At 44.4% G+C, this 144179-nt stretch overlaps 2 protein-coding genes, 1 long non-coding RNA gene and 1 pseudogene across 3 annotated transcripts; all 4 read right to left on the minus strand.

The window, feature by feature from the left end:
* Window positions 1–1825: 1825 nt before the first annotated feature.
* On the minus strand, window positions 1826–9234 carry LOC116967723 (cation channel sperm-associated protein subunit gamma-like). The gene is made up of 3 exons (XM_033014329.1): window positions 9147–9234; window positions 6609–6665; window positions 1826–1990 (listed from the first exon to the last, which is right to left on the minus strand). Exons 1-3 carry the CDS (start codon window positions 9216–9218, stop codon window positions 1826–1828), a joined length of 294 nt encoding a protein of 97 aa, XP_032870220.1. The 5' UTR covers window positions 9219–9234.
* Window positions 9235–15993: 6759 nt separating this feature from the next.
* LOC116967724 (cation channel sperm-associated protein subunit gamma-like) lies at window positions 15994–54648 on the minus strand. The gene is made up of 4 exons (XM_033014332.1): window positions 54511–54648; window positions 28027–28240; window positions 19103–19165; window positions 15994–16281 (listed from the first exon to the last, which is right to left on the minus strand). The coding sequence occupies exons 1-4, from the start codon at window positions 54627–54629 to the stop codon at window positions 15994–15996; spliced, it is 684 nt and encodes a 227-aa protein (XP_032870223.1). The 5' UTR covers window positions 54630–54648.
* Window positions 43128–43242, minus strand: LOC116967931 (annotated as a pseudogene).
* Window positions 54649–55382: 734 nt separating the features above from the next.
* LOC116967817 lies at window positions 55383–84358 on the minus strand. The gene is made up of 4 exons (XR_004410330.1): window positions 84322–84358; window positions 62386–62512; window positions 58943–59057; window positions 55383–55693 (listed from the first exon to the last, which is right to left on the minus strand). It is a non-coding gene; the product is annotated as an uncharacterized LOC116967817 (long non-coding RNA).
* Window positions 84359–144179: the final 59821 nt, after the last annotated feature.

Here is a 144179-nt window from a genome sequence, read left to right on the forward strand (position 1 = left end):
CAATCTCCTAAATTCTAGAGAGTATAAACCAAGTCTATCCAGTCTTTCTTCATAAGACAGTCCTGACATCCCAGGAATCAGTCTGGTGAACCTTCTCTGCACTCCCTCTATGGCAATAATGTCCTTCCTCAGATTTGGAGACCAAAACTGTACGCAATACTCCAGGTGTGGTCTCACCAAGACCCTGTACAACTGCAGTAGAACCGTCCCTGCTCCTATACTCAAATCCTTTTGCTATGAAAGCTAACATACCATTCGCTTTCTTCACTGCCTGCTGCACCTGCATGCCCACTTTCAATGACTTGTGTACCATGACACCCAGGTCTCGCTGCATCTCCCCTTTTCCTAGTCGGCCACCATTTAGATAATAGTCTGCTTTCCTGTTTTTGCCACCAAAATGGAGAACCTCACATTTATCCACATTATACTGCATCTGCCAAACATTTGCCCACTCACCCAGCCTATCCAAGTCACCTTGCAGTCTCCTAGCATCCTCCTCACAGCTAACACTGCCCCCCAGCTTAGTGTCATCCGCAAACTTGGAGATATTGCCTTCAATTCCCTCATCCAGATCATTAATATATATTGTAAATAGCTGGGGTCCCAGCACTGAGCCTTGCGGTACCCCATTAGTCACTGCCTGCCATTGTGAAAAGGACCCGTTTACTCCTACTCTTTGCTTCCTGTTTGCCAGCCAGTTCTCTATCCACATCAATACTGAACCCCCAATGCCGTGTGCTTTAAGTTTGTAAACTAATCTCTTATGTGGGACCTTGTCGAAAGCCTTCTGGAAGTCCAGATACACCACATCCACTGGTTCTCCCCTATCCACGCTACTAGTTACATCCTCGAAAAATTCTATAAGATTCGTCAGACATGATTTACCTTTTGTAAATCCATGCTGACTTTGTCCAATGATTTCACCACTTTCCAAATGTGCTGCTATCCCATCTTTAATAACTGACTCTAGCAGTTTCCCCACTACCGATGTTAGACTAACTGGTCTGTAATTCCCCGTTTTCTCTCTCCCTCCCTTCTTAAAAAATGGGGTTACGTTTGCTACCCGCCAATCCTCAGGAACTACTCCAGAATCTAAAGAGTTTTGAAAGATTATTACTAATGCATCCACTATTTCTGGAGCTACTTCCTTAAGTACTCTGGGATGCAGCCTATCTGGCCCTGGGGATTTATCGGCCTTTAATCCATTTAATTTACCCAACACCACTTCCCGGCTAACCTGGATTTCACTCAATTCCTCCAACTCCTTTGACCCGCGATCCCCTGCTATTTCCGGCAGATTATTTATGTCTTCCTTAGTGAAGACGGAACCAAAGTAGTTATTCAATTGGTCCGCCATATCCTTGTTCCCCATGATCAACTCACCTGTTTCTGACTGCAAGGGACCTACATTTGTTTTAACTAATCTCTTTCTTTTCACATATCTATAAAAACTTTTGCAGTCAGTTTTTATGTTCCCCTGCCAGTTTTCTTTCATAATCTATTTTTCCTTTCCTAATTAAGCCCTTTGTCCTCCTCTGCTGGTCTCTGAATTTCTCCCAGTCCTCTGGTATGCTGCTTTTTCTGGCTAATTTGTACGCATCATCCTTCGCTTTGATACTATCCCTGATTTCCCTTGTTATCCACGGATGCACTACCTTCCCTGATTTATTCTTTTGCCAAACTGGGATGAACAATTTTTGTAGTTAATCCATGCAGTCTTTAAATGTCTTCCATTGCATATCCACCGTCAACCCTTTTAGAATTAATTGCCAGTCAATCTTGGCCAATTCACGTCTCATACCCTCAAAGTTACCTTTCTTTAAGTTCAGCACTTACAGTGTTGGTAATAGAAGCATGGAATTTCATCTGGCTCGACACAGTCAAAGTACACGTTATTTTTACTGATACTGTAGTTCAGAGTGTAGGCAATGTCAAAAGCTAGTCTGTTTCCAGGTGGGCAACCAACATAGATTTTTAACTGTATGCTACCCTGTGAAGTAGAGAAAAATAGTAAGATTAAACGAGAACTTACCAGTTTGAAGTTTGATCTTTATTTTTATGAGGAGTAACGTTGAGGGATTACGTGAAGAACCCGCCAGTACGCATGCGTGTCAATCTTCAAAGCAGCGGTGTGAAATCACAGATAACAGTAAATGAACTGAACATAGTAAGATTAGAGAAATAGGATACCAGTTGAACTTTATGATCGAAGGTGGGCGTGGAGGGCACGTAATCCCTCAACGTTACTCTTCATAAAATAAAGATCAAACTTCAAACTGGTAAGTTCTCGTTTAATCTTACTGTTTTACTTCGGAGTCACGTGAGTGACTACGTGAAGATTTTAAAGCTCTGTGATTTCATGCCGTGGAAACGAGTCCAGGCGTCATACACAGCATCAGTGGGCCAATGATGAGTGAACATTAATATTGCATTCAGACATGACATAGATATAGACATGTTGATGCTATTAATGAATAATAGTGGGAATCGTAACCTCCCTCAACCTGGAGGAAGTATGTACCATACCTAAAATAGAGATGGCGAATACCCCCGATCTGGCAATAGGTTTATTCTGAATATTTGTACAGATTAATAGTTTGACCATCCTGCAGCCGCTAGGATATGGTTCATAACCCTGCTGCTGAGGTATAGCGGTCCTGGTAGAGTGAGACTCAATTTCAATGTACACTCCTGTATATGCCAGACCCATTTAACCCTCTGGAGAAGGTTTGTAGTGATTCCTTCTAACGAGGTTTTATGTAACTAACAATATTGCTAGTCAGAGTCTATGAGGCTCTTAGGGACCTTGACATACTGGTGTACATGCGTGATCACACACAACCCAAGGTCCATGGGATATGCAACATCTAGTTTGGTCTGTGTCCCTGCCTACTCTGCTTGACTAATCATAAACAAAACATGTTATTATAACATGTTATGATCATTCTATCCAGTGTAGCAATGACTGGACCCGTAGCGCTGTACTCAGCGCCATGGCATAACCACTAGTACGCGAGTTAGACCAAGGATAGGGATGTTGCTGGTGCCTATCGGCGAAGTGACGTAGCACAATGTTAACAACCCATATCTCTGCGTCCCTAGGCCTGGGAGGTTTTTAGTTGACGATACCCTTCATAATCTAGACGTCAGAGGGTGAGACCGGACAGAGTGGTTTATATTCTCCGCAGCCAAATGATGAGGAGGTACTTCAGGCACAGTAAATGGAATTTTAACGATGTTATAATCCCATAAAACTGAATTCCAATGTGTCAGTCATCCGTGCCGAATTAAACGTAGAGAAGAATAAACAATACTTCCCTTCTCCTATGCGGTTTGCTGCTATTTGATGCTATCTCTGCAATCTGCAGTGAGCACTCCTAATGCTTATGGTTTGACAACCCGAGCCGCAGGAAACGGTTTCTCAGAGTCTGTAAGTCTATGAATTGATTATATCATGCAGAGGATGGATTCAACATCATAACTGAACCAGCATCTTTTTTGTCTGGAAATAACCATGTAAAGTTTTATGCTCATTCCCCACATCAGCGGGAACCATGGGTATATAACCCAGGCAGGCACTATGAAAACCCGGAAGCGGGAATCTTGCTGAATTTTGCAAGACCCGTCTATTGAGGCCAAATGGAGGAAGACATAAAAGAACATTCCTCCCTAGTGTAGCGAGAATGCACCCTTTGCCACTAATATGCCTCGTATTTTTTGCAACTGTTGATTGAGCCTGGATGCAAGCATTTCGATCGTTAGTGTTCCATCGATCCACAATGTCATTAAATACTTTGTGATTACACATTCATTCTGTGTTGTCGTTGATTTTGCATGATAATACACCAGTGCTAAATGCGGTTAGGTAAAACTATCACCAGATACATTGATTTGATTGTACCTTTGTGATTAACATATACCACCACCAAAGTGTATCACCTTGGACTTGTGCATGCAGGTTATGCATATCCACACGCTCTTTAATGCACAGAATGCACCTGGTGTCCATTGGCATTTGATACCATGACTGAACACTTGATAACTCATGCTAATCCCATCTGCCTCCGTAACTAGAGATGGTATTAGTAGATTTCCCATCTTTGGGCAATAGCATCAGTTTGGAAATGACTGAAGATTTACAGATGAGAGGTTTTTAGTGGAGCAAAGCTGAATACTGTTCGTCCATCATTGTGACTTTGTTAGTTTCAGCTGAGAATAGCAGAGGTCTAATCTTTTGTCTCAGAGCTGATCCCAGACAAATAAATGGTTTGATTGCATCCCAATAATCAATAGTTTCAGTTGGTATCAACTTAATTTGAATTTAACTGGACGGGTGAGAACCTCAATTTCTCAAATACAGCTATGTGGCTGATAAGGCTAATTTAGTAAAATACAGTATGGTCAATATCATCCAGATTGGCCATGCCACTTATTTGTTAGCTCTGTGCAGTTGAAGCACTGATAGTAGTGATTTTGTAAATAATCTGGAAACTGGAGTTAGCCCATTTTGCAACGCTGCTGAGTGTATCGTTGCCACATCCAGTTAAATTTCAAATATCTTCAACCCTGTGAGCAGAAATTATCACATGGAAGTTATTCAGAAAAGTCTATACTGCACATGCGGGTTGAGGCTGTTGACAATGATCAGTCCACATCCCATTCTTGTGAGCCTGCCTTGAAAGGCAACTCCAACCATACCTGTTGTGCAGTATAAACTAATCTTATGTTATCCCAAACCAGTGAAAATATTCAAACCAGTTTAAGTATTACCAACTTGTATCCGTGACAGGAGACATCGTCGATGTGGCTCCATACCTTTATCCGAATGGGAGGACTTATACCCAGGAGCTGCCTCAACCATGTGTGCATGATTTTGCACTTCTGCTCCTGGGAGGTAGAGGAGCTCAAGTACGGGGTTGGCGCATCTTCCAGGAAGGCCGTTCTGGGCTGTGGCCTAAAAAATACCTTTGTTCTGGTTGTACGGCCTTCAAGCTTTCACCAGCTTCAGTGCATCGTGGTTTGCTGGTGGGTGCGTAGGGGTGCTGCCGCCGGAGATGTGAGGTCTTGTGTGATGATGTGGCCTTCTTGAGCCCGATGGCCCTCGTCGAGCTCCAGCTGCTGGTTGTGTTGTTCCTGCACCTCCTGCACACTTGTGGTATCTTCAGCCAAAATCCCTGTCTTCAGAGTCAGCCCAGAAGTGACTCCTAATGCTCCCCTCTGTCGAGGGAGATGCATTATGCAGCCCTCAATAAGGTGCTGCCTTGGGCGTCCTAGACTCATGGTGACCCCTTGGTGACTAGACTCCATATACCGGAGCATGTCACATTGGAGCATCTGCTCCATCAACCGCTCCATGCGGGATATGCGATCACAGTGCTCCCGCTGGCGGTGAGTCTTCACAGCCCGACTTGTCCGAGTCTTTTTGCTTGGCCTTCCCGCCAGTCTGTGGTGTCTATTCCGACTGTGCAGGTGCCAGGTCGGAGACAGATGATCGATTAGTGGTCCAGGTGTAGCCAACCGCTGCTGACTGCCCGCACTCCACAGTCAGTCTCCATTTGGACTTAGTCCATGGTTCCTTTCCTGTAACACATCCTCACATAAATAGAACTTAAACAACCTGAGAGTAAAGAATTTACCTGCAGGTCCTGTTTTAAACCTTCTGCTGCGGGGTCTTGAGGTCCTTGTATGCAGCCGGGATTCCCTTGTAGTCGGGCCTTTCCCCCCCCCCCCCCCCCCCCCCGCCGTGCTGGGTATCCCCGTGGTTCTTGCAGCAGGGATATCCCCGCGGTCCCTGTGAAAGGGATAGCCGCGATATACATTGTCGGGGTGTATCCCCACTGTGAAGGTGCCATTGGCACCAGTATGAAGCCGCTGGCTCCAACGCCAACGGCCCGAGAGACGACTTCTCCGCCGCCCGCTGCCCATATTTCGTGGTCTTTCAAGCGGCTGTGTGTCGGGGTACCCCCGCTGTGTTTTCCCAGGTGCCACCGGCACCAGTGTGAAGCTGCTGGTTCCAACGCCAGCGGCCTGAGAGGCGAATTCACCGCCGCCCGCTCCCGCATTCCGCGGTCTTTAAAGCGGCTTGTGTCACGGGGTATCCCCGATGTTTCACCCCCCCCCCCCCCCAGATGACACCGGCACCAGTGTGAAGCTGCTGGTTCCAACGCCAGCGGCCTGAGAGGCGAATTCACCTCCGTCCGCTCCCGCATTCCGCGGTCTTTAAAGCGGCTATATGTGGGGGGGGGGGGGGGGGGGGGGGGGGGGGTATCTAAGTAGAGGTTCCTGCAGGAAGATAAAACCTGGAAAAAGTTTTTAAAACTTACCTTCAGGTCTGACTGCTGGCAGGAGAATCGCGTTCAGCCTGCCAGTCGTACGCAATGCGTTAGACGATATGACACGCATGCGTCCTGGCGGGTTCTTGACGTAGTCACTCACGTGACTCCGAAGTAAAATCTCCTATTATTTATTTCTGCATTCACAATATAAACTGGAAGTGAACAGTAAAAGTGATGAACGGAGGCTTACAAAACAACACAAGCATTGCTATGAGCTGAGCTACGTGACATTTTCATTGTAAGAGCATTAAGTAAGAGTTTTTATTTTGTTACCTGCATCATAACCTGACTCCCAAACTCCGAAAAGCAGGCAAGGTCAGAATTGACTACCTGAAAAAGAGAGTTCAGTTGTAATTAAATCAACGTTCTTGCTGAGTGTCACGAGCAACTCACTACCCTCACCAACTAACTCCTCTTGTAAATAAGGTTTATGATATATAAAGACATAGAAACATCGAAAATAGCTGCTGGGGGAGGCCATTCGGCCCTTCGAGCCAGCACCACCATTCATTGTGATCATGGCTGATTGACCCCAATCAATAACCCGTGTCTGCCTTCTCCCCATATCCCTTGACTCCACTAGCCCCAAGAGCTCTATCTAACTCTCTCTTAAATCCATCCCGTGATTTGGCCTCCACTGCCCTCTGTGGCAGGGAATTCCACAAATTCACAACTCTCTGGGTGAAAAGGTTTTTTCTCACCTCAGTCTTAAATGGCCTCCCCTTTATTCTAAGACTGTGGCCCCTGGTTCTGGACTCGCTCAACATTGGGAACATTTTTCCTGCTCCATTTATTCATTTGCATCTTTGATAGTTCATATTACTGTAATTACCTTTGGGTACAATGGTGCACCCTTTCATAATACTGGGCCATTAAATGTGGGCAGGGTGAGAGGGGTCAGAGATGATCTTGCCCACTCGCTTCCTGGCCCTTGCAGTGTACAGTTCATCAATGGAGGGAAGGTTGCAGCCAATAATCTTCTCTGCTGATCGGACGATTCGCTGCAGCCTCCAGGTGTCGTGCTTGGTGGCTGAGCCAAACCAGACCATGAGGGAGAAGGTGAGAACAGACTCTACGATGGCCGTGTAGAATTGGACCATCATTGCCTGTGGCAGATTGTGCTTCCTCAGCTGCCGTAGGAAGTACATCCTCTGTTGTGCCTAAGTGCTTATGTTACCACCTTCAGAGGTCTATGCACATACACAAAGGTCACTCTGTTCCTCAACAATTCCTAGGGCTCTACTATTGAGTGTGTATGTATCAATCCTTATTAGTCCTCCAAAAATCCATCACCTCATGTTTCTCAGGATTAAAGTCCACCTGCCATTGCTCTGACTAATTTATCAATATTCTCCAGCTGAACGTGTTAAAGTTCAAACACCTCTGTCAGCAAGGCTCCATAATCTGTATAGGTCAACAGCTCAATGCCTAGGCTCGATAAAAGAAGACGTTTGCGAACTGCACATTACAGTTCAGTTCCATATTCAGTTTAGTTTATTGTCACGTGTACCGAGGTACAGTGAAATGCTTTTGTTACGTGCTAACCAGTCAGCAGAAATACAATACATAATAATAATAATAATAATAATAATAATAATATCGTTTATTGTCATTGCACATAGGTGCAACGAGATTTGGTATGCAGCTTCCATCCAATGTCATAACTTAAACAACTAAAATGTAGATACCCAGAGAAACGTAGAAACATAAATACATAGAAAATAGGTGCAGGAGTAGGCCATTCGGCCCTTCGAGCCTGCACCGCCATTCGATATGATCATGGCTGATCATCCAACTCAGTATCCCATCCCTGCCTTCTCTCCATACCCCCTGATCCCTTTAGCCACAAGGGCCACATCTAACTCCCTCTTAAATATAGCCAATGAACTGGCCTCAACTACCTTCTGTGGCAGAGAATTCCACAGATTCACCACTCTCTGTGTGAAACATGAATTATAAAAAAAAGTTAAACGGTAAAACAGTAAAAAGTGCAAATCAGTCTGTGCCGGGTCGATGTGCGACGTGACCATCCGAGGGAGACAGTTCATGGCGGTGGGGGCGCTCAGCCGGGCCGGTTCAGAGCAGCTATAGCTCTGGGGATGATTACAATCGATCCATTTACAGTGTATTTGCAAGAATCAATTAATTAATTAATTGACTTAATCCATTCACAAGAATTAGTTCTTCCTGCTATATAAAATGATCATTCACCTATTTTATATTGCCTTGTGGCTTTACCTCTCCACAGCTTTGTCTTTTCCACCAATTGCCCCAGCAGATAGCAGACAACTGTCTAGTCTGGCTGCTCAAAAATTCCCTCAATGAATTTCTTGGCCCTTTTAGATCCCTTTTCTTTCGTAAACAACTTTTGTGAAATCCATATCTATATCTGTTCGGGGCGGAGCAGTGGCGCAGTGGTGCAACGGTAGAGTTGCTGCCTTACAGCGCCAGAGACCTGGGTTTGATCCCGACTACGGGTGCTGTCTGTACGGGGTTTGTACGTTCTCCCTGGGACCAAATGGGTTTTCTCCGGGTGCTCTGGTTTCCTCCCACACTGCAAAAATTTACAGATTTGCAGGTTAATTGGCTTCAATAATTTGTAAAATTGTAAAAATGTCCCTAGTGTGTGAAGGTTAGTGTACCAGATCGCTGGTCTGCACGGACTCGGTGGCAGAAGGGCCTGTATCTGCTCTGTATCTCCGAATGCTAAAAGTCTAAAAGTTATCAAATATTAGGTCACCTCGTCTATTATTTTCATATTTTTCAATAGTTATCTTGGGTTGATTGCATTACGATTCAGATTTGTCTTACCTTTATTGAAACTGAAACCAATATCAGGTCTTCTCCTGATAAACTTTGTCCTTCATAAAAGCTTCGATCCATTACGAAGGCCTGAGAAAAAAAGGATTAAGTAATATAGTACAGAAAACAAATGGAAATATTTCACGCAAAAAAAAAAGTAACTGTTTTTCTAATTGGGTACCAGTGGAAGCAAAACTTTGAGGACCTAACTGCAGTCATTATCTGCTTAATTGTGATATGATAGAGAAACAAAAGAGTCTGTTGAGTGTGTTCTGTTTGGTTTATTGTCGACTGTGTGAAGGTTGCACAAGTATATCAATGGTCTAATGGCCAAATTTACCTGGACAGATAGTTTACAACAGGTTGTTAACTGCTACCTATTTCTTGATAGCTGTTGTATGAAAAAACACTCTACCGCCTTGGAAACAGCAAGTTAGCCTGTTTGCAGCAACCAGAATTCAATTCCATAAAGGGCCTGTCCCACCAGCATGCGATTGCATGCGTCTAGCGCGACAAAACGTGGTGGCTTGAGGCGTACGGCCTCGCGGGGCCGGTCCCACTTCCAACCGTGGAGCCGTCTGGAGTTGTGCGGGGCTGGTCCCGACATCATACTCACCAATCAGCTGGTCAGGAGGCGGGCCGACTGAATTTGGATGTCGCACGGGGTCTGGCGGTTACGTCATCACGCAACGGCACGCCGGGCGGTGATGTCATCGCGCAACGCCGCACGCTAGGCGTACGCCATCAAGACACTGCGTACGGCGTCTCGACGCTGCGCACGCCCATTGAGCACGCCCACGGCCTCAATGTGGCTGCGGGCCGACAGGCCGTTGCCGCGCGGAATTTTTGGACAGTGTCAGTTTTTCGGAGCCCCGCGCAATGTCGGGACCTGCCCCGCACAACTCCATACGGCTCCGGCGATCGAAGTGGGACCGGCCCCGCGAGGCCGTACGGCTCAAGCGACCACGTTAGGTCGCGCTCGCCGCATGCTGGTGGGACAGGCCCTTAAGTCTTGAAATAACTTTGCAGTGCAAGGTGCTGCACTCAAACCAAACACTCCAATGGACGTGGAATGATTAAATTCTTCACAAAGGAGAGTTTACAAAAGGGGTCACATATGCACTGCACAGTGAAATTCTCACACATGCACAGTCGGCAATTTTGGCCCCATTTGCAAAAAGAAATCCACAATCACTACATGATGGGTGTACTGGAGGCCTCGACCAGCTTGCGAACCAATGACTCAAATATATTACTTGGGACAAATTTCAAATTTCAAATTGAACATAGCCCAACCAATAGCCCATAGCCCAACCAAAGATTGTTAAGTGCTTGGACACGCTAGAGGCAGGAAACATGTTCCCGATGTTGGGGGAGTCCAGAACCAGGGGCCACAGTTTAAGAATAAGGAGTAAGCCATTTAGAACGGAGACGAGGAAACACATTTTCTCACAGAGAGTGGTGAGTGTGGAATTCTCTGCCTCAGAGGGCGGTGGAGGCAGGTTCTCTGGATGCTTTCAAGAGAGAGCTAGATAGGGCTCTTAAAAATAGCGGAGTCAGGGGATATGGGGAGAAGGCAGGAATGGGGTACTGATTGTGGTTGATCAGCCATGATCACATTGAATGGCTCGAAGGGCCAAATGGCCTACTCTTGCACCTATTGTCTATTGTCAATAAACTTCAGCATAAATTTTCAGATTCTCCATTAGTTTTCCACTTGTTTATGATTTAGAGAGAAACCATTTATTATATGATTCTGGATCTAAAGTAATTTTTCCTTATTAAAAAAGCCAAATATAGTTTGAAGCATACTATATCATAACAAAAGCACATTCATCCAAATCAATTCACAAATCTGATTACTGGTGGAAGCTTTTGCAATGACTTGCCACTTGCTACTGCCTACAACACCCGCCTCTTCCACCCTACCTTTTTTTAAGAGAGGATGTATAAAATGAGAGGGATAGATCGGGTAGATGCACAGTCTCTTGCACTGAGTTGGGGAATTCAGGACCAGAGGACAGATTTAAGGTGAAGGGGAAAAGATTTAATAGGAATTTGAGGGGTAATATTTTCACACAAAGGGTGGTGGGTGTGTGGAGCGAGCTGCCAGAGGAGGTAGTTGAGGCAGGGACTATCCCAACATTTAAGAAACAGTTAGACAGGAACATGGATAGGACAGGTTTGGAAGGATCAAACGCAGGCAGGTGGGACTAGTGTAGCTGGGGCATGTTGGCCGGTGTGGGCAAGTTGGGCCGAAGGGCCTGTTTCTACATTGCACCACTCTAAGTAATGAAATTATAGGCCAGGGAGCCCCACAGCAGTGGTTGGGAATCTATTGGAGAGGAATCTTTTGGATAGGCAGACAGTCAATGTTGAATCCTTTTTTCATTCTCCTCTCCGGCTCTCAGACAGTGGTGCCGCGCCTATCGCCTGGCACCAGGCCTGGCTCACCCGCCGCGGAACGAGGCATCCCGACCCCAAGCGCAAAGCAGCCGACCCCTGCCCTGCTCATCCCCGAGAGCCGGAGAGGAGAGTGAAGGGATTCAATATTGTGGCGGCGGATGCAAGGGAAAAAGGGCCGGTAAGCGGACCAGTTGCGGAGGCCTTACGGTGCAACTCGACGGTGGAGTGGGCCGCTGTAGGCCCCGCAGCAGCCTGGAGCTCCACTGGACCAGGCGCCCCAACAAGAGGATGGACCACACGCGATCTGCAGCTGCACAGACCAGTGGTGCAGTTGTGGAGGACACCAACAGCTACACTTGGCCAGGTCGACCCTGCAATGCCACCAGAACAACGGGCCTTTATGGCCAAGTTACAAACCCAACACCAATAATATCATGGACTCCAAAATGGTGGTGTCAAAAGGGAGCTGTCAAAGGAGGTAGTTGAAGCGGGTACTATAACAGCATTTAAAAGACATGTGGACAGGTACGTGGATAGAAAGATTTAGAGGGATATGGGCCAAACACGGACAGGTGGGACTGGTGTAGATGGGGCATCTTTGTTGGAGGCGTATGGAGTTGTGCGGGGCTGGTCCCGACATCGCGCGGGCTCCAAAAATCTTACACTGTCCGAAAATCCCGCGCGCCAACGGCCTGCCGGCCCGCAGGCACATTGAGAGCGTACGCAGCGTCTTGACGTCGTATGCAGCGTCTTGACGGCGTACGCCTAGCGCGTGGCGTTGCACGATGACGTCACCGCCCGGCGTGCCGTTGCGTGATGACGTCACCGCGACTGTTACACACAGTGACAGTTACGACAGTTAAATGCGACGTCCAAATTCAGTCGACCCGCCTCCTACCCAGCTGATTGGTGAGTATGATGTCGGGACCAGCCCCGCACAACTCCATACGCCTCCGCGGTTCGAATTAGAACCGGCCCCGCGAGGCCGTACGTCTCAAGCGACCACGATTGGTCGCGCTAGACACATGTAATCGCATACTGGTGGGACAGGCCCTTAACTTACTTAAAGGCAGGTCGAGAAGATGAGTTAAACTCAGCAGCATGTTTGGCATGGACATTGTGGGCAGAATATCTTGTTCCTATGCTGTTCTATGTTCACTCTCCAAACCTCTTACATTACATGGAGCCAACTCCACCATTCACTGTACAATGATGCAAATTGCTTGTGTCAAATTATTTTCCACTTCTACATTCAAATTTGAATGAAAAGCATAAAAGACCTTCTGGATCACTCACGGTTTTTTGCATCACATAGAGTCATAGAGTGACACAGCGTGGAAACAGGCCCTTCGGCCCAACTTGCCCACACCGGCCAACATGTCCCAGCTACATTAGTCCCACCTGCCCGCGCTTGGTCCATATCCCTCCAAACCTGTCCTATCCATGTCCTGTACGGTACAGGACATGGATAGGACAGGTTTGGAGGAATATGGAGACGGAAATCACTGTCAAAACATGGGGGGGACCGAGGGTCAGGGGGAACACAATTTCTTGGCGGCCGCGCGTGCATGCGCACACTCACACACACACGCGAGGCATCGGAAGCTTCAGACGTGCGCCCTGAAATAGGGCACACAGCTAATTAGCTTGGGATTCTTCCAGTTTCCAGCCCCGTGACGAGGATGCCTCTACTACGGGGTTGTTACCATTAGAATGAGTCAATTACTGCAGATCTGTACCACAGATTTTAAGCTTGTAACGTGAGGGGGACCGTCTCCCACCTCTGAAAACATGGAGGGGACATGTCCCCCCTGGCCCCCCCGGGTTTTCCGCCAATGCCTGTACCCTGTACCTGTTAAATGGTGGGATAGTCCCTGCCTCAACTACCTCCTCTGGCACCTTGTTCCATATACCCACCATGTGATAAAATTATATTATCATAATCCAATAATGATTCCATAAGTTTCTTTGTGTTTTATGCATCTCAGGACTCCATAAATACCTGATATATTAAATTTCCTCCACTCAATAACTCCTGCCTGTCTAGTGCAGCCATAATATAATCTGGAGATGAAACCTGCACAGACATCCAAGCCTGATTGATTTCATATTCGTCACTCTCCTTTCCTGCAATAAAATATCACAAATTATTGTCCATGTAGCCATACTCATTTGAACGAAAATTCAGGAAAAATGTGTTACACATGCATTGTAAAAATCATGCATTAATAGCATTTTAATTTGAAGAACAATGTAACATGTAGGAAGGAACTGCAGATGCTGGTTTACATCAAAGAAAGACACAAAATGCTGGAGTAATTCAGTGGGACAGGCAGCATCTCTGCAGAGAAGGAATAGTTGATGTTTCGGGTCAAGACCCATCTTCAGATTGAGAGTCAGGGGCGAGGGAGACACTGAGATAAGGAAGGGGAAGGTGTGAAAATGAGACATCAAAGGAGATGCAGTTCAAGGAAAATGTAGAATAGATCATTGTTAGCTAGGAGAAGGTGACAATGAAGCAGACAGGGATAAAATTTAGTCAGGGGGACAGTCAGACTGCGTGCGTGCATGTGCGTGTGTGCGTGCGTGTGTGTGCGTGGGTGCGTGCGTGCGCGTGTGTGTGTGTGCGTGCGTGTGTGTGCGTGCGTGCGCGTGCGTGTGTGCGTGTGCGTGCGTGTGTGTGCTCCAAACATATCTGGGAAATTTGTTATGTTTAATTACTTGGTGTTTGCAAACCGCGAACAATTTCTCCAGTTTGCATATAAACATTGTCACTATATAAATATCACTGAAATAAAAAAAAAAAATTTAAATAATGTCAATAAATATGTAAAACACTAAAACTGCTGTATAGATCTTAAGGACTTGGCATGCATTAATCCCCAGACCTTTCAGATTTCAAATCACAATTCAACTTCTCCTTACTCAGAGTCATGTTCCCAGCCTGTGAAACTGATGGGATCACCATCACTCAATGTTGAAAAAAGATGGTCAAACTAAACGAACCCAACCCAAATGAACCAACTTTAAAGTTCCACAAAAATAGACACAAAGTGCTGGCTGTTTGAACACAATCTGATTGAAGAACGGACGCAACCTGAAACGTCATCTCATAGTCAGAGTGATACAGTGCGGAAACAGACCCTTTGGCCCAACTTGCCCACACCGACCAACATGTCGCAGCTATACTAGTCCCACCTGCCCGCGTTTTGCCCCTATCCCTCCAAACCTGTCCTATCCATGTACCTGTCTAACTGTTTCATTAAATGTTTGGATAGTCCCTACTTCAATTACCTCCTCTGACAGTTTGATCCATATCCCCACAACCCATTGTGTGAAAAATCTAGCCCTCAAATTATGATTACATTTTTTCCCTTTCACCTGAAAACAATGTCTTCTTGTCCTTGATTCACCTACTCTGGGCAAGACAGTCTGTGCATCTACCCGATCTATTCCTCTCATGATTTTATACACCGCTATAAGATCACCCCTCATCCTCCTGCGCTCCAAAGAATAGAGTCCCAGCCTGCTCAACCTCTCCCTATAGCTCAGACAATCTAGTCCTGGCAACATCCTCTTAAATCTTCTCTGTTCCCTTTCCACCTATCCGTGTTCCCCCAGAGACAGAGGCGGAAATCCAGGGGGGGCAGGGGGGGACATGTCCCCCCCCCCCTGTTTGGAGAGGTGGGGGACGATCCCCCCCAGTTTTTGTAATCCGGATTTTAAAACCCGGTGAAATCTCCGCTTTCCGCGAGACAGTGGGGTGGGACTGTTGATCGAGGGCACTGATTTGACAAGAGAGACGTTGGTCAGCAGGCAATGGGGGCGGGACATGATGATTCAGCGCGATCGTTGGAGGAAGGAGGAGTGGGGGGGTGGGTGGGACTGAGGATAGAGTGTGGTGATTGGAGAAGGGAGACATGCCAAGCCACTCTCGGCACAGACCTGCGCCTCATCCGCAGCCAGGATCGATCCCGGCTCTCCGGCGCTGTCCCGTCTCCACCTGAGTTCCCCCCCCCCCCCCCACGGGTGACCAGAGACGTCAGGAGTCAGACGGGAGCTGTGCCACCAGGCCCACAGCCAGCGCAGAGAAGCAGCGCTAAACCCAGCTCAACTCTGCCTGTCCCGCTGGGTTAACCTACAGCCCTGCCTGGACTTGCGGGAAATATGGCCCAGGTTTACAGCCAGCGCGGAGAAGCAGCGCTGGTGTCCCGTCAGTCCAGGTAGGGCTGTAGGTTAACCTGGCGAGACAGGCAGAGCTGCATTTAGCGCTGGATTGAGCCTCTGAAGCCTCGCGCGTGTGTGAGTGTGCGCATGCGCGCGCGGCCGCCAAGAAATTGTGTGTCCCCCGTCCCCCCCCTAGTATGATAGCGATTTCCGTGCCTGCCCAGAGATGCTGCCTGACCTGCTGCGTTACTCCAGCATGATGTACCTTTTATTGTAAGCCTGCTTATGCAGATCCTTGCATCTCCTTAAAGTTGAGCAACTGATTTTTAACAGGCGCTCCTTGCTTTGACTCCTTATACTGAAGTGAGGCTGGCATGTAGAAATAATATTTGAACTCACCAGTGTTCACAGTGAGGTAGATGGTAAATTCATACCATTTGCCCTTGTCCAGGTAAATGATGTCAGGCGTTCTATCAAATTCCAACGTGTCATATTTCTTCCGAAAATCATATGTTTCCACATAGAGTCCTGCTTTGGAGAGTTTATTACTGGCCATGTAGAAGTAGTAATGCTTGAATGGAAAGATAAAAGTAGCATGAAATTAAGAAGGTAGACAAAAGTGCTGGAGAAACTCAGCTGGTGCAGCAGCATCTATGGAGCGAAGGAAATAGGCGAAAAATAAAACATTTCGGGCCGAAACCCTTCTTCAGACTGATGGGGGGTGGGGGGGGGGGGGGGGAGAAGAAAGGAAAAAGGATGTGGAGGAGCCCAAGGGCTGAGGGAGAGTTAAGAAGGGTAGGAGACAGCAAGGGCTAACGGAATTGGGAGAATTCAATGTTTATGCCACTAGGATGCAGACTACCCAAGTATGAGGTGCTGTTCCTCCAATTTCCGGTGTTGCTCACTCTGGCCATGGAGGAGGCCCAGGACAGAGAGGTCGGATACGGGATGGGAGGAGGAGTTGAAGTGCTGAGCCACCGGGAGGTCAGGTTGGTTAATGTGGACCGAGCGGAGGTGTTCGTCGAAACGATCGCCAAGCCTACGCTTGGTCTCACCGATGTAGATCAGCTGACATCTAGAGCAGCGGATGCAATAGATGAGGTTGGAGGAGATGCAGGTGAACCTGGAAGAGGTTTCATAAAGAACAGCTACTATTTGAGATAACAGGAGTTGGGAGATGAGAAGAGGGATAAAGAGTGTTCATCTTACATAACTATAGACAATAGACAATAGACAATAGGTGCAGGAGTAGGCCATTCGGGCCTTCGAGCCAGCACCGCCATTCAATGTGATCATGGCTGATCATCCCCAATCAGTACCCCGTTCCTGCCTTCTCCCCATATCCCCTAACACCGCTATTTTTAAGAGCCCTATCTAGCTCTCTCTTGAAAGCATCCAGAGAACCTGCCTCCACCGCCCTCTGAGGCAGAGAATTCCACAGACTCACAACTCTCTGTGAGAAAAAGTGTTTCCTCGTCTCCGTTCTAAATGGCTTACTCCTGATTCTTAAACTGTGGCCCCCGGTTCTGGATTCCCCCAACATCGGGAACATGTTTCCTGCCTGCAGCGTGTCCATAACATAATATTGTGTAATACAATTACAACATCTTAAAGGGCCTGTCCCTCTTGGCCGTCATTTGAGCGTAATTTACGCGACATCATTTACGCGTCACGATGCGCGCATGGTGCGCATTACGGGCGCATGGTGCATGCTGACATAGGCAGTGGCGTGCAGCCGCCCGCGACGTCGCAGGATTTTGTGATGTACAAAATCTTCGCGCGCCATCTGCGCAAATGACGGCCAAGTGGGACAGGCCCTTAAATGTTAAGATGATTCTGCAAGTTAAGGGAGCTACATTATGTCAATCCAAACCAAAGATAAATTGTATCTTTGAAACTGAAATCAGCCGAAATTATTTTACAGAAGTTGCAGGTGCTGTCTGTATGGAGTTTGTATGTTCTCCTCGTTTCTCCAGATGCTCCAGTTTCATCCCACACTCCAAAGACATGCAGGTTTGTAGGTCAATGTCAATGTAAAATTACCCCTAAGGATAGTGTTATTGTGCGGGGATCGCAGGTCGGAGCGGACTCGTTGGCCAAAGGGCCTGTTTCCGCGCTGTACCTCTAAACTAAACTAAACTAAATATATGTACCCTCGTCAAATTTACAGATAACACAAAAACAGGTGAGAAGCAAAGTTGTGAGGAGATTCCAACAGTTTACACAGCGATATTGATAGCTTAGGTGAGGAAGAAGAAATGTTGGCAGATGGAGTATAAAGGGAAGTGAAATGTATATTGTTGAAATGTGAAGTTGTACGTTTTGGAAGGAGTACAAAAAGGCAGTATTATTGGAATAGAGAAGAATAGAGCAGCATCGGGTGTCTAAGCGCACGCAAGAAAGTGGGTCAAATTGTGGACGCAGCAGACCATCACATAAACCATCCTCCCTTCTATTGACTCCAACTACACCTCACGCTGCCTCGGCAAGGCCAGCAGCAAAATCAAGGATGGACCGCACCCCGGCCACTCCCTTTTCTCCCCTCTACCATCAGGCAAAAGGTATAGAAGTGTGAAAACGCACATGAGTGTGAAGATAGACTCAAAAAGCTGGAGTAACTCAACGAGACAGGCAACATCTCTGGAGAGAAGGAATGGGTAACGTTTCGGATCGAGTCTGAAGGGTCTTACCCGAAAAGTCACCCATTCCTTCTCTCCAGAGATGCTGCCTGTCCCACTGAGTTACTCCAGCTTGTCGTGTCCTCCCAATTGAAGTGCATACCCTAGTCCCATACTCTTCAACTTTCTACTGAATTTCCAATCCATGTCAGGAGGTTTCCTTATATCCATAGTCTTTCATTTTAGCAAATGCTCTTATGCAGAAGGATGACAGATGTTGTCTAGAAATCCAGAACACCATTGACATTCCTTCATCTATCATGTTCATGACATTCTCTTTTCATTTGACTGCATAAGGATATGTTACAGCAACAAATTAATTAATATTAATCTGCTACAGCAACAAATTAATCATAATTTTCAATATTCTTTAGTCAGAGGGTGGTGAATCGGTGGAATTCTTTGCCACTGAAGGCTGTGGAGGCCAAGTCAGTGGATATTTTTAAGGCAGAGATCGATAGATTCTTGATTATTACCAGTCAGAGGTTATGAGGTGATGGCAGGAGAATGGGGTTAGGAGAGATAGATCAGCCATGATTGAATGGGCCGAATGGCCCAAATCTACTCCTATTCTTTATGACTTAGGACCTTATAATTTTGTAACAAATGCAATCTTCTGAAAAATCTAATTACAAACTATCGTTAAACATATTATTTCCGTTATTATCTTTGCGGTTCAGAAATATTTTTCCGATATTCCATTGTTCATCCCACCTGAGCTTTCCGTGAATTTTGCCACCACCTCCATGTAGGATCGTGGACTGGATCAGCATAGGGCTGAAAGCAAATAAGTAAATAAGCCATTAGGTAGCTCTCTGTCCGCAGAATCACAATCTGTGTTAAGTCTGAAACTATTTTGCAGCACTTGATCTCTGTGGCATTTCTACCAGTTCCCTTGAATAATTTAGCAGGTGACCATTGAAATTCCCAAAGTGGAGAGTTTGGATACCTTCATCAATTTCTATATCTAGGAAGGAACTGCAGATGCTGGTTTAAGATCGAAGATGGACACAAAATGCTGGAGTAACTCAGTGGTTCAGACAGCATCTCTGGAGAAAAAGAATAGGTGACGTCACCTGTTCTTTTTCTCCAGAGATGCTGTCTGCCACGCTGGGTTAGTCCAGCTTTTTGTCTCTATCTTCACATTAAACACTGTTCCCTCACCTGATCACCCGATCACCGTTGCACTAAGATATCTGACTGAGATTTCTAATGGATCACTGTAAGTTGCCCATATTGGCCCTGGGCCGTCAAAGAATTGGGAAGCAGGGAGTATTAATGGGCATGTGTGAGCAAATAGATTGCATCCACAATGGGTAAAGGGCCTGTCCCACTTTCACGACCTAATTCACAACCTTTTTTACTCATGGACATTTTTCATCATGTTGAAAAAACGCCCCGACCTACTTGATGCCACGAGTACCTATGACTAGCATCACGGCCTGCTACGACCTACCTACGACCTCGTGACGGCCATGCTGCGAGTATGAGTCAAGGGCAAACTCAGCAGAGGGCGTGAATTAGGTCGTGAAGGTGGGACAGGCCCTCAAGGGGTATGGGTTTGCTCTGAAAGGATGCATACATTTGATGGGTCAAATGAACCTGCTTCTAACTCATCAGAAAATATAATAATAGTTATATCTGCAGTTCCTTCCTACACATAGTGATTAATGTGAAGTCGTGTTGAGTGCTCATCCCAGTTTCTATGGGTTTAATATTGAATTGAACCCATAGAAAAGGGATTACTTTGGGCAAAACAATCGTCGAGCAGATGCTACAATGTTTATTATATAAAACAAACTTTCTTTGCTTCAGGCTTAAGTGAAGATGGTCATGTCTTTTCCAGTTCAGTGGGCAATACTCAACAGGCATGCACCAATACCCACTTCTAAGACAAATTTGTGGACTACTGACAGCAAGACAGCTGTTTGATATCAATATCTTTACTGAAGTGAGCTGTCCATGGGAGCATAATAAATGCTGGCAGCTTATCCAAGCATGGTCAAGGGGCTTGAAGTCCAATTCCTGTATGTTTTAATGGTTCGGATGCACGCTGTTTGTGGATGTTATTAACTTGGGTTAATTCCACACTGGTAATATCTACAGAACCTCTTCAGACAATTCAGTCAAGTTTGTGAAATGGGATCTCTTATTCCAGAGGGAATTCTTGGATTCCCTAGTGACTATTATTGCTATTTCTGGAATCTCATGCAACAATCTTCACTATCCCATAACTCATCAATAGCGCATGTTAATCTAATATGGGTGTTATATATTTTATTATTACAACGAAGGAAGCAATTTGGTGCATTGATGCATATCTTTAGGGTGAGGAGAAGCCCAGATAGTCCCAGACAGAGCAGACAAACTCTGTGAAAAGAGGTAAAGGGCCTGTCCCAATGGGACCTAATTTGCGAGTTTAGAAGAGTTTTGGAGAGTTTTAAAAAGTGTCATGGTCTTGTTGTATCGCCGAAGTAGAACACCTCCTACGACCTCCTTAGACTATGTTGAAGACTAGCTTCGGGAAAATTGGACACCGAATAGTGGAGAGTGAAGACGACCTCCTTCGATGTCCATCGACTATACTAACACTATCTCCGACTACCTTCGACTACCCTCGATTGCCTTCGATTACCTACGACTAACATGCCGGCCTACTACGACCTACTTCGACTAAACCTAGGAGTAAGAAAAATAGCCATTTTTTTCCATGCCGACCAATTTTTACTCGCGGACAATTTTCAGCATGCTAAAAAATACTCTTCAACCAAATTGAGGCCTCGAGTATGCGGGAACTTCTCTCGAGCATGAAGGAGAGTTACATAGACCTCCTAGGACCACGTGTCGACCATGCTGCGAGTTTGAGTTGAGCGCAAACTCTTCTAAACTCGCAAATTAGGTCCCCGCAGCGGGACAGGCCCTTAAGAATCGGGTGGCACTGTGGTGCAGCAGTAGAGTTGCTGCCTTACAACACTTGCAGCGCCAGAGACCCGGGTTCGATCCCGACTACAGGTGCTGTCTGTAAGGAGTTTGTACGTTCTCCTGTGACCACGTGGGTTTTCCCCGAGATCTTGGCACACAGCTAACAGGCCTGATTCCTTTCTCGTCATAATTTATTTGCATCTCTTTCATTCATTTGTTCTATTTTTCTCTACATCTCACATTTCCCTTTCCCCTGACTCTCAGTCTGAAGGAGGGTCTCCACCCAAAACGTCACCCATTCCTACTCTCCAGAGATGCTGCCTGTCCTGTTGAGTTACTCCAGCATTTTGTGTCTATTTTCTGTTTAAACCAGCATCTGCAGTTCCTTCCTACACATTCCCCCTTTTGTGCACTTCTTTAGCTGCCTTGGAGAACCCTGTGAGGCAGAGCAAAGATTACAGATGGAACTTTCCTTGTGGCTCTCATCAGGAATGGCACAGGCCCCATTTCAGCTTGTTTCTGGGTGTTAATCATAAAATTACAATTATTAACACCTTTTAGGTATTTTCGTAGGGTTTTTGTAGACAATCCAATTGTGTTAGTGGCATTTTGCAGTCTTTATTCTAAATGTCGCTCTCTTTCACAGAGTCTTTGCTGTAACCCTTGCATCCCCTCTCTCTGTTTAACCCTTTCATCCTCTCTCTCTCTCTAACCCTTGCATCCCCTCTCTCCATTTAACCCTTGCATCCCCTCTCTCTGTTTAACCCTTGCATCCCCTCTGTTTAACCCTTGCATCCCCTCTCTCTCTCTCTCTCTCTCTGTTTAACCCTTGCATCCCCTCTCTCTGTTTAACCCTTGCATCCCCTCTCTTTCTCTCTCTCTCTCTGTTTAACCCTTGCATCCCCTCTCTCTGTTTAACCCTTTCATCCCCTCTCTCTCTCTCTGTTTAACCCTTGCATCTCCTCTCTCTCTCTGTTTAACCCTTGCATCCCCTCTCTGTTTAACCCTTTCATTCCCCTCTCTCTCTCTGTTTAACCCTTGCATCCCCTCTCTCTCTCTCTATTTAACCCTTTCATCCTCTCTCTCAGTGTAACCCTTGCATCCTCTCTCTCTATTTAACCCTTTCATCCTCTCTCTCTGTTTAACCCTTTCATCCTCTCAGTGTAACCCTTTCATCCTCTCTCAGTGTAACCCTTGCATCCTCTCTCTCAGTGTAACCCTTGCATCCTCTCTCTCAGTGTAACCCTTTCATCCTCTCTCTCTGTTTAACCCTTGCATCCCCTCACTCCGTCCCTCGCCCACCATAGTCATCATACTAATTGCACTGTCATCCTGTTGAGTTCCACTGCCTGTATTAACTAGTTTGCACCTATCCCTTTAAACTAGAACGGTTGGGGGGAGGGACTCAAATAGAGAAAGCTAGTAGACAGTGTGTGAGGCAGGAGGCAGAGAAGGAAAGCACTCAGACCCAACATGTAGGGGGGAAAGAAGAAAACAATAATAAACAGAGAATAAGAGGTGGTGGGGTTCTTAAATGGGTGAGCAGAGAGACAGAGGGGTGTAAAATGAGGGTAGAAGCAATAGGTAGCAAGGTGAAAAGTAAAAGTGGCAGGCAGACAAATCCAGGGCAAAAATCAAAAAGGGCCACTTTTTAACATAATTGTAAAAGGGGTAAGAGCGTTGTAAAAACAAGCCTGAAGGCTTTGTGTCTCAATGCAAGGAGTATTCGTAATAAGGTGGATGAGTTGAATGTGCAGATAGCTATTAATGATTATGATATAGTTGGGATCACGGAGACATGGCTCCAGGGTGACCAAGGCTGGCAGCTGAACATCCAGGGATATTCAATATTCAGGAGGGATAGACAGAAAGGAAAAGGAGGTGGGGTAGCATTGCTGGTTAGAGAGGAGATTAACGCAATGGAAAGGAAGGACATTAGCTTGGAGGATGTGGAATCAGTATGGGTAGAGCTGCGAAACACTAAGGGGCAGAAAACGCTAGTGGGTGTTGTGTACAGGCCACCTAACAGTAGTAGTGAAGTTGGGGATGGCATCAAACAGGAAATAAGAAATGCGTGCAACAAAGGTAAAACAGTTATAATGGGTGACTTCAATCTACATATAGATTGGGTGAATCAAATTGGCAGGGGTTCTGAGGAAGAGGATTTCTTGGAATGTATGCGGGATAATTTTCTAAACCAACATGTAGAGGAACCAATGAGAGAGCAGGCTATTCTAGACTGGGTATTGAGTAATGAGGAAGGGTTAGTTAGCAGTCTTGTTGTGCGTGCCCCCTTGGGCAAGAGTGACCATAATATGGTTGAGTTCTTCATTAGGATGGAGAGTGACATTGTTAATTTAGAAACAAGGGTTCTGAACTTAAAGAAAGGTAACTTTGAGGGTATGAGACGTGAATTGGCCAAGATTGACTGGCAATTAATTCTAAAAGGGTTGACGATGGATTTGCAATGGAAGGCATTTAAAGACTGTATGGATGAACTACAAAAATTGTTCATCCCAGTTTGGCAAAAGAATAAATCAGGGAGGGTAGTGCATCCATGGATAACAAGGGAAATCAGGGGTAGTATCAAGGCAAAAGATGAAGCGTACAAATTAGCCAGAAAAAGCAGCATACCAGAGGACTGGGAGAAATTCCGAGACCAGCGGAGGAGGACAAAGGGCTTAATTAGGAAAGGGAAAATAGATTATGAATGAAAACTGGCAGGGAACATAAAAACTGACTGCAAAAGTTTTTATAGATATGTGAAGAGAAAGAGATTAGTTAAAACAAATGTAGGTCCCTTGCAGTCAGAAACAGGTGAATTGATCATGGAGAACAAGGATATGGCGGACCAATTGAATAACCACTTTGGTACCGTCTTCACTAAGGAAGACATAAATAATCTGCCGGAAATAGCAGGGGATCGCGGGTCAAAGGAGATGGAGGAACCGAGTGAAATCCAGGTTAGTCGGGAAGTGGTGTTGGGTAAATTGAATGGATTAAAGGCCGATAAATCCCCAGGGCCAGATAGGCTGCATCCCAGAGTACTTAAGGAAGTAGCTCCAGAAATAGTGGATGCATTAGTGATAATTTTTCAAAATTCTTTAGATTCTGGAGTAGTTCCTGAGGATTAGAGGGTAGGTAACGTAACCCCACTTTTTAAGAAGAGAGGGAGAGAGAAAACGGGGAATTACAGACTAGTTAGTCTAACATCGGTAGTGGGGAAACTGCTAGAGTCAGTTATTAAAGATGGGATAGCAGCACATTTGGAAAGTGGTGAAATCATTGGACAAAGTCAGCATGGATTTATGAAAGGTAATTCATGTCTGACGAATCTTATAGAATTTTTCGAGGGTGTAACTAGTAGAGTGGATAGGGGAGAACCAGTGGATGTGTGTCTGGACTTTCAGAAGGCTTTCGACAAGGTCCCACATAAGAGATTAGTATACAAACTTAAAGCACACGGTATTGGGGGTTCAGTATTGATGTGGATAGAGAACTGGTTGGCAAACAGGAAGCAAAGAGTAGGAGTAAACGGGTCCTTTTCACAATGGCAGGCAGTGACTAGTGGGGTACCGCAAGGCTCAGTGCTGGGACCCCAGCTATTTACAATATATATTAATGATCTGGATAAGGGAATTGAAGGCAACATCTCCAAGTTTGCGGATAACACTAAGCTGGGGGGGCAGTGTTAGCTGTGAGGAGGATGCTAGGAGACTGCAAGGTGACTTGGATAGGCTGGGTGAGTGGGCAAATGTTTGGCAGATGCAGTATAATGTGGATAAATGTGAGGTTATCCACTTTGGTGGCAAAAACAGGAAAGCAGACTATAAATCTAAATGGTGGCCGATTAGGAAAAGGGGAGATGCAACGAGACCTGGGTGTCATGGTACACCAGTCATTGAAAGTAGGCATGCAGGTGCAGCAGGCAGTGAAGAAAGCGAATGGTATGTTAGCTTTCATAGCAAAAGGATTTGAGTATAGGAGCAGGGAGGTTCTACTGCAGTTGTACAGGGCCTTGGTGAGACCACACCTGGAGTATTGCGTACAGTTTTGGTCTCCAAATCTGAGGAAGGACATTATTGCCATAGAGGGAGTGCAGAGAAGGTTCACCAGACTGATTCCTGGGATGTCAGGACTTTCATATGAAGAAAGACTGGATAGACTCGGCCTATACTCGCTAGAATTTAGGAGATTGAGGGAGGATCTTATAGAAACGGCAGAGCAGCGGTAGAGTTGCCGCCTTACAGCGCTTGCAGTGCCGGAGACCCGGGTCCGATCCCGACTACGGGTGCTGCCTGTACGGAGTTTGTACCTTCTCCCCGTGATCTGCGTGGGTTTTCTCCAAGATTTTTAGTTTCCTCCCAGGTACAGGTATGTAGGTTAATTGACTCGGTGTATGTGTAAATTATCCCTAGTGGGTGTAGGATCGTGTTAATGTGCGGGGACCACTGGTCAGAGCGGATTCGGTGGGCTGAAGGGCCTGTTTCCATGCTGTACCTCTAAACTAAACTAAATTGCAGGAGTGTACATGTTTTAATGGGGATATAAGGGGATCTTATAGAAACTTACAAAATTCTTAAGGGGTTGGACAGGCTAGATGCAGGAAGATTGTTCCCGATGTTGGGGAAGTCCAGGACAAGGGGTCACAGCTTAAGGATAAGGGGGAAATCCTTTAAGACCGAGATGAGAAAAACATTTTTCACACAGAGAGTGGTGAATCTCTGGAACTCTCTGCCACAAAGGGTAGTTGAGGCCAGTTCATTGGCTATATTTAAGAGGGAGTTAGATGTGGCCCTTGTGGCTAAAGGGATCAGGGGTTATGGAACGAAGGCAGGTACGGGATACTGAGTTGGATGATCAGCCATGATCAGATTGAATGGCGGTGCAGGCTCGAAGGACCGAATGGCCTACTCCTGCACCTATTTTCTATGTATCCATGTATCCCACAGGCAACAATGGACCATTGTGGGCTCCACATTTCCTTGATTATCGTTGCTTTCCGCATATCTTCCATTCATTTGTCCTAGGTAACGTCTATATCTCTCGCTCCCCTCTCCCCTGACTCTCAGTCTGAAGAAAGGTTACGACCCGTAAGGTCACCCATTCCTTCTATCCAGTGATGCTGTCTGACCCGCTGAGTTACTCCAGCTTTTTGTGTCTGTCTTCCTTTATAACCTTTGTTGCCAAAGCCTTCTCTGTCCACAATGCAGGGAGGTATCTGTCTTGAACTCAGCTATCATCAGGATTAAAGAAGCTCCAAAGAAACTCATGAAGTGGAAATTCAAGTAGATCGGGTGGTGAAGAAACCATTTGGCATGATAGGTTGGAATATCAAATGTAAAAGTTGGGACATTTTTTACAAAATATTCGTTAGACCAAAGTCTGGTTGGCAAATGCACAATATTTAACACTTAAAGAAGGGTGGAATTTGATTACTAGGTATCAGAGACTAGCTCCATAAAGGTGAAGTTAGGTGAACAGCCCTACACATAAAGCTTGGTAGAAATTTGGAACTTCCTTTTGAAAATAGTGAAAAGCCAAAGAGGTAAATAGCCAAAGTTAACACATTTATCCTGAGCTAAACTATGAAAGGATCGAGTCAGCATATGGAATAAATGAATGAATGAATGAATGAATGAATGAATGAGTGAATGAGTGAATAGTTTATTGTCACCTGTGACAATTCACTGGGAAATTCCTTGTTTGTATACGCACGGTAGGCAAATAGTCACCACATAAAGGGCACGGACAAATTTGCAAAGAATCCCGCGTCAGCTTTCCCTCCTCCCCCCCACAGGGCCTCCTCCCTCATGGCGGTCCCCCCCCCGCGCTGGGTCCTCATCGTTCCTTACAGAAAGAAAAGGAACGGTTACAGAAATAAACAATATATCCAAAAGTTTAGCATACCCTTAAGTTTCCTCTCATCCTATTGTTTAAAATGATAAAATGAACACACATAGAAACATAGTAACATAGAAAATAGGTGCAGGAGGAGGCGATTCGGCCCTTCGAGCTAGCACCGCCATTCATTGTGATCATGGCTGATCGTTCCCAATCAATAACCCGTGCCTGCCTTCTCCCCATATCCCTTGACTCCACTAGCCCCTAGAGCTCTATCTAACTCTCTCTTAAATCCATCCAGTGACTTGGCCTCCACTGCCCTCTGTGGCTGGGAATTCTACAAATTCACAACTCTCTGGGTGAAAAAGTTTTTTCTCACCTCAGTCTTAAATGACCTCCCCTTTATTCTAAGACTGTGGCCCCTGGTTCTGGACTCGCCCAACATTGGGAACATTTTTCCTGCATCTAGCTTGTCCAGTCCTTTTATAATTTTATATGTCCTTTTATAATTTTATGTCCTTTTATAATTTTGCATCAAGCGACCCAATTCTTCACTTTGCCACTCATCTTTCTTTTAATGAATACCCATAATTTCCTTAAGCTCAAAATCGTTTATAACTGTTCGCAGTTATCCATTGGAATTACAATAACTATTATCTGGTTAATTCTACCAATTAACCATATTGAAATCCACAATCATTTTTGTCAGCTGAGCGGACTTACAACCAATAATCTGAAATGATAAGAATGCATTTATATATTAGATTTCTAAACATCAGAACAGTCCAAATTATTTTACAGCGATTAAATGCATTCAAAATATACTTATTGCTATACTTATATCATATATTTAACTTCATAAATGTCCTTACTCTATAATAAGTTGAATGCAGGTTAAACAGTCCATAAAGCAGACCCTGATAGATAGTCAGAGAGAAATCATCGTACAGGCCAGTGCTGGAATAGATCCATGGTGGTTTGGCGATGTAACTCTGTATTCGGTTGTAGTACTGGTCTATTTCTTTTGTTTGTATATGCATGACTCCAAAAGGACAATTGTCTAAAAAAATGAGCTGGTTAATAAAGCTGTAACAAAAAGGAAAAGATCATTTAGATTTCCACACAATATGTGATTTTATGGTCAAAATAACGCTATCAAGGATAAGCTTCTTACTAACCCCCTTGCTTTTTTAATAATGGATCCAAAATCAGAAGATGAATAAAAGGTATGTTTCATGTTATATCAAAATTAAATCTGTAAATACCATGTTATGGTCAAAGGAAACAAGGGTGGTGAATCTGTGGAATTCTTTGCCACAGACGGCTGGGGAGGCAAAGTCAGTGGATATATTTAAGGCAGAGATAGATAGATTTTACTTCGGAGTCACGTGAGTGACTACGTGAAGAACCCCGCTTCCAACGCATGCGTGTCATATCGCTACACGCATTGCACGAGTCAACAGGAGGACGTCCCCCAGTAGCGGGAGAAGACAAAAGGGCCAGCAAAAGGCAGGTAAGGCACTCTGCATTTTTATTCACAGCAAAATGGACAGAGTGAAAAGGAAGTGGGCTGCTAGAAAGCTGCCCGAGAAACGCGTTGAAAGCGCGGATGAAGGGCAGAGACAGCAGCCGTCGGCACTAGATGCCTCGGTAGAGGAATCAGCTGTGCCAGAAATAGTTCTGGCACCGACGAAAGTTACTTCCCGGCCGGGAGGCAAAGTTCAAAAGAAAACTCACCATCTAGAAGAGCCCGACTTGGAGCAGCAGCGGGCGACCAGTCCGTATCAATATCGGACCAGGGAGGAGCGGGTGCGGGAGACAAAAACAAACCCGCTATGAGTGGCTGCATACGGAGCAGCCAGGAGCAACAGCTGACCGGGAACAGCGGTGGACCTACAGACAGGACCGGTATGGCTAGCGGCGGGACGAGGAAAGCCCGCAAACCAGCACCCGTGAGTACCGGGGACGGGAACAGCGGGGATGCAGGAAAGAGCAGCACACTGCTGAAAGGCTGCAGGAATGGGAGCAGCCAAAAATGGCAAGTGCAGCTCAACATAAAGACCGTCTAAAGGAGCTGCTGGAGGAGCTCCTTCACAGTGGCAGTCCCATGAATGTGGAGACTAGCCACAGTGGGCAGGCAAGCCCCATATGGGTACCCCGTGAGGGACCCCCTGATATCTCAAACTCTTCGGAGGAAAGTGGGCAGGACCCTGATGGGCCAGACCCTGATCATACAGCTTCACATGATCCTGAATCTGCAGAAAAAGATACACTGCTGCACATGGTGGCAGATTATTTCAAACCAAGTCAAACAGGGGCAGACTTGGATTCCAGGATGGCAGCCAGTATTAATTATATGTCTGGCCATCAACTCCAACAGCAAATATTCACAGAGACACTGGCCAGACATCTGCAACCTGGTAACTGTGATGCATTACAAGTCCCCAGTGTCAACCAATGCATTTGGAAGCATATGGGGAGGGACATCAGGAACCATGATCTCAAAATCCAGAAAGCCTTAAAGGGGCTTACGGCAGGGATCACAGCTTACACCCGCACCCTGGACAAAACAGAGCTAACTAAAGACCACCAAGACGCACTAGCCCTGTTTTGTAATGTACAATATGAGCTGAATAGCATGCGGAAGGCTGCTATTCAGCCAGCACTGGATCCTAAATATGCAACAATTTGCAAACAAAGAGCCGTTAAAACCCCAACCCTTTTGTTTGGGCAAGACTTGTGCAAACAGGTCAAAAAACTGGACGAAGAAGCCAAGACACTGGGGCTCATCAAAGCCACTGCAAAGGCTTATTTTGGATCACGGTACCAGCCACATGGAAGACCGAAAACTGTGGCTTATACCAGTGGCAGTGCCAGAACCCAATATAACCCGCAGCAGCCTTTTTTAGGGTATGGCCAGGGACGGCCACCCTGGAAGATGCGGAAGCCTCAACCTCCAGTACAACCACGAACACGATCAATAAAAACAGAACCCCCCTTTTTCAAAAAACAAAGAAAATAATACAACCACCAGTAACCATGGAGGTAGGTGGGTGTGGTTCTTTTGTAAAAAAGGGGCCCACGACGGTGGGGGGGAGGTTGCAATACTACAGTGACGAAATGTGTAAAATCACTACAGACTCGTATGTTCTAAGCAGTATTCAGGGTTATCTGATAGAATTTACTCATTCCAATAACCCCCCAGTACAACATACACCAGAAAGGCATTTCGTCCTTACAAAAACCGAACAATCTAAAGCCCACATGGAGCTACAACGATTGTATACAAAAGGTGTAATTGAGCATACTATTCATGAACAATTAGAATTTGTATCAAACATATTTATTAAAAATAAAAAAGATGGGGGTTGCCGGATTATCATTGACCTTTCAACCCTAAACACATTCATTCAATATGTTCATTTTAAGATGGATACCTTTATCACTGCTAAAGAATTAGTGTCAGCTGGGTTCCATATGGCAAGCATTGACTTAAAAGATGCATACTATACAGTACCCATCAGAAGGGAACACAGACGGTATTTGAAATTTAACTGGATGGGGGAACTTTGGCAATATAGAGCCTTACCAAATGGGCTAACATCAGCCCCCAGATTATTTACTAAAATTCTGAAACCAGCTTTGGCATTGTTACGTAAACAAAGCAATAGGGTGATGGCATATTTAGACGACATTTTTATTGTTGGCACAACTTACGAATTGGCACATCAAACAGTACTTGCCACAAAACAATTGTTTGAACAACTAGGGTTTATCATCCATCCAGTTAAGTCTAAATTGATACCAGCAACTAATATGGATTATTTAGGATTCACCATTAACACGGTCAATATGTTAGTAACTTTACCAATAGATAAAGCCGTAGCCCTACAGGAGGATTGCAGCGAGCTTCTTAACACCAACAGACCCTCCATTAGACGGGTAGCCCGGATAATTGGGAAGATTGTGGCTACATTCCCGGCCACACAATTTGGGCCATTACATTATCAAAATTTGCAAAGAACAAAAATTAGAGCACTCAAATTTAACAAGGGTCATTTTGATAGGCCTATGGAGCTGCCTACGGAAGCTATACTTGAACTATAGTGGTGGGAACATAACATTAGGTATTGCTCCAACCCAATCATTATTGACAACCCGTCTATGGTATTACAAACAGATGCCAGCGCCATTGGTTGGGGAACCACTAATTCTGTTTCTAGTTGTGGAGGGAGGTGGAAGACAGAGGAGGCAGTATTACTTAACACACGTGGTATTAATTACCTAGAGATGTTAGGGGCATTTTTTGGCCTTAAGTCATATTGCTCAGCAATTAACCACCAGCATGGACGATTACAAATTGATAATACCACCGCGGTGGCATATATAAATCACATGGGTGGAAATATATCGACATCTTGTGATCAATTGGCAAATTTAATTTGGCAATGGTGTATCCAAAGAAACATTTGGATATCGGCAACATACCTACCAGGTAAGCTAAATTCAGTGGCAGACACCAGATCACGCAAATTTAACGAAAACACGGAATGGATGTTAAATAAAAATGTATTTGCTGAAATTACAACAAAATATGGTAGACCAGATATTGATCTTTTTGCATCCAGGTTGAATCACCAATTACCAACGTATGTGTCCTGGGAACCAGACCCTGGGGCAGAAGCTACAGATGCTTTCTCACTGCATTGGGGGAAATGGCTTTTTTATGCATTTCCCCCGTTCTGCCTCATCAATCGGGTACTAAGGAAAATTCAACAAGATTCGGCATCTGGGATTCTCATAGTACCCGATTGGCCTACTCAACCGTGGTATCCGGTCATACAGGGGATGGTGTTAGAACCATGTTCCCTTATTGGACATAGCCCAAATGTATTAATTCATCCAGTGACTGGGGGCAGTCACCCATGCCATAAGACAATGGATTTGTTGATTTGTAGAGTCTGAAAGACCCACTACACGGCATGGGGCTGTCAGACAGGACTATGAATCTCATCACATCCGCACAAAGACTGTCAACACGGAAGCAGTACCTCGGACACATCAAGAAATGGGGCATATACTGCTTTGACAACAACCTAGACCAAAGGGCCAAGAACATTCTGGCCGTATTGGAATTTTTAACAAGCCTCCATTGTGATAAACGATTAGGCTACAGTGCCATCAATAGTGCCAGAAGTGCACTCTCCAATTACCTATCGCAGGGAACGCGCCCCCTGGTAACAAAACTTATGAGGGGCATATTCAATGCAAAACCCCCTAAAACCAGGTACTCCAGAATCTGGGATGTGGGTGTCGTTTTGAACATGCTGAGGAGTTGGTCGCCCATAACAGCATTATCACTTCGGAAACTGACCATGAAGATGGTTATGCTCATGGCGTTAGTTACCGCACAACGAGTCCAGTCATTAAACAAACTGAGCCTGGACTGCTTGATCATCTCACCCGAGAAACTGGTGTTTGTCATACATGATTTAATAAAACAAAACAGACCAGGTTCATCGGGTCAAGTGATTGAATTTATGGCATATCCAAATGACGAACGCCTGTGTATAGCTAGACATATCCAATTATACATGGAATATACTAAGAGCATTCGAGGTCAGGAAATGGCTGTTAATTTCTTACAAGAAACCGCACAAAAGGGTCACGACCCAAACTATCTCAAGGTGGCTCAAATGTGTCCTAAAGATGGCAGGAATAGACACTAATGTTTTTAAATCTCATTCCACCAGGGCTGCAGCAACATCCGCAGCAAAAATTCTGGAGGAGCCAACAGACCAAATCCTCAGAATGGCAGGATGGTCATCGGAAAGGACTTTCCAAAGGTTTTATAACAAACCAGTTTTGGAGCCATCATCGTTTTCTGAAAGCATTTTACGTTCAATAATATAATTTGCCCGAAAGGTTACAGGGCTATAATTTCAATTTAATAAATTTATTTTTCGTTATATTACACAAGTCTTTGTATGAGTGTGTTTAAAATTGCTAATGATACTTTCTCCCAATACCCAAGGCAGTTGTGAAGCATGGACTCGTTCCACGGCATGAGGTCACAGAGCTTTGAAATCTTCATGTAGTCACTCACGTGACTCCGAAGTAAAATAGTAAGATTAAACGAGAACTTACCAGTTTGAAGTTTGATCTGTATTTTATGAGGAGGAACGTTGAGGGAATACGTGCCCTCCGCTCCCACCCTCCTATGATCATATCAAAAACTGGTATCTCTTTGATAATCTTACTATGTTAGGTCATTATAGTTTTCTGTGACCTCACACCGCTGCTTTGAAGAATGACACGCATGCATTGGAAGCGGGGTTCTTCACGTATTCCCTCAACGTTCCTCCTCATAAAATACAGATCAAACTTCAAACTGGTAAGTTCTCGTTTAATCTTACTATTCTTGATTAGTTCGGGTGTCATAGGTTATGGGGAGAAGGCAGGAGAATGGGGATAGGAGGGGGAGGTAGACCAGCCATGATTGAATGGCAGAGTGGACTTGATGGGCTGAATGGCCAAATTCTATTCCTCTCATCTATGATCTTATGATCTTATGAATACTTCTGGGTCTGATGAAAGGTCTCGACCCAAATCGTCATCTATTACTTTTCTCCAGGAATGCTGCCTGTCCCGCCGAGTTACTCCAGCATTTTGTGCCTATCTTCGATGTAAACCAGCATCTGCAGTTCCTACTTATACATTACTTCTGTTTCTCTTTCTACGGATCACGCACACAGGTGTATGGCAGCTTTGACAGGGTAGTTGGCATCCATCCACCTGCAAGCGATGATCGTGCGGCTTTCTCATTATCCTGCTTGGAGAGGGGAATGTTTCATTTCGTTTAGTTTAACTTAGTGCGGAAACAGGCCCTTGGGCCCATCTAGTCCGCACAGATCAGTGATTCCTGCACATTAACACTATCCTACACTAGGGACATTTTTTACATTTACACCAAGCCAATTAACCTGCAAACCTGTACGCCTTTGAAGTGTGGGAGGAAACTAATGTTCTCAGAGAAAACCCACGCAGGTCACGGGGAGGATGTACAAACTCCATACAGACAAGCACCCGCAGCCAGGATGGAACCCGGGTCTCGGGTGTTGTAAACGCTACAACTCTGCCACCATGCCGTACCTCATCTGTGATTGCTTTTCCTCCTCTACTCTGACTAGGCCTCTCCTTGACAGACAGACCCTCCGAAAACCCCCACAGGCGAAGGTGTCTCTAGCCAATGCAGAGTGTTGCTGTTGCTGTTGCCCATTTTGTGGCTTTGGCATCTGGCCGCCGAGGTCTTAAATCACTTGCTGTCATGGTGCTTCATACCCGCAGGGTGTCCTTTCACCACCTTCCCCGATCTTCAGTACCCGCCTCTCAGTCCCAATGTAAATATATTTCATAATGTCCGGAAGTGGCGGGGCTGCCTTAGCAGCTGCGGCTCGCCTGCAGTCCGTCTGTTTTTTCTTTTTTTGTTTTCTTGTCCTGTTTTGGTTGGTTAATTTGAGTTGTTAGGTTGTGTATGTGTGGGGGGGTGGGAGAAACTTGTTTTGGTCTCTTCCTTCAGGGGGGTGCGACTCTTCTTGTCGTATCCCCCGTCTCTGTCTCCGTCTGCGCTGAGGCCTAATGGCGGAGCTGGCGGCCTCCAACTGGGACCGACCTCGAGGCTCCGGAGGCAGAGCCAGCCAGGACTTACCAGCGCGAGGCAGGCCGACTTCGGGGCTGAGGCGGCAGCGGCCCGACTCAGAGCTGAGGCAGCGTTCCAGCGTTCGGCAGCGGCCCAACTCGGACCTGAGGCTGCGTTCCGGCGGCGGCTCGACTTGGGGCTGAGGCGGCGGCTGCCCGACTCGGAGCTGAGCGGCGTTGCGGCTTTCGGCAGCGGCCCGACTCGGGGCTGAGGCGGCAGCGACCCGACCCGACACGACTTCGGAGGTTCGGCCGCGGGCCAGTGGACGACATCGTCGGGAGCTCGCAGGTCACAGGTTGGTGACCTGTTTTTCCGGAGCTCCCGCGACAACAGCTTCGTCCGCTGGACTGGTGGGTGGCAGCTTCGGCAGCCCCGGGCCGCAGAGTTTGAACCGGCACGGTTGAGCCGCGGGACTTACTTACCATCACCTGGTGGGGTCACAACATTGGAGGCCTGGATCGCCTCAGCGCAGAGGGAGAGCAAGGAGGGAAGAGACAAAGACTTTAAGACTTTTGCCATCCATCACAGTGAGGAGGTGCATGGTGAACTCACTGTGGTGGATGTTAAACTTGTGTCTATTGTGTGTTTTGTTATTTTATTATATGTATGACTGCAAGGTAACAAAATTTCATTGAAAGGTCTGAATGACAATAAAGGATACTTTGACTTTTGACTTTGATATCTCTTTCAGCCGTAACCTTGTAGAGAAGCTTTGGTCTTCCTCTTGGCCTCTGAGCATTGGCGACCTCCCCGTATGGCACACCTTTGGGGATGTGTCCATTTTCCGTCCTGTGTACATGTCCAAGCCAGTGGAGACATTCTTCTTGAAGACCAGAAGGATGCTCGGGCTGGGGAGGACTGATTCATTGGTGAATCTGTCCTTCCAAGGAACTCCAAGGATCCAAGTCAGCGAAAATGAAAATTATTCCATTTCCGTTCTGTGTGGCTGTTTTTGCAAGCTTCAGGCTTTTTTGCTTGTTGGGGTTTGTATGTACATCTTGTGCAAGTTGTACAGAGCATTTAGCTTCAATGATGGTAGACAAAAATGCTGGAGAAACTCAGCGGGTGAGGCAGCATCTATGGAGCGGAGGAAATAGGCGACGTTTCGGGTCGAGACCCTTCTTCAGACTGAGGGGTGGGGGGTGGGAAGAAGAAAGGTAGAGGCGGAGACAGTAGGCTGTGGGAGAGCTGGGAAGGGGAGGGGAAAGAAGGAGAAAGCAGGGACTACCTGAAATTGGAGAAGTCAATGTTCATACCGCTGGGGTGTAAACTACCCAAGTGAAATATGAGGTGCTGCTCCTCCAATTTGTGGAGGGACTCACTATGGCTGTGGAGGTGGCCCAGGACAGAAAGTTCAGATTCGGAATGACAGGGGGAGTTGAAGTGCTGAGACACCGGGAGATCAGGTTGGTTATTGTGAACTGAGCGGAGGTGTTCGGAGAAGCGATCGCCAAGCCTACGCTTGGTCTCACCGATGTAGAGCAGCTGACACCTAGAGCAGCGGATGCAATAGATGAGGTTGGAGAAGGTGCAGGTGAACCTCTGCTGCAATGATGGGTCAGATTGCATCTAATTATGCCTCAAAACAGTAGGTATTCTTAAGTATTTCTTTTCTGAAGGCAAGTGGGAGAGTCTAGGACTAGAGGTCATAGCCTGAGAATTAATTAACGTTCCTTTAGGAAAGAAGGAATTTCTTTAGAATTTCTTCTTCCAGCATTCCCGATGAGGCCTTCTTTACATTGACAAGACCAAGTGTAGACTTGATGACGGTTTCGCTGAACTTTGAGCTCTTTCCTTCCCCAACTCTTCCCTGTGCCCCGCCTGGACTCGCACTAATTTCTACCCTTCCCACATCCCCTTCCGCCTATATTACTACCTCTGGCTTCGCAATGCACACCTCTTCTATCCTTACGGAAAGTACAGTGGGCAACAACATCGGGAGCTCGCAGGTCCCAGATTGGTGACCGATTCTCCGGAGCTCCCGCAACAACAGCTTCGTCCGCTGGACTGGAGTGTGGCAGCTTTGCCCGCCCCGGGCCGCGGAGTTTGAATCGGCCCTTTCACAGAGCTCGGATTCGGTCGCGGGACTTACCATCGCCCGGCGGGGGGCCCAACATCGAAAGCCTGGATCGCCTCAACGCAGAGGGAGAACAAGGAGGGAAGAGACAAGGACTTTAAGACTTTTGCCTTCCACCACAGTGAGGAGGTGCCTGGTAGACTCACTGTGGTGAATGTTAAACTGTGTTCAATGTGTGTTCTGTTATTTTATTTTCTGTCATGACTGCAAGGTACGTAATTTTGTTTAAACTAAAAGTGTGAATGACAATAAAGGAAACTTTATACTTTATACTTTATCTCACACCTTTTGTCTTTTCATCTCTGGTATTTGTCCAACCGTCTGCCTATCAACTCCCCCCGCCAATCCCTCAGCTGTATCCACATATCATTCAGCACGTTTTTGTCCTGCCTCTCCTCTCTTCCAACTTTCTCCCTTGAACCCCCACCACAATCAGTCTGGAGAAGGGACCCGACCAGAATCGCCACCTATCCATGTTCACCAGAGACCCGTTTAGTTTTTTTTAAATTTCAAAATATACTTTATTCAATTGGTAAATATATACAATTCCTGAACCATTCAAACAAAATTCATCCGACATTTTCGGAGACTATACAATTTTTTTACATTTGTCAAATTTCACCAAACAGTCCCCCACCAGTGCCACTCTGTGGCCCCTGTCCAAGTAATAAATATATACAATGTGTACACAGTGCGAAAATTTCCATCTGACATTTCAAGTTCCACAAAAAATGTCCCCCACCCGTACCACTCATGTGGCCCCCTGGCGTGGGATACCTTCCCTTAATTTAATTTGAGGGGCGTCTCCACCATACCGTGCCCCCCATGTCCAGCAGCGGAAGGACCCTAGACTGTGGCCCTCCCCCACCGAGCCTTGGCGTTGGCTGCACCAAGCTTCAGCGAGTCCTTTAGCACGTACTCCTGCAGTCTGCAGTGGGCCAGTCGGCAACATTCCCTGACGGACATCTCGCTCCGCTGGGTGGTGAGCAACGCTCGGACAGACCAAAGAGCGTCTTTCACCGAGTTGATGACCCTCCAGCAGCACTCGATGTCAGTCTCTGAATGTGTCCCTGGGAACAGTCCGTAAATCACAGAGTCCTCTGTGACGGAGCTGTTCGGGATAAATCGTTCCAGGGACCCTTTCATACCTCTCCAGACTCGTTTTGCAAATCCACACTCTGCAAAGAGGTGGGCAACAGTCTCCTCTCCATAGCAACCGTCCCGGGGGCAGCGTGCGCTGGTAGTGAGGTTCCGACGGTGCAGGAAGGATCTAACTGAGAGGGCTCCCCTCACCGCCAGCCAAGCCAGGTCTTGGTGCTTGTTGGTCAGTTCTGGCGATGAGGCATTTTGCCAGACAAGCTGGGCAGTCTGCTCTGGGAACCACGCCACCGGATCCATCGAGTCCTTTCCCTGCAGTGCCTGCAGGACATTCCGTGCTGACCACTGCCCGATGGACTTGTGGTCAAAGGTGTTGGTCCGGAAGAACCTTTCAACAGACGACAGATGGGGCGGCAATGTCTAGCTGACTGGCACATTGCGTGGCATCTGCGCCAGGCCCATCCTTCGCAACACCGGGGACAGGTAGAACCTCAGCAGGTAGTGGCACTTAGTGCCCACGTGCCTTGGCTCTACACTCCGCCTGATGCAGCCACACACAAAGGTGGCCATCAGGATGAGGGCGACGTTGGGCACGCTTTTACCCCCGTTGTCTGCCGACTTGTACATTGTGACCCGTCGCACCCGGTCCATCCTCGGCCCCCAGATGAACTGGAAGACGGCCCGGGTGATCCCCGTGGCGTAGGAGGGAGGGACAGGCCACACTTGTGCCAAGTACAGCAGACCCGAGAGCACCTCACACCTGATGACCAAATTTTTCCCGGTTATGGAGAGGGAGCGTTGCCTCCACAGCTCCAGCTTCCTCCCCACCTTGGCTATCCGCTCCAGCCAATTTTTGTTACTCGCCTCAGCTCCCCCGAACCAGATCCCCAGCACCTTCAAGAAGTCAGGCTTGATGGTGAAGGGGATGGAAGATCGGTCGGGCCAGTTGCCAAAGAGCATGGCCTCGCTCTTCCTGCGGTTCATCCTGGCTCCCGTGGCCGACTCAAACTGGTCACAGATGCTGATCAATCTGCGGACCGACCTTGGATCCGAGCAGAAGACGGCGACATCGTCCATGTACAGGGAGGTTTTTACTTGAATGCCCCCACTGCCTGGCAATGTCACTCCTCTTATGCTCGCATCCTTTCTGATGGACTCTGCAAAAGGTTCAATACAGCAGACAAACAAGACAGGAGAGAGAGGGCAACCCTGCCTGACTCCAGACCTTACAGGGAAACAGTCTGATTCCCACCCATTGATTTGGACTGCACTACGGATGTTGGTGTAGAGCAGTTTGATCCAATTTCGGATTCCCTCCCCAAAACCCATTTTGGAGAGCACGTCCCTCATGTACGTGTGCGATATCCTGTCGAAGGCCTTCTCCTGGTCCAAGCTGACTAGGCAGGCATCCACCCGTCTGTCCTGCACGTAGGCGATGGTATCTCTCAGCAGCGCTAGGCTGTCTGAGATTTTCCTGCCAGGTACAGCACAGGTTTGGGTCCGGGTGGATCACCCGTCCCAGAGCAGACTTGACCCAGTTGGCGATGGCCTTAGACAGGATCTTGTAATCTACATTCAATAATGTTATGGGTCTCCAATTCTTTATATCCTTCATCTCCCCCTTCTGCTTGTAGATTAGGGTGATGCTGCCCTTCCTCATGGAGTCTGACATGCTGCCAGCTAGAAGCATGTCGTTGTACACTTCCAGCAGGTCCGGGCCCACCCAGTCCCACAGAGCCGAATACAACTCGGCCGGTAAGCCATCGCTTCCGGGAGTTTTACTCAAGTCAAAGGAGCGGATGGAGCCAGTCAGCTCCTCTAGGGTCAGTGGTTGGTCCAGACTCTCCTGCTTGCTGTCCTCCAAGACCTCCGTGATAGAGGACAGGAAGTTCTGGGAGGCGGTGCTGTCTGTGGCCTTTTGGTCATACAATTCCGAGTAAAAGGATTTGCAGACCCTCATCATGTCTGTCTGCGAGGATGCTACCGAACCGTCCTCCTCCCTAAGGCTGTTGATCACAGAGCTCCCCCTGTGAACCTTATGGAAGAAGAAACGTGAGCACGTCTCATCCTGCTCCACATGGCGGACCCTGGATCGGAAGATGATCTTGGAGGATTCAGAGGTAAAGAGCCGAGCTTGCCGGTCCTTCACCTCTCTAAGTTCCTCCCTCACATCCACCCCCCTTGACTGCAGAAGGAGCAGTTGTTGCAATTCTGTCTGGAGTTGGCACAATTCCCTCTGACTCTGTCTTGCTCTCTGAACCCCTTTGGCTATGAAGAACCTCTTAATGTTCTCCTTGGTTGCTTCCCACCAGAGTGTTGGGGAGTCAAAGAGGGGCCTCGCCGTTCTCCAACGTGCGTAGTCCCTCTTTAGCTCCTCAACGTTCTCTGGGGTCAACAGCTTCACATTTAACTTCCACGGCCCTCTGCCTGCCTTCCGGTCCTCCTGTAGGTGACAGGAAGCCTGAAGGAGGCAGTGGTCAGGGAAGAACACCGGCGTGAGGTCGGTGTGTCTCACCGTGACGGCCTTCGTGGTGAAGACGAAGTCTATCCGGGATCGGGCTAAACCGTCCGATCTCGACCAGGTGAACCGTGGCTGGGACCCGCCTGCAGGGTCGCTGAAGGCGTCGTGCAGCTTTGCGTCTTTTACCATTTCCATCAGGAACTTGGACGTGCTGTCCAGTCTGTTGTTGGCACTGCCGGATCGTCCACCCGCATCAATGATGCAGTTGAAGTCACCGGCCAGAACGAGCTGCCGGGACGTGGCCAACAGCACTGCGAGCTGCTGGAGAACAGCCTGCCGCTCGCTCCGCACGGGTGAGGCATACACATTAATCAGCCGGAGCGGAGAACCACGGTACATAACATCCACCACGAGGAGACGCCCCGCAACCACCTCCCTGACCTCAGTGATGGCGAAGTTCCCTCCCCGCAGCAAGATCCCCAGGCCGGAAGCACGACAATCATTGCCCCCCAACCACACCGACAGTCCGTGGGGCCACCATCGCGACCACCTCCGATAGCAGCGGAGGTGTGGCAACCCGCACTCCTGTAGAAAAGTCACATCTGCCTTGACCTTGGCCAGGTACTGTAAGGCATTTACACATCGCGCAGTGCTCTTCACACTGCGCACGTTTAAAGATGCCAGTTTGAGCTCCATTGTCCTTTAGAGTCACTGGCCATTTTCCTGTTCCCTCATGCCCACCGCTTCGGTGAATTGCCTCACCTTTCCTGGGCTCAGGTACCCGGCCTCCTCAACGGGTTGGGTTTCCCGTGTCGTAACCCGAGGTGTCGTTGGGGGGGGGCTGCTCGTTTTACCCCCTTCTGGGTGCGCCGCTTCCCCCGTCTCTCGTGGCTGGGGCACGGTGACAGGCTTACTGCTCCCGGAAACTCGGAGCTGAGGCCCATTGGCCGCTGCACTGCTCCCGGTTGCCCGGAGCTGGGGCCCATCGGCCGCTACGATGCTCCCGGTTGCCCGGAGCTGGGGCCCAACTGCCGCTACAATGCTCCCGGTTGCCCGGAGCTGGGGCCCATCGGCCGCTACGATGCTCCCGGTTGCCCGGAGCTGGGGCCCAACTGCCACTGCACTGCTGTCGATGCCCTGGGGCCCAACTGCCACTGCACTGCTGTCGATGCCCTGGGGCCCAACGGCCACTGCACTGCTGTCGATGCCCTGGGGCCCAACGGCCACTGCATTGCTCCCGATGCCCTGGGGCTGGAGCCCCTCGACCGCTGCACTGCTCCCGATGCCCTGGGGCAGGAGCCCCTCGACCGCTGCACTGCTCCCGATGCCCTGGGGCTGGAGCCCCTCGATCGCTGCTCTGCTCCCGCTGTCCTGGGGCTGGAGCCCCTCGACCGCTGCTCTGCTCTCGGTCTCCTGGTGCAGGTGTACAATCGGCCTGGACCTTCTCCTTTCCTCCCCGGTTTTCTTCTTGTGGGGTTTCCCGTTCGCCTCATCCTCCGACGAGGAAAGGTTGCTGCCTTCTGTCAGGGAGAGAGACCGTTTTTTAGGGGGTTTTTTGGGCTTGCCATCCCCTTCTGGCCTCTGCTCCGTGTGCTGACCCTTCTGGTGTTTTTTATACTTCACCGTCGTCCAAGTCTGCTCTCCCCCCTCCTCCATCGACTCTCCCTCCTGGGCTTGGTGCTGGAGTTCTCCTGGCACTTGGGGGCTCGAGGTGGTTGAGGCGGTTGGGCTGTCCTCATCCCTGTTTCCCCTTTCTGCTGGGGACTTGGCAGTGGTAGTGGGTGTCTCACCTACCCTGGGTGTGCTGGAAGCCACCCCTCTTGTTGCCTGTGCGTATGTACAGGCTCTTTTTGGGCAGGCTCTGTAAAGGTGGCCTCCCTCCCCACATAGGTTGCAGTTCTTGCTGGCCTGGCAGTCTTTTGTCTCGTGGCCCTCCGTTTTGCAGTTTTTGCAGACCACTGCAGTGCATTGGGCCACCACATGCCCAGGCTTGTTACATCTTCTGCATACTCTGGGCTGCCCCACGTAACTTAAATAGCCTCGGTTTCCTCCAATTGCGAACACCGAGGGAGGGTGGAGGAGAGCTCCTTCCTTGTCCACCCTCAGCTTTACCTGGACCTGCCGCTTGCTCGTCCAAATCCCATGCAGATCCTTCACGTCCACGCTGTTCCCTGCTCCGTCGACGTAGCGAGCAAGGAAGGTGAGGACATCCACTACGGGCACATGTGGGTTGAACATATGCACCGTGATCGTCCTTTCTTTTTGGTTTGGGAGGGTGAAGAGTGGCTGCACCTTCAGCAACGACAGCGGAGCTTCATTCCCCTTCTCCTGGAAATCCTTTATCAGCTTTTGCCATCCTGTCGGAAGGACAAAGGTAACGTCGAAGTATCCGTTACCCGGGAAGTCCTGGAGGCAGTAGATATCCCTGGGCTCGAACTTGCAGGTCTCCAGCAAGACCTTCTTTACAAATGTATCTCGACTGAAGGGCATCCCCTCGCTGAGATCCTTGACACTAATCCTGAGGGTATTGCGGATACCCTGTCCTCTAGCTCCCATTGCAGCTGCCATTGCTACGATTTTTAAAAATCGCAATCTGCAGCTCTTGTCCTTAATGGACCGCCAGGACTGTTCTAACAAGAACAGATAGCCCCTTTCCCTGTTCTAATAAGAACAGACGCTCTCTTTTAGCACTCTTTTACCACTGATAAGAACAGATACTACACTTGATCTTAGCCAAAAGGCCAAGACCCGTTGAGTTACTCCAGCACTTTGTGTCTTTTATTTGTAAACCAGCATCTGCTGTTCCTCATATCTCCTTAAAGTTGAGCTACTTATTTTTTGTACGTACTGACTGTATTGAATCCTATGTTGAAGTGATTGCGGCATTTGGAAACAATGTTTGAACCTACCAGTGTTCGCTCTGAGGCAGATGATAAAGTCTAATCATTGCCCTTGTCCAAGTAAATAACAGAGGGCATTATATTCAATGTCATTGCCATAATTATTTCATTGTCCTATCTGGGACACAGTGTCCTATGGTCATGTGTCCCAGATAGGCCAATTGTCATCATTATTTAGATGGGGTGGGAGATTGCAACCTTCACGTGGTCCGCCCTGTTTCAACGAATGCAATCAACCTGCCGTGCACAATCAAATAAGATCAAATAGAACACGTTGTCCCACAACTTTAGGCTGTGCACAGAAGAAGAAGAAGAAGAGATTTATTTAGATAATCATATGTTTCCACATAGAATCCTGCATTGGGGTTTGTTACACGCTAAATAGAAATAGTAATGCATGAACGGAAAGATAAAAGTACCACGAAATTAAGAATTTTCATGAAGAAGAGATGTTGTGGATTGTTGTGGAGGCAAGCTCATTTTTACTGTTATTACAGTTTAGTTTACCGAGGTACAGTGAAAAGCTTTTGTTGCATGCTAACCAGTCAGCGGAAAGACAATACATGATTAAAATTGAGCCATTTACAGTGTATAGCTGCATGATAATGGAATTATGTTTAGTGCAAGGTAAAGCCAGTAAAGTCCAATCCTGGAGAGTCCGAGGGTCACCAGTGAGGTAGATAGTTCAGGACTGCTCTCTGGTTGTGGTAGGATGGTTCAGTTGGCTGGTAGCAGCTGGTAAGAAACTGTCCCTGAATCTAGAGGTGTGCATTTTCACACCTATACCTTTTGCCTGATGGGAGAGGGGAGAAGAGGGAGTGGGCAGGGTGCAAATCGTCCTTGCTGGCCTTGCCGAGGCAGCTTGAGGTGTAAATGGCGTCAATAGAAGGGAAGGTAGACAAAAGTGCTGGAGAAACTCAGCGGGTGAGGCAGCATCTATGGAGCGAGGGAAATAGACAACGTTTCGGGCCGAAACCCTTCTTCAAGTGAGGTTGGTTTGTGTGATGGTCTGGGCTGCGTCCACAATTCGCTGCAATTTTAAATATTTAGAGTGAGGGTGGATACATTTTTGAAAGATCAGAGAATAGTAAGATTAAACGAGAACTTACCAGTTTGAAGTTTGATCTGTATTTTATGAGGAGGAACGTTGAGGGAATACGTGAAGAACCCCACTTACGACGCATGCGTGTCATTCTTCAAAGCAGCGGTGTGAGGTCACAGATATCCTATAATGACCTAACATAGTAAGATTATGAAAGAGATACCAGTTTATGATATGATCATAGGAGGGTGGGAGCGGAGGGCACGTATTCCCTCAACGTTCCTCCTCATAAAATACAGATCAAACTTCAAACTGGTAAGTTCTCGTTTAATCTTACTATTTTACTTCGGAGTCACGCGAGTGACTACGTGAAGATTTTAAAGCTCTGTGACCTCATGCCGTGGAACGAGTCCATGCTTCACGTCTGCCTTGATTATTGGGAGAAGTATTGTTAACAATTTTTAAAACACCTCCATACAAAACTGTATGATGTTACGAAAAAATAAATTTATTAAATTGAAATCATAACCCATTGGTTTTTTGGGCAAATTATATTATTGAACGTAAGAGTCTTTCTGAAAACGATGATAGATCCAAAACCGGTTTGTTATAAAACCTCTGAAATGTCTTCTCAGATGACCATCCTGCCATCCTGAGGATTTGGTCTGTTGGCACCTCCAGATTTTTTGCTGCAGATGTTACTGCAGCCCTGGTGGAGTGAGACATTAGTGTCTATCCCCGCCATCTTTAAGACATTTTTCAGCCACCTTGAGATAGTCTGGGTCGTCACCCTTTTGTGTGGTTTCTTGTATGAAATCAGCAGAGCCATTTCCTGCCCTCGAATAATTTTTGTGTATTCCATGTATAGTAGGATATGTGTGACTATACACAGGCGTTCGTCATTCGGGTACGCCATAAATTCTATTACTTGCCCCGATGACCCCGGTCTATTTTGTTTTATGAGATCATTAATGACAAACACCAGTTTTTCAGGGCAGATCATCAAGCAGTCCAGCCTCAGTTTGTGTAATGACTGGACTCGTTGTGCAGTAACCAACGCCATCAGCATAACCATCTTCATAGTGAGTTTCTCAAGTGACAATGCTGTAGTAGGCGACCAGCTTCTCAGCATGGTCAAAACGACACCCACATCCCAGATTCGGGAGTACCTGGTTTTAGGGGGTTTCGCATTAAATATGCCCCTCATGAGTTTAGTTACCAGGGGGTGCGTTCCCACTGAGTGCCACTCCGTTCCTAGCGATAAATAATTGGAAAGAGCACTTCTGGCACTATTGATGGTACTGTAGCCTAATCCTTCATCACAATGCAGGCTTGTCAAAAATTCCAATACAGCCGGAATGTCCTTGGCTCTTTGATCAAGGTTGTTATCAAAGCAGTACTTCCCCCATTTTTTGATGTGTCCTAAGTACTGCTTTTTTGTAGACAGTCTTTGAGCTAATATGATCATATTCATAGTTCTGTCTGACAGTCCCATGCCAAGTAGTGGGTCTTTCAGACTCTACAAATCAACAAATTCATACTATTATGGCATGGGTGACTACCCTGTGTTACTGGATGAATTAGTAAATTAGGGCTATGCCTCATAATGGTACATGGTTCTAATACCATTCCCTGTATAACCGAGAACCATGGTTGAGTAGGCCAATCGGGTACTATGAGAATCCCAGATGCCGAATCTTAATGAATTTTCCTTAGTACCCGATTGATGAGGCAGAAAAGGAGGAAATGCATAAATACCATTTCCCCCAATGCAGAGAGAATGCATCTGTTGCTTCTGCCCCATGGTCTGGTTCCCATGACACATACCTTGGTAGTTGGTGATTCAACCTGGACGCAAAAAGATCAATATCTGGTGTACCATATTTTGCTGTAATTTCAGCAAATACCTTTTTATTCAACATCCATTCCGTGTTTTCCTTAAATTTACGTGACCTGGTGCCTGCCACTGAATTTAGTTTCCCTGGTAGGTATGTAGCCGATATCCAAATATATCTTTGGATACACCATAGCCAAATTGAATTTGCCAATTCATCACAAGATGTCGATATATTTCCACCCATATAATTTATATATGCCACCATAGTGGTATTATCAATTTGTAACCGAACATGCTGGTGCTCAATGCCTGAGCAATATGACTTAAGGCCATAAAAAGCCCCTAACATCTCTAGGTAATTTATACCACGTGTGTTAAGTAAAACTGCCTCCTGTGTCTTCCATCTCCCTCCACAGCTAGAAACGGAATTAGTGGCTCCCCAACCAATCCGTAAGTTTTGCCAACAATGAAAATGTCGTCTAGATATGCCATATCCTATGGTTATGGTGACCCCATCCAGTTAAATTTCAAATACCGTCAGTGTTCACCTCTAATGGGTACTGTATAGTAAGCATCTTTTAAGTGAATGCTTGCCATATAGCACCCTGTTGACACTAATTCTTAGCAGTGATAAAGGTATCCATCTTAAATGAACATATTGAACAAATGTGTTTAGGGTTGACAGATCAATGATTATCCGGCAACCCCCATCTTTTTTATTTTTAATAAATATGTTAGGTACAAATTCTAATGGCTCATGTATTGTAGGCTCAACTACGCCTATTGTATGCAATCTTTGCAGCTCGATGTGAGCTATAGATTGTTCGGCTTCCGTGAGTACGAAGTGCCTTCTGGTGTATGTTGCACTGGAAGGTTATTTTAATGAATAAATTCTATCAGATAACCCTGAATACTGTTTAGAATATATGAGTCTCTTGTGATCTTATTCCATTCTTTCGTATAATATTGCAGCCTCCCTCCAACTCTCGTGCTCCCCTTTATTATAAGAGAACCAGACCCACCTACCTCCATGGTTACTGGTGGTTTTTGAATTATTTCCTTGGTTTCTTTGTAAAGGGGGGCTCTGTTTTTAGAGGTTGTGTTGGAGGTTGAGGCTCCCGCATCTTCCAGGGTGGTCGTCCCTGGCCATACGCTAAAAAAGGCTGCTGCGGGTTGTATCTGGGTTTAGCACTGCCACCGCTAAACGCCCCTCTTCTAGGTGGTCCATATGGTTGGTATCTTTGCCCAAAGTAAGACTTTGCACTAGTCTTAATGAGCCCCAATGTCTTTGATTCCTCATCAAGCTCTTTACCCTGTTTAAATAAATCTTTTCCAAACAATAGGGTTGGAGGTTTGAGGGCTCTCTGTTTGCAAATCACCGTGAACTTCGGGTCTAATGCTGGCTGAATAGCACTCTTCCTCATGCTATTCAGCTCAAATTGGACATTACAGAACAAAGCTAAAGCGTCCTGGTGATCCTTTGTTAATTCTGTTTTCTCCAGGGTGCGGGCAAAGGCTGTGATCCCCGCTGTAAGCCCTTTTAAGGCTTTCTGGATTTTCAAGTCGTGTGTTCGGGTGGCCTTCCCCATATGCTTCCATATACATTGATTCACGCTGGGTACTTGTAGAGAATTACAATTCCCTGGGGGCAGATGTCTAGCCAGAGTCTCTGTAAAGATTTGTGTTTTTAACTGATGGTCAGACATATAATTTATACTGGCTGCCATCCTAGAATCCAATCTGCCCCAGTTTGATTTGGTTGAAAAAACTCGGTCACCATATCAAGCAGTTTTCCTTTCTCCCCTCCTTCAGGGTTATGTAAACCTGTGCCTTGGTCAGGGTCTGACCAAATTTGGTCCTGCCCACTCTCCTCCGAGGATTAAGAGATATCTTGCGGCCCCACACGGGGTACCGCTGTGGGACTTACCTCTTGCCCACTGTGGCTAGCCTCCATATTTCTGGGACTGCCACCATGGAGGAGCTCCTCCAGCAACTGCACCAAACGGTCTTTGTGCTCACTGGCACTTGACGTTCTCGGCTGCACCCATTCCTGCAGCCGGTCCGCAGTCTGCTGCTCTCTCCCATATGCCCGCTCTTCCCGTCCCCGGTACTCACGGGCACTGGTTTGCGGACTGTCCTCGTCCCGCAGCCGGCTTCACCGGCCCTTATGCGAACGTTTCCTGGCCGCTTCCGGCTGCTCCATGTAGGTCCACCGCTGTTCCCCCGGTAATCTCGGCACTGGCCGCTAGCGACTGCTCCAAGCCAGACTCGCTTGAGACTGGCATATGGGACATCTTTTGCTTCGCTTCCCGCCCGGCCGAGAAGTGAATTTTGCCGGTGCGGGAGCGAAGTCGGGCACAGCTGTTTCCTCTCCGGAAGTTTCGCGTACCGCTGCTGCTGCTGCCGGCTGCCCGCACTCCGCGGTTCTCCCCCGCCAGTTTTCCGCAGCCTTCATGGATCCGGTCCATGTCTCCACCTAAAAGGTAAGTGGAAGGAACGCAGAGTCTCTTACCTGCTGCTCCCGACTTTCAAATTCTCCACTAGGGGAACGTTGTTCCCCCTGCTGTGACTCGTTGCAATGCGTGTAGTGATATGACACGCATGCGTCGTAAGCGGGGTTCTTCACGTAGTCACTCATGTGACTCCGAAGTAAAATTAAAGTCTGGCACAGAGTAGCAATTGATCCGTGGGGTAGATCATGATTACATGGATGGCCGGGGCTATGTGTTCCATTCCTCCACCTATTTTCTTGTGTTCAATGCATTACTTTTAATGGCCTGTCCCACTTACACAATTTCTTCGGCGACTTGCCGACACCCGTCATTGTCTAGGCAGGTCTTCAAAAATTTTCAAAACGTTGAAAATCCAGCGGCGACTCTTTGGGCAACTACTCACGACCATACATTTGGACATACTGTTTGGTCATGAGCAGTCGCCCAAAGAGTCGTACCTTTTTCTGGTCGCCGCTGGATTTTCAACATGTTGAACATTTTCGGACTCGGTGGGCCGAAGGGCCTGTTTCTGCGCTGTATCTCTAAACTAAACTAAACATAAACCTACACGTTTTTGAAACGTGGAAGGAAATGGGAGCACCCAGAGGACAGCTACGTGGTCACAGGGAGAAAGTGCAGACTCTACTCAGATAGCACCCAAGGTCAGGATTGAGCCCGGGTCTCTGGAGCAGTGAGGCAACAGCTCGGCCAGCTCTGCCAACTGAGTGCTTATTGTCTAAAGGTTGGGTGAATTGTGATTACTATTAAGGGGCTGTCCCACTTGGGCGACCTAATCCACGAGTTCTGGCGAGTTTTCCCTCGACTGATACTCGCAGCATGGTCGACACGAGGTCGTAGGTCTTGGTAACTCTCCTTCATGCTCAAGAGTAGTCCCCGTGTACTCGAGGCCTAAGCTAGGTCACGGCGTATTTTTCAACATGTTGAAAAATGCCCGCGAGTACAGTTCGCCATGGAAAAAATCGATCTGTTTCTTACTCGTTGGTTTAGTCGTAGTAGGTCGTCATGTTAGTCGTAGGTAATCGAGGGTAGTCGAAGGTAGTCGTAGATAGTCTTCATCATAGTCGAAGGGAGGTCGAAGGCAATTGAAGGAGGTCGACTTCACTCTCCACTATTCGGTGTCCAATCTTACCGAAGTTAGTCGTAGCTAGTCGAAGCTAATCATCTACATGCCATTTTTTCAAACTCTCCTAAACACTTCAAAACTCGCCAATTAGCTTGCCCAAGTGGGACAGCCCCTTTTAGGCACATACTTCGACTGATAATGATATTGGGAAGTAAATGCTATTCATCATGGATTCGACTAATATCAAGCATGGATATTTTAAGGGTTTCGGCCCGATACGTTGCCTATTTCCTTCGCTCCATAGATGCTGCCTCACCCGCTGACTTTCTCCAGCATTTTTGTCTACCTTGGATATTTTAATACTGTTCAGAGTCATTATTTTAACTGATGGCAAGAATGTATTTTTCCTAATATTGGCTGTATCTTCCAGTGTTATGTATTGTGGAGAATCCCAATGTTGAGGGTTGATCTTTACTGCTCCTCATGGATTTTCTCTGAAGGCTGAGTGTTTATTTTTACACTGCGCGATGTTGCGGGGTGACGCCTGTATGGTCGTGAGTAGTCACCCAAAGAGTCGTACCTTTCCCTGCTCGCCGCTGGATTTTCAACATGTTGAAAATTTTCGGTGACCTGCTGCAACTATGACTAGTCGCCGAAAAAAATCGTGTAAGTGGGACAGGCCCTTAAGTGATTGACTGATATGGTTCAAGGATTTTGACTAATAACTACTGTGGATTTTCACATATTAACCCTGGTATTGCATATTTTATGCCATTTGTGTTGATGTACAGTGCACATTTTGACTGGAGTTGATACTTTATCTGATAGTGATCGTGAATTTTGACTGATCTGACATGTGGATCTTGGGTTTTACCAAGTTTATTGTTTGACATTTTGGGTATGCATTTTGTGCAATGTTGACTATGAAAATTGATTAAAACCCCTGTCCCACGGTGCAAGTTCATTCCAAGAGCTCTCCCGAGTTTGCCCTGATTTGAACTCGGAGATTTACGGTAATGGCCACTCGTCGGTACTCAGGGCTCTCGTGGACATTTTTTGACGTTGAAAAATCTTCACGTGTCTTCCCGTGCTTACCTGCCATTAGCGAGTCTTCCCGAGTACCTGCCGTTAGCGTTACGAGCCACTAAGAGACATCCCCGAGCTCCGACGTACCCGCTATGTTCATTCTCCGTGCTTACCACGAGTTTGATTTTTTTTAAACTCGGGAGAGCTCTTGGAATTAACTTGTACCGTGGGACAGGGCTATCAGTAAGTGGGAATTATGCATTTTTAAACTGAAACCTCATATTAAGCAGGAATTGTTCATAACTGCGCTTCAGTGTTGAATACTGTTTTGCATTTCTTCTGATCGATATTGTGTGGAATTTAATTCAGTAGTATAGATTTTCACAAGAAGTGGTGATCCTGACTGATAGTGAGCATGCATTTTGCTGCCATTGAGTGGGGAATTTGATTATCATTAGTTTGTTGGGAGTACTGCGAGCTGCAACTAAATCTATCACCCAAAAGTAGAATGAAGAAGATAGATCTGCTAAACATACACAAATGGTACCAAATGCACTGCCCAGAAAAGCTGCAAAAAGTCGTAACCACTGCCCAGTCCATCATCGGCTCTAACCTCCCCTCCATCGAGGGGATCTATCGCAGTCGCTGCCTCAAAAAAGCTGCCAGCATCATCAAGGACCCACACCATCCTGGCCACACACTCATATCCCCTCTACCATCAGGTAGAAGGTACAGGAGCCTGAAATCTGCAACATCCAGATTCTGGAACAGCTTCTTCCCCACAGCCATCAGACTATTAAACACAACTTCAAACAAACTATAAACTATAACAACCTATTGCAATTTATTTGTTTACTGGTGTGTGTATATATATATATATTCTATGGTAAATGGACACACTGATCAGATCTGTATTTATGTCTACAATATTCTGTTGTGCTGCAGCAAGCAAGAATTTCATTGTCCTATCTGGGACACATGACAATAAACTCTCTTGACTTGACTTGACTCTATGCTGGACACGAGATGAGAAACATAAAAAGGATCTTTACAGGGAGTGATAGCAAAAATCACAAGAGAAAAGATGAAGGCATCATCAGCTAGAAGTCCATAGGCCAGCGTATTGGCTTGACAAGGGAACTCAAAGACAGCATAAAAATAAAAGAGTCGTGCATTTTGGTAGTATTAATAAAGGCGTAGACTATTTTCTAAATGGGAAGAGGATTCAGAAATCGGTGGTGCAAAGGGACTTTGGAGTGCAGGTGCAGGATTCTCATAGATGTCAGCTGATCTACATCGGTGAGACCAAGCGTAGGCTTGGCGATCGTTTCGCCGAACACCTCCGCTCGGTTCGCGTTAACCAACCTGATCTCCCTGTGGCTCAGCACTTCAACTCCCCCTCCCATTCCGAATCCGACCTTTCTGTCCTGGGCCTCCTCCATGGCCAGAGTGAGCACCACCGGAAATTGGAGGAGCAGCACCTCATATTCCGCTTGAGCAGTCTGCACCCTAGCGGCATAAACATTGAATTCTCCAATTTACGGTAGCCCTTGCTGACTCCTCCCCTTCCTCTGCTCTCCCTCAGCCCTCGGGCTCCTCCTCTTCCTTTTTTCTTTCTTCCCGCCCCCCCCTCCCCCTCCACCCTACATCAGTCTGAAGAAGGGTTTCGACCCTAAACATTGCCTATTTCCTTCGCTCCATAGCTGCTGCCTCACCCGCTGAGTTTCTCCCGCATTTTTGTCTACCTACAAGTTGATTTGCAAGTTGAATCAGTAGTAACGAAGGCAAATGCATTGCCAGCATTTATTTCGAGAGGACTAGAATATAAAAAACAGGGAATGTAATGTCGAGGCTTCATAAGGCACTGGTTCGGCCGCATTTGGAATATTGTGAGCAATTTTGGGCCGCATATCTGAGGAAGGATGTGCTGGCGTTGGAGAGGGTCCAGAGGAGGTTTATGAGAATGATCCCAGGAATGAGTGGGTTAACATATGATGAGAGTTTGAAGGCACTGGGCCTGTACTCGCTGGAGTTTAGAGAGGATGAATTGTGAAAGGCCTGAATAGGGTGAATGTGGAGAGGATGTTTCCACTAGTGGGAGATTCAAGGACCAGAGGGCATAGCTTCAGAATAAAAGGATGTACCTTTAAAAAGGAGATGAGGAGGGATTTCTTTAGTCACAGGGTGATAAATCTGTGGAATTCATGGTACAGACAGCTGTGGCGACCGTCAATGGGTATTGAAGGAGAATGACCAAATCCTGATTAGTGTAGGAAGGAACTGCAGATGCTGGTTTAAACCGAAGATAGCCAAGAAAGCTGGAGTAACTCAGCAGGACAGGCAGCATCTCTGGAGAGAAGGAATGGGTGACGTTTCGGGTCTGAAGAAGGGTCTCGACCCAAAACATCACCCATTTCTTCTCTCCAGAGATGCTGCCTGTTCCACTGAGTTACTCCAGCTTTTCGTGCAAATCTTGATTAGTGTGAGTGCCAGGATTAATGAAGAGAATGCTGGAGAATCGGGTTGAGCGGGAAAGATAGATCAGCCATGATTAAAAAGCAGAGTAGGCTTGATGGTCGAAGGGGCTAATTCTGCTCCCATAACTAGTGAACGTATGAACAAGTGTATCATTTCAGGCACAAAGTTTGAGTTATTGAAACTGGTGTGAAGAATTTGTGTGACACAATGTTCGGGGAAGAAGTATCAGAGGAGTTGCACTAAATACTTGTGTACCTTTGTCAGCGCCCTTTATGTGGTGACTCTTTGCATACCTTTGAGAATATGCAGAACTGGGGATACTCTAGGATAAAAGGGCTAAGTATTCTGTCTCTTGGCGATCAGGAGATACCTCCTGGCTGATTGGTTAGGTTTCACTTTTTTTACTGTGACATCATCATTCTTGTAAAACATGTGATGTTCGATGCTATTTGTCCAAAATGGCGGCGCCTCGCGGCAGCGGCCTCTGCAATCCTTCTGTCTTTTTTAAGTTTTTGTCCCGTTGAGGGTGTATATGTGGGGGGCGGGGGGACTTTCAAATCTCTTCCCTGTATGGGGACCCGACTTTTTCCCTGTCAGGTCACCGTTGTCGTTGGGGCCTAGCACCGTGCAGCGGCTTCCAACTGGAACGACCTGGGGCTCCGGTGGCGGAGCCTGTGGACTAGCCATCGTGGAGCTGGCCGGCCTCAGAACGTGGAGAGCTGTGGTGGGCACGGCTGCGACCCGACTTCGGAGCTTCAGAGGCTCCAGCTGCCGGCTTGTGGACGGTGACATCGGGAGGTCGCGGGTCCCTGGTGGGAGACTCCGAAGAAGGACCTGAAGAAGGGTCTCGACCCGAATGTCACTCATTCCTTTTATCCTGTCCCGCTTTTTGTGTTTATCTTCGGTGTAAACCAGCATCTGCAGTTCCTTCTGACATAATTCTTCTTTTTACTTCCATGGGCATTGTTGGAATTCATGTTTACACAATTCATTTAAAATTAGTACATACAGTACATTTGTACATTGAGCGGAATATCTGCCTTGCAATGCAAGTCAAAAAGGGAAATATTTTCGCATTTCACATACTACAGAACCAAAGTAGCAAGTCTTCCAAAACACAATGCAATAAAACGTTATGCTTTATATAATTATCTTTACTTACTCTTTGACACTAGTGTAGGAAGGCAAAGTGAAGAGCTCCTCGTATGATAATATTTCATCCAGTGGGATGCTCCTTTTAAAAATTCTTGTAGCACCATTTTCAAGAGCTGCATATACCATCTAAAATCCAAAAGTAAAATTTCTTGACAGCTGTTCAAAATTATTAAATTACCTAAAACATTGACCATACAAATGTTCATACCGCTGGGGTATAAACTTCCCAAGCGAAATATGACCAGAGTGAGGCCCACCGTAAAATGGAGTAGCAGCACCTCGTATTTCATAGAAACATGGAAAATAGGTGCAGGTGGCCGTTCAGCCCTTCGAGCCAGCACCGCCATACATTGTGATCATGGCTGATCAAATTTCGCTTGGGTAGTTTACAACCCAGTGGTATGAACATTGACTTCTCCAATTTTAGGTAGTCCTTGCTTTCTCCTTCTTTCCCCTTCCCAGCTCATCCACAGCCCACCATCTCCACCTCTTCCTTTCTTCTTCCCGTCCCCTCCACCCCACATCAGTCTGAAGAAGGGTCTCGACCCGAAACGTCGCCTATTTCCTTCGCTCCATAGATGCTGCCTCACCCGCTGAGTTTCTCCAGCATTTTTTGTCTACGAGCGAAATGTGAGGTGCCGCTCCTCCAATTTACGGTGGGACGCACTCTGGCCATGGAGGAGGCCCAGGAAAGAAAGGTCGGATTCGGAATGGGAGGGGGAGTTGAAGTGCTGAGCCACCGGGAGATCAGGTTGGTTATTGCGGACCGAGCAGAGGTGTTGGGCGAAGCGATCGCCAAGCCTACGCTTGGTCTCACCGATGTAGAGCAGCTGACACCTAGAGCAGCGAATGCAATAGATGAGGTTGGAGGAGGTGCAGGTGAACCTCTGCCTCGCTTGGAAAGACTGCTTGGGTCCTTGGATGTAGTGAAGGAAGGAATTTCATGGTCTTGGCACTGATCAAGCATTGATGTGTTACCAGGTGAATAAAAAGAAATATAAATAATGCCCAAAAGTCATCATACTTGCCTCTTGTAACTGCTTTCGCCTGTCAAAGAAGACAGTTAATGTTGTCTCACTTTTGTAATGGTCATTTATGCCTTTTATCTTCTGCATGGCCAGGAAAGTAACCCAACCTCTTGAAGGACGAAGGCGAATTAGCCTTGAAAAACCATCTCTACCATACCACAACTAAACAGAAATAAATATGTTTCATATTTTATTCATTCATATTTAATTTATATTTTATTAATATTATTATTTTACATATTATATAAATATTTGAATAAAAAATTAATCAATACATATGGGGACACAAAACAATTTAATTTAACTCTCAATTCTTCCTCAAATGTCCTCCACTATTAAACATCATGACTTATCAGTTTGCTCATTCAAGAGGAAAGAAAGGAAGCAAGTCCTGGAAATTTGTAAGAAAGAACTGCAGATGCTGGAAAAATCGAAGGTAGACAAAAATACTGGAGAAACTCAGCGGGTGAGGCAGCATCTATGGAGCGAAGGAATAGGCGGCGTTTTGGGTCGAGACCTTCTTTGAAGGAATAGGCGAGGTTTCGGGTCAATACCCTTCTTCGAAGGAACAGGTGACCTTTGGGTCTCGACCCGAAACGTCACCTATTCCTTCGAAGAAGGGTCTTGACCTGAAACGTCGTCTATTCCTTCGCTCCATAGATGCTGCCTCACCCGCTGAGTTTCTCCAGCATGTCCTGGAAATTGATCAGCCACTCAAAAAATGCATTAATCAGTTGCTTCCCGAAGGTTTATCCCCCAAAGAATATTAACTGGTTGCTTCACAGACAGCATTAGACTTACAACTTTGCTCCTGTGGCAATGAAAATACTTTCACCTTACAGTGAAGTTTCACCTTATGAACAATTAGCCACGCACGAGCCTGCCGCTGTAAATGTCTGTGGGGGAACAGGCATTGGATGCAGGAGATTGTGCCTTGTAAATGCCTTATTTCTGGGACTGGGATTCTATTCCTTGGAGCGCAGGAGCATGAGGGGCGATCTTATGGAGGTGTATAAGATCATGAGAGGAATAGATCGGGTAGACGCATAGTGTCTCTTGCCCAGAGTAGGTATATCGAGAAGACATAGGTTTAAGGTGAAGGGGAAAAGATTTAATACGGATCTGAGGGGTAACTTTTTTACGCAAAGGGTGGTGGGTGTATGGAACAAGCTGCCGGAGGAGGTAGTTGAGGCTGGGACTATCGCAACATTTAAGAAGCAGGTATACAGGTACATGGATAGGACAGATTTGGAGGGATATGAACCTCCAAATCGTGGAGCTGCTTATTTATGTGTATATTGATCTGAACTGTTCTGTATTTTTGCTTACAATATTCTGTTGTGCTGCAGCAAGCATGAATTTCATTGCCCTGTCTGGGACACATGACAATAAACTTTCTTGACTTGACTTGACTAATGCAGGCAGGTGGGACTAGAGTAGCTGGGACATGTTGGCCGGCATGAGCATGTTGGGCCGAAGGGCCTGTTCCACACTGTATCAATCAATGACTCTCTATGACTATGACTTTCACCTATTCCATTAGGACGTTGCATGCAGAGTTCTGGGCTGGGGAATCACAAAGGAGATGTTCCCTCGGTGGTGGTGGTGGGTTGAGGAGTGTGGATGGCCAGTGGGGGTAGTTGGATGAATAGTATTAGGCTTGTGAGGTTTAGTCACGTATCAGGAGCCACAGATGCGTCTCTGATTTTCTCCCACACTCCAAATACGTACAGGTTTCAATTTCTGATTCTCATTTATTAGTGATCTTCAGGATACAAAAATATGGCATTTTCCAGTTTATTTTCTAGATTTATTTGCTATCTTCCACAATGTTGAAGGCAATATACTCCATACAAAGTCTTTTTTTCCTGAAGTGGACATGTGAAGGCGCGACCTGCAAGTTCATTTTGACATTAAAAAGGCAACTCATGTTCATAAGTTCTAGGAGCAGGATTAGGCAATTCAGCCCATCAAGTCTACTCCGCCATTCAATCATGGCTGATCTCTCAATCATGGCTTTCCCTCTCAACCCCATTCTCCTGCCTTCTCCCCATAACCTCTGAAACCTGTACTAGTCAAGAATCTATCTATCTCCGTCTTAAAAATATCCGCTGACATGGCCTCCACAGCCATCTGTGGCATTGAATTCCACAGATTTGCCACATTCTGCCTAAAGAAATTACTCCTCGTCTCCTTTCTAAAGGTACGTCCTTTTATTCTGAGGCTGTGGCCTCTGGTCTTAGACTCTCCCACAAGTGGAAACATCCTCTCCACATTCACGCTATCCAGGCCTTGGCCCCTATCCAGGCACTCAAATGAAATAAGCCTACGACCAAAGATACATATAATTCTGGACGCGGAAGGTGTGGTTTTCCTCATCCCAATGTGGGAGGAAACTGAAGATCTCGGAGAAAACCCACGCGGTCACGGGAGAATATACAAACTCCGTACATACAGCAGCCATAGTCAGCATCAAACCCAAGCCTCTGGAGCTGTTAGTGCTCTAGGCAGCCACTCTATTGCTGCGCCACCGTGCCACCCAAGTACCTAAGTACTCACGACTTGTCTTGAGTACTAACGATTCTCTCCAATGCACTATTTGAAAAATTGTTCAAAGAAAAACAAGGTTCATTTTGCATTTTATTTATTCACTCTAATGATGAGGAAAGGTGAGAAACTGCAAATGAAGACCTTTCAAGAACTTAAATAAACTAGTTCACAAGATGTTAGAACTTTATATGCCAAATAATCTACTTCAGGGCCTATCCCACTTTCACGACCTTTTTTACTCGTGGACATTTTTCATCAGGCTAGAAAAAACGCCCCGACCTACTTGATGCCATGAGTACCTACGACTAGCATCACGGCCTGCTACGACCTCGTGATGACCATGCCGCAAGTATGAGTCAAGGGCAAACTCGGCAGAGGTCGTGAATTAGGTCGTGAAAATGGGACAGGCCCTTTATTGTGTCATATCATAATTTTATGTTTTAGGAAATTAGACTTGTCTTAATTGATAAATCAGAACTATTTGCTAGAATATGGTCTCCATTTATTGATTTTCTAAAAAGGTAAATTGGTTCAACACGGAAGCTGGACTGAAACTTGAGTTCAGGACTGGATGAATAATTACACTTTATAACCTACGGACCTATCTCCAAAACCATGTTATTAGTAATTCCCTTTGTTTTTACCCTTCCCTCTCTCTTAGTTTATAGTTTTTTTCCTCTTATTTCTTTCTTTCTCTGCAGCTCTATCTTTCAGAATTTTTAAATAAAAAATAGATGCTTTGTATGTATGTAATTGGTAAACAAATGGTGTTTTGCTATTATATGTATATGCTTCTAATAAAAATATTTTTAAAAAATTGTTTTTAATTAAACTAATCATCATCGTTAAATAATCACTTACTTCTTCAAGGTCAGTCATAAAGATAAAATCTCCATTCCACGAATGGGTAAAATAGCGGATGAGAGAATGAGGCGGTACTCCTGGAATAGCGAACCATGTGGTGCCATGATTGTAACTAGAACAACATTTCAAAGGTTTGGTTTGTCAGCAATTTATTCTGTTCTGTTTCAAAAGACATTTTGTGTTCATTCTGAGTCAACCCACTGTAACTACACAATGTATCATCAGAAAATAAAGGCAGGCAGCGTGTCACATTGTCTCTCCAACAGAGATCTTTAGGCAGCCTGTAAATGGCACAACCTACATTTCAGTGGTTATTGATAGTGTTATTATCCTTTCCGAGGGCTATTTTCACTAGTGTGGTGCAGAAGATAAGTAAGTAAGGAAGTAAGTTTATTGGCCAAGTATTCACATTCAAGGAATTTGCCTTGGTGCTCCGCCCACAAGTAACAACATGACACAGTGACAGTTACGAATGGCTCAGAAAACACTAAACATTAATAATAATAAAACATTAATGATAAAACACCATTGACCAAGCATGTAAACCAACAAAATACCAGATCAAAGGGCAGCTACATATTTTTAGCTGTTGAGTAGAGCAACTACTCGTGGATAAAAACTGTTTTTATGTCTGGTTGTGGCAGCTTTGACAGTCCGGAGTCGCCTTCCAGAGGGAAGTGATTCAAAGGGTTTGTGGCCAGGGTGAGAGGGGTCAGAGATGATCTTGCCCGCTCGCTTCCTGGCCATTGCAGTGTACACTTCATCAATGAAGGTTGTACCCAATAACCTTCTCAGCTGATCGGACGATTCGCTGCAGCCTCCAGAGCCAAACTGATATATTACCAGAAAACAGACCCAAAAAGCTGGAGTAACTCAACGGGACAGGAAGCATCTCTGGAGGGAAGGAATGGGTGACATTTTAGGTCGAGACCCTTCTTCAGACTACCAGAGGTCAGTGTCAAGAGAATAAAGTGATAAAGTGACCATTTCTTTCATCACGAGTATTTTTTTACTCGTGGAGATTTTTCAGTGTTGAAAAAACGTCACGAGTTTACCGGATTTCCCGAGTACCTACCGTTAGCATTACGAGCTGCTACGAAACATCCACGAACTCCGACGGACCCGCTACGGACATTCTCCGAGTTGTAATCAGGGGAAAACTCAGGAGAACCTTTGAATTACCTCGTACAGTGGGACAGGGGCTTTATGAGATGGGAGTTAGTTACTGTAGATCCATATTCCTAGAAATAAATGGAGAGACCTATAACCTTCCTGAGGGGAATCTGTGTGATGGGACTAGTAAATACTAGTTGAGGAACTAGAAATTGTTAAAATGGTGGAGACCATGCAAAATGTCCTTGATAAAAGTGGGAAGGGACTGGACAAGGGAGGTGATATATTCAGTGGAGCAAGAACAAGTCGGAACAATGGGTCTACCAGGCACCCCTATTTGTGAATCTTGGCTAGGATATTTTGCCGAGGGCCGCCAGTGTTGAATCTCCGCCCAGTGCGGCCTGTGGACTTCTGGAGCCGTGGACTCCGGTAGGAGGTGGTCGATTCGGTTGTCCAAGCCGCTGAGGATGTCCTCCAGTCCCGTCGTCGGACTTCCATCACCCCAGCGTGCGGGCCTGAACATCGGGCCGCCCGTAGCGGCGACAGTGTGGGGTTCGGGACTCCCCCCGGCCATAGGAGGACAACACAGGAGGATGACTGAATTTTGGAGGCTTCCCTCACAGTGGGAAACTTTGATCCCGCTGTGTGGGGATGTCTGTGTTAAGACTATCGTGTTCTGTGCTCTTTATTATTCGGATGGCTGTATGGCGACCACACATTTCACTGTACCAATTGGTACATGTGACAAATAAGTGTATCTTGTATCTTGTAAATGAGAGGTACGGGGGTTGTGGGTCTATACGGTTAGAAGATGGAGGATTTGGAAAGATCTCCTGAAGTGATGAGATAGTGACCCAATGATCGTTGATGGGGTGATGGTCCAGAGGTAGGCATCTGACAGTTGCTGTCTAGCTACTGCAGTGTAGAGGTGACCTCCCAACCCTTGTGGCCATCTCCACTCATCCATCCCCTACCTGAGATCATCTGCAAATCAACCTCACCTGGATCCATGTATCACTTGCCAGCTCTTTGCCCCATGATTCCCACTGTGCATTTTCTTTCACATATGCTGCGTGACTGCAAATTTCCATCAGCAGTTCTTTACCTGCTCAAGTTTCCAGCATTTCTAGTTTAGTTTAGAGATACAGTGCAGAAACTGGCCCGACGGCCCACCGAGTCCGCTCCGACCAGCGATCCCGGCACACTAACACCGTCCTGCACACTAGGGACAATTTACAATTAATTTTACCAAAGCCAATTAACCTGTACGTCTTTGAAGTGTGGGAGGAAACCGGAGGTCTCGGAGAAAACCCACGCTGGTCACGGGGAGAACATACAAACTGCGTGCAGACAGCACCTGTAGTCGGGATCGAACCCAGGTCCCTGGCGCTGTGAGGCAGCAACTACCGCTGTGCCAATGTGCTGCCCAATGATAATATTATTATAATAATAATAATTACCCAATGTAAAAGGGTGACCAGAACTGCAGTCTTTAGTATCTCCATATAAGTTACTTTTTTCTTTAAACAATCAAGCAGTTAAAAAAGTTATATATAGCTCTAGGGGCTAGTGGAATCAAGGGATATGGGGAGAAGGCAGGCAAGGGTTATTGATTGGGGACGATCAGCCATGATCAAAATGAATGGCGGTGCTGGCTCGAAGGGCCGAATGACCTCCTCCTGCACCTATTTTCTATGTTTCTAACACCTAAATGAAAAGTAATGGACTAGTATACTTGGGACGACAGATGGCACAATGGGCTAAGTGTTCGGCTGGCAACCGGAAGGTAGCCGGTTCGAATCCCGCTTGGAGTGCATACTGTCGTTGTGTCCTTGGGCAAGACACTTCACCCACCTTTGCCTGTGTGTGAATGTGTGTGAATGTGTGTGAGTGATTGGTGGTGGTCGGAGGGACCGTAGGCGCAGATTGGCAGCCACGCTTCCGTCAGTCTGCCCCAGGGCAGCTGTGGCTACAGAAGTAGCTTACCACCACCGAGTGTGACTGAGGAGTGAATGAATAATGCGATGTTATTGCGTGTGTATGAATAATGCGCCTTGAGTATTAGAAAGGCGCTATATAAATCCCATCCATTATTATTATTATTATTAGTGGGATGGAGCACAGAAGGTACAGACAATATCAATCTTCCAAGATGAAGAAACAAATTCCAAGCTATGTGGCTTCAAATACAACAGCTGTATCTTCTTGGCATTAACATTGAGCGTATAACTCTATTTTGGCATCCAGTATACTTTGCAGTTTATTAATGTGTAATTTAGTGCCTCAGTGAATGAACTGAATACAACAGATAAGGACACATTTATTACCTGCTGAATAAAAAATTTCCCCATATGTAGGCCATTGAATTCACGTGGCTAAGCATAATGCCCATTGGTATAATTGGCACTTCGGACAGGTCTTCAGTCCCAAGAAGTAAAACAAATTCTTGCTTCTCTATAAAAAGATGGGGGTTGGATGAGAAGAGAAATGAAACAAATATCAGTTCAGGATATAAGCCTCAGTCACCTAAATTACATTCTTTCCTGACAACACCATAATTATAGAAACATAGAAAATAGGTGCAGGAGGAGGCCATTCGGCCCTTCGAGCCAGCACTGCCGTTCATTGTGATCAAGGCTGATTGTTCCCAATCAATAACCCGTGCCTGCCTTCTCCCATATCCCTTGACTCCATTAGCCGCTAGAGCTCTATCTAACTCTCTCTTAAATCCATCCAGTGATTTGGCCTCCACTGCCCTCTGGCAGGGAATTCCTGCCACAACTCTCTGGGAGAAAAAGTTTTTTCTCACCTCAGTCTCAGTCTCACCCTTTATTCTAAGACTGTGGCCCCTGGTTCTGGACTCGCCCCCCACATTGGGAACATTTTTCCTGCATCTAGCTTGTCCAGTCCATTTATAATTTTATATGTTTCTATAAGATCCCCTTATCCTTCTAAACTCCAGTGAATACAAGCCTAGTCTTTTCAATCTTTCCTCATATGACAGTCCTGCCATCCCAGGGATCAATCTCGTGAACCTACGCTGCACTGCCTCAATCACAAGGATTATATTCAAAGTATGATCATAACAATAAGCCTGAAGAAGGGTCTCGACCCGAAACGTTGCCTATTTCATTCTCTCCATAGATACTGCCTCACCCGCTGAGTTTCTCCAGCATTTTTGTCTGCCTTCGATTTTCCAGCATCAATAACACAACAATAAGACTCTGCACTTGTACTAGAGCATTACATGGAACACGACCACACAGGTCCATACCAACAATGATGCCAAGTTAAGTTATTCTCCTCTACCCTCACAGGATCCATATTCCTCCATTCTCGGCATATCTATGTGCCTATATAAAAGCCCCAATTGACACCCCCACCACCACGCATGGCAGCGCATTCCACTCTCTCTGTAAATTTGCCCCATACATCTGCTTTAAACTGTTCCAACCTCTCCTTACAAGTAATACCCTCTAATCCAAGCAGCATTCTGGTAAACCTTTTTTGTCACCTTCTCCAAAGCCTTCACAACCTTCCTGAAATGAAGCGACTGGAACTGCAGACAATGCTCCGAATGCGGCCTGAAGTCCCTGTCCCACTTTCACAACCTAATTGGCGACCTCTGCCGAGTTTGCCCTTGAGACATGCTCGCAGCATGGTCGCCACGAGGTCATAGGAACTCTTCCTCATGGTGGTGAGTGGTCTCCGTGTACTCGTGGCCTCAAGTAGGTTGCGGCGTTTTTTCCAGCCTAATAAAAAATGTCCACGAGTAAAAAAAGGTTGGCATGGAAAAAATTGATACTTTTTACTCGTAGGTGGGTCGTAGTAGGTCGTGATGGTAGTCGTAGGTAGTCGTAGGTCGGTAACTGGCCCGAGAAAAAATTGCAACCATGACATTATTTTATCATGTGATCATTTTCCATTCATAGCCTGTCGTAGTTGGTCTTAGGTGTGGAAGACTGCAGTCAAGGGGGGGTCATAGGAGGTCGTAGACATAGTCGTAGGAGGTCTTAGACATAGTCGTAGGAGGTCGTAGACATAGTCGTAGCAGGTCTTTTACTTGGGCGAGTCAACGCGACCTTGACATTTTTTTCAACTCATCTAGGGTCTTCTAAACTCGTGGATTAGGTCGTCCAAGTAGGACAGGCCCTTAACCAAAGAGCTATAAAGCTGTAACGTGACTTCCTGACCCATATACTTTAAAGCCATTCTTCTTTAGAGCTTTAGGTTGTCCATTTAGGACTAAGAAAATAAATTGTTTCAATAAGGCGGTTCTGAATCTTTTACATTTCCCTTCCCACGGCGCTCCACTGCTCACATCGAGCCTTCTCAAGACAGCTACCAATTCTATTGCAATCTTAATCTCATAGAGAGCTACAACATTTCACGAGAGTATATTTTTCTCTGTACCAGGACGACGCATAAAAATGCCATACAGATATTCTCAAAATTTACTCTGACCATTAATATGTCTCTTTTATGTCTGCATCAGTTACATGTCTCATGTTTGCGGAACAAATCATAAGACGTTTGACTGGAAATGTAATCTTGTGATTTACACACAACTCACATGACTTCACATATGAAAGAATTGGTTGAGGACATAGTGTCAGAACCCGTAAAATAGCGTAAAATATGGTACAATATCCTTGTACATAAAGAAACAGGTAGCAAGCATTTACTCATGAACCTGAATTTTTATATGATTTACAATGAAATCAGACCCTATCCCATATTAGGGTTTTAAAATGCCAGAATGAATAGTGTAATTTCACTAATTGGAATGGGTCAGCTGATAATGAAATAACCTCGTAGGTTAGACACAGGCAATGTATAAAAACAAAAGCTTAAGTTTTGTTAATGTCTTGTTAATTAAGACAAATGTTAGCACTTTATGGGAATCTATAAATAAATACCGCTGTAAATGAATATAGTATACAAGTCAAGTCAAGAGAGTTTATTGTCATGTGTCCCAGATAGGACAATGACATCCTTGCTTGGTGCAACACAACAAAATATTGTAGGCATAAATACAGAACAGATCAGTGTGTCCATATACCATAGAATATACTAGACTAAGTGGGACCCGTTGGGTCCCATGTTCACACGGGAGGGCTGGTCCCCCGACACAATATTCCACCTCTCCACCAATTCCAATATTGGTGGCCAGTGGGGGGCTTTCTGGAGCGCTGGTATGGGTTCTTGGGGTGGCAGCTCAGTCCCTCAAGCCTGATCTGCTGGCAGCTCACTCATGGCTGGTGGGCTGGCAGTTGACTCATGGCTATTCCTTGAAATTCCATTTCAAGCAGGGTGCAAGGCCACCTAATTCAAATCCATTTTCCTACCATTTCAAGCAGGGTGCAAGGCCACCAAATTCAAGTGCAGTTTCTTACCACTTCGAGCAGGGTGCAAGGCCACCAAATTCAAATGCAGCTTCATACCATTTCATGCAGGGTGAAACCACCATAAAACCACACAAAACACCAAACTCACAGTTCAGTAGGCATTCAGTGTGTTCAGTTGATTCACAGCTCAGACAGAGTTGTGACCTCTCCCTCCCCCATCATGCAGAGACTGAGCCACACCCACACTTCCGGGTTTTATAACCCCTCCCCCTCCCACCGGAAAAGGTCTGGCCTTCATGGCGTGATTGATAGGAGAGATATGCTCAACATTTTTTAAACACTAATAACACTTTTATTTTTCATTGATCGCTACCAATTCTATTGCAATCATAAGCCAAAGCACCCAAGCCACCATTTGCAGTAAGTCATGCCTTTCAACTTCAAGCCAAATCACCCAAGCCACCATTTGCAGTAAGTATGCCTTTCAACTTCAGGCCAAAGCACCCAAGCCACCATTTGCCGTAAGTAGTGCCTTTCAACTTCAAGCCAAAGCTCCCAAGCCACCATTTGCAGTAAGTAGTGCCTTTCAACTTCAAGCCAAAGCTCCCAAGCCACCATTTGCAGTAAGTAGTGCCTTTCAACTTCAAGCCAAAGAACCCATGCCACCATTTGCAGTAAGTAGTGCCTTTCAACTTCAAGCCAAAGCACCCAAGCCACCATTTGCAGTAGGTAATGCCTTTCAACTTCAAGCCAAAGCACCCAAGCCACCATTTGCAGTAAGTAGTACCTTTCAACTTCATGCCAAAGCACCCAAGCCACCATTTGCAGTAAATAGTGCCTTTCAACTTCAAGCCAAAGCACTCAAGCCACCATTTGCAGTTAGTGCCTTTCCACTTCAAGCCAAAGCAACCAAGCCACCATTTGCAGTAAGTAGTGCCTTTCAACTTCAAGCCAAAGCACCCACCACAATTTGCAGTAAGTAGTGCCTTTCAACTTCAAGCCAAAGCACCCAAGCCACCATTTGCAGTAAGTAGTGCCTTTCAACTTCAAGCCGAAGCACCGAAAGCACCATTTGCAGTAAGTGGTGCCTTTTAACTTCAAGCCAAAGCACCCAAACAACCATTTGCAGGCAGTGCCTTTTTACTTCAAACAAACCACATTTTCATTTTCAAACCACATTAAGGGGACTCACAGTTGAGTAGACATATGTTCAGTGTTATTCAGAGCTCAGAGAGACGTGACCCTTTGGCTTCATCCATCTTGCAGAGACTGAGTGAGGCACACCACTTCCTGGTTTTATAGTCCCTCCCCCTCCCTCCAGCAGGGGCAGCAGAGAGAATGGTGAATTTTTAAAAAACATTAATATCTCTCTGATTTGTCATCGATGGAAAAATCCTCTGGTCCAGGAAGGCAGAGGGGGGCTCTGAGCGAGGTGGCCAAAAATGACGGCCATAGGCGGCGACGTTCTCTCGGAAATCGCAGCACAGTGGGCCAAAAGCAGTCAAGATCAGACTTTTAGTAATATAGATATATACGCACATAAATAAACAGATAAAGTGCAATAGGCTGTTATAGTTCAGAGTTTCTTTGAAGTGTTTAATAGTCTGATGGCTGTGGGGAAGGAGCTGTTCCTGAACCTGGATGTTGCAGATTTCAGGCTCCTGTACCTTCTACCTGAAGGCAGCGGAGAGATGTGTGTATGGTCAGGATGGTGTGGATCCTTGATGATGCTGCCAGCCTTTTTGAGGCAGCAGCTGCGATAGATCCCCTCGATGGTGGGGAGGTCAGAGCCGATAATGGACAGGGCAGTGTTTACATTACATGTTTAAGAAAGAACTGCAGATGCTGGAAAAATCGAAGCTAGACAAAAATGCTGGAGAAACTCAGCGGGTGAGGCAGCATCTATGGAGGGAAGGAATGGGCGACGTTTCGGGTCGAGACCCTTGGTTCTCTCCATAGATGCTGCCTCACCCGCTGAGTTTCTCCAGCATTTTTGTCTACCTTGTCCACTGCTCACATCGAGCCTTCTCAAGACCGCTACCAATTCTATTGCAATCTTAATCTCATAGAGAGCTACAAATTTTCACGAGAGTATATTTTTCTCTGTACCAGGACGACGCATAAAAATGTCAATGAAATGTCTTAGTATACATTACAGGTCTTACCTTCAGGAACAAATTCAGGAAGTTTATAATGAATTCTGAAATGTTTTGATTCTGTAGGACAAATGTGAGCAAGAAAAATATTAATTAAAAGGGGTAACAAGGAAATATCTTGCTTTATTTACTTTGATATTTTTTGACTTAATTTGAAGAAGGATCAAGATGTTTTTAAAAATCTATTAAGAAGATCCCCCATCCATGCTTATTCCACTTGCCTGTTTTTGGTCCATATCCCTCTAAATGTTTTCTATTCATTTTCCTGTCCAAGCATCTTTTAAATGCTGTTATAGTACCTGCCTCAACTATCACCTCCAGCAGCTCACTCCATATACCCACCACCCTCTGAATGAAAAAGTCACCGCTCACACCTTAAAAATATGTCCTCTACTTTGGGTAAAGACATGTTTACGTGTTTTTACACACCTCTATAAGATCACCCCTCAGCCTCCTGCATTCCAAGTAATTATACCTAGCCTTCCCAACTTCTTAGTACAGAACAGGCCACTGAGTCCTGACAACGTCCTTGTTCATCTTCTACTGCAGTTGTACAGGGTATTGGTGAGGCCACACCTGGAGTATTGTGTACAGTTTTGGTCTCCAAATCTGAGGAAAGACATTCTTGCCATAGAGGGAGAACAGAGAAGGTTCACCAGACTGATTCCTGGGATGGCAGGACTTTCATATGAAGAAAGACTGGATAGACTCGGCTTGTACTCGCTAGAATTTAGAAGATTGAGGGGGGATCTTATAGAAACTTACAAAATTCTTAAGGGGGTGGACAGGCTAGATGCAGGAAGATTGTTCCCGATGTTGGGGAAGTCCAGAATAAGGGGTCACAGTTTAAGGATAAGGGGGAAGTCTTTTAGGACCGAGATGAGAAAAACATTTTTCACACAGAGAGTGGTGAATCTCTGGAATTCTCTGCCACAGAAGGTAGTTGAGGCCAGTTCATTGGCTATATTTAAGAGGGAGTTAGATGTGGCCCTTGTGGCTAAAGGGATCAGGGGGTACGGAGAGAAGGCAGGTACAGGATACTGAGTTGGATGATCAGCCATGATCATATTGAATGGCGGTGCAGGCTTGAAGGGCCGAATGGCCTACACCTGCACCTATTTTCTATGTTTCTATGTTTCTATAATGCACGATTACAATCGAGCCATCTACAGTGTATAGATACATGATAAGGTAGGGCCAGCAAAGTCCGATTTAGTGCAAGGTAAAGCCAGCAAAGTCCGATTAACGATATTCCAACGGTCACCAATGAGGTAGATAGTAGGTCAGGACTTGGAATCCATACATACCAAAATAATAATATATCAGGTAATATGCCGGATTTTGAAATTCAAATATTATTCCTTCAACCAGAAGAAGAGCAGCATCCTTGAATCTATCAATAGCAGCCCAGAGCACAAGGCAATCTCCTGAAAGAAAACACAATGTGTGTTTACTGATTAATTTGATAGGAAAGTTTCATTGCTACTTCAACAAGTCCCTGATATCGGGGAAAAAATTAAGAACATTTTTTTCTGGAGATTTTTGTAGTTATTGAAATACAGGATTTGCAGATGAACAATTCCTTTCTCAGCCAAGGGAACATCATTGAGAGAAGTACATTCAAATAAGCATTTGACCATAAACATGACAATTAGTACAGGTTCAACAATGTACAGTGTGTTCTAACTCTTAGCATTCTTTCCTTTACGCGGGGATTTGGGACAGGACTAATATCCCTGTTAAGCATGTCGGGACCCTTCTTCATACTAAAAGTCACGGGAAAGGGAATCGAGATATATATCTCATTTCTCTTTCTCGTGAATTTCAGTCTGAAGAAGGGTCTCAACCCGAAAAGCCACCCATTTCTTCTCTCCAGAGATGCTGCCTTTCCCGCTGAGTTATTCCAGCTTTTTATGTCTATCTTCGGTTTAAACCAGCATCTGCAGTTCCTTCCTACACATATTGTTTTGATGATTCAATGATATTTTATTGTCACATGTACAGTGCCCTCCATAATGATTGGCACAAAGACGCATCATTTATTTATTTGCCTCTGCACTCCACAAAGTTGAGATTTGTAATGGAAGAAAATCACATGTGGTTAAAGTGCACATTGTCAGATTTTAATAAAGACCATTTTTATACATTTTGATTTCACCATGTAGAAATTACAGCAGTGTTTATACATAGTCCCCCCATTTCAGGGCACCATAATGTTTGGGACACAGCAATGTCATGTAAATGTAAATGTCATGTAAATGTCATGGACATCACCAGTTGCTGGGTGTCTTCTCTCGTGATGCTCTGCCAGGCCATTGCACCCATCTGTAGCTTATTTTTGTTTTGGGGGCAAGTCCCCATCAGTTTTCTCTTCAGCATACAAAAGGCATGCTCAATTGGGTTCAGATCGGGTGATTGACTCAAGAATTTATCATTTTTTAGATTTGAAAAACTCCTTTGTTGCTTTAGCAGTGTGTTTGGGAACATTGTCTTGCTGTAGAATGAACCGCCGGCCAATGAGTTTTAAGGCATTTGTTTGAACTTGAGCAGAGAGGATGCGTCTATGCACTTCAGAATTCATTATGCTACTACCATCAGCAGTTGTATCATCAATGAAGATAAGTGAGCCAGTACTTTCAGCAGCCAAACATGGTCAGGCCATAATACCCCACCACCATGTTTCACAGATGAGGTGGTATGCTTTGGATCTTGGGCAGTTCCTTCTCTCCTCCATACTCGTGACATCAGTCTGATATAAGTTAATCTTCGTCTTATCTGTCCACAAGACCTTTTTACAGAACTGTGGTTGCTCTTTTATGTATTTCTTGGCAAACTGTAACCTGGCCATCCTATTTTTGCGGCTAACCAGTGGTTTGCATCTTGCAGTGTAGCCTCTGTATTTCTGTTCATGAAGTCTTCTGCGGACAGTAGTCATTGACAAATCCACACCTGATTCCTGAAGTGGGTTTCCGATCTGTCGGACAGGTGTTTGGGGATTCTTATTTATTATAGAGAGAATTCTTCTGTCATCAGCTGTGGAGGTCTTCGTTGGCCTGCCAGTCCCTTTGTGATTAGTAAGCTCACCAGTGCTCTCTTTCTTCTTAATGATGTTCCAAACAGTTGATTTTGCTAAGCCTAAGGTTTGGCTGATGTTTTTAACAGTTTTATTCTTGTTTCTCAGTCTCATAATGGATTGTTTGACTTTCATTGGCACAACTTTGGTCCTCATGTTGATAAACAGCAATAAAAGTTTCCAAAGGTGATGGAAAGACTGGAGGAAAGACTAGGTGCTGAGAGCTCTCTTATACCTGCATTAAGGAGGCAATTGAACACAGCTGAGCAATTACAAACGCCTGTGAAGCCATGTGTCCCAAACATTATGGTGCCCTGAAATGGGGGGGGACTATGTATAAACATAGCTGTAATTTCTACATGGTGAAACCAAAATGTATAAAAATACCCTTTAATAAAATCTGACAATATGCACTTTAACCACATGTCATTTATTTTCTTTTACAAATCTCAAATGTGGAGTACGGAGGCAAATAGATAAATGATGGGTCTTTGGAGGGCACTGCACCTCCTTTATCTCAGGGAATCTTAAGGTGCCCACCAAGGAAGGGTATTCATTTGAAATGGAGGGGAGGTGGTGGAGGTGGCTGATAGAACATATGGTAGGATATGTCATTTGAAATTTAAATTTATCATCTTCACAACTCATTTCCGAAATTTAAAGGTCTGGGATCATGGGACATTGGGTGGTGGTGAGAAAAGGATACTGAAGTAAATGATCAGCCATTTTGATTTGTGGGGTAAACCCAAAGCACTAAATGATGCCAATCCAGATCCATAAAAAAAGACTAAAAGACCTCCAAAAACAAACTTTTAGACAAGCTAAAAATAACAAAAAGGATGAAAGGACAGATAGCGGCTGGCCAGGCTGCCACACTCGATGGCGCCACCACTCGGTTCCTTGTTATATTTAGCAAGGCCCGTGAGTGAAGATGCTGCAATACCCTTTTGACCCCTGAAAGCTTTAGAGTTGATTTGCAAATAACTCCCCACAAAAAATACAAGTGATTACCCTCCTTTAATAATTTACAATTTCAATTGAACAGACATTTTCTAAATGAGTGGCCTGCATTGTTTCTGATTGATACGACATCTTAAAATTTAGTAGGGGATTTTCAAATTACTGCCTGATGGTAACTTAAGTCATCCAACCTCATCTATGTATGAAACAATGAGGGCAACATATTTTCACTGTCCATATGTCCAAACGGCAAGCAGCATGACATTTCTTGCCCATAATGAATTGTTATAAAGAAGGTAGACACAAAATGCTGGAATAACTCAGTGGGACAGGCAACATCTCTGGAGAGAATGAATGGGTGAATTTTCGGGTCGAGACACATCTTCAGATTCATCAGGGGAAAGGGAAACGAGGGATATAGACAGTGATGTAGAGAGATATAGAACAAATGAATGAAACAGGCCTTTGTTAGCTGTTTGCAAGCTGAGAACGAGAAGCTGGTGCGACTTGGGTGAGGGAGTGATGGAGAGAGGGGGAATGCAGGGGTTGAAGTTAGAGAAATCAATATTCATACCAGTGGTTGTAAGCTGCACAAGCAAAATATGAGATGCTGTTCCTCCAATCTTTATAAAATTAAGTTAACTCTTTAAAAAGAAAAAAACTTGAAAGTAAAATTGAGCCATAGATGTGGTGGAAATGTGAACAGGGTGCATGATTTTCTATAGTTCATAAGTTTGATTTCAATGCATTTATGATCATTCTAAAGCCTTTAGTTTAAGTGTCACTCATGATTGACTGGATGATAATGCAAACAGAGCTATGAAAACTTTATAGTTTACTAGACAAAGTGCAGACCTGTTGGGTCTGTTCCCCCAACGTGCGTTTGCGGGGGGGGGGGGGAGGCGGGGTGGTATGCGGCGCCACACACACTAACCACCCCCACACACACACTAACTACCCCCTTTGATATTATATTAATATTATTAATTTGCTCCTTTTACCCCATAACCGCCCTATCCACTGATGCATAGCCCCCAACTCGCAGGCGCATCTAGAGGAGGGGGGGGGGGGGTAGAGAGTGAGGACAGAGAGAGAATGGGAAGAGGCAGAGAGAGAGGCAGAGAGAGAAGGGCAAGAGACAGAGGGAGAGGGGCAGTGGAGGGAGAGGGAGAGGGAGAGGGAGATATATATATATATATATATATATATATATATATATTGATTTCTCTATATATATATATATATAGGGGTGAGAGAGACGAGGGGGGCAGTACGGCAGCCCGAGCAAGGCACGGAGCGATCTGAGTACGGTGAAAAGCAGCGGGGGAACCAGCCGATCGTGGCTTCCGCTAAGGGAAGCGCACCCACCAGCATGGCAGAGCCGAGCTGGGCCTGGCCGGCCCGGGGGGGGGGGGGGGGCAGACGATCGGGCCTCCCTGGAGAGGAAGTCGTCCCCTGTGACGGGTAGAGAGGAGAGGGGAGAGAGGGACGGAGGAGAGGGGAGGAGGTGAGAAGAGGAGGGTGGGAAGGTAGGGGGGTGGAGGGGAGCCGGGCGAGTGAGTGCACTGCGAAATGCGGAGACAGAAGCGGCTTCTGACTCTCTGGAAACCCACAGCTGGAATGAGCACGCAGCAGATGGGAGGGGCGGGGCTTCACGAGTTGCGCCGACAGTGAGGAGAACCTCGTTCAGCGCGTGAGCGATCTGCAGAACAAAGATCATATAGCTGAGCGCAGCTCTAGGATCTTTGCTGCAGAACATTCTCGTTCTTTCTACGCCTTTTGAAGAACGGAGAGGTGGGTGGAGTAACATACCTCGTGGAAAACTGTGCATGTGCGTTGACAGCAGCTGCATTAATCCACAGTGGTGGGGGAGGGCGGGGCCAGGAGGCAGGTGGGCTTGATTGGTGGGTATGTGGGCATTGTGACGTAAGCAGCCACACACAGTTTTAAAAGTATATAGATTATATAATATAATATATTTACTTCCAGTATCTTACTTTGTATTACGCTACATACTGTTTGGCTATTAGCGTCCAGCAATGATTTAAAATACACTTTTCCATCTAAACAAAAAAGCATAGATTAAATGGGTTAGCAATTCACAATCAGGATTACCAAATGAATGAAACATCTATAAAAGATTATTACATGGTTATAACTAAATTTTGGAGAACATAAACTGTCATGGTCAAAGATCTTTGTAACTCGAGACTCAACAACCTCAAATATTTCCAGATAGCTTCTTTAATATAGATCCAGTTCATCCAAAACCTGCTGAGTACATTATATCTCATGATTGCTAACCACCCCTGCGCGAGTAGTTTGTTTGCTCAGCTCCATATTTTTATATTCTCACTAGACTAAGTGGGACCCGTTGGGTCCCAGCTTCATATGGGAGGGCTGGTCCCCCAAAGCAATATTCCACCTCTCCACCAATTCTATAATTGGTGGCCAGTGGGGGGGTGGGGGGAGGGGAGCTTTCTGGAGCGCTAGTGTGGGTGTTGTGGGCTGAAGGGATTGGTTTACAGTGGGCTTGTATTGACATTGTGGGCCGAATGGATTCTTGGGCTGGCGGCTCAGTCACTCAAGCCTGGTGTGCTGGCAGCTCACTCACTCAAGGCTGGTGGGCTGGCAGTTGACTCACGGCTATTCCTTGAAATAGGCCACCAATTCAAGTGCAGTTTCATTCCACTTCAAGCAGGGTGCAAGGCCACCAAATTCAAGTGCAGTTTCCTGTCACTTCAAGCAGGCTGCAAGGCCATCAAATTCAAGTGCAGTGTCATACCACTTCATGCAGGGTGCAAGGCCACCAAATTCGAGTGCAGTGTCAAATCACTTCAAGCAGGGTGCAAGGCCACCAAATTCGAGTGCAGTTTCCTACCATTTCAAGCAGGGTGCAAGGCCACCAAATTCAAGTGCAGTTTCATACCATTTCAAGCAGGGTGCAAGGCCACTAAAGACAGAGAGTCGTGACCTCTCCCTCCCAATTCTTGCAGAGACTGAGCCACGCCCACATGTCCAGGTTTTATAGTCCCTCCCACCAGAAGGGGCGTGGCCTTCATGGCGTGATTGACAGGTGAGAGAATCTCAAAATGTTTTAAACACTAATAACTCTTTTATTTTTCATCAATGGGAAAAATCCTCGGCACCTGATGAGCGGAGAGGGCCTCTGAGTAAAATGGCCAAAAATCACAGCGGTATGTGGTACTGTTTTTCCTAAAATCAATATACAGTGCAAATAGGAAGTGGTCTTGACCTCCACCGCCTTCTGTGGCAAAGAATTCCACAGGTTCACCAACCTCTGACTAAATAAATTTCTCCTCATCTCCTTCCTAAAAGAACGTCCTTTACTTCTGAGGCTGTGCCCTCTAGTCCGGGGTGGAAGATTGCAACCTTAACGTGGTCCGCCCTGTTTCGACTAATGCAATCAACTCGACGTGCACAAACGGAAGATCAAATAGAACAAGTTGCCCAACGACTTTAGGCTGTGCACGCCACATGAAAGAAGAAGAAGAAGAAGCCCTCTAGTCCTAGACTCTCCCACTAGTGGAAACATCCTCTCCACATCCACTATCCAAGCCTTTCATTATTCTGTAAGTTTCACTAAGGTCCCTCCTCATTCTTCTAAACTCCAGCGAGTACAGGCCCAGTGATGACAAATGCTCATCATAGGTTTACCTACTCATTCTTGTAAACCTCCTCTGGACCCTCTCCAGAGCTAGCACATCCTTCCTCAGACATGGTGCCCAAAATTGCTCACAGTTTTCCAAATGCAGCCTGACCAGCTCCTTTGTATTACATCTCTGTTTTTGTATACAAGTCCTCTCGAAATAAATGCTAGCATTGAGTTTGCTTTCTTTACTACCTTACTTTCTTTACTAACTTACTTTCTTTTCTCTTCCTTATTGTTAAAACCTCTGCAAGCATTCTTGTAATTCCCCAGTCATTCAAGTTTTGATTTGGAACTCCATTTATTATATCAATTGCATCTATGTCTTTCATCACCTAGATTCTAAAGACTTTAGTAACTCAGCGGGAAAGGCAACATGGAAAAGCATGTCCTCCAGAGATGCTGTCTGATCAGCTGAGTTACTCCATTACTTTATATGCAAGATTCCAACATCTGCAGTTCCCTGTGTCTACACACCAAAGACTTGAATTCCCTTTCTAATCTTTCCACTCCTCCATCTCTTCTATGAAGCTTGAGTCACAAAGTTCTGCAGCACAAAAATTGGTCTTTTGGTTAAACTCATCCATGCCGATCAATAAGTCGATCTGAGCCAGCCCAATTTGGCTATGTTTGGCCCATAAGGCTCACCACACTCATAGAGTCATAGAGTCAGAGAGTCATCCAGCATGGAAAGCGGACCTTTAGCCAAACTTGCCCACATGTCCCAACTTCTCTAGTCCCACCTGCTTGTGTTTAGCACATATCCCTCTAAACCTGAACTATCCATGTACCTGTCTAATTTGTTCTTAAACGTTGAGATAGTCCCAGCCTCAACTACTTCCTCTGGTAGCTCATGCCATACAACCACCACCCTTTGTGTGAAAAGGTACCCCTCAGATTCCTGTTAAATCTTTACCCCTTCACTTTAAACCTATGTCCTCTGGTCCTTGATTCCCCTACTCATGGCAGGAGACTCTGTGCATCTACCCGATCTATTCCTCTCGTGATTTTATACACTTTTATAAGATCACCCCTCATCCTCCTGTGCTCCAATGAATATAGTCCCAGCCTACTCAACCTCTCCCTATAGCTCAGACCCTTGAGTCCTGGCAACAGCCTTGTGAATCTTCTCTATACCATTTCCAGCTTGACAACATCTTTCCTATAACACAGTGAGTGCCCACAACTGAACGCAATGCACTAAATGCGGCTTCACCAACATCTTACCAACTAACTACAACAGGACCACCCAACTCTTTTACTCAATACACTGGCTGATGAACACCAATGTGCCAAAAGCCTTTTTGGCCACCTTACCTACCTGCGACACTACCTTCAAGGAACTATGTACCTGCACTCCTAGATCCTTCTGCTCTATAACACGCCCCAGACCCCTACCATTAATTGTGTGGATCCTGCCCATATTAGACTTCCCAAAATGCAACACACTGTATGAAAATGTTGCTCTTTTTGTCTTAAAAAAAATTCCTCCTCTCCTCTTAAACCTCAAACTTACTAACCATGTTAACGCCATTGTCGTCCAAATAGTTAATACAGCATCAAGCAACAGTGAACCCAACATTGATCCCTGCAGCACATTGCTGCTCGCAGGCCTCCACGACCACCCTCTTACTCCTTCCACTAATCTAATTTTGTAGATTTTAGACAGGCAGTATCTCCAGAGATACTGCCTGTCCCACTGAGTTACTCTGTCTTTTTGTGCCTATCTCTAATTTTGTATCCAATAGGCTAGCTTATCTTCAATCCAGACTAGCCTAACCTACAGATCCTTGTCACCAGCCTTGTTAAAGTCCATGTAGACAACATGGACCGCCTTGCCCTTGTCAAACTTCTATATCACCTCTTCGAAAAACTCAATCAAATTTGTAAGACACAATTTATAACGCACAGGGATTGCACTTATGTCAGTAACTAGAGATGATTGGGTTCTAAACTGAGCAGAGGAGATTTGATAGCATCTCAAATTATTGGATGTAAATAAAGCCTAAAAATATCATTTGGCTTAAGGTGGCACAGGTGATTGGACAAAAGAGCAAAAGTCGAAAGGAAAACCTTATGTGGTTATTAAGTTTTGAAACAGTTTAGTTCAGTTCACTTTAGTTTAGTTTAGTTTATTGAGTTAATAAAGCTTTTGAAGGTAATAGTAAAGTAAATTAGTTTAGCAAATTTAGTTTAGTTTAGTAAATTTTGTTAGGAAAGCTTTTAATATTATTAAAACTGTTTTGTTGCGTGCTATCCTGTCAGTTTAAAGACTATAACGTGAAAACCATCATGCATTCCACGGTGGACAGATACAGGATAAAAGGGAATAATGTTTAGTGCAAGATAAAGTCCACTAAAGATGATGGACATAGATATAATAGTAACTTATGAAAGGTAATTAGATATACACAAAAGACAAAAAATACAATACAAAGAACAAAAAAGCTGGATGAATTATGTTATTTTGGCTCTACTTCCAACAGAATAATTTGTTCTTAAGGTAGGCAGCTGGAGAAACTCAGCGGGTAAGGCAGCATCTCTGGAGCGAATGAAATAGGCGATGTTTCGGGTCGAGACCCTTCTTCAGACTTAAGGTGGAGTTTGTTTGCAGACATGATTTTTGCCATGCCCTAATTTTGTTAAAGCAATGTTGCTCATATGATTTTTCTTTTCTTCTGGAACAATTTGAAGACTATTATAAAGTGCAGTTAAGAGACGATAACAGTTGTAATCTACAGTATTTTAGTTCCATCAAGGCTAAATCAAGTGGGAATCCTTTATTTTTTCAAGCACAGTTGCCTTTAATGATAACAGGAAAATAAAATGCATTATGTGTAGGTACTTTGCACATATGTTCGATTCAGTATACAAGCATGATTGAGATTCCAATCCTTGTCCCTTATGTTTTCCATCCCATACAAATGTTGTCATTAGTTTTTAGCGTTGAAAATTATTCCAATTGGCTTAAAGAAGGTTCAAGTTATCCCACCTCAATCTTCAAGGCCAAATCACTGGATGGATTTTTTTGTGTTTTTTTGTTTTGTTTATTTTATTAGAAGTTAATACAGTACAAAACAATACAGTGGCACCTAATTTTAGGTGCCAACTATGTCATACCGTAATCCATTCTATGTACAACCTCTAGTTTTATGTTATGAGAAGGAAGTAAGCAAGACAAGAAAAAGAAAACAATAGAAAGGGGAAAAAGTGGAAAAATAGATGGTAGAGAGTAGAAAAAAACGTGAAGTGTGTATATAAAAAATAAAAAAATAAAAGAAAAAAGAAAAAGTGGAAAGTAGAAATAGAAGAGAAGGCCCCTTAAAAGAGAAATTTTCAAATCTTTATTCGGAGATGTAAATCTATCCGCGGCATGAACTGAAATCAGCAATCCTTATGGTACCGCTGCATCACATGATTCCAAAAAGTCAATGAAAGGAGACCAACTCCTTAAGAATTGGTCATAGTTATCTATTAGTCGGAGTCTCATTTCTTCAAGGCGTGCTATGTCCATCATATTCCTAATCCACATTTTAACAGTTGGTATGGTTGTATTTTTCCAAAATTTATGTATCAATTTCTTTCCAATTATTAACCCATAATTAAAAAAAACATTTTGGTCTTTATTTAAATTGGTATCTTCTCCTATTATTCCAAATATAATCCATTCCATTTTGGGTTCTATTCTTGACTTGAAGAGCTTTGTAAATATATCAAATATATCACTCCAAAATTTATTCAACTTTGTACATCCTACAAATGAATGTGTTATGTTAGCGTTTTGAAACAAACATTTATCGCATCTGGGAGAGACGTTTGGATAAAATTTATTCAACCTCGTTTTTGAATAATATAGTCTATGTAATAATTTGAATTGAATTAAATTATGTCTTGCATTAATAGAACAGTTATGTGTGTTCATCAGATACTTTTCCCATCTGTCCTTCGAGATCTTTATCATTAGCTCATGTTCCCAATCTTCCCTTAGTGCTTCTGTTGAGGGTGATTCTCTATATAATATATTATTATAAAAATATGATATTAATTTTTGTGAATCAGCCTTAATATTAATTGCTTCTTCTAAAGGGTCTAAAAATATAGTTTGAAATCTATGTGTATATTTCTTCATAAAGTCACATACCTGTATATATTTAAAATATTGATTATCCTTCAATTTAAATTTTAATTTTAATTGTTGAAATGATAACAGTTTGCCCAATTCATACATATCCCCTACTTTCCTAATCCCCAGTCTATCCCATTGTTGATATGTGTTGTCGATGAGAGAAGGTTTGAATGCGGGGTTGTTCAATAGTGGGGTTAGTACTGATAAATTATTTAATTTCAAGGATACCTTTATTTGTTTCCAAATTCTTATTATATTGTGAATAATTGGGTTCTTCTTATATATTATACTATTCAATTTTATCGGTGAGAGCAGGATCGTTCCTATATCGTGCGGATAGCACTCCTCTTTCTCCATTCTTATCCACTCCAACTGCTGAGTGGAACTATCCAGCCAGTACATTATGTTCTTAATATGCACTGCCCAGTAGTAATACATAAAGTTAGGTAATGATAAACCCCCAACTTCTTTAGATTTGCACAAATGCTTTCGTTGAATTCTATGTGTTCTATAATCCCACTGTGGGGGGATGATTTTTTTGTCTAACTGTAGTATTGTAGGTCTGTGTCCAAGATGGCTGCCGTGAAGGGAGAGTGGACGCTGGCACGAATTGGTTGCCGCTGCTCTCTCTTCACACTGTGTTTTTGATTTTCTGTTTTTGGATTGAATTCTGTTTTTAATTTGTGTCATTGTGATGTCTTTAATTACTTGTTTTACTCCGATTATATGTTTTTATTCCGATTACTATGTAAGGTGTCCTTGAGATTTTGTATGAAAGGCGCCCATTAAATATAAAATTTATTATTATTATTATATAAAATTAGTGATAGTGGAATCTAGTTTTTTGAAAAAATATTTTGGAATATATATTGGGATCGCTTGAAACAAATATATTAATTGTGGTAAGAAAGTCATTTTTATAGCATTAATTCTACCTATCAATGAGAGCATAAGCGTTTTCCAAAATTTAATCATATCATTCAGTTTATTTAATAGTGGTATAAAATTAGCACTAAATAATGATTTGTGTCTTCTCGTAATTTGAATACCCAGATACTTGAATTTTTCTGTTGCAATTTTGAAGGGGAATTTTAGTAAGTGTCTCGAATCCTGTGGTTTTAAAGACATCATCTCGCTTTTATTCCAATTTATTCTATATCCTGAAAAAGAGCCGAATTCCTCAATTAGTGTTAATAAGGTGGGTATACTCGTTTGTGTATTAGTAATATATAAAAGGATATCATCAGCATATAGTGAAATTTTATTCTTTGAGTCCTTAGTGTTATATCCGTGAATATTCGGGTGATTTCTAATCCTTTCGGCCAACGGTTCTATCATAAGGGCAAATAGCAATGGTGATAAGGCACACCCTTGCCTATTACCCCTTGATAAGTAAAATTTTGGAGATAGCGTATTGTTAGTTAGTATTCTTGCCGTAGGTCTATCGTAAAGTAGTTTAACCCATCTAATAAAATTCTCTCCCATATAGAATTTTTGGAGTACCTTGTATAAATACTGCCATTCTACTTGATCAAATGCCTTCTCTGCATCCAGCGTGACAACTGAAATATCTTCATTGTCCTCATTATGAGAGTACATTATATTGAAAAGCCTTCTCAAATTATTAAATGATTGTCTTTTGGGTATAAATCCCGTTTGATCCGTATTTATTAAATTGTTAATATAATTATTTAGCCTTCTAGCTAGAATCTTTGCTAAAATTTTCTGATCCGTATTTAGTAGTGAAATAGCTCTATAAGAACCCGGTTCATCTAAATCTTTATCTTTTTTTGGTATAAGTGTTATTGTTGCTTCTGCTAGGGTTTCTGGTAGTTTATTTTCAGTATAAGCCTGCGTGTATAAATTGAATAATCTTGGTACAATTGACTCCTGAAATCTTTTATAAAATTCATTACTAAAACCGTCTGGTCCTGGGGTCTTCCCATTTTTCAGTGAGTTTATTATTTGTTTTATTTCTTCATTAGTAATCCGTTCTCCTAATTGCTCTTGTTCTAAACTATCCAATTTTGGGAGCTTGCAATTATCTAAAAAATTTGTAATTTTACTTACATCTGTATTTATTTTAGATGTATATAAATTGTGATAAATTTGGGCAAACCTCTTATTAATATCCTTAGGCAGTGTTAAAAACTCACCCTTATCCGATTTAATTTTAGTAATAGTTTTTTCCTTTTCTCGTTGCTTCAGTTGCCTCGCAAGTAGTTTATGTGGCTTATCCCCAAATTCGAAGTGTGCTTGTTTTGTAATTTGGAATAATCTTATCACTCTAGCCGATAGTATTCTATTGACTTTATATTTCAATAAAGTTATCTTATTATGTTTATTTATGGTTGGGTCAGTTGCATTGTCCAGTTCTAGTAGTTTTATTTTCTGTTCTATCCGCTGAAGTTCTCTTTTATTTTCCTTATTTTGAAAACTTTGGTAAGAAATTATGACACCGCGAATATATGCCTTGAAGGTTTCCCATAATAGCGGTGCAGAAATACCCGGCGTGTCATTTATTTCGAAAAAAAGTTTTATTTGTTCTTTTATATACTCATAACCCTGCGGGTTATTTAATATATGTACATTGAATCTCCAAAAAGGTTTTATACTCGGCATTCCCTCAATTTTAAATATAAAAGTCAATGGTGAATGATCAGAAATAATACTATTATGATATGATGGTTTATTCGTATACGGGATTAATTTTGTGTCCAATAAAAAATAGTCAATTCGCGAATAAGTTTTGTGAACTGATGAATAAAATGAGTATTCCCTACCACTTGGATTTGCTATTCTCCAAATATCAGCTATGTTATTATTTTTTATATAAGTATTTAAAAATTCACAGGTCTTAATTTTAACAAGACGCTTCCCTAGCTTTATTGATTTATCTAAGTATGGATCTATAACACAGTTAAAATCTCCCCCCATTATTATATTTTGATAATTAAGCTCTGCGATTAAATCTATTATTTTCCTAAAAAATTGTGGGTTATCAAAATTAGGCGCGTAAATATTTATCATAGTTAATGGTGTATTGTAAATTTCTCCCGTGACTATAACATATCTTCCCTCTTTATCAGATATAGATTTCTTTAATTTAAAAGGTATACCCTTCCGAATTATAATAGCCGTGCCTCTTGCTTTAGAGGTGAATGAGGAGTAATAGGTTTGACCTATCCAATTTGCCCTTAATCTGATCTGAGTTTGTTGTTTCAGATGTGTCTCTTGTAGGAAAGCAATATCCATATTTAATGATTTTAATTGTGCCAGAATTTTACCCCTCTTAATTGGCTCATTCGCACCTCTGATGTTCCAACTACAGAAGGTGAGACCTCCGATATTTATTCGACTATTATCTTGCATTGGCTATTATTACCAGACTGTATGATTCATGTGATGCAGCCAAGTACCTCGGAATCCCGAATCCAGAGTTGTCCTTCATAATTTCTACAGTAGTTTCACATCTCCTGACACTATTAAACATAATTAAGGGAAAGAGAAAAACATAAAATAAAGTGTACATAAAAATTATTAAGTCATACCACTGGATGGATTTAAGAGAGAGTTAGGTCGAGCTCTAGGGGCTGGTGGAATCAAGGGATATGGGGAGAAGGCAGGCACAGGTTATTGATTTGGGACGATCAGCCATGATCACAATGAATGGCGGTGCTGGCTCGAAAGGCCGAATGGCCTCCTCCTGCACCTATTTTCTATGTTTCTATCTACGTTTCTATGTTTCAAGAAACCATTTAAACCATATTCATTGCCTTTCATTTTCTATCAAAACCCTTGAAATAATTTTTGGATCCATTGAACTATTTTTGTTCCTACTACGTATGAACCATGAGAAATAATGCTTTCCAAATTATCTAAGGTAGACACAAAATGCTGGAGTAACTCAGCGGGACAGACAGCATCTCTGGAGAGAAGGAATGGATGAAGTTTTGGGTAGAGGCCTTTCTTACCGATAACCCCAGCATTTTGTGTCCGTCCCGCTGAGTTAAGGGCCTGTCCCACTTTCACAACCTAATTCACGACCTCTGCCGAGTTCGCCCTTGACTCATACTCGCAGCATGGTCGTCACGAGGTCGTAGGAGGTTGTAGGTAGGTCGTAACAGGCCATAATGCTAGTCGTAGGTACTCGTGGCATCAAGTTGGTCGGGGCGTTTTTCCAGCCTGATGAAAAATGTCCACGAGTAAAAAAGGTCGTGAATTAGGTCGTGAAAGTGGGACAGGCCTTTAACTCCTGCAATTTGTGTCTATCTTTGGTGTAAAGCAACACCTGCAGTTGTTTCTTACACATATTTAATTTAATGGACTTTCATAGCGGAATGCTCAAATTTGTAATAGTAATTTTTAATACTGTGCAGAACTCTTGTATTTTCATAACATTGTCAAACCTCTGATCGTGAGAATGAAGGTCAGTGCTTTATGCTTGCCCCCTCCAATAACAAACAGTTTTTCTTCATCATTCTGTACAAGAAACACTGGAACTAATCTTTCCACGCAAACATTGAACAACAAACGAATCCAGTTCTCTGTAAAACAGAAAAGCAAATATCACTTCAGAGAGATCCGATATGCATTCTAAGCTCAGAACCAAATTTAGGCTCCCTCAGAGATTTTAAGGCTAAATGAACCTGTACTATGGAAACGGACACACAAACCAGGAAAATCCAAGGTTTTTAGCTATACCACATAAGGATATTCATAAAATTCAATTGATTACACAAATCACACGGGTCGAATTGATTAAAAACAGGCAGTAATCTGAAGAATGGACCCTGCCCGAAACGTCATCTATAAATGTCCTCCAGAGATGTTGCCTGACTCACTGAGTTATCCAACAACTCAGTGGGTCAGTATTGTTGCTCCATAGATGCTGCCTCACCTGCTGAGTTTCTCCAGCATTTTTGTCTACCTTTGATTTTCCACCATCTGCAGTTCCTTCTTAAACAACGAGTTATCCAATACTTTGTGTTTTGCTCCAGGTATCTGTAACATTACTTTCAAAATTGATTGCTTTTGTTTTCCACAATATTCCTCATCAAAACCTCTTGTTCCATCTCATAATTTATAATGAAGATAGACACAAAGTGCGGGAGTAACTCAGCGGGTCAGGCAGCATCTCTGGAGAAAAAGGATGGGCGACGTTTCGAGTCAGAACCTCTCTTCAGAGTGAAACTAGAGGGGAGGGAACTAAGAGTGGGATAAGGCCAGAACAAATCAACAGCTATCGAGAAAATAAAATGCATTATGTGTAGGTACTTTGCACATATGTTCGATACAGTATACAAGCATATTGAGACTCCAATCCTTGTCCCTTATGTTTTCCATCCCATTCAAATGTTGTCATTAGTTTTTAGCATTCAAAATTATTCAGCAACAGATTACCTTATTTGCAACTATCAAAATGCCAATGTTTTAGCAGCACGTATTTTGATGACATAGCTCATTAATTTTCAGTAATTTTAACTATGTATCATCATGATTTTTAATCTTTGTGCTTTTCTAGATATCCGATTTCAATATGGAAGGGAAGAAGTCCCTGCATGTGTCTCCAACGGCTCGCACCAATTTCTGCAGAAGCACCTATTCTGTACAGATGCATCACAGCTTGGTATAGCAAACTCATGGACGGAACTCTCATGTGCTAAGGATGAATTCCCGATCTTCCACTCCACCTTGTTATGGGCCTTGCATTTTTTAATCTGCACTTTCTCTGTAGTTTTAGCACTGTTTGCTGCACTCTATTGTGATTTATTTTCATTTTCATTTCCAATGCCAGTTCAGTTTCAAGCACAGGCCAGGCCAAACAACTCATCTCATTTTCATTTCATTTCATTTCCATCGCCATTTCAGTTTCAAGCACAGGGCAGGCCAAACAACTCATCTCGTTTTCTACTTGATATGATAGGGCACGATCATCCTGGATAACGGCCCCATTGCAGAAGCATCCATGTCGCGGGGCTGGAAACTGGAAGTATCCTGAGCTAATTCTGCTACTACCATCATCTATTGCGACAAATGATGGTTTCCACTGATTGTCGCCGGAAGCTTGCGTCCTTTTCAGGACGGACGATGACAAAGAAGTCAACATTTGTAACAAGATGGACACGAAAAGAAGGTGGTGCTGGATAACACACAATGATTCCTCACTGTATCTCGGTACATGTGACAATAATAAACAATACCAATATCAATAGTGCCAGTCCGAGCAAAGTTTGAAGCAGCAAATACAATTTCCAGGAGGATTATCACAAAATGCTCGAGTAACTCAGCGAGTCAGGCAGCATCTCTGGAGAGAATGAATGGGCGGCGTTTTGGGGCGAGACCCTTCTTCAGGAGGATTGTTATTGAAATATGAGGGTGGCTGTTTTTAGCTTTATAGATGCCATGAAGAACATTCTTCAAGAATGTCTAACTGTTAGATATGAAGCTAGTGGAACTCATTGATAAAATTCCAATATTTTCTTCAGGCAAGATTAAAGCTATTATCAATACAATCAACAATTTGTTAAGTCCCCACCATAATGTGGTATAAACACAAGGTAAGGAGGCGTTGAAAGTGCTAGCACTATGTGCACAATTTCCTAATCGCACAATGTCAATACATCTTAAGGGGTCAACATCCTTCCTGATTTCTTCCACGATAAAGTAATGAAGCAGGCGTGTTTGAAGATGGCGTGAAACATAAAGAGTGAATTTCCATTTGTCAAGGGCCTGTCCCACTTTCACGACATAATTCATGACCTCTGCCGAATTTGCCCTTGACTCATAATCGCAGCATGGTCGTCACAAGGTCGTAGGAGGTCGTAGGTAGGTCATAGCACGCCGTGATGCTAGTCGTAGGTACTCGTGGCATCAAGTAGGTCGGGGCGTTTTTCTAGCCTGATGAAAAATGTCCACGAGTAAAAAAGGTCGAGAATTAGGTCGTGAAAGTGGGACAGGCCCTTTACCAAGCTCAAACCTTTTGAAAACATCAGTGAAATAAATACATCAGTGATATAAATACATAAAAATCTATTGTATCAGTGTAACCCTGTTCCTGTTATACTTTTATATTCTCCCCCCATGTAATATTAATAGTGAAGCAAGCTTGAATAAGATAGACACAAAATGCTGAAGTAACTGAGCGGGCTCGGCAGTATCTCTGAATAGAAGGAATGGATGACGTTTCGGATCGAGACACATCCTCAGTCTTGACCCGAAACGTCACCCATGCTTTCTCTCCAGACATGCTGCCTGTCCCATTGAACATTTTGTGTCAATCTTCAGTTTAAACCAGTATTTGTAGTTTCTTCCTACAAGCTTGAAAATGAACTGATAGTACCTGATCCTCTTTCTGTTGAGCGAAGTAAGGTTAAATCCCCTTTAAAATAATACATCAGTTGATTCTGGCGTATAAACAGCATACTTTCAGTAGCAATGGCATCATATACTGTGGCAGAGAATAAACCTTGTGGGCAACTAAGGGAGCCAATCCAACAACTGTCAATATTCAGCTGAAAGTAGAACAGAATGGAAAGTAATCGTGATTTTTGTTTTTAAGTGAACAAATCATAAATTCAGTATTTGTTTCATTCTTCAAAGTGAGAAAGAAGAGATGGAAGTAGCAATAGAAATTGGAAGTGGTGGGGCTTCTATTGCCTTTGGAGAGTAAAAACTGATGGATTACAAGTGTTGCCGTTAAAGATGCAGTTTAGAGTTTAGATTTTTAGTTTAGAGATACAATGCGGAAACAGGCCCACCAAATCCGCACCGACCAGCGATCCCCGCACATTAACACCATCCTACACACACTAGGGATAATTTTACACGTATACCAAGGCAATTAACATACAAACCTGTGCGTCTTTGCAGTATGGGAGGAAACTGAAGATCTCAGAGAAAACACACGCAGGTCACGGGGAGAATGTACAAACTCTGTACAGACAGCACCCATAGTCGGGATCGAACCCGGGTCTCCGGTGCTGCAAGCGCTGTAAGACAGAAACTCTACCGCTGCGCCACCGTGACCGCCCTCCAATTTATTCTTGGAATCATATGTCTATTTACGTTTCCAGTCAATAGTGACCTGACATGATGTTGACTGGAACAAAGGCAATGATAAAACCCCTAAATGTCAAATGTGAAGTGGCAGAGAGCCAAGAGGGAAGTTTGTGATGCATCAAGGATAAACGCAAGTAATTCACTTAACTGTATCTCTTGCCTCACTGACTTAAGGGCCTGTCCCACTGTACGAGGAAATTCAAGAGCTCTCCCGAGTTTTAAAAATCAAACTCGTGGTAAGTACGTAAAATGTACGTAGCGGGTATGTCGGAGCTCGGGACGCCTCTTAGCGGCTCGTAACGCTAACGGCAGGTACTCGGGAAACGTGGTAACCTCGTGAAGATTTTTCAACATGTTGGAAAATGTCCACGAGAGACCCGAGACCTACGAGCGGCTATTACTGTAATTCTCCGAGTTCGAATCAGGGAAAACTTGGAGAACTCTTGAATTACCTCGTACAGTGGGACAGGCCCTTATGTAAGACCATGGAGTTTCCAGTGTGAAAATGACAGGTACCCATAGGACTATGGTCCTAGTCCCTCTGCAATGCTCCTATAGAATGGGAAATGGCATCTTGTCCTTAGATGTTGTGTCATGGCACAATGGTGACCTATCTCAGGGAGTATGGATAAAGTTCCAAAATGATGGGAGACAACTCATAATACCAATAGTATTATGCAATCAAATATCTAAGCACCTACTCTATCTACATCCTTAAAATCTTTGTTAGGTCATGTTGTATGATTGTAAACTTCACTTCAGTGGAATATCTTTTATTGCTAAATGGTTTTAGATACCCTGAGGTGAGGAAAAGTGTCACACAAATACAGCAATTATAATTGTGCTTGAATACTTGAATTCAAAGCATTTTAAATAAAATTGCAAATTACCTCCAAAAGTGAAAAATCGTCAAATTCATTGGTGGTGAAAAGAATAACCTTGCGATTAGAAATCCCTCCAAGTATCAGAACTGGACTATGATCGGTCAAATACCAGAGGGGAAATGAGGGATTAGGAATAGAAATTAGATTTCCAATTTCTAAAATCTAAGACAAAAGAAAATTAAAAGAACTTGGTGAACACTTTCAGATTCTATACCAAGTTTTCTACCAAAATACTATAGCCTTCTAAAATACTTTAAATAAAATTGCACCCCGAAAAATTGCACCCTGTAAAATTGAACTGATCACTTTAGGTACGTCAGAAGCCTATTCTGAGCTAACATTATTTCAAAGACATTTCCTTAATTGTGGCCTGATAACAGCGAAAAAACTAATACTTAAATTTTGGAAACACACGTCAGTCCCTACTGTTCAAATGTGGATTACAAACATGTCCGAGACGCTACATCTGGAAAATATTAGAAAAACCAGATCAATTTTTCAAGACATGGTCACCCTTCACTGAATTCTTACAAGGATAGTATGGCGCAACACAACTTTGAATTAAAATCCAACTATGGGTTGGGTGAGGTGGGTGGGGGGGGGACGTGAGGCAGGTATATCACCACTTTTTTATCTCTTTTTCTTTTTTTTCCTTATTTTTTTTCTTCCTATCTTTCATCCACTCTTTGGCTACACTACTTTGGTAGTTATTGAAGCTGTACATTAGCTGTATAATTTTATATGCCGACTGTTTTATTCTTGTACAATTGCTTCCTGGTAAATATAATGCAGTGTAGCGGCACCTAGTGGTGGTTTGGGGAAGTTCAAACCCTCGTCATTGGTTGGCTCGATCACGTGACCGCGGTGGTTCGTTCGCGGGCATTCCAGTCAGTCGTCAGCAAAGATCCTATAGCGAGCAAGATGGATCACTCGACGAAAAAGACGTAGTACGGTGATGGGCAGATTCACGGGTAATTTCGGCCCCATTTCCGTAACCGGCTTCCGTCTCCGCACCAAAGATCCCGTAGCGGAGCAAAGATACTAGCGCGGAGACGGAAGCCGGTTACGGAAACATCCTCGAAAAAACAAAGTTATTTGGTATAAATCTTCTCCTCATTTTCAGAATTATAATTTATTAACACAAACTGTTCCCCCGCAACGTTGATTACACTGCGAGAGGGATAACCAAAGTCGGGTCCGGTTACTGAAATGGCCGAAGAATTGACCGACGTTCCGCTCCGTTGAGTACTACACGTCAGCCCATTGGATTTAGCAGGAGTGGACTATCTTGCTCGCTATATTTGGTCGTCAGCGCTCCTCTCAGCAACAGGAGCTATTCTCATGTTAGCTAGTCAGGCACGCGTGTCACCGAGTTTAATTACCGTTTTTATTTGTCAATAAAAGTTATTTAACTCAACCTGCCTGTCTTGCTAAGCACAAACAAATAGATCAAATAGAACAAGCTGACCTACATCTTTAGGCTGTGCACGCCATACCCAAGAAGAAGAAGAAAAAGTGTATGTAAACATAGAAACAAGGAAACTTAGAAAATAGGTGCAGGAGTAGGCCATTCGGCCCTTTGAGCCAGCACCGCCATTCAATGTGATCATGGCTGATCATCCAAAATCATACCCTGTTCCCAAAGAGCAACATCTAACGCTCTCTTGAATACATCTATAGTGAGTTAGATATAGCTCTTAGGGCTAATGGAATCGAGGGATTTGGGGATAATGTAAGGTCAATGTGCATCTGAATGTGCGTGTTGGATGTAAGATCAATGTGCATCTGATTTTTTGGGATATGAGTGCAAGATGGTTAAGGTACATGTGGTTGCAACATTAGAGATTCTTAAAATACACTTAGGGATATCAAATTCATCAGCCCACCACTGCAAACTTCAGTGGCACCTGAGATCCAAGGATCTAACTTGTGAATTAGCATTACACATTTTATCTCACATCACATAGGTTTAAGGTGAAGGGGAAAAGATGTAATAGGAATCAAAGGAGGACAAAAAAGATGGAATAAGGGCAATTATCATAGTGGAGTGAAGTCATGTGGCAGAGGTGATCAGTTATTAGTCAGAGAGTCATAGAGTCTTATAGCGTAGAACATGCCCTTCGGCCTAATCTGTTCACACCGGCCAATATATCCCATCAACATTAATAGCATCTCAGTTCAGTTCAGTTCAGTTTAGTTTATTGTCACGTGTACTGAGGTACAGTGAAAAGCTTTTGTTGCGTGCACGCATTTGGCCCATATCCCTCTAAACCTGTCCTATCCATGTACCTGTCTAAATGTTTCTTAAATGTTGCGATAGTACTTGCCTCAACTACCACTTTCGGCAGCTTGTTCCATACATCAACCACCCTCTTCAATTGCTCATCCCTTCTATTCTTGAATCCCCAACCTGAGGGAAGAGACCGTGTGCGTTCACTCTATCTATGCCCCTCATAGGATCACCCCTATATAAGATACAAATCTATAAGATCACCCCCACAGTCTTCAACAGTTCAAGGAAAAAGCTCCAGCCTACCCAACCTCTCCCAATAGCTTAGTCCCTTGAGTCCTGGCAACATCGCTAAAAATCTTTCCAGCTTAATGGCATCTTTCCTACAGCAGGTTCACAAAAACTGAATACAACATAGGTAGACACAATATGCAGCAGTAACTCAGCGACACTGGAGAGAAGGAATAGGTGATGTTTCGGGTTGAGACCCTTCTTCAGACTGAGTAACTCGGAGTATTGCTGGAGTAACTGAGTAATGCTGGAGTAACTCTGCGGGATGGGCAGCATCTGAAGGGTCTCCACCCGAAACATCACCCATTCCTTCTCTCCCGATATGCTGCCGGTCCCGCTGAGTTACTCCAGCATTATGTGTCTCTCTTCGGTTTAAACCAGCATCTGCAGTTCCTTCCTACATACAACACAAGTAGTTCTGCTATAACACATGTTTCCATAACACAAATTCAATATAAAGCAAGTGATGAATTTGTATATACTATTTGCATTTTGCGTGCCAGATTGGTTATTATGCAATTTTGACTGGTAACTAGTGAACTAATTACTTTGGAATATACGGGCACAAAAACAACAAGCTGCCTTGGATTTCAACTTTATGACCATCAGGGGCGCCGGGGAGATGGCTGCCCTGCCGGCAGTCTGTTTATATTTTCTTTCTTTTTGTTATTTTTTTAGTGCGTTAAAAGTTCGTTTTAATGTTCTTCGATTTGTTTTATGTGGAAAACTTTTTTTCAAGCTCTTACCTTCCCGGAGATGTGATCAATTTTCGGATCACATTCTCCGGGCTCTGCAGCCTACCATCGGTGGAGCTGGAAGCCTCCTTGGACTGTCGTTAGCCCCACCGCGGGGCGCGGACTTAACATCGGAGCTGATCCCTTGCCTGGGATCGCTCCCACCGCGGAATCACCATCAAGGGCTCGCAGTCTCGGGTGAAGCTAGTCGGGAGCTCCAACGTCGCAGAAGGTTCGACCGCCCGGCGCGGGGGAGCTGACAACCCCCCCCGATGCAGGAGCTGATCGCCTCGATGCGGAGGGCCCGAACACCGCCAGCTACGGGAGTCAAGATCATCCCGTCAACGGGGGCTCGAGGCCCACGACCGAGGAAGAACAAAAGGAAGAGACTTGAACTTTATTTCGCCTTCCATCACAGTGAGGAATGTGTAGGAGTCACTGTGGTGGATGTTCATGTTAAAATTAGTTTTTTTGAGTGATCTGTTGCTTTTAATTGTATGACTGACCTTGCCAATGAAATTCCTCATATGTTGCAAAACATACTTGGTGAATAAAGTGTGATTCTGATTCTGATTCTGATAGGGTTCAGAAAGCCTGATTCTGTATATAACCTCTCACAGTAATCTGACACCATGTGTGGGATAGAACTGCAGATGCTGGTTTGTATCGAAGATAAACACCAAGTGCTGGAGTAACTCAGCGGGTCAGGCAGCATCTCTGGAGACAGGGAACATGTGACGTTTCTGATCGGAACCCTTCTTCAGACTGGAAGTAGAGGGGTTACATCCAGAAAGTAATTTGATGTGTGCACATAAAGAAATGTCTGAATCACTAAAATACAAGATGCACAACGGTGGTCTTGCAATGGAGACTCAGGAACATCAATTGTTATTTATAGGTACACAAAATTGCTGGAGGAACTCAGCGGGTGCAGCAGCATCTATGGAGCGAAGGAAATAGGCGACGTTTCGGGCCGAAACCCTTCTTCAGACAAATTGTTATTTATAATTCATATGGCTGTATGGCAACCCAAATTTCACTGTACCAAAAGGTGCATGTGACAATAAATGTAAGCTTAAACTTGAACTTGAACTTGAAATTCAAGGGAACATCTAAAAGCCCTGTCCCGCGGTACGAGTTCATTCCAAGAGCTCTCCCGAGTTTGCCCTGAATAGAACGCGGAGATTTACGGTAATGGCCACTCGTCGGTACTCGGGGCTCTCGTGGACATTTTTCAACGTGTTGAAAAATCTTCACGAGTCTTCCCGTGCTTACCTGCCGTTAGCAAGTCTTCCCGAGTACCTTAGCGTTACGAGCCGCTAAGAGACGTCCCCGAGCTCCGACGTACCCGCTACGTTCATTCTCGAGTTTGATTTTTTTTAAACTCGGGAGAGCTCTTGGAATGAACTCGCACCGTGGGACAGGGCTATGACTTTGCTCTCTCTTTGTATTTATATCCATCTGCTATATCAATCCTCACTCCATGCAACCTAGCATGTGACATTCATTGAATTTTGCTTCATTCTATGCAACAAAAATTAAATGTAATATGAGCACATAAACCACATCCTTCAACATCAAATGAATAACTTTGAAATATTATTTAACTGCAAAGAATCAGATTACATTACTGTAAAGTGGTCTATTTCTTTAAATCTATGACAGCTATTCATTATTAAGAGAATGCTCTTCAGATTAACATTTGTTGCTGTTTAACTATATTGAGTATTGAATGAGCATGGAATCTATGAGCTATCTTGGAAGGACCACAATAAATCTCCATTCTCTGAGCAGGAGGCAATTTTAACTAGATTCATCCAAATAAATGGAACTCGTTCAGGCAGTTACACACAGGAAAGCACCATAATCTGCCCACCTCATGTCCAATGTCAAATTGCCTGATATTCGTGTCAACGCCAACTTCCAAATGCTGTCTGAGATTCAGGTAACCATCAACGTTTAAAAGAATACTGGTGTCAAACAAAAAGACAAAAAGAAAATTATAATTAGACAGCAGCTCCTAATACATATTTCGATGTTAATTGAACAGAAAACACGTGCCATACAAACAACGCACCAAATGCACTGAAAGCAAATGCTGAAATGTCTAGCCTTCTACAAGTTAATACTATGAAATGTTTGTTTTTAAGACTAGAATTAGCATTCAGCGCAAAGAGTTAGACATTGTCTATCCTCCCCTCCAAGATCAGTTTATTTGCACTTTATCTGTTTTATTTATTCATGTGTGTATATATTTATACAATGGTATAAGGACACACTGATCTGTTCTGTATTCATGCTCTCTATATTCTGTTGTGCTGAAGCAAAGCAAGAATTTCATTGTTCTATCTGGGACACATGACAATAAACTCTCTTGAATCTTGAATCTTGGACAATGAACCAATTAATATTTATAAAATGATAATTTACTTTAATTCATTTGTAGGATCTGAGCTTATTGTTAAGGCTAGCAATTTTACTTCGGAGTCACGTGAGTGACTACGTGAAGAACCCCGCTTACGACGCATGCGTGTCATATCGCTACACGCATTCGAACTCGTGATCGCTGGAGGAAGGACGTTCCTCCAAATCGGCAGGGGTTGAACCTGCAACAGGAACGTAAGGGAACTTCGTTTTCTTTACTTACCCTTTTTTATCTAGAAGGCTGATGAAGCTGGCTGGGGAGAGTCTGCCGATTTGCAGGCAGCCAGCAGCGGCCGGGGCCCGTTAATTGCTTTTAAACAGGAACGGAGCCGACTTTAGCGCTAGGACAATGGTCGCTGGAGCAGTTTTCCCGACAACCCGGAAACAGCCCCACAAGTCGTTTAGTGGATTTAATAATTCATGGGTCCGAGGGGCTGGAAGGTGCAGAACTGGCGCGTTAACAGGGGTTCCGCAGGTCTAAAAATAGCGGCGAGCGGTCAGTGCCCGAGAGCACTGAGTACACGTTGGACCAGCTGAAGCACCGCAGAGGCAGGGGTGGGGGGGGAAACAGACAGCAGCAACAGGCTGAACTCCCGTAATGGGAATAGCTGTGCCAGACTTACCCCCCCCCCCCCCCCCCCGACTTTTGCTCCCGACTTTCCCTCCCGATTTTGCTCCCAACTTCGCTCCCGCGCCGGCCCCGGCTGGTCGGGATGGTAGGCATAATCAGAGTCGTTGACTTCGAGGAGTCCGACTCTGAATAGCCGCGAGCGACCAGTGCCCGTGCGCACTGGGGGTCGGTTGGAGGGGTTTTAGGAGCAGCCACGAGCGGACAGAGCAGCAGGGAGCGAGAGGCACAGCAACAAATGTCGACACCACCATCTCCCAATAAGGGAGCGAGTGCAAATCACACCAAAACGGGTGGAAGAAAGAAAGAATCAGCACCACCATCTCCGAAAAGGGAGTGAGTGCAAATCACACCAAAACGGGTGGAAGAAAGAAATAATCAGCACCACCATCTCCGAAAAGGGAGTGAGTGCAAATCACACCAAAACGGGTGGAAGAAAGAAAGAATCAGCACCACCATCTCCCGAAAGAGGGAGCGAGTGCAAATCACACCAAAACGGCTGGAGGAGCTCCTCCATGGTGGCAGTCCCAGAAATATGGAGGCTAGCCACAGTGGGCAAAAGGTAAGTCCCACAGCGGTACCCCGTGTGGGGCCGCAAGATATCTCTTACTCCTCGGAGGAGAGTGGGCAGGACCAAATTTGGTCAGACCCTGACCAAGGCACAGGTTTACATAACCCTGAAGATGGGGAGAAAGTGGACTATGCATTTCACCCTGTGTAGGAAATGGACAGAGCAACGCGTAGAAAGGCTGTAAAGAAGCTGCAGGACGTCAGTGGTGAAGGTGCCGGGGACCTGCAGCAGCAGCCGCCGGCACAGGCAACTTGTATGGAGACATCAGCTGTGCCGGATTTAAACCCCGCGCCGGGAAAATCAAATCCTAGACCGGGCGGGAAGGCAAAGCACAAAGTACATCACTGCGAAAGTGATGTGGAGAAACAGCCTCCGGATAATACTTACCGATACCGAAGTAAGGATGAGCAGCTGCAGGATATAGCGCAGCCAGCAGCGGCCACTTTCGCGGAGCTGGGAAACCGGTACGAGTGGCTGCAGCATGTTCGGCCGTCAGCGACAGGTGCCGGGGAATACCGGGACTGCGAGCAACGGCACAATTATATGGGGCGGCCGGGAGCGACCAGTGCCCGTAGGCATGGGGACCGGCTGCGGCAAAAACCGCGTGCGACTAGTGCCCGAGAGCACGAAGGTCGGCAGGAGCGGTTGGATAAAAGTACATGTCTACACATCACCTGCAAGCCAATACCTTTGCTGAGGTGTTGGCAAGACATTTACCTCCGGGAAATTGTGGGGCTCTGAATGTGGCCAGTGTTAACTGAAGTATTTGGAGACACGTTGGTCAGGATGCTGGCTTCAAATCTGACCAGTTAGCCTTTCTCACAGGTGTGCTTTTGTTCCCCTGAAACAGACATTACTGGAATAGACATTACTGTGTAATCCTGAGATGGGAATGCTATCTATCAGGAATTGTATTGGACTGCTGGATCCTTTAGTCTTAGCAGTAACCAAAAACATAACAGGACAAGGTATTGAACCGAAAGAAAGTTCTAAAGTCCTATCAGCGGGATATTAACGGCCGCACTAATAGAAATAAACATGACACTAGTTCACCAGGATGCACTGGCCTTATATGCAAACCTGGAACCTCCCAAACCACTGATATAGAATGTGGAGGTATTCATTACTTGCTCCTTAGTTCAGCATGTACTGAACTGAACGTCATTCAGACAAGGAAGCAACAAATTGAAGCATTATTAAACTACGTACACACATTATAGATGTTATGGAGACATCCAATAAGAATCACAGAAATTCGTGTACTAAATATCCTTATCATAATCAGAGGTGGTTGCCACTTCATCTTAGGTTAATGGAACTTCGTACTTATATTCTTTCAGATGGGAACTTTGTGTCATCTTCTGTATTGATCCTAGGGTACTATTTGGCAAGCATCGTATCAAGATATGCTGGCTAGATTACCAATTAGAGGTACCCACAGATGTGTTAAACTACAGGTCATCTGCGGTTCACTGCTAACACAGTTCACATGGCACTGACTTTGCTGGTAATATGGACAGCCTTAATGGAGACTGGCAGGGAACTAACTATCCATCAGACTGCTAGTAGAATTGGCATAGGGACTGTGTGCCAGCCATATAATATCAGACATTATCTAATTACTGAACGCAGTCACGCGTCATTCAAACAATTTATGGGTCATTCTGACAGGCTAATGAATTAACCGACTGACGCCACTATGGCGCTAGATGTGGGTACATTTGTTAGGCATGGTCATAACCTAACATTAACAGTGACCAGTTTTATGGACACCGGGAGTAGTATGTCAACTATGGGTAGAAACTTACTGACACCACGTGACTATCTGGCCAACTCTATTTGTAAATTGAATTGAATTCTTATTTTATTCAGACATTTAGGTCTGAACGAAATGATATTGCCTGCAGCCATATAAGAATAAACAACATATTATAAACAACGGTGGTAGAAGGCAGAACCATTCATCACCATCCATCATAGACCTAACTTACTGGTTCTTTCTAGCAACATGGAATATTACCCATGTTACTATCTATATTAACCTATTTATTGTACAATTGAAAGCACCTCTTGTACACCTAGGACTGACGGACCATAGGCGGAATCTTTTCAGCGGGTCGCAGACATTCCACTCATTCAACAGTACTTGGTATTCTCTAGAAATAGGAAGTATGTTCATAACTATTATCACCCACAGATCTATAAACAGCCATCTGTTCTGGAATTCCTGGCAAGCCTCCATTACGTTGAGAGGCTTAGTCATAGTACCACAATTGCGCCAGGAGTGCTCTGTCTACATACCTGTCGAAGGTACAGAGCGACATTCTGTGGGGACACACACACTGGTAACAAAACTCATTAAGGGTATGTTAAAATTAATCCCCAAGAACTAGGTACATTCATATATGGGATGTGAGTTTTGTACTGACCAAGTTAAGAAACTGGTCTCCAGCTACAGCTCTGTCATTACAGAAACTGACTATGTAAACAGTCATGCTGATGGCCTTGGTCACGGCGCAAAGAGTCCAGTCACTACAGAAACTAAGGCTGGACAACATGATGATTTCATCAGGGAATTAAACCTGTCACATCAATCAAAGGGTCAAACCGAACAGACAGGGGTCAGCAGGCCTAAAAACAAAGTACAGAGCCTATACGACAGATGGTCGTTGCTGTATTATAACTCATTTACTATCATACATGAAGTATGCTAGATCATCAGAGGGAAGAAATGTCACGTTTATCAGCTACTAATAGCCACTCAAAACAGTGACAGTCCAGATCATCTCTAAATGGCTAAGCTAGTCCTGACAAAGGCTGGAGTGGACTCTAAGGAGAAATTAAATCTTACTCTATCAGGGCTGCAGCTACATTGGCAGCTATGAAGCTGGACGTACCAATGGACAAAACCCTCAAGACAGTAGGATGGTCAACGGAGGAAACTATCCAACGACTTTATAACAAACCAGTTATTGAACCTGGAAGAATTGCAGAAACAATTTTAAGTTCTGCATATAATTCACCGCATAAATAGGGGCAATAATTGGAATTAATATTTTACAGTTGGGTTTCAATATCGTATTATGTTTAATGATGTTAACATCATTCTCCCCACAACCAAGGCAGTTGTGAAGCATGGACTCGTTCCACGGCATGAGGTCACAGAGCTTTGAAGTCTTCACGTAGTCACTCACGTGACTCCGAAGTAAAATAGTAAGATTAAACGAGAACTTACCAGTTTGAAGTTTGATCTGTATTTTATGAGGAGGAACGTTGAGGGAATACGTGCCCTCCGTTCCCACCCTCGATTAGTCATATCTTAAACTGGTATCTCTTTGATAATCTTACTATATTAGGTCATTATAGTGTTTCTGTGACCTCACACCGCTGCTTTGAAGGATGACACGCATGCGTCGTAAGCGGGGTTCTTCACGTATTCCCTCAACGTTCCTCCTCATAAAATACAGATCAAACTTCAAACTGGTAAGTTCTCGTTTAATCTTACTATTATTGGTGATTCCCGATTAGCCTTTAGAAGGTGGTGGTGAGCCACCTTCTGAGACTGTGGCAATCCTATGATATAATGATACAGATAGAACTTTATTTATCCCAGGAGGGAAATTGATCTGCCAACAGTCATAAAAACACAAAATACATGAAACGTGAAATTAAAGTGACGAGTGGAAAGGATTGGGGATGTGCAAAGATTTGGGGGGGGGGGGGAATGGAGGGGAAGGGGAGTCAGTCTCAGTCGATCCCACTACAGAAGGGGGAGGAGTTGTACAGTTTGATAGCCACAGAGAAGAAGGATCTCCTGTGGCGTTCTGTCCTGCATCTTGGTGGAACCAGTCTGTTGCTGAAGGTGTTCCTCAGGTTGACCAGTGTGTCATGGAGGGGGTGTAAGCTGTATTGTCCAGGATGTTCCGCAGTTTGAGGAGCATCCTCCCCTCCAAGACCAAACTCCCGTGAATCCAACTCCAACTCGGCCTCCAGGACGGAGCCGGCCTTCCTGATGAGTTTGTTGATCCTATTGACGTCTGCGGCCTTCGCCCTGTTGCCCCAGCACACGGCAGCGAAGAAGCTGGCACTGGCTACCACCGATTGGTAGAACATCTGCAGCATATTACTGCATAGGTTGAAGGAGCAGAGCCTTCTCAAAAAATACAGCCGGCTCTGTCTCTTCTTGTACAGGGCCACAGCGATCCTGGACCAGACCAGTTTACTGTCCAGGTACACTCCAAGGTCTTTGTACTCCCTGGTAAACTGCACATCCACACCATTGTTGGATACAGGGGCCAGGGGTGTTTCTCTCCTCCTAAAGTCCACCACTAACTCCTTAGTCTTGTCGGTGTTGAGCCTGGAGAAGATGCTCCCACTGTGCTACTAAAGATAGGAAATTCAAGGATTTAGACTCAACAGTGATAAAGGACTGGTGATATATTTATATGCCACAGTCAGTGCAACTTTACTTTAGCGATACAGCGCGGAAACAGGCCCTTCGGCCCACCGAGCCCACACCGACCAGTGATCACCCCGCACACTAACACTATCCTACACACTAGGGACAATTTACAATTTGTTTTACCAAAGCCAATTAACGTAAGCCTTTGGAGTGTGGGAGGAAACCAGAGCACCTGGAAAGAAACACCTGGTCACAAGGAAAATGTACAGTACAAACTATAAACAGACAGCACCTGTGGCCAGGATCCAACCCGCATCACTGGAGCTGTAAGGTAGCAACTCTACTGCTGTGGCACTGTGCCGCCCCTTAGAATAGAATAGAATAGAAATAATTTTATTGCCACACAACCAAGGTCGGTGGTATTTGGGTTGCCAGCAGCGGTACAATAATAAAGAACACAACCACATTAAAATTTTACACAAACATCCACCACAGCATTCATCACTGTGGTGGAAGGCACAGAGCTTGGCCAGTCCTCCTCCATTTTCCCCCGTGGTCGGGACCTCCACCCTCCACAGCCGTTGCTGCGGGCGTCCAGATGGTAAGGGACAAAGTCAAAGTCAAGGTGAGTCCAGGATCGGCTCTTCCCAACCAGAGACCGCGGCTTCAGGCTGGTGTAGGCCGCAGGCCGGCGGTCAAAGTTTTAAAGTACCTGCCGTGCCGCAGCCGGAAGCATCGCAGTCTGCAGGGCCGGCGGTCGAAGCTCCCCTCCAGGGGAGATGTTAAGTCCATACCACGCCCGCGGTAGAAGATGGCCGCGGGCCGGCGGTGGAAGCTTCTTCCCCCCGGGTCCCCAACGTGAGATCCCGGGCTGTAGACGCCGCACCAGCTGGAGTTCTGCAGACCGCTGCTTCAGGCTGCCGGCTGCCGGCTGCCGCAGGCCAGCGTAACGGAGCGCTCCCCTCCAGCGAGGTCTCACCCGCTCCGCGCCGAGAGTCCACGCTGTGCCCGCCGCTGAAGCTCCGGGCGCGTCTCCGGGAAAGTCGGCGCCGATCCATGCTGTTAGGCCACGGGGGAGGCGGCCTGAAAAAGTCGCCTCTCCATGGAAGAGGCGGCCGAAACGGTTTCCCCCTTACCCCCCCACACCACCCCCCACACATAACACACAAAGAAACATTAAAAACACACTTTTAAACATACTAAAAAAATTAAAAAAGTTGAAAAAAGACGGACACGCTGCCGACAGGCGCTGCCAGTGCAGCGCCCCCTACCGATCCTTAGGACTTGGACGGGTATTCCACACATCTGCTGCACTTGTCCTTCTTGCTGGTGCAATTTGGGGCTTCGAAAGATGCTGTCGGAGCAGTCTGGATACAGACAGCACCCGTAGTCGGGATCGAACCCGGGTCTCCGGCGCTGCATTCGTTGTAAGGCAGCAACTCTACCGCTGCCCCACCGTGACCGCCCCTTGTGTTGGCTGCTTTTCCTGAGGTAGTGTAATGGGAGGGTGTGGGTGGGGTTGGAGACTGGTTTATGTAATGGACTGAACCACATTGGAGTGGGAGATTGCAACCTTCACGTGGTCCGCCCTGTTTCGACAAATGTAATCAACCTGGTGTGCACAATCAAATAAGATCAAATAGAACATGTTGTCCTACAACTTTAGGCTGTGCACGCCATACGCAAGAAGAAGAAGAACCACAACCACAACTCTGGCAATTTCTTGCGATCTTAGGCAGAGCTGTTGTGAAACCAAACTGCGATGCATCTTGATAGGATGCATTCTACAGTGCAAATGTAGAAGATGGTAAATGTTATTGGAGACATGCCGAACATCCTTGGTCTTCTGAAGAAGTTCTTTCTTGTCTGTACCTTCAATGTAGTTAATCCTGGACAAATTGTTGGTGATAATTACACCGAGGAACTAGGAGCTCTCGACCATCTCCACCTTGATGACCAATTTGGCATCATTAATCACTGAGGCATGTACACCACCTTGCCCAGAAGTCAATAACTAGCTCCTTCATCTTACTGACATTGAGGAGAGGTTGTTATTTTGACAACACGTTACGAAGTTCTCTATTTTCCTGTATTCCATCCCGTCATTGTCTGAGATCTGGTCCACAAGTGTGTCAGCTGTTCAAGAAAAATTTGGCTGCACAATGGATAGAGAAATTAGTATGGGGCTGAGAACACATCCTTGCAGAATGTTGGGAATTTTCATGGAGGATGTTTTGACTCACTGACTGTGGTCTATCGTATGTGGTATTGTCCAGTAATTTAAAGATGAGTTGGTTTGGGATTATGGTGAGGAAATGTGGACCTAGAATTAATAAATATGGGCGGAACGGTGGCGTGGTGGTAGAGCTACTGCCTTACAGCACCAGAGACCCAGGTTCGATCCAGATTACGGGTGCTTGTCTGTACAAAGTTTCTGCTTTCTCCCTGTGACCTGCGTGGGTTTTCTCCGAGATCTTCAGTTTACTCCCACAATCCAAAGGCATACAGGTTTGCAGGTTAAGTAAGTAAGTTTATTGGCCAAGTATTCACATACAAGGAATTTGCCTTGGTGCTCCGCCCACAAGTAACAACATGACATACAGTGACAGTTACGAATGACTCAGAAAACACTAAACATTAATAATAATAAAACATTAATAATAAAATACCATTGATCAGGCAATTGGCTTGGTATAAATGCAAAATTGTCCCTAGTGTGTGTAGGTAGTGACAATGTGCGGGGATTGCTAGTCGGTACGGACTCGGTGGGCCGAAGCGCCTGTTTCCACACTGTATCTCTAAACTAAACTAAACCTGAATCTAACACACGTGTCCTTGTTATCCAGGCTTTTCAGTAACTCTGACCTGACTCCGTCTACTAATCATCCTTCATTCCTTCGCAACCCACTAATCATCACTTGCTCCAGTCTCACCATTGACCCACTCCTATCGACTGATGTCTACCATAAACCCACCCACTTCCACAGATATCTTTGGAAGAGGCAGGATGGGAGGTGTTGCAATCCAGATATCTGTATATGGCAGCTTTTCCAAAGACACCATCGCCGACTCTTGATTTTTCCGTCTCCACTGCATCTGGCCTAAAGATGGGATTTTCCATTCTATAAAATCCATGATGCCCCCTTCCTTCAGCAAATATAGTTTCAGTCTGAAGAAGGGTCCAGACCCGAAACATGACCCATTCCTTCTATCCAGAGATGCTGCCTGTCCTACTGAGTAACTCCAGTATTTAGTGTCTATGTTTCTCCCTTGCTTTCGTAGATGGATTCCTTACCCATCTGTTCTCTCTGTCCAATAGTTTTGCTTTTGCTCCCCCTCCCCCAAGACAGAACAGTGATAGAGTTCCCCTGGTCCTTACCTTTCACCTCACCAGCCTCCGCATCCAATACATCATACTCCGACATTACCGCCACCTTCAACATTATCCCACCACCAGTCACATCTTCCCATCCCCATTCCTTTCCGCTTTCCACAACTCCTTGTTCATTCAACCCTTCCCACCCAAATCAACCCTTTGCTAGTTCCTTTCAGGGATCATACACTTGAAACAGCTATATATTCAAGGACTTTTCAAGGACTTACAAGGCCCAAAAAAAACATTTTCAAGGACCAAACATTGATGGTTTATCGGAAACTTGTATATAAATTGCTTGGTATTGAATGAATTGATTCTGTACTAATTATAAGTAAGTAAGAAGGTTGGATGGTCACCATCTCAGATTTGATTGAAAATCACGTCTGGATTTCAGTCTAATTCCACAAGGTAACAAACATTAATTTTAAATGAACCATTCGTACTTCTTGTCTGGAACGTGAAACCCAATTTTATTGGTTTTAATGGTAACATCAGACACCACGGATCCGTTTCTATAAGGTAAAGGAATAAACCACGCCACTTTACAAATCTCCTCCAGACATTCAGTTTCTGCAACACAGAACAAAAAAGATTAACCATGACATAAATGAAACAACCTGATCCCATGAATTCAATTAACAAATTAGGAAATGGAAATATCAGGACCTCAGGATTTATCATCTTTACCCTTGTAACAATCAAGGCAATTCTAGTGGGTATGAGCAAGTTACGCGATAATGACTTTGAAGAACATGTCAGGAGGTAGTACAATGGAACAATGGTAATCGCTTGTTAATTCCAAATCATAATGAAGCTCCCACTCAACCCCATCCTTATCTCCCACAAAATGTATGTTGCCGGTGAACGGTGTGGAAACCGAGCAAAACAATAGACAATAGACAATAGGTGCAGGAGTCGGCCATTCGGCCCTTCGAGACAGCACCATTCAATGTGATCATGGCTGATCATCCCCAATCAGTACCCTGTTCCTGCCTTCTCCCCATATCCCATGACGCCGCTATTTTTTAAGAGCCCTATCTAGCTCTCTCTTGAAAGCATCCAAAGAACCTGCCTCCACCTCCCTCTGAGGCAGAGAATTCCACAGACTCACCACTCTCTGTGAGAAAAAGTGTTTCCTCTTCTCCGTTCTAAATGGGTTACTCCTTATTCTTAAACTGTGGCCCCTGGTTCTGGACTCTCCCAACATCGGGAACATGTTTCCTGCCTCTAGCGTGTCCAAACCCTTAACAATCTTATATGTTTCAATGAGATGGCCTCTCATCCTTCTAAACTCCAGAGTGTACAAGCCCAGCCGCTCCATTCTCTCAGCACATGACAGTCCTGCCATCCCGGGAATTAACCTTGTAAACCTACGCTGCACTCCCTCAAAAAACAAGTCTTGGGTTATGTGCTGATTTATTTTCACAACATTGATTTGACAATCAATTCAACAATCCTGAACCACACAAAATCTTTTCCAATATCTTTGGCATCAGGTTCTACGAATTCCCAAGTTACAGTTTCAGAATCGGTGAATTACTCTAAAGGGCCTGTCTCACTTACGCAACTTTTTCGGCGACTGCCGACACCCCTCATAGGTCGTTACAGGTTGCCGAAATTTTTCAACATGTTGAAAATCCAGCGGCGACCAGAACAAGGTACGATTCTTTGGGCGACTACTCACGACCATACAGGCGTCACCCCACGACATGTCGACAGGGTGTCGTCTGTATGGTCGTGAGTAGTCTCCTAGCTACCCAAAGAGTCGTAGCATCTTTCCGGTCGCCGCTGAATTTTCAACATGTTGAACATTTTCGGCGACCTATGACGGGTGCCGGCAGTCGCCGAAAAAGTCGCGTAAGTGGGACAGGCCCTCAACAGGCGTGTCCAAATGTTCTATCTTTTGGGTGAATTCCTCTCCGGGTAACATACCATTATTTTGAAACACATGAGAAATAATCTGTGTGTACAAAGGAACTGCTGGTGCTGGTTTAAACCGAAGATAGACACAAAATGCTGGAATAACTCAGCAGGACAGGCAGCATCTCAGGAAAGAAGGAATGGGTAACGTTTGGGGTAGAGATCCTTCTTCGATCTTTAGACCAAGCTGACATGAATTTAAACTCATCCCACTCCCAATTAGTTTCACTCCGCCTTTGCCAACTTTTAAATTGACTCCAATTCCGTCTAGTGAATTGTTGAACATATATCACATTTTTTTAAATAGCCTTATGACTTTATGAATGCCACAACTTTATCTTTTAATTCTGGAGAAGCAACACTGGAAAAGACCTGACACTCAAACCACACAAGAGGCCAATCTACATCCGACAAGCCATTTATTGTGCTCTGTTGATCAGACTTACTGTTCTCTCCGGTGTTGTATGTTTAGACAGAAAAAATTGGCAATTATACAGTCCTCTTGCACAATCTTAAATCAAAATACATGTGAAAAAATTATTTATAGGCCCTCTGATATTTTCTCTCTGTCTTAACTGTGATCCAATCTTTTCAGTTTTAGTTTAGTTTAGAGAAACAGGCCCTTTGACCCACCGAGTCCGCACCGACCAGCGATCCAGGCAGACAAACGCTATCCTATACACACTGGGGACAATTTACAATTTTTACCAAAGCCAATTAGCCTACAAACCTTTGGAGTGTGGGAGGAAACTGGAGCTCCTGGAGAAAGCCCACGCAGATCACAGGGAGAACGTATAAACACTGTACAGACAGCACCTGTAGTCAGGATCGAACCCAGGTCTCTGGTGCTGTAAGGCGGCAACTCTAGCGCTGCTCCACCGTGCCGCACACATCCCCACCCCCAGATTCTACTATTTATCTATACACTGGTTTTACAGTGGCCAATTAACTCACCAACCAGCATACCAAGGACATTTTGTTCCACTTATTTGGTCTACACTCGCTTGTAGCATTTATACAATGTACTCACCATCATCAGACACTGGTACTGCCGTTATGACAATCTCCAACAATTCTGGCAGATTGTAAATTGAATTCACCGGTGATTGAAATTTTATATTTACAATAGGATACATTCCCTGAAGGTAGGCAGATCGAGAAGCTATTTCATTTTCTTCCTAAATTAAGTGAAAAAGAAATTTGTTCTGGGAGTTAGTTTATGAATGGAAAGGGCTGAAATTATATACAAATTCAAAAATCAAAATCAAATTATTTTTAAAGAGATAACATACAAAAACACATCAGAATGGAAATATTGGTAGATCTGCCATGAAGTTCGTCTGATAATCAAGTACATGCTTTCATATACTGTAGTCACAAACAATGGCACAGAACAATGAACAACACCATCAGATGATCATATGTTTGCATTGTTCTTAAGTTATGAACCTTGCTAGATATTTAACATTAGCTTGGCTCTCCATATTTTCATGCATCAGAGAGAGCAGCCACTTTCATTCATTGAGCAAAGCCAACATAGAACAATCCCATCCCACGCCATTAACTAATTCCTGCATCCAATTCTCCCTACATTCCATCAATAGGGCAGCACAGCGTTCGAAGAAGGGTATCGGCCTGAAACGTTGCCTATTTCCTTCGCTCCATAGATGCTGCTGCACCCGCTGAGTTTCTCCAGCTTTTTTGTGTACCTTCGATTTTCCAGCATCTGCAGTTCCTTCTTAAACACAGCGGTAGAGTTGCTGCCTTACAGCGCCAGAGACCCGGGTTCGATCCTGACTAAGGGTGCTATCTGTGTGGAGTTTGTACGTTCTCCATGTGACCGCGTGGGTTTCTTCCGGGTACTCCGGTTTCCTCCCACATTCCAAAGACGTGGTTTGCAGATAAATTTGCTTTCGTAAATTGCCCCTAATGTGCAGGATTCAAAAATGGGATAACACATTTTTCTCCATTGATTCTCCAGCTATTATAAAACCACACGAAATAGGAATAGAATTTGGCCATTCAGCCCATCAAGCCACTCGGTCATGGTCGATCTATTTTATCCTCTCAACCCCATTCTCTCGCCTTTTCCCCATCACCTTTGACACTCTTACTATTTAAGAACCTATCAATCTCCACTTTAAACCAATGACTTGGCCTCCACAGCCATCTACAGTCAATCATAATGCTTTGCTTCCATGCATAGTGCTTTCAAGGCTGCTATCTTTCCCTGAACGGTGAGTAGTAAAGTGGCACTGATTGTGGTAAATTGCAGGTCCTTCAATTGGAGCACAATAAGTCATGATCTAACGCACTTTTATGGGTAGACTACACACTAATGATGCTACACATTTGTTTTCAGCATTTCAACAATTGTTTTCTGGAAGAATCCAGTTGGGAACTAGTGCTATAGACAACAATGTTTTAATGCACCAAAAATGGTGATATTCAATATCTCACCCAACCAAGGATTTTTAACGCGTTAATTCCTGTCTATACCTCCGCCAAATATTAAATGAAATGAAATACACAGGCTTCCACTCCAGTAACATCTCATTTTAAAGTTCACATTGTGGTTCTCAACCTCTCATTGGCCATGTCTTTCCCTTTCTCCAATCATCCTCAGCTGCAGTGTTGCATATTCCAACCCCACCACCACCAACCATTTTCAACCCACCATTTTGAGCACCTGCACCTCTTCAAAGCCCACCTCAAAAGTCTTGATATCCCCAATATTATTTACCAATTATGATGTTGAAGGTAAAAATACAAATGTAAGTTGTAGTCATTGAATGTAGTTACAGTACCTGATTTTCACAGGAGAGTTTGATCTTTAAGAAATAAGGGAAAGCGTAGTAGTGCTGAAAGTAAAAGAAAGTTTGGTTAAATTGTGCAAGTTAAAAACTTGAATTTGTAATCATGAAACTATTTAAGTTACAAGTGCATAAATCTGCATGAATTTCTAAATCCCAAGAAAGTTAATAGCATTTCCTAACAATGCATTTTAAATATCATCTTGGCACAAATCAAAAAAAGGCATGATTAAGTTCTGGTCAGAAGATGGAAAATTAGGTTACGAGAAAAAATAATATATATTGTACAAAAAATCTTACACTCTTTGTATAAGGTGGCGTAAAGTAAATAGTGCCAAATATTCTCATATCCACAATATTTAGTATGTATATCAGGACAATTTTACCACAGTCAAGCTTTGTGAAAGTATAAATATATGGAATGGTGATATGCAGTGGCGGATTGGCCAGGGTGTCATATTGCCCGATGGCAAGTGGGCCCCTGATGAAGTGATAGCAAGTGATGGCAAGTGGGCCCCTGTTAAATGATAGCATTGTAGTTGTGGGTGGGCCCCCTTTGTCTCCTGGCAACCAATATTTTTAGACCCAGTCCGCTACTGGTGATATGCATCCTAAAGGGCCTGTCCCACTTTCACGACCTAATTCACGACCTTTTTTACTCGTGGACATTTTTCATCAGGCTAGAAAAACGCCCCGACCAAGGGTGAACAAAGAGGAAGATGACGGAACTTTATTGCCTTCCCTCACAGTGAGGAATGTTGATTCCACTGTGGTGGATGTTTATGGTAAACTTTATTTGATGTGCTGTGTGTATTTTTGCTTTTTACTTAGTATGGTTGTATGGTTACTCAAATTTCACTGTACCTTAATTGGTTCAACTGACAATTAAATTGAATCTTGAATCTTGTTGCCACTTTCAGGGAGCTATGAACTTGCAGCACAAGATTCCTTTGAACATCAATGGCTCTTGAGAGTTCTGCCATTTACTTATATACTTTCCTCTTACATGTGACGTCCCAATATTCCACACCTTGCATTTGTTTAGATTAAACTCCATCAGTCTCTTCTCTACCCAACTTTTCAACTGATCTATACCTGTTTTATACTTTGACAACCAACCTCACTATCTTGAGTAAAGATAGAGTGGTAGAGTTGCTGCCTTACAGAGCCAGAAGATCCAGGTTCGATCCTGATTACAGGCGCTGTTCTCCCTGTGACTGCGTGGGTTTTGTACGTTCTCCCTGTGACTGCGTAGGTTTTCTCCAAGATCTTCGGTTTCCTCCCACATTCCAAAGAAGTACAGGTTTGTATAAGCGTAAATTGGCCCTAGTGTGTGTAGGATAGTGTTAATGTGCGAGATCGCTGGTCGGTGCAGACTTAGTGGGCTGAAGTGCCTGTTTCTGCACTGTATCTCCAAACTAAACTAAACTAAATTACCAGCATCTGTAATACTCTTTATCTTAAAGGCCAGTTCTGCTGTAGTAATAATTTGTACTTCATCGACACAGCCTGATGCACTCGGAGATTCCAGCATTATTCTTTTGGTTTAAGGTTCAACATGATTCTGGCCTTGGATGACAGCTTTAACAAGTCCGTTTGTTTGTTTTCCCTCTCACTAGCTGTTCTGTTAAACGGAGGCTCGATAAACATTGGAATCACCCAGGCAACCCTGACCTCGATGTATCAGAAATCAGTATATCAGTTTAGTTCATTGTCACGTGTACCGAGGTACAGTGAAAAGCTTTTGTTGCTTGCTATTCAGTCAGCAGAAAGACACTCCATGATAACAATCGAGCCATTTACAATGTATAGATACATGATAAGGGAATAACGTTCAGTGCAAGGTAAAGTCAGCAAAGTCCGATCAAGGATAATCCAAGGTAGACAAAAATGCCGGAGAAACTCAGCAGGTGAAGCAGCATCTATGGAACGAAGGAAATATGCCACATTTCGGGTCATGACCCTTCTTCAGACTGATGTGAGGGTGGGGGGGCGGGAAGAAGAAAGGAAGAGGCGGAGACAGTGGACTGAGAGAGAGCTGGGAAGGGGAAGAGAAAGCAGGGACTACCTGAAATTGGAGAAGTCAATGTTCAGACCGCTGGGGTGTAAACTGCCCAAGCGAAATATGAGGTGCTGCTCCTCCAATTTACGGTGGGCCTCACTCTGGCCATGGAGGAGGCCCAGGACAGAAAGGATAATCCAAGAGTCACCAATGAGGTAGGTCGTAGTTCAGAACTGCTCTCTAGTTATTATTGCCTCTGTTGCCGATGCAAATATTGCCTGTGTTCTTTCCATCCCTCTGCACCCTTATTCCAACTTAAAACTTCAGTTTGCAAAGGAGTTCCATTCCCGAGAACTGACTGTAACCCTATCAGTTCATAACCAGAATGAATAAAATCAGTGTGTAGAAGAGATCAGTTTAGTTTCGAGATAGAGCATGGAATGGTCCATCGACCCACTGAATACATCCACCCATTGATCATCCGTCACACTAGTTCTATGTTATCCCACTTTCACATCCACTCCAGACACACCATGGGCAATTTACAAATGCCAATTAACCTACAAATCCATACGTCTTTGGGTTGTGAGTAGGGTGGCATGTTGGTGCAGCTGTAGAGTTGCTGCCTTACAGCGCCAGAGACCTGGGGTCGATCCTGACCACAGGTCCTGTCTGTACGGAGTTTGCACGTTCCCCGTGGGACCTGCATGGGTTTTTTCCGAGATCTTTGGTTTCCTCACACTCCAAAGACATACAGGTTTGTAGGTTATTTGTCATCGGTAAAATTGTATAAATGTAAAATTATCCCTAGTGTGTGTAGGGTAGTGTTAATGAGCGGAGATGGTTGGTCGGTGCAGACTTGTTGGGCCTAAGGGCCTGTTTCTAAACTAAACCAGAGCACCCGGAGGAAACCCACACTGCCATAGTGAGAATGTGCAAATGACAGCACCTGAGGTCAGGATTCAACCCTGGGCGGAAATCCTAGGGGGGACAGGGGGGACACGCCCCCCCCCTCCTCCCCGCTTTCAGCAGTGGGGGACAATCCTCCCCATGTTTTGTAATCCGGACTTTATCAGACGCTTTTTAAGGGCTGAATTGGCCCTTTCGCGGGGCCTTTCAGCGTCCGGCGCAGATTAAAATCAAACTGCTGCATCAAGGCGATCGAAACTCCCGCTGTTGAAGCCCCCGCCGGCCGATGAAAGACCCTGTGAATGGGCCGATTCAAGACCCACAATTCGGGGCGGGAAGCTGCTGTTGCTGGAGTTCAGAGTCGGGCAGCAGCCAGGTCAGCTCCTGATGTTACCGTCCACAGGGCCCACGGCCGAAGCCTCGTGTGTGTGCGCATGCGCGCGAGTGGCTGCCAAGAAATTGTGTCCCCTCCCCCGTGTTTTGATAGCGATTTACATGCCTGCCTGGCATTGTGAGACAGCAGCTCTACCAGCTATGCTACTGTGTCACCTTCATCTCCATCTTAGAGTAATTCCAGCAACTTACCCGATCACAGTATCCTCTGTGTCGGAAGAGAGCAGCCGCCAGCCAGTCTCACAGTCTTGGTGAGTGAATGAATGAGACTGCTCAGCATTTCCAGCTCTCCACAGCTCAACCCAATCCCCAATTGTTGCCGCTCCTACGCCCATAACATGGACATTTGTAAGCCAAATAGGGTTCTTAACGATAACGGAGTCAGGGGATATGGGGAAAAGGCAGGAACAGGGTACTTCTTCTTGCGAATGAAATAAACCAAAGGAATAGTTAGATCTCAAGCTGGGTGTTGAGCAGCCAGGTTGTTGTCTCTACGTCAATGTCTGCCAGGCCCTGACACAGCTCCATTTGGTGGGTGGTAGAGCGGGCACCCAGAGATGACATGATTGGCTGTCTATTGTTCTGCTCCACATTCACAGGCTGGACTCTGGCAGAGGGAGCCCCCATCTCCACACGCTGGCATTGAAATGCCCAACTCCAGTACCAAGTCTGTTGAGCTTCACCCATGCTCCTCTGAGGAGGTCAGACCCTGGACAGCTTTTATCTGGTGAAGAGATGTAGCTGTGTAATGGAGATGAGGTTGCCTTCCACTCCTGTGGTGGCCATCAAGTGTGCTTTTGTCTCAGTTGGCTGGATAGATGCTAGGAGTTGTTTCCCATGTGGAGCAAAGGGGTGACGGGACTTCAGTCGGGGTGGCCTCTGCTCTCTGCAGACAGCCCGATGGAGGAGGTGATCTGGGTCCATGGCACGACAAGATAGTGCCAGAGTTGCTGCTTGCCTTCGGATCCCTGCAGGCGGAATGCCTACAAGTATAGGGAGCTGCTCGACTGGAGTAGGTTGAAGTCACCCAGTGATGGTTCGCAAGGTGCTGTTCAAGCTCGTGTCTACCAGGCTAGTATGTCTGCTTCTACACCATACGGGTGCGCAGTACTCAGCTGGAGCATACACAAGAGCTAAGGCAGAGATGCGAAGAGTTGATGGACTTGCTCCCCAACTTGTTCCTGCCAGGCGTCGGATGAGGCCACTACGTGACCTTGTCGCGGAGACCAACCAGGTGTTGACGAAATGTAAGCGACCTGTCCAGCTTTACGCCAAGGTAAGTGGGTGTTTGTTGGAAGTCCAAGCGCCGATTGTTATGAAAGATGACTTATACAGTCGTGGTGTCACCTCGCACAGAAGTGGGCCTTTCAGCCTACCACATCCATGCCAGCATTTTTGCCCATCTACACAAATGCGCACAATCAAGACCGGAACTCGCTATCATAACATGGAGGGGACGGGGGACACAATTTTTTGGCGGCCACGCGCGCATGCGCACACTCACACACACACGCGCGAGGCTTCGGAGGCTCAATCCAGCGCTAAAAGCGGAGATTTTAAAATCGGGATCACAAAAACTTGGGGGGGATGTCCCCCACCTCTCAAAACATGGGGGGGGCGTGTCCCCTCTGGCCCCCCCGGGTGTTCCGACCCTACGCACAATAAGTGACAAGCCCTGCCGATACATGTGCCTGAGTGAATGCTAATTAAACATAATGATTGTATCTGGTTTCACTTGGCAGTGCTCTTCAGACATCAGCCATTCTCTGTGTAACTTTCACCTCAGGTACTTTTTAAAACTCCTCTCCCCTTAAAACTATGCCCTCATATTTGATAGACTCACCATAAAAAAAATAGATTCTATCTATCCTATTTATAAATTTGTATTTTTACAATTTTTTTAAAATAAATGATAGAAGAATATTACATCAGTAATATATGCAAACAGGACCAAATGACCTCAACCTAGGCGGCACAGTGGTGCAGCATTAGAGTTGCTGCCTGACAGCGCCTTCAGCACTGGAGACCAGGGATCAATCCTGACTATGGGTGCTGTCTGTACGGAGATTGTATGTTCTCCCCCGTGACCGCATGGGTTTTCATCCAAGATCTTCGGCTTCCTCCCACACTCCAGTTAACTGGCTTAGTATAAATGTAAGGTACACAAAAATGCTGGAGAAACTCAGCGGGTGCAGCAGCATCTATGGAGCGAAGGAAATAGGCAACGTTTCGGGCCCGAAACGTTGCCTATTTCCTTCGCTCCATTGATGCTGCTGCACCCGCTGAGTTTCTTCAGCATTTCAAAGGTTCAAAGGTTATTTATTGGTCACATACACCTAGGTGTAGTGAAATGCTTCTTGTGTAACTACGATTTTCCAGCATCTGCAGTTCCTTCTTAAACACATAGTATAAATGTAAATTGTCCCTAGTATGTGTAGGATGGTGTTAATGTGCGGGGATCGTTGGTCGGTGCGGACTCGGTGGCCCAAAGGGCCTGTTTCCACACTGTATCTCCAAACTAAACTAAACTGATATATCATTCTGTTTCTCTTCTCACCAACGCTGCCTGACTTACTGAGTTTTATCAGTGATTTATGTTTCAAACTTTCTGCACATGCTTTTTAAAACTTATCCATATACTGGTTGAATGCTGGGATCTGGAAGCAATGGGAATCACTGAGCAGATGTTCATGGAATCCAAGCACAGAAGTTTAAAAGTATCTGAGCATCGGAGATGGAATGTTGCCTTGGTTTGCAAGAACCAGGGGCTACAGTTTAAGAATAAGGGGTAAGCCATTTAGTACAGAGACGAGGTAACACTTTTTCTCACAGAGAGTTGTGAGTCTGTGGAATTCTCTGCCTCAGTGGAGGCCGGTTCTCTGGATACTTTCAAGAGAGAGCTAGATGGGGATTTGGGGAGAAGGCAGGAATGGGGTACTGATTGGGGTTGATCAGCCATGATCACATTGAATGGAGGTGCTGGCCTACTCCTGCACCTATTGTCTATTGTCTATTGTCTATAACATACACTGGGGACGGAGAGGATCTTAAATGAGTTTTTTTTTCCTTAGGCATTAAAAGAACAAATGATAAATAAGGCAGGTCCATTGTTAATATGACATTAATTACTATCACTTTGCACTATATCTAACAGTAATAGTGGGGAACCCAAGATATAACTGTGAAGGTCCACATGAATTATGGAGATATCTATGCCATTTGCTCATGTTATTTCTTACTTTTCTGAAAGCAATCTAATTAACTAGATGAGGCAGTTTGGATATTTATCTATTTAATCTTGCAGAATAAGCAGAAACTTTGTTATAATTAGATTGAATTATTTTACTAAGGAATTATCTACACAAGGAAATTAGGGACTTAAACCGAAATTACTAAATTCAAGGAAGTTGTCTCATATGAGAAACAAATTTGCACCTTTGTATTTTACTCAAGAACCTGGGTCAGATCTTTATGTGTAGGAAGGAACTGCAGATGCTGGTTTAAACCAAAGATACAAATACACAAAAAGATGGGTCAGTCAGCATCTCTGGAGAAAGGAATAGGTGACCTTTCGGGTCAAAACCCTTCTTCAAACTGGCCCACTGAGTTACTCCAGCTTTTTGTGTCTTAGCCCAGGTCTTTATCCGTCTCCTCCTGCTTCCCAATATTCTTACCACATTTTGCCATCCATTATGTGGTCATTAAAATATCGAAATATAGAAACAAGAAACTGCAGATGTTGATTTACCCAAAAGGACACAAAGTGCTGGAGTAACTCAGCGAGTCAGGCAACACCTCTGGAGAACATGGAAAGATGATTTTCCAGGCCACATATGTTTACATATGTGTTTAAGAAGGAACTGCAGATGCTGGAAAATCGAAGGTACACAAAAATGCTGGAGAAACTCAGCGGGTGCAGCAGCATCTATGGAGCGAAGGAAATAGGCAACGTTTCGGCCCAAAACGTTGCTTATTTCCTTCGCTCCATAGATGCTGCTGCACCCGCTGAGTTTTCCGGCATTTTTGTGTACCTTATGTTTACATATTTGTTGTGCTGCTGCAAGTAGGAATTTCATTGTTCCGATTCGGGATTTATGACAATAAAGCATCCTCAGATGGATTATACACAATTCTGCATTAATATTTGGTAAGCTGTCTTCGAAATAAAATCTTAAAGGAGAACAAAATATGAAACATTTTAAAAATGAAGATTGACACAAAATGCTAGAGTAACTCTGCAGGACAGGCAGCATCTCTGGAGAGAAGGATTGGTTGACGTTTTGGGTCGAGACCCTTCCTCAGTCTGAGAGTCAGGGGAGAGGGAGACAGAGATAAGGAAGGGTAAGGTGTAAAAACAAGACATCAAAGGGAGTGAGGTTCAATGAAAATGTAGAATAGATCACTGTTAGCTGTGGGAAGGTGACAACAAAGCATACAAAGATAAATATTTAATCAGGAGGATTGTCAGACTGATCAGAGAACTAGGATGGAAGAGGGATGGAGAGAGAGGGAAAGCAAGGGTTATTTGTAGTTAGAGAAGTCAATATTCATACCGCTGGGGTGTAAGCTGCTCAAGCGAAATATGAGGTGCTGTTCCTCCATTTTGCGTTGGCAGTGTGGAGGAGGCCCAGGATAGAAAGGTCAGTGTGGGAATGGGAGGGGGAGTTAAAGTGTTTAGCAACCGGGAGATCATGTAGGTTTAGCTGGACTGAGCGGAGGTGTTCGGCAAAACAATTGCTGAGCATGCGTTTAGTCTTGTGCTCCTATATATCCCTTATAAACCAGTATCTGAAGTATCCTGCACATTTTGAAAGTGATTTTGCATGGTTCATTAAGTACAACAGTGAATTGTTTTCATATGTTTTTACCCACCACATGTTGTTTACAAAGAAGGTGCCTTAAAATGGTCATAAATGCATTATTCATTAAAATATTTGAGCAAATTCTCTGCCACAGAAGGCAGTGGAGGCCAATTCAAGAGAGAATTAGATTTAGCTCTTAGGACTAAAGGGATATGGGGGAAAAGCAGGAACAGGGTACTGATTTTGGATGATCAGCATGGCCAAATGGCTTACCTATTTTTCTATGTTTCTTAAACAATGGTAAAGTGAAGTGAAGCTTATTAATAGAAGATAAACAATAGGTATAAAATTATACTGATGAATATTAACAGATTTGGTTTTATGAATTAACTGATAAAAACACTCACATCTAGTCTGTCATCAGGATCAATACCCTGGTCAGTTAAATTTTGGAATGCTTGATCAAGGTTGGAGATTGGAGCTTGTTGCAGGATGCTCTCTTCGAATTCAATCCGGTTCTCATACTTGCTCAACTGTGTCTTCCAATTGCAGTTGTAAGCCAAACACATTGGCCAAAAGAGAAGACCAAATAATTTGAACATAATAGGATGGTTGACGATCCTGGAGATGAACCAAGTTTAAAGAAGATAAGTGGACTGATGGCCATTCATATTCCCTTGAAAGTGTTAGGTCGAGTTCTGGAAAATCTGCAAATCAATTGGCATGTTCAATAAATAAAATATTCACTTACATCACACATATAAAAAGTGAAAACCTCTTGGCAAATGCATAATGTCTTAAATTAATAATTTGAATATTGATCTGAATGCTTGGTATTGTGTTGTTCCAAATTAGATGTCTTTAGGCTTTGTACTTTAGACTTTGGAGATACAGTGTGGAAACAGCCCACCGAGTGGTGAACCCGTGTCTCTGGAGCTGTAGGTCAGCAACTCTACAGCTGTGCCACGGTGCCGCCCATTGAAGTAGCAAGGAACTCATATGCTGGATTACTAAAAAAAAAGCCACAAAGTGGTGGAGTAACTCAGCGGGTCTGGCAGCATCTCTGGAGAATTTAAAAAGGTGACGTTTTAGGTCAGAAGAAGGATCCTGACCCGAAATATCACTTATCCATGTTGTCCAGAGATGCTGCCTGCCTCGCTGAGTTAATCCAGCACTTTGTGTCTTTTCTTCACTTGTCACTACATTTATCCAAGGCAAAAGGCTGCAGATTTATGCCCCTGTCCCACTTAGGAAACCTGAACGGAAACCTCTGGAGACCTTGCGCCCCACCCAAGGTTTCCGTGCAGTTCCCGAAGGTTTTTGTCAGTCTCCCTACCTGCTTCCACTACCTGCAACCTCCGGCAACCACCTGCAACCTCCGGGAACCGCACGGAAACCTTGGGTGGGGCGCAAAGTCTCCAGAGGTTTCCGTTCAGGTTTCCTAAGTGGGGCAGGGGCATTATTAGGGTCATTCTAAACTAAAGCGCACAGTCTTAGTGAGCTGTTAAATGCAGTGTTAATCAAAGTACCATATGCCCATTTGCTCCTTTGGGTGGAAGTCCACATTTTCATTCCATTGAGACCAGGTGTTCAGTAATTTTGAGGTGTTTGGGGAAAATAGTCAAGTTAAATGCAAAATTCTCGGCTTTCAAAACAATGGTGAAAAGGCAGGCAAAAAATAAACATGCAAACAGTTGTTCACTAAATAATGCACATTTAGATAAGTTATTTTGTTCCTAAAATCCAAAGCCAACTGCACATCAATGGAAGCTATCCAATTCACTTTGCAAGTTGATAATCTCGGGTTTAACAGGAACGTTAAGGTTTGTGAGAACATGCTAAATAAAATGGATTGATAAAACAATGCTGTGCCAGGAATTTAGTGAGAGCACTAAATAATGAATAAGTTGTCCCCAAACAATGGTGCAGCTGATAGACCTGCTGCCTCCCAGCACAATATTCCCCCGACCTAAGGTACTAATTGTGTGGAGTTTGCATGTTCTCCCTGCGATCACATGGGTTTCTTCCAGGCGCTCTGGTTTGTAGATTTTTTGACCCTCTGTAGGGGTGGAAGATTGCAACCTTCACGTGGTCCGCCCTGTTTCGACGAATGCAATCAACCCGGCGTGCACAATCAAATAGAACAAGTTGTCCTACAACTTCAGGCTGTGCACGCCATACGCAAGAAGAAGAAGACCCTCTGTAAATTGCCCCAAGTGTATGGGGAGTGGATGTAAAAGTGGGATAATATAGAACTAGTGTAAACGGGTGATCGATGATCAGCAAGGACTTCATGGGCCCGAGTCTGTTTCAAGGCTGTTTCTTTCAATCACGCAATTGAGCTTAGCTTTCTTGCTTTACAACAATGTTACTTTTTAACATAACTTTGAGACTACATTTGCTACATTATAACAATGATTATGCTTTATGAAGTACTCATTAGACTAGAGGAGCTCTAGTATTTTTGGTATTGATTAATCTACTGCATGGTCTCCAATTGTTGTGGTAACTGTATGTCTATCTTCACCTTGCACAAGATGGTCATTTGATGGTGACTATTGTCATAGGATGACAGTGTGGAAACAGGCCCTTGATCTTACATGTCACATGGGTCCTTTTTATTCTTAACCAATGCCTCAATTTCTCTTGTCAGCCAAGCTTCCTTATGTTTGCCTGCCTCCTTCACTCTAACAAGGGACGTCCATATCCTGAGCTTTTGTCAGCACACTTTTAAAAACATCGAACTTGGCTAATGTTCCTTTCCCCAGTTGAGACCTGCTCCAATCAACTTGAGCGAGACTTTCATGCCCTGAAAGTTGGCCTTAACACAATTTAGCATTTTAACACGTGAGGCCTCGCTGTCCCTATCCATAACTATTTTAAACCTAATCAAACAGTGGTCACTGGTCCCAAAAGGCTCCTCCATGAACACTTTGTTTACTTCCCCTTCCCAATTTCCCACGACTAGATGAAGTACAGGGCCGGATTTACGTATAAGCTAGACAAGCTTAAGCTTAGGGCCTCGAGATCTAGGGGGGCCTACTCACCTCACTGCCTCACTGGCCATCCGCCCACCGGGACCTCCTACTCTTTGCCCGCTGACCCTGGCAACTCCACCGCCCTCCAGCAGCCCGCAGCTGTCGCCTTACCTGCAGCCTGGACTCAGCATCGGGCCTGAAGTTTCCACGCTGCAGATTCCCACTCCCCTGGGTTTGACTGCGCTGGGTCCTAGTGCCAGTCCCCCCAACACTGGTAACCTCAGTGGCTGTTCCACTGGGTCTTCCCCATTCCCCTCATACCATGTGACCCCAGCTCTTCCCCACCCATACTACAGTCTTCATACCCCCCTACCCCCTGACCACCCACCACCCCTCCACCAGACATCGCCTCGGTCTCAGTCCACTCACCTGACTTCCTCCGGTCCTCATCAAATGACCATCGTGTGCATGATTCAAGTATCACCCTCTCACATGTGGGGCCCTCTACATATTGCTGGAGAAAACTCTCCTGAACACCTTTGTGAAAATGCACCCCAATAAATCTTTCACGCTATGATTTTGTCAGTCAATATTTGGAAAGTTAAAATCCCCTACTATAACAACCTTATTTGACTTGCAGCTGTCTGCAATCTCCCGGCATATTTGTTCTTCTAATTCCCGTTGACTAATTGGGAATTGGGGGTCTATAGTACAAACCCAACACGGTGATCATCCCTTTCGTGTTCCTCAACTCCACCCACATAGCTGCACAAGATTAACACCTCAGACTAATGTCACCTCATAATGTCACCTCAGACTATTGCCGTGACAATCTCCTTGGCAATCAATAATGCAAACCCCACTCCTCTTTTATAATCACCCCTATCTCTCCTGAAGCGCCTGTATCCTAGAACATTGAGCTGCCAGTTCTGCTCCTCTCTTAACCAGGTTTCAGTAATGGCTACAACGTCCCAGTCGTACGTACCTATCCATGCCCCAAGCTCATCTGCCTTACCCGTCAGGCCCCTTGCATTAAAAAGTAACGGTTCAACCTCAGTAGAGGAGAGGTTCTGCTTTTATTGCACATTTAAGCTGTGACAAGGTGCAAATAGGAAGATCGAATAAGACGTGTGTGCATGAAAATACTTCAACACCTCAGAAACCCACAGGAGTAGCTCAGCAGGTCAGACAGCATATCTGGAGAAAAGGAATAGGTGACGTTTTGGGTTGAGACCCTTCTTGAGACTATATTCTATATTTTGATCATTGAACTGCATCCCCTTTGATGTCTTGTTTTCACACCTTACACTTCCTTATCTCGCTGTCTCCATCTCCCCTGATTCTCAGACTGAAGAAGGGTCTCGACCCGGAACGTCACCCATTCCTTCTCTCCGGAGATGCTGCCTGTCCCGCTGAGTTAATCCAGCATTTTGTGTCTATCTTCACCTTGCACTATCTGCTCATTTGATGATGACAAGTAATGGTTGGGCCTCAGCCCTCAGTAGGGCAGAGGTGGTGTTTCTGTTGCACATTTAAGCTGTGACGAAGGAATTTCTAATAAGATGTGGTGCATGAAACCACTGTCAGAAAACCATTTAATGTAGGTATGATGCAAAACCTACCTTCAGCGGGGCTGCAGATCTGTCCCAGCCCGTGTGCGTGATTTTGGCGCCGTTGAGAGGGGGGCGGGTTTAAAACGCGATTTTCCCTAGGGTATTCAAATCGAGGTTGTTCAGCCTACTTAGTTGCTGACGAACAATCGCTGCCAGGTTCATTCGCTGCAGCTATTTTTAAACTATATTGGTTAATTTAATTGTTATAGTAGGCTAAAAATTATCCTCTAAACCCGCGACCGCCGACAACGGGACGGATCTCATACAGGGGACAACGGAAGGTAGGTTGTTTATTTTTACATTAAAAAGGGCTTCTTAAGATCCCTTTATACAAAGTTTTATGTTGCGAGTAGCTAATTTGTGGCCCCATTAAATCCCGCAGTATTTTTCTGGGCATATGGGGTACAAATCCACCGCAATGGGAACGTTCCAAACCAGCGCGTTCCACAGAGTTCCACAGGATCCCACTCGAAAGCTGATTAATGGCCTTTAATTTACAGCAATTGAACACTAAATTCCTTCCATTTGGCCTATAAATTAATGTAAACGAGATTTAAAAATCATGTTTTATTGTGAATTCTTTGTGAATGTTATTTGGACACTTAGGCTATTTAAAAATGTTAATCTTTTCTTAAGAAATGGATAGATGTTTAGATCTAGTAATTGAAGTTTGGAATTAGCTACAATTGGGTAACTAACTAATTATATGCTTTAATTTCAGTTCATCCAAGTAAGATTGTTTCATATTTGTTTCAGAATGCTTCAATCTATAATAACTGAAAATTTCTTTCAGTTCTCTTAATTTTTAATAAAGTTATGGCCATTTCACTGTCCTCGATCACAGCTTTTGTGTTAAGTCAATGGAAAATCAATAGGGAACAAGATGCTAATTTCAGAGTATGAAAATGGCCATAACTTTTTTAATACTGAAGATATGAAAGTGAATTAGATGTCAAATTAAACTTATTTTTGTGCTTTATCTGATGGGATAAATTGCAGACTTGATTTTTAAAATCTCAAAATTTTGTAACGTTGCTATTTAATGCCCTTGAAGTACTTTTGCTGTGCATTGTTTTAATTTGAAAAAAACAACACAGCAAGCTCCCACGAACAGCTGCATGGTCGTGATCACTCTCATCTGTCTGGGTGATATCGAATAAGGGTTAAAATGGGTCAGGACAGCCTCTAAATATCCGTGTAAAACTTTGACAACTTACTTTTCCTTTGCCGTCGTTCGGCCGGATCTAGAATGCCGGCGCGGTACGCGGTGCGCAGGCGTGCGTTCAAACTCCAACCGCCCAGCGCCGGCGCTCCCGCCTTCCCCAGGGTGCGCTGTGCGCGTGCGCGGCGCACGGCTCTCAGCCCAACAGGGGAAGTACGCATGCGCGGCGCACGGCTCTCAGCCCAATATGGCAAGTACGCATGCGCGGCGCACGGCTCTCAGCCCAACAGGGAAAGTACGCATGCGCGTCACTGAGCTCCTGGCCGGTATCTTTGATCCTGACGACAGCTCGAGCCCTTATTGTGGTGTTAGTGCGCCTGCGTGAGTGACGGCGGCCGGCGGCCCAAGAGGGCGTCTGTGCTAGTGCGCCTGCGTGAGTGCCGGCTGCCGGCATCAGACTTTGCTCAACAATATACTGACTTTCATCCGTCAGAATCGCCCTAAAACACATCGAGGATCACAGATTGTGGTTTCAACAAATAACTCAAAGGCTTAGTTATCGAACCCAAGTTTCACATGTGTGTTGATACTATCTATTATGCTGCAGGAACCTAACTATGTGAGGTGGGAAGGGGCAGCTCATGCTCATCCATCCCCTGGTGCCTTTGAAGAAATCAAATCCAAACTTACATCCAACTTTTAAATCAACAAGCTTTTGATTTTTTATCCATCTAATTTAATATTGTGTTCAGTTCTGGACAGCATGTAATAGGAAAGATGTTGGCAAGCTGAGATATAACCCGATGGTATGAATATTGATTTCTCGAACTTCAAGTAGCCCGGCATTCCCTCTCTCCATCCCAACCCCATCAGCTTCTCGTTCTTACCTAGCAAACAGCTAACAATGGCCTGTTTCCTCTATCATCATTACTTTTTTGCATATCTTTCATATCTCTCCACTTCACCTTCTATATCTCGTTTCTCTTTTCTCCCTGACTCTACTCTGAAGAAGGGTCTCGACCCAAAATATCACCCATTCCCTCTCTCCAGAGCTGCTGCCTGGCCCGCTGAGTTCCTCCAGCTTTTTGTGTCTATCTTTGGAATTAATTATACTTGATTAGCGTATGCGCTCGACATGGATGTGGAGTCCTGGGAGAACCTTGCAGCTGACCGCACATGGTGGAGAGGTACCCTGAACCAACATCTCAAAACGGGGGAAGAGAAACTGTTGAACGCAGCGGCAGACAAGCGGGCACGCAGAAAGGAGCACAGCAACTTCAACAAACCAGAGACCACACGCACAAATGTGACCTTTGCCACAGAGACTCACTCCCGCATTGGTCTCTTCAGCCGCAAGCGACGCTGCTCCAAACAAGGTTTGGAGCAAGCAGCCAACAACTAGGATGCATCACCCATGGTCAGTCATAACCGAGGGGGGCCTACGATTATCACATGTGACATGTCCAGTAAGATTCTTTGGTTTACATACATAAGTATACAAAGAGTTGTCACGTATAGGGCACCAACAAAGATACAAAGTGATCCATTTAGTAAGTAGTAAGTAAGTAAATTTTATTTATATAGCACGTTTAAATCAACTCGCATTGAAACCAAAGTGCTTTACATAGAAGAAATAATTAGGTTTCCGTAAATCCTTAGAAAAATTTAAAAAAGAAAAGAAAAATGACACAACATATTATAGAATTTAACATGAACGTCCCCCACAGCAGAATCAAAATGTTCCACTGTGGGGACAGGCACTAGAAGGTTCAGTCCTCTTCCTCTGTGATCACCCGAGGTCGGGGCCTATTTGTAGCCTCCGCAGCCAGTCCGATGTAATAGGCCCTCTTGCCGGATGATGGAGCTCCACTCGGGAGAAACACTCCTCAGTGGCTTGGAATATCTGGAACGGCCGCTCCCTCCCCAGAGACCGCGGCTCCCGATGTCCACAGGTCGCGCTGGCCACCATTTAGTCCCCAACGGTCCCCCTTTCTTCTCTTGGCACCCCCCCCCCACGCCGGGGCCCCCTTTGTTCTCTCGGCGGCACCCCCACACCAGGTCCCTCTTTGTTCTCGGAGGCTCGTCCGGCACCCATACGGACCCGTCCAAACTCCGGCACCCAACTGACGGAAAGGGTGCAGAGATGATTCACAAGGATGTTGCCAGGACTCGAGGGCCTGAGCTATAGGTAGAGGTTGGGCAGGCTGGGACTCTATTCCCCCCACCGCAGGAGGATGATAAAGTGATCTTTTAGAGGTGTACAAAATCATAGCAGGTATAGATCGGCTACACGCACAGAGTCTCTTGCCCAGACGAGGGGAATGAAGAACCAGAGGGCATACAGTTTGGAACTACAGTTTACTTTATTGTCACATGTACCGAGGGACAGTGAAAAGCTTTTGTTACCTGCTATCCAGTCAGCGGAAAGACAATACATGATTAAGGTGAAGGGATTAAAGATGTTTTTCTGTAAATGATCCTCTGAAGTTCCTTGTTTTTTACATCTCCCGGCTCAGCCATGATCATATCGAAGGGCCGAATGGCCTACTCCTGCACCTATTTTCTATGTTTCTATGTAAACCAAATCTAGTGATTGCATTCCCCTATGTGACCAATTGAGCTTATTAGCAGAACCTCAGCAAAATGTAGCAGGTGAATAATGGATTCTGTATTCCAATCGGGATATGTTGAGTTAGTTTCTTCTGCTTTGCAACTAGAATTTGTTTGAAGAGAGACACAAAATGCTGGAGTAACTCAGCGGGTCAGGCAGCATCTTTGGAGAGAAGGAATGGGTGACGTTTCAGGTCGAGACCCTTCTTCAGACTGATGTGAGGGGAGGGGGTGGGACAAAGATAGAATGTAGTCAGAGACAGTGAGACTAGTGGGAGAACAGGGAGGGGGGAGGGGATGGAGAGACTTTGTTTGCTTCATTGATCAACTCGGTGACTATTTCCTGCCAGTTAAATCCACTAACCCAACCCAGGGTTGTGCATGAATCCACTGTAGAAGGTTTGTTTATTTCAGAGATACAGCAGGGAAACAGGCCCCTCGGCCTACCAAATCCATGCCAACCAGTGATCTCCGCGCACTAACACTATCCTACACACACCAGAGGCAATTTACAATTTTACCAAGCCAATTGGCCTACAAACCTGTACGTCTTTTGAATATAGGAAGAAACCAGACCACCCAGAGAAAACCAATGCAGGTCACGGGGAGAACATACAATTTCCGTACAGGCAGCACCCGTAGTCAGGATCGAACCTAGCGCTGTAAGGTAACATCTCTACCCCTGCGCCACCCTGCCGCCCTGCACGCTTGGTTATGATATATTCTTTGGTTTGACAGTTTTATTGTGGACTTGAAATTATTTCGAAAAAGCTGCTAGATTTCATGCAATGAGTTTCTATTTTAGTCAAAGCGTTTTGGAGGGATATGGGCGACATGCAGGTGCCTTAGTCAGCATGGACGAGTTGGGCCGAAGGGCCTGTTTCCATACTGTATGACTATGACTCACTAAAGATGAAATCAACCATTAATAGTTCTCGTCTAACGAGTGTTTTCTAACGCGAATTTCATGTAGTGGGATTAATGAAGTAGGGAACATTACACAGGTGGAGTTGGTTATAATGCAATTTTGATCTGGCACTAACAAACCACCCTTTGGAAATTGACAAGGAGAAAAGGAAGGACTATCTGATGGAAGCAGAAACGTTAAATATATTTAAGTCTAAAATAGATGGTTTTTTAGCTGCCAAGGGGATAAGGGGCTACGGGGAGAGGGCAGGGATATGGACCTAGGTATGGTTAGTATAGTAAGACCTGAGTGATCTCCTGGACAAGTGTCGATCGCCTGGATTGGGGTCGGAGAGGAATTTCCCGGATTTTTTTCCCGAATTGGACCTGGGTTTTTATCCGTTTTTTTGCCTCCCCCAGGAGATCACGCGGTTCTTGGGGTGGAGAGGGGTGATAGCGGTATAAAGGGGAGGGTAGTGTCTTGTGTTCTGTGTCTTGTGTCTACTGTTTGTGGGTAAGTGTGTCTGTTTAGTGTTCAGCCATGAGCGAATGGCGGTGCGGGCTCGACGGACCTGGTGGTCTACTCTCGCACCTACTTTCTATGTTTCTATCTGGGGGAAAAAAACTGTTATTGTGTAACCTCCCTGCAGTAATCAGGCGCCATTGTCTCTTATGAACACAGCTGCCACTTTAACAGTGAGTAGCCACTGAATTGACAAGCGATCGCTTTAACATACCCTGTTAAACAATACAACATGCAGTCTTTAAGTATTTTTAGCTTGCAGTAATAAAATCACACCTGTTGATATTGAAATTTTTACTTTTGAAAAATTCTGCGTAAAAAACGTTGTTATTGTTAGTTGGAAACTCAAGCCCCCAACCACCACCCCACTTCACCAATTCTCTCCACTGTCTCCCTGTGCGGTTACAAATAAATTTCAAGATTCTTATTTATTTCTACTAAGCCCTTAACGGGCTTGCCCCCACGTACATCAATCTGCTTACCCACCACACCACCTCCAGGTCCCTCAGATCGGCCGACTTGGGGTTACTGAACATCCTAGGCATAAGCTTAGGGGCGACCGGGCCTTTGCGGTTGCAACTCCTAGACTGCGGAACAGCATCCCTCTTCCCATCAGAACTGCCCCCTCCATCGACTCCTTTAAGTCGAGACTTAAAACTCATCTTTACTCTCAAGCCTTTCTTGACGTCCTCTGAGGGAGGGCTATATGTATGTATTTATGTAAATACTTAATCTATGAACCAATGTTGTATAACGTTAGTACCTCCACCAATGTAAAGCACTTTGGCCAACGAGAGTTGTTTTTTAAATGTACTATAGAAATAAAAGTGACTTGACTTGACCAATTGACACATTTGTTTTATAACACGATTTGCTCTAAACGCAACGTTCCTTAGGAATATAAGCACCGTGTGCAACTATTTTATACCTAAAATGGAATTGTAATTAAGTGATCCTTTAAAATATTCATAATTGTAATTATGCATATACTGATGAGTGAGGTTAATTGCTTTTTGATTATTTAATTGGTTGAGTATGGTTTGTTCTTGAAGAGTCTTAATCTGAAACATTACATGTCCATGTTCTCCAGAGATGCTGCCTGGCCTGCTGAGTTACTCCAGCACCGTGTTATGGCTTTTTCATACAAAAGCATGATTTAAAAACATGCTAGAATCAATATCTTGATACATATTAATGTATGATGTAAATTATTATTTTCAACTGAGTAAAGCAATAGCATTTTTTTCTAAAGCATGAAAACTATAATTTACCTAGTGTTATTACTCATCATTAACCTTGACACGTGGGAAAAGTTGTGGGTAGAACAGTAACCGCACTTGTGAATATATCTTTCTGATTATATATCTGATGCATAACTTCCGATGTAAGATGATGGCACATGGGTCTGTATTCAACAAATTATTATAGCAGAAAAATATATTTTGTGGTTAATAATCTTGTCTATTAATGCCATCTCCAATAATTTTAGTTCTTCCATTTGAACCAGCTATTTACCATTTATGCTAAAATTGTATTTGGTAATAGCACTTTTTTTTTGCCCGTGCTAAATCAGCTACTTTCTACTATATAATATAATTGAACATGCAAAGCATTATTTATCATAGTGCTTTGCAGTAGAATGAGATAAAATTAAATTTTGTTAAAAAATTTCGATGGCAAGCTAGAAGAGTTGCTGCCTCACAGAGCCAGAGACTAACGTTGGTTGCTGTCTGTGTAGAGTTTGCATGTACTCTCTATGACTGTGAGGGTTTCCTTTTGATGCTCCAGTTTCCTCCCATGTCCCAAACATTATGGAGGGCACTGTATCTGTAGGAAAGAACTGCAGATGCTGGTTTAAATCGAGTTTAGACTCAAAATGCTAGAGTAACTCATTGGGACAAGCAGCATCTCTGGAGAGAAGTAATAATCTGAAGGGCCTCGACCCGAAACGTCACCCATTCAACGGACAATGGGCATTTAACACAATCACTAATGATTAATAGAAAGCAGAAGATTAGGAGCCATAAATGAACAAAATTTCCACATAGACCGCTCCCCGTAACTCCCTGGTCAATTCGTCCCTTCCCACCCGAACCACCCCCTCTCTGGGCACTTTCCCTTGCAACCGCAGGAAATGCTACACTTGTCGCTTTACCTCCCCCCTTGTCTCCATTCAAGGACCCAAGCAGTCTTTCCAGGTGCGGCAGAGGTTCACCTGCACCTCTTCAAACCTCATCTATTGCATCCGCTGCTCTAGATGTCAGCTGCTCTACATCAGTGAGACCAAGCGTTGGCTTGGCGATTGCTTCGCCCAACACCTCCGCTCGGTTCGCAATAACCAACGTGATCACCCGGTGACTCAGTACTTCAACTCCCCCTTCCATTCCGAATCCGACCTTTCTTTCCTGGGCTTCCTCCATGGCCAGAGTGAGGACCACCATAAATTGGAGGAGCAGCACCTCATATTTCGCTTGGGCAGTTTGCACCCCAGCGGTATGAACATTGACTTCTCTAATTTCAGGTAGTCCCTACTTTCTCCTCCTCTTCTCAGCTCTCCCTCAGCCCACTGGCTCCACCTCTTCCTTTCTTCTTCCTGCCCCCCCCCCCCCCTCACATCAGTCTGAAGAAGTGTTTTGGCCCAAAACGTTGCCTATTTCCTTCGCTCCGTAGATGCTGCCTCACCCGCTGAGTTTCTCCAGTATTTTTGTCTACCTGCAAACTAAATATTGATGTTTAAGATGGAACTGCAGATGCTGGAAAATCGAAGGGAGATAAAAATGCTGAAGAAGGGTCTTGGCCCGAAACGTTGCCTATTTCCTTCACTCCATAGATGCTGCCTCACCCGCTGAGTTTATCCAGCACTTTTGTCTACCTTCGATTTTCCAGCATCTGCAGTTCCTTCTTAAACAAGGAACAAAATAACTGGGGATGAGATTATACATCATCATCAGAGACACTTTGTTTTAACAGTGTGCAAGTCATTTATTCATTCACAAGTTTTATTCCAAAAAAGTGACCAATTCTCTGCATGTTAAGGCTCATTTGGCATAATATTGAAACACAGTAATGAAACAACACTGACAAATTCAAACATCAATAGGCCAACATTAGAAGCTAAGACAATCAAGAAACAATATGTTCAAGAACACGATGAAAATAAATGATTGTTCATTAAATTTTAATGTTTTGCCATGCTTTTGCCATTTCTTGGACAATTCAAGCAGAATGAATCACAGGTTTTTTTTACTTCACGTACAGCATTCTTTAACAGACGAGATGGGAATTCGCATCAACAACAACAACAAATTTTCAATGAAATTCATCTCATCTCATGGAATAAGCCACGAAAGATCTAGAAAAGTGCAGCTGAGTTAGAGTTGCCACATGTAACATGAATAGAAATGCATAAGGATATTTTGTAAAACCCCACTGAATACTGTTTTAATTACGTTAATGTATGTGAAATAAACAAGTTAGCATCTTTGTGAAGTAACTGAAGAAACTTACTGACCACATTAATTCCATTTTGTTCAACTATGATGGTCGTTTGGAGTTTGTAGAAACAAGGAACTGCAGATGCTGGTTTACAAAAAAAAAGTGCTGGAGTAACTCAGCGGGTCAGGCAGCATCAATGCAAAACATGGACAGGTAATGTTTAGGGTTGGGACCTTTCTTCAGACTGGGAAGGGTTCTGTCCCGAAACGTCACCTATCCATGTTCTCCAGAGATGCTGCCTGACCTGCTGAGTTATTCCAGCACTTTGTGTCTATTTTCAGGTATTGGATATATCTAAGTGCCCTGGGGAAACAGAATTTGTTATGTTAGTCCTATTTAATGCACAATATGGGACACTGGTGAGAAACTTTGATTTTAAATAACCAGAAGATTTTATTGTGCATTATTATTAACCAGAAGATTTTATTTCATTGTAGTATTGTGCAGTAAATTATTATTCAGAAATGTCCTGCCAGCAGTAAGCTGTTTGATTGTCGTATTACCTGGAGCAGATCATAATGTCTGCAAACAATAATCCTAATCTTCAAGCATGGGAATCCTGTCAATTAAAATATCTGGAAGAAATGTATTTGGATAGCCACCTAAGCTTATCCGACTGTTAAAAGTATTGAACACACAATAGTTTCTCTGACATTCAAAATCATTGCAAAACTATTTTAAAACAAATCAAACTAGTTAGTATCTAGAATTAATAAAACATGAGAATTAAAATCAACAATTTAATTTATTTGAAATTGTAAAAGATAAAACTTGGTTCTTCTCCTTTTTTTAATGAAGGAAGATACTGTTTCTGCAAAGGTCTAAATAGTGGATGTGGGAAGGATGTTTCTAGAAGTGTTTCCAGGGAGATGCCAGGACAAGGAGGCACAGTCTTAGAATAAAAGGTTGTACCTTTAGAATGGAGATGAGGAGGAATTTATTTAGAATAGGATACTGAGTTGGATGATCATATCTGCATAGATATGTGCCCCCTTTTTTAATAGGCTTTTGAAGAGCTCCAGTTTTAAGTGAGAGTTGGACATAGCTCTTAGGACTAACGGAATTCAAGTCAAGTCAACTTTATTTGTCACATACACATACAAGATGTGCAGTGAAATGAAAGCGGCAATGCCTGCGGATTGTGCAAAAACAACAGAAAAACAGAACAGAATAGAACAGAACCAGTATTTACATTTTAGAAGTTTTTTTTAAAAAGTCACACACTATAGTAATTTAGTCCCTGGTGAGATAAGAGTCCTGATGGCCTGTGGGAACAAACTCCGTCTCATCCTCTCTGTTTTCGCAGTGTGACAGTGGAGGTGCTTGCCTGACTGTAGCAGCTGGAACAGTCCGTTGCTGGGGTGGTAGGGGTCCCCCATAATGTTGCTGGCTCTGGATCTGCACCTCCTGGTGTATAGGTCCTGCAGAGGGGTGAGTGTAGTTCCCATAGTGCGTTCGGCCGAACGCACTACTCTACAGAGCCTTCCTGTCCTGGGCAGAGCATTAAGTGTTATGGGGAGAAAGCAGGAACGGGGTACTGATTCTGGATGATCAGCCATGATCACATTGAATGGTGGTGCTAGCTCGAAGGGCCGAATGGCCTACTCCTGCATCTATTTTCTATGTTTCCACAATCCATTGATGAAAAAGTGCTTCTTGAATTAAATGGCTGTTTCTAATTTGAAGACTGCAATGATTGTTTTACTTTCTTCCACTTGAGACAAAAGTATATATCAATAGACAATAGACAATAGTTGCATGAGTAGGCCATTCGAGCCAGCACTGCCATGCAATGTGATCATGGCTGATCATCCCCAATTAGTACCCCGTTCCTCCCTTCTCCCCTGACTCCGCTATTTTTAAGAGCCCTATCTCGCTCTCTCTTGAAAGCATCTAGAGAACCGGCCTCCACCGCCTTCTGAGGCAGGGAACTCCACAGACTCACCACTCTCTGTGAGAAAAAGTGTTTCCTCGTCTCCGTTCTAAATGGTTTACCCCTTATTCTTAAACTGTGGCCCCTGGTTCTGGTCTCCCCCAACATCGGGAACATGTTTCCTGCCTCTAACATGTCCAAGCCCTTAACAATCATATGTTTCAATTAGATCTTCTCTCATCCTTCTAAACTCCAGAGTGTGCAAGCCCAGCCGCTCCATTCTCTCAGCATATGACAGTCCCGCCATCCCGGGACTTAACCTTGTAAACCTACGCTGCACTCCCTCAATAGCAAGAATGTCCTTCCTCAAATTAGGGGACCAAAACTGCACACAATACTCCAGGTGTGGTCTCACTAGGGCTCTGTACAACTGCAGAAGGACCTCTTTGCTCCTATATTTGATTCCTCTTGTTACAAAGGCCAACATGCCATTCGCTTTCTTCACTGCCTGCTGTACCTGTATGCTTACTTTCATAGACTGATGTACAAGGACCCCCAGATCCCGTTGTACTTCCCCTTTTCCCAACTTGACGCCATTTAGATAGTAATCAGCCTTCCTGTTTTTGCTACCAAAGTGGATAACCTCACATTTATCCGCATTAAACTTCATCTGCCATGCATCTGCCCACTCCGCCAACCTGTCCCAAGTCACCCTGCATTCTCATAGCATCCTCCTCACAGTTCACACTGCCTCCCAGCTTTGTGTCATCTGCAAATTTGCTAATGTTACTTTGAATCCCTTCATCCAAATCATTGATGTATATTGTAAATAGCTGCGGTCCCAGCACCAAGCCTTGCGGTACCCCACTAATCACTGCCTGCCATTCTAATATCCTACCTAATATCCTAAATACTTTTTAATATTGGAAACATAGTACAGCAAATTTATTGATCTTAGGAACGTATGCAACAAATAAAATTCAATATAACATCCTCATGTTATACAAAACAAAACAACTTGAGAGAGCCACGTATTTCAATTAATTCTAATAACCACACTGAATTATTCATACACATTTAAAAATATTGAAATGATAGTTGACAATAATGCCTTCTTTTTTAGTTGATTAGCAGCTATGAGTTCAGGGATTTCCTATTCTTGAATTATCAGCTATCCTTGAGTAAAATTTCACAACTGAGATCAAGTCAAGTCAAAAGAGTTTATTGTCATGTGTCCCAGATAGGACAATGAAATTCTTGCTTTGCTTCAGCACAACAGAATATAGTAGACATGAATACAGAACAGATCAGTGTGTCCATATACCATTATATTGTATGTTTTGAATTTTGAAATGGATGATTTTCCCTTTGGGGGATTTGGCAATTTGGGGTGGAACCTGTTTGTAGAAGGTAGACAAAAGTGCTGGAGAAACTCAGCGGGTGCAGCAGCATCTATGGAGCGAAGGAAATAGGCAATGTTTCGGCACGAAACGTTGCCTATTTCCTTCGCTCCATAGATGCTGCTGCACCCGCTGAGTTTCTCCAGCACTTTTGTCTACCTTCGATTTTCCAGCATCTGCAGTTCCTTCTTAAACAAACTGTTTGTAGATGATTTCGACATCATTTACTAATAAATCGCCACAAGATCTATCGACCGAAAATCAATGTGTGATCTGTAGATATTCAGAATAGGTTCTAGAAAATTTTAATGTACAATAAAGTCCCTAATTTGCAACCAGAAACTCCCTTTAAGCCCTTTACAGGATTAGAGTTATTAGTTGCGACTGACAAGAGATTACAGCCAGTAGTACCAATGATATAGGAGCAATCCTTATTCCTCAAAACCTGTCAATAGACAATGGGTGCAGGAGTAGGTCATTCGGCCCTTCGAGCCAGCTCCGCCATTCATTGTGATATGGCTGATCATCCACAATCATTACCCCGTTCCTGCCTTCTCCCCATATCTCCTGCCTCCGCTATCTTTAAAGGGGCTGTCCCACTTGGGCGACCTAATCTGCAAGTTTAGAAGAGTTCAAACTCGCAACATGGTCGACACGTGGTCCTATGAGGTCGCTGGAACTCTCCTTCATGCTCGAGGGAAGTTCCCGCATACTCGTGGCCTCAGCTGGACCACGGAAAAAATTTCCGCATATTGAAACATTTTCTGTGAGTAAAAATTGGTTGGCATGGTTCTTTTTAACTCGTAATGCAGTGGAGTGGGATCGTTATTTAGTTACAGGCGGTCGGGGGCAACTGTGGGCAATCTCCTTCGCTGACCGGGCATTTGATTGGGTCATTGGAGTTTTCTGGACCGTATGTGTACGCGTGGTCGTTCGTAAGTAAAATGCCCGCTAAACTTTATTATAAGTTGTCTGACTTCGTAAAAATGTCTCCACTCCTTCTCCCTCCCCTTCCACCCCCCCTCCTTCTCTCCCATTCTCCCCCCCTTCTCTCCCCCTCTCTCCCCTCCGCGCTCTCTAAAGGCGTACCGTTACTGTGCAGCCATTTTAATTTCTTCTTCATCGCGCGAGTGAATTTCAGACAGCGCTCTCCCGCTTTCCCTGGCCCCCGCCGTTGCGATGTGTTTGTATGTGTACGCGTGGTCGTTCGATCCAGCTCGCGGTTTCAACGCGGACGGTCGATCCACCTCGAGGCTTTCCAGGCGAGTGCCCTCGAGCTTGAAGGTCGAAGACACTCTTCTAAACTCGCGGATTAGGTCGCCCAAGTGGGACAGCCCCTTTAGAGCTCTAGCTAACTCTCTCTTGAAAGCATCCAGAATTGGCCTCCACTGCCTTCTGAGGTTCGTAGCCTCAGTCACCACGAACCATAATGTCTTATCTTCCTTACTTAGCAATTGCACATCACCATCCAGCCTCTGTCTCTTCCTCCAACCTTCTATCCCCACATCTGCCTTCTTTCTTTTCTCCTTTTCTGTCGCTGTCCATCTATCTCCGTTTGCTGTGCCCCAACTCCATGCCTCCCCCCCAACCAGTTTCCATCTACTCATCATCTATCTGCCTTCTTGCTTGGTTCCGTTGATTGCCTGCCAGCCCCCGACACATCTTTCCACTGGCTATCTCCCCTATGCAGTCTCGATCTTCGACATAAAACATCCATTAGCCTTTTGCTTTACAGGTACTGTCTGATTCCTGATTACCTCCAGCAGTTTGAACGGCACGGTGGCCCAGCGGTAGAGTTGCTGCCTCACAGCTCCAGAGACCCGGGTTCAATCCTGATTGCGGGTTCTGTCGATATGGAGTTTGTACATTCTCCCTGTGACCTGCAAGAGTTTTCTCCGGGTGCTCTAGTTTCCTCCCACACTCCAAAGACATACAGGTCTATAGTTTAGTTTAGTTTAGAGATACAGCATGGTAACAGGCCCTTCGGCCCACTGAGTCCGCGCTGACCAGTGATCCCCGTACACTAACACTATCATACACACACTTGGGACAATTTACAATGTTACCTAGCCGATTAACCTCCAGACCTGTATGTCTTCGGAGTGTGGGAGGAAACCGGAGAAAACCCAAGCAAGTCACGGGGAGAACGTACAAACTCCATACAGACACCACCCATAGTCTGGATCGAACCTGGGTCTGTGGCGCTGTAAGGCAGCAACTCTACCACTGCCACTTCGTAGGTTAATTGGCTTCTATACATTGTAAATTCTCTCAAGTGTGCAGGATAGAGATAGTGTACGGGATGATCACTGGCCTGTTTCCACGCTGTATCTTTAACATCTAAAAGTTTGTTTTTTGCTCCAGATTACAACATCTGCAGTATCTTATGTCTGCCAACTATAGGGTTTAGCTGCTGATTGCAACAGGAGCTATCCAATTTGAACGCTGTTGACATTCAGATAAGTGATTATATTGAATAGCATTACATTTCTGATGGTGTTCACCATGAATATTGATTCTAACCAACTTGCAGTGAATGACACACGGTGCTTCCTATGTGCTTCCTGATAAAGGGTAAAGGCCCTGTCCCACTTTTACGACTTAATCCAAAACCTCTGCCGAATTTAAAGGACCTAAAAATAAATGAAGTTTGTGGTAATCTACGAACTCCTACGACCTCCCACGAATATGCTCACGAACTGGAGTGACGGACGTGACGTGGTGATGGTGACTTAAGCTTTTTTTCACTCATCATTTTTTTCTCTGTCTTGCTGCCGAGCTACGAGTACCCACGAATATCTACGAGCACCCACGAATATCTACGAGCACCCACGAATATCTTATTTTATTATTATTAAAAAAAAATTTTGTCCCTTTAGTTTAGGGGGGTTTTATTTTTTCCTTTTTTCTTTTTCTGTCTTTTTATCTTTGTGCTTTTTTACATTTATAAATTTCCTTTTAAAGATTTAACTATATTTACGTAGAGACCGAGGGTTGTCTATATTCATTGGTTATTTTGACACTGGTCTCATATTAGGTTATACCTGTTATTAATGTAATCCTGATCCCTATGTATCAATACCATTGTTATGTTTATCATTATTCTTTTACTCTGTTTTTTATGTTTTATTTTTGTTTTTTTTGGAGAAAAAAAACAATAAAACGATTTAAAAAGAAAGAAAGAATATCTACGAGTACCCTCAGGCCCTACTACCGTCTGCCCACGAACTAACTACAAGTAAAAAGTTGCCATTTTGTTCATCCCGACTATTGTTTTACTTGTGGACATTTTGAATCTGGCTGGAAAAAACGTCCCAACTTACCTGATGCCCCGAGTACCTACGGCTGGCATAATGAGCCGCTACGATATATCTACGAACTCCTACAGCCACCGACGGACTAGTTACGAACATTCTGCGAGTTTGAATCAAGGGGAAAACTCGGGAGAATTCGTGAATTACCTCGTGAAAGTGGGACAGGCCCTTAACCTGTGAGGGATCAGATATATTAGCACTTTAATTAATTATACTTTAGCGTTTGAGGCTGTCAATATCATCTTTCAAGCATATAAAGTTACTTTAAAATACTCAATTCTGAATTTGAAAAGTATGTCAATTAGCTGAAAAATAGCAACTGGTGCGCTACAATGCTGAGAACTATATTCCCCACTCTGTATCTTCCCCTTTACTCAATCTATTGGAACTTGCATTTGAACTGATTGGATCTATGTCCGTAATTAAAAAAATGCAGATGCTGGTTTATATCAAAGATGCGACACAAAATGCCAAAGTAACTCAAGTAACTAACTGGGTCTGGAGGAAATAGATAGGTGACATTTTGGTCGGGAACCTTCTTCAAAGAAACATAGAAAATAGGTGCAGGAGTAGGCCATTTGGCCCTTCGAGCCTGCACCGCCATTCAATATGATCATGGCTGATCATCCAACTCAGTATCCTGTACCTGCCTTCTCTCCATACCCCCTGATCCCTTTAGCCTATAGGGCCACATCTAACTCTAAAACTCTTAAATATAGCCAATGAACTGGCCTCAACTACCTTCTGTGGCAGAGAGTTCCAGAGATTTACCACTCTCTGTGTGAAAAATGTTTTTCTCATCTCGGTCCTAAAGGATTTCCCCCTTATCCTTAAACTGTGACCCCTTGTCCTGGACTTCCCCAACATCGGGAACAATCTTCCTGCATCTAGCCTGTCCAACCCCTTAAGAATTTTGTACGTTTCTATAAGATCCCCCCTCAATCTTCTAGGGGGATCTTCAGGCTGCCTTACATCTATGGTAGGCAAAAATGCCGGAGAAACTCAGCGGGTGCAGCAGCATCAATGGAGCGAAGGAAATAGGCAACGTTTCAGGCCGAAACCTTTCATCTACATCTATGTATCTATCTATGTATCTATGTATGGTATATCTGATCTGTTTGGCTAGCATGCAAAATAAAGCTTTTCACTGTACCTTAGTAATTACCTGTGGCAATAACAACCCTAAACTTATCACCCACTGTAGCATCCAGCAGCATTGCTCAATGTTTTACAAATGACTTTGAATTATATTGCCATTGTAATCTCTTCCTCATATACGCTACTTTTATTTTTCGTTCATTTAATCGGCTTTTAGTCCTCTGCTCCTCTTTTTATTAAAATTCAACCATTTTGCTGATGTCACTGGTAGATCCCCTGTGATTTAGACCATCTAGTTTGGAGATTAGAATAAACCTTGAGGCTCAGTGCTGACTTGGCCTGTTGCTGTAAGGCCAGTGTTTAAACTGGCTAATCATGGCTCTCGAACCAAATCTACACTGAAATCCTCACCTCCACTGTTTTTTCCTATTTTAGATTTAACAAATAAAATGCGTTTTCAATCCAATTTTGGATCAAATAGGTTTCAATCCGGGTCATTAACAGAGAACATCAGCAGCGGTGCAGCCTATTTTACTCCAATGTTCATCCATAAGTTGGATTTAAATACAGACCTTCATTACGTCAGCAAATCAAAAAGTGTTATTAAGCCCCTGTCCCACTTAGGAAACCTGAACGGAAACCTCTGGAAAACTTGCGCCCCATCCAAGGTTGACTAAAAAATTACCGATTTTTAAAACGGCAACCTATTTTTAGTCGAAGACAGTATTGAATTTTTTTAAATAATCGCCGGAACATAGAAGAAGCTCGACTACGCGGAAACTACTTTCGACCATTAGGGAGAGTGACAAAAACCTCCGGGAACCTCACGGAAACCTTGGGTGGGGCGCAAGGTCTCCAGAGGTTTCCGTTCAGGTTTCCTAAGTGGGACAGGGGAATTATGTAATACACATCAACACGTGCTACGTAATGTAAAGAGCGGCACGGTGGCGCAGCGGTAGAGTTGTTGCTTTACAGAGCTTGCAGCGCCGGAGACCCGGGTTCTATCCCGACTACGGGTGCTATCTGTACGGGACTTGTACATTGTCCCCGTGACCGGGTGGGTTTACTCCGAGATCTTCGGTTTCCTCCCACACTCCAGAGACGTGCAGGTTTGTTGGTTAATTGGCTAGGTATAAATGTCAATTGTCCCTAGTGTGTGTAGGATAGGGTTAATGTGCGGGGATCGCTGGTCGGCGTGGACTCAATGGGCTGAAGGACCTTTTTTTTCACGCTGTATCTCTAAACTAAACTAATAGAGAGAGAGAGAGCATGGAAACATTGCCCTTTGGCACCGTCAGTCATCCCATTTACACTAATCCTACACTAATCTAATCCAGAGAAAAACACGAAATGCTGGAGTAACTCATCAGGTCAGGCAGTATCTCTGGAGGACACGGACAGGTAAAGTTTCAAGGTGGGACCCTTATCCAGACTAATCTTGTCCAAATTTATTCTCTGCATATTGTTATCAATTCCTCCCAAATATTGCTCATTAAATACACAGATAAGGGGCAGTTTACAGCAGATAAATAACACGCCAACTCGCTCGTCCTTGGGATGTGGAGGGAGACAGGCGCACTTGGAGGAAACCCATGCGGTCACAGTGAGTACATGCAAACTCCACACAGATAGCACCAGAGGTCAGGTTTGAACCCGGTCTCTACCATCTGAGCGTTTTTGAAGTGTGGTTCCTTGCAATATAGGTATGTCTCCATTATGTTTATGAAAAAAAACGCTTCATAATAGTCTGTAGACAAAAATGCTGGAGAAACCCAGTGAGTGAGGGAGCATCTATCGAGCGAAGGAAATAGGCGACGTTTCGGGTCGAGACCCTTCTTTCATAATAGTCTGGTAATCAACTTAATATCAGTGGATGATGGTCTAGAGCAGATTATTGAGTTCATTGAGACTGTTCCGTTATTCGGTAAAATTATGACTGATTTGACACATCTGCTTTTTTTTTAACCCCATTTCTATCAATCTCTGATTTCAAATTAACACTTGACCCTGCCTTAATTGTCATTTTGAAGAAAAAAACACAAAATATTTCCACAATTTCAAGAAAGGTCAATGCTTGTAGATCTTGCTCCTCGACCAGTGACAATCAGTCCTGTTTTTATTCTAATGGTTATTTTAGAATCTTAAATTTCAATCAAATCAATTGCGTTCAGTAGTGGGCACCGTGTTATAGGAAAGATGTTGTCAAGCTGGAAAGGGTACAGTGAAGATTTACGAGGATGTTGCTAGGACTAGAGGGTCTGAGCTCTTGAGAGTGCTTGAGCAAGCTGGGATTCTATTCCTTGGAGCGCAGGAGGATGAGGGGTGATCTTATAGAGGTGTATAAGATCATGAGAGGAATAGATTGGGTAGATGCACAGAGTCTCTTGCCCAGAGTAGGTGAATTGAGGACCAGAGGACATTGGTTTAATGTGAGGGGCAAGATTTAATACAATCCTGGGGGGCAACTTTTAGCACTCTACATGGGTGGTGGGTAAATGGATCGAGCTACCGGAGGAGGCAGTTGTGGCAGAAACACTAACAATATGTTCCCAATGTTGGGTGAGTCCAGAACCAGGGGCCACAGTCTTAGAATAAAGGGGAGGTCATTTAAGACTGAGGTGAGAAAAAAACATTTTCACCCAGAGAGTTGTGAATTTATGGAATTCCCTGCCACATAGGCCAAGTCACTGGATGGATTTAAGAGAGAGTTAGATAGAGCTCTAGGGGCTAGTGGACTCAAGGGATATGGGGAGAAGGCAGGCACGGGTTAATGATAGGGAACGATCAGCTATGATAACAATGAATGGCGGTGCTGGCTCGAAGGGCCGAATAGCCGCCTCCTGCACCTATTTTCTATGTTTAATATTTAAGCTGCACTGGGACAGGTACGGATAGGAAAGGTTTAGAGGGAAATAGACCAAATGCGGGGAAATGGGACTAGCTTTGATGGGGCACCTTGGTTGGCATGTTCGAGTTGGACAGAAGGCCCTGATTCCATGCTGTATGACCCTGTTACAAGAAACAAGGGAGCACATATGGTACTGAACCTTGTACAATTCCACTCGTTGCAACTCTCTGGTTATGAAAATACCCATCAACTGTTATCCGTTGAGGTATTTCAAAGACGCTTTCTCGATTACGGTCTAAGATCAGCAAAAAAACTTATACTTCAATTTTGGAAAAAGACAACAGTCCCCTCAGTGAAGATGTGGATTACGGAAATGACAGAGACACTACATCTAGAAAAAAATTAGGTTTGGCTTGACTGACAAACCAGATCAATTCTTAAAAATATGGTCTCCTTTTATTGAATTTCTTGAACAATACAATGGTTGAACACAAACTCAAAATTGATTGTAAGGCTGGGACGAGCGGGCGCGGGGGTGGGTCGACGGACATCTTTCTCCTTCTTTTCATCTTTCTCCTTCCTTTCTTCTCTCTTTTTTCTTATTTTAATTTAAAATTCTGTTTGTAAAATGTTACAATTGAAGCTGTGCTTGAGTTGTAGAACTGTTAAGTCATTCTTTTTTTGTACAAATGCTTCCAATAAAAATAAAAATAAAAATTATAAAAACTGTTATCCTTTACATTCTGCGGCTGAGTTAGTTTTGGATCTAATTTTGCCGTTTTCCCAGGATTTGGATTCTTTCTATAGAAACAGTATATAACCGTCTCCTTAGAAACATGCAACTGACATTATACAATCATTACTGGTTTTATCTTATAATTCATTGCTATCTTTTCAAAAATAATGACTATTTACAACTTTTTTCCCTCAACATTTCCAAATTTACACATTATGCTTTTTTATGAAGAAGGTCTGAAGAAGGGTCTCGACCCGAAACGTTACCTATTTCCTTCGCTCCATAGATGCTGCCTCACCCGCTGAGTTTCTCCAGCATTTTAACCATATAATATAACCATATAACAATTACAGCACGGATACAGGCCATCTCGACCCTTCTAGTCCGTGCCGAACACGTATTCTCCCCTAGTCCCATATACCTGCGCTCAGACCATAACCCTCCATTCCTTTCCCGTCCATACAACTATCCAATTTATTTTTAAATGATAAAAACGAACCTGCCTCCACCACCTTCACTGGAAGCTCATTCCATACAGCCACCACTCTCTGAGTAAAGAAGTTCCCCCTCATGTTACCCCTAAACTTCAGTCCCTTAATTCTCAAGTCATGTCCCCTTGTTTGAATCTTCCCTACTCTCAGTGGGAAAAGCTTATCCACGTCAACTCTGTCTATCCCTCTCATCATTTTAAAGACCTCTATCAAGTCCCCCCTTAACCTTCTGCGCTCCAAAGAATAAAGCCCTAACTTGTTCAACCTTTCTCTGTAAATTAGTTGCTGAAACCCAGGCAACATTCTAGTAAATCTCCTCTGTACTCTCTCTATTTTGTTGACATCCTTCCTATAATTAGGCGACCAAAATTGTACACCATACTCCAGAATTGGTCTCACCAATGCCTTGTACAATTTTAACATTACATCCCAACTTCCATAATTTTAACATTACATCCCAACTTCTATACTATATTTTTGTCTACCTATGCTTCTTTATAAACCTTGTTAATATATACTCTGCCCAGTCGCAGACCCAACACTATTCCTTGTATGCCTACTTCACTATTTTCAACTTATTCCTCCCATTATTTACAAATTTACACATTAGGCTTTTCCAGAATCCTTTAAATTCTGACCAGTAATGGGCGCAATAAGATGTCCTCTCATCCTTCTCAACTCCAGAGTGTACAAGCCCAGCTGCTCCATTCTCTCAGCATATGACAGTCCCGCCATCCTGGGAATTAACCTTGTAAACCTACGCTGCACTCCCTCAATAGCAAGAATGTCCTTCCTCAAATTAGGGGACCAAAACTGCACACAATACTCCAGGTGTGGTCTCACTAGGGCCCTGTACAACTGCAGAAGGACATCTTTGCTCCTATACTCAACTCCTCTTGTCATGGTCAAACGAGACTTTCTCTTTTGGAATGGATTTGTTTTAGAATCTTAAACTTCAATCAAGTTAATCATTGACTTTCTAAATTGCATGTGACCCTCCATCCCCTGCATATCCATGTGCCGATCTAAAAGCTTCTTAAAGGTCACTGTTGTATCTGCCTCCACCACCACCTCCGGCAGCACGTTCCAGGCACCCACCACCCTCTGTAGAAAAAACTTTCCCCGCACATCTCCTGTCAACTTCGTCCCTCTCACCTTTAAGGGCCTGTCCCACGAGCATGCGACTGCATGCGGCAAGCGCGACCAAACCAGAAGCGGGGGCCGCGCAGAGGTCGAGTGAGTGACATGAAGTTCGAGCGAAGTCCGCGGGAAGTTCGCGTGTGACGTACGGCATAGAGGCGGTGCGTACGGCGTCGAGGCGGCTGCGGGCTGGCAGGCCGTTGCCGCGCGGAATTTTTGAACACGGTCAGTTTTTCGGAGCCCCGCGCGATGTTGGGACCAGCTCCGCACAACTCCATACGGCTCCGGCGATCGAAGTGCGACCGGCCCCGCGAGGCCGTACGGCTCAAGCGACCACGTTAGGTCGCGCTTGCCGCATGGAGTCGCATGCTCGTTTGACAGGCCCTTTAGGTCGCGCTTGCTGCATGGAGTCAAAGAAAAGAAAACTAAAAATCTCAAAAAAAGCAGGATGTCGGGCAGCATTCATGAGGAGAGAAACAGGGTTATGTTTCAGGCTTTTATTTTAGTTTCGAGATACAGCGTATTTCGAGAAGCAGGCCCTTTGGCCCACCGAGTCCGCGTCGGCCAGTGATCCCCGCACATTAATGCCCCTGTCCCACTTAGGAAACTTGAACAGAAACCTCTGGAGACTTTGACATATTATTTGGACATTTAGGCTATTTAAAAATGTTACCCCACCCAAGGTTTCCGTGCAGTTCCCGGAGGTTTTGTCAGTCTCCCTACCTGCTTCCACTACCTGCAACCTCCGGCAACCACCCGCAACCTCTGGAAACCGGAGATCCTGGATAGAACCCACGCAAGTCACGGGGAATCTCACCCAGGTGCTGTAAAAGGCAGTAAATCTACCGCTGCGCCACTGTGCTGCCCTAACTATTATAAGCATTTTGAATGACTTACTACTCAATAGTAATCTGGCTTCTTATAACTACTGTGTGGGTGTGATCCAATTCCCTAATATGAATATTTAAACATATTAGTGATTTAATTCTTAGTTTTATGATAATTCAGCTCCTTCCTTCGTCAAGTGTATGTTACAGCCTTTAGTATAACATTCATTGGAAAGTTAATTAAAAATTGTTCTTTAAATTCCGACAACTGTCAGGTTCTCTGTAGACTTCCTCAAGGCTTTCAAATAAGGTTCTACATAATAGATGAATGTATTGGCGAGAGAACGTGGAATCAGAGCACATATAATAGCAATGTTACAAAATTTTGAGATTTTAAAAATCATGTCTGTAATTTATCCCATCAGATAAAGCATAAAAATAAGTTTAATTTGACACCTAATTCACTTTCATATCTCAAGTATTTAAAAAGTTATGGCCATTTTCATACTCGGAAATGAGCATCTTGTTCCCTATTGATTTTCTATGGACATAACAAAAAAGTTGTGATCGTGAACAGTCAAAAGCCCATAACTTTCTTAAAAATTAAGAGAACTGAATGAAATTTTCAGTTATCATAGATTGAAGCATTCTGAAACAAATATAAAATAATCTTACTTGGATGACCTGAAATTAAAGCATATAATTAGTTAGTTACCTAATTGTAGCTAATTTCAGACTTCAATTACTAGATCTAAACATCTATCCATTTCTTAATAAATGATTAACATTTTTAAATAGCCTAAATGTCCAAATAATATTCACAAATAATTCACAATAAAACATGATTTTTAAATCTCATTTACATTAATTTATAGGCCAAATGGAAGGAATTCAGTGTTTAATTGCTGTAAATAAATGCCCATTTTAAATCAGCTTTCCAGTGGGTCCCTGTGGAACGCGCTGGTTTAGAACGTTCACATTGCGGTAGATTTGTGCCCCAAATGCCCAGAAAAATACTGCGCGATATAATGGGCCCAAAATGAGCTACTCGCAATATTAAACTTTGTATAAAGGGATCTTTAGAAGCCCTTTTTAATGTAAAAATATACAGCCTAACTTCAGCTGTCTGCTTTATGAGACCCTGCGGTTGCTGGCGGTCGCGGGTTTAGAGATTGATTTTTAAACTACTATAACTATTATTCAAGGCCTTTAAACCTAATAATAGCTTTTGCGACGGGGTCTTCCAGCGATTTTTCGTTAATAATTAACTAGGCTGAACATCTTCGATTTGAACAGCCTAGAGAAAATCGCGTTTTAAACCCGCCCCCTCTAAA

This window comes from Amblyraja radiata, chromosome 41, assembly GCF_010909765.2.
Source record: "Amblyraja radiata isolate CabotCenter1 chromosome 41, sAmbRad1.1.pri, whole genome shotgun sequence".
NCBI classification, from domain to species: domain Eukaryota; kingdom Metazoa; phylum Chordata; class Chondrichthyes; order Rajiformes; family Rajidae; genus Amblyraja; species Amblyraja radiata.

Coding starts and splice junctions, on each gene's coding strand:
- LOC116967723 (XM_033014329.1), bottom strand. CDS start 9,218: ATGGATCGAAGCTTTTATGAAGGACAAAGTTTATCAGGAGAAGACCTG. Junction 6,666..9,146: donor TGGTTTCAGTTTCAATAAAG/GTAAGACAAATC, acceptor TCTCTTTTTCAG/GTAGTCAATTCTGACCTTGC. Junction 1,991..6,608: donor GGAGTCAGGTTATGATGCAG/GTAACAAAATAA, acceptor TCTACTTCACAG/GGTAGCATACAGTTAAAAAT.
- LOC116967724 (XM_033014332.1), bottom strand. CDS start 54,629: ATGGTATATGCAGCTCTTGAAAATGGTGCTACAAGAATTTTTAAAAGG. Junction 28,241..54,510: donor TCCTACACTAGTGTCAAAGA/GTAAGTAAAGAT, acceptor TTTTTGTTACAG/CTTTATTAACCAGCTCATTT. Junction 19,166..28,026: donor TGCATTCAACTTATTATAGA/GTAAGGACATTT, acceptor ATTTGCTTTCAG/CCCTATGCTGATCCAGTCCA.